The 139,060-nt window shown below is 37.7% G+C and overlaps 7 protein-coding genes and 3 long non-coding RNA genes across 20 annotated transcripts; 5 read left to right on the top strand and 5 right to left on the bottom strand.

The window, feature by feature from the left end:
* Positions 1-23,780: 23,780 nt before the first annotated feature.
* Positions 23,781-24,513, top strand: LOC137577949 (uncharacterized). Its single transcript, XR_011032510.1, has 3 exons — positions 23,781-23,931; positions 23,988-24,215; positions 24,281-24,513. It is a non-coding gene; the product is annotated as an uncharacterized lncRNA (long non-coding RNA).
* Positions 24,514-58,571: 34,058 nt separating this feature from the next.
* tou (toutatis) lies at positions 58,572-110,763 on the bottom strand. Of its 7 annotated transcripts, XM_068290183.1 has the most exons (22): positions 110,645-110,763; positions 110,317-110,476; positions 110,010-110,243; positions 109,028-109,944; positions 91,510-91,662; positions 91,272-91,413; positions 75,489-75,660; positions 75,113-75,358; positions 74,139-74,656; positions 73,363-74,063; positions 71,930-73,292; positions 71,588-71,860; positions 71,094-71,450; positions 70,967-71,032; positions 70,787-70,831; positions 70,370-70,411; positions 66,088-70,302; positions 64,067-64,608; positions 63,327-63,797; positions 62,635-63,259; positions 62,448-62,569; positions 58,572-62,388 (listed from the first exon to the last, which is right to left on the bottom strand). In XM_068290183.1, the coding sequence occupies exons 7-22, from the start codon at positions 75,634-75,636 to the stop codon at positions 62,232-62,234; spliced, it is 9,891 nt and encodes a 3,296-aa protein (XP_068146284.1). In that variant the 5' UTR covers positions 75,637-75,660; positions 91,272-91,413; positions 91,510-91,662; positions 109,028-109,944; positions 110,010-110,243; positions 110,317-110,476; positions 110,645-110,763; the 3' UTR covers positions 58,572-62,231. The 7 variants fall into 7 exon arrangements, with proteins under 7 accessions (XP_068146284.1, XP_068146282.1, XP_068146288.1 ...); XM_068290181.1 differs by having other exon boundaries at positions 91,272-91,662; positions 110,313-110,476; XM_068290187.1 differs by having other exon boundaries at positions 64,067-64,188; positions 91,272-91,662.
* On the top strand, positions 108,075-112,237 carry LOC137576854 (uncharacterized). Of its 2 annotated transcripts, XR_011032325.1 has the most exons (4): positions 108,075-108,089; positions 110,940-111,185; positions 111,260-111,674; positions 111,740-112,237. It is a non-coding gene; the product is annotated as an uncharacterized lncRNA (long non-coding RNA). The 2 variants fall into 2 exon arrangements; XR_011032324.1 differs by lacking the exon at positions 108,075-108,089 and having other exon boundaries at positions 110,858-111,185.
* Positions 112,238-114,990: 2,753 nt separating this feature from the next.
* On the top strand, positions 114,991-118,413 carry LOC137577474 (uncharacterized). The gene is made up of 3 exons (XR_011032421.1): positions 114,991-115,161; positions 115,218-116,260; positions 116,329-118,413. It is a non-coding gene; the product is annotated as an uncharacterized lncRNA (long non-coding RNA).
* On the bottom strand, positions 116,719-119,013 carry Egm (Enigma). Its single transcript, XM_068290955.1, has 4 exons — positions 118,790-119,013; positions 117,809-118,733; positions 117,428-117,752; positions 116,719-117,371 (listed from the first exon to the last, which is right to left on the bottom strand). Exons 1-4 carry the CDS (start codon positions 118,962-118,964, stop codon positions 116,847-116,849), a joined length of 1,950 nt encoding a protein of 649 aa, XP_068147056.1. The 5' UTR covers positions 118,965-119,013; the 3' UTR covers positions 116,719-116,846.
* Positions 119,014-119,335: 322 nt separating this feature from the next.
* Positions 119,336-124,308, bottom strand: Cap-G (Chromosome associated protein G). The gene is made up of 8 exons (XM_068290464.1): positions 123,870-124,308; positions 123,608-123,784; positions 122,728-123,545; positions 122,008-122,665; positions 121,042-121,935; positions 120,430-120,969; positions 120,248-120,358; positions 119,336-119,902 (listed from the first exon to the last, which is right to left on the bottom strand). The coding sequence occupies exons 1-8, from the start codon at positions 124,182-124,184 to the stop codon at positions 119,441-119,443; spliced, it is 3,975 nt and encodes a 1,324-aa protein (XP_068146565.1). The 5' UTR covers positions 124,185-124,308; the 3' UTR covers positions 119,336-119,440.
* Positions 124,309-124,765: 457 nt separating this feature from the next.
* Positions 124,766-126,771, bottom strand: puml (pummelig). The gene is made up of 2 exons (XM_068290807.1): positions 126,325-126,771; positions 124,766-126,174 (listed from the first exon to the last, which is right to left on the bottom strand). The coding sequence occupies exons 1-2, from the start codon at positions 126,433-126,435 to the stop codon at positions 124,903-124,905; spliced, it is 1,383 nt and encodes a 460-aa protein (XP_068146908.1). The 5' UTR covers positions 126,436-126,771; the 3' UTR covers positions 124,766-124,902.
* Positions 126,772-127,293: 522 nt separating this feature from the next.
* On the top strand, positions 127,294-129,270 carry TTLL12 (Tubulin tyrosine ligase-like 12). Its single transcript, XM_068288561.1, is given in 2 exon segments — positions 127,294-128,643; positions 128,645-129,270. Coding segments are annotated over 2 exon segments (1,887 nt in total). The 5' UTR covers positions 127,294-127,344; the 3' UTR covers positions 129,233-129,270.
* sax (saxophone) lies at positions 129,261-132,897 on the bottom strand. Of its 4 annotated transcripts, none has more exons than XM_068288562.1 (8): positions 132,797-132,897; positions 132,167-132,293; positions 132,021-132,056; positions 131,704-131,779; positions 130,975-131,642; positions 130,491-130,901; positions 130,204-130,429; positions 129,261-130,133 (listed from the first exon to the last, which is right to left on the bottom strand). In XM_068288562.1, exons 1-8 carry the CDS (start codon positions 132,858-132,860, stop codon positions 129,984-129,986), a joined length of 1,758 nt encoding a protein of 585 aa, XP_068144663.1. In that variant the 5' UTR covers positions 132,861-132,897; the 3' UTR covers positions 129,261-129,983. The 4 variants fall into 4 exon arrangements, with proteins under 4 accessions (XP_068144663.1, XP_068144666.1, XP_068144665.1 ...); XM_068288565.1 differs by having other exon boundaries at positions 132,686-132,820; XM_068288564.1 differs by lacking the exon at positions 132,797-132,897 and adding an exon at positions 132,394-132,412.
* A 395-nt stretch (positions 132,898-133,292) lies between these two features.
* Elp4 (Elongator complex protein 4) lies at positions 133,293-135,388 on the top strand. Its single transcript, XM_068288566.1, has 4 exons — positions 133,293-133,577; positions 133,658-134,487; positions 134,550-134,784; positions 134,838-135,388. The coding sequence occupies exons 1-4, from the start codon at positions 133,427-133,429 to the stop codon at positions 134,945-134,947; spliced, it is 1,326 nt and encodes a 441-aa protein (XP_068144667.1). The 5' UTR covers positions 133,293-133,426; the 3' UTR covers positions 134,948-135,388.
* Positions 135,389-139,060: the final 3,672 nt, after the last annotated feature.

Raw genomic sequence — 139,060 nt, 5'->3', positions numbered from 1 at the left:
ATTGTACAAACAATTAATAATAAAAATCCTTCTTGAGGTTTGGTTGTTAACTAAACGACTTGTAAAGTCATAAATACAGTTGTGTTCAAAAATATAGTAGCACCTTGCAACATTTATATTTATTTTTCGACATGTTAAACATTAAAAATTCAATTTTTATTTCATATTTTTCAAAGAATGGGATATAAAGATGAGAATAGTAATTAGATTCCGTTTGTTTTACATTGGTTTTTATAATTTCTTAATGACTTTTGCCAAATACACCAAAACGTGCCTGTTATTAATCATAGTACTGGTTACAAAGGAGGCAAAAAAAAAACAGTTTAATTTAATTCAAAAGTGATTTTTTGAGTTCTTCTAACTTAATTATGTCTAATACTTTGTTGTATAGCCTTTTTTTTTTAAACACCGGCATCGGCGGATCACTCGATGAGGTCCTGACAAGAGGATTTGTGACCATGCGTCCTAAACTATTTGCCAAAGCTCAGCTTTTTTTAAGGATTTGATGTTGCCACAACCCGCTTAACATCTCCCCATAAGTCCTCTATCGAATCTAGATCTGGGGACTGAGGTGGTCATGGCATAACATCAATATTTTCGGATGCATACCAATCATTCGCGAGCTTCCTGGTATGTTTCGAAACGTTATCCTGTTGAAATGTCCATGTTATAGGCATTTCCCAACTGGCACATGGTAGCATTGTATTTCGTAATATATCTACACAAACATATCTATTCATAATTCATAATAAATATCCTTTTGCTTATGCCACGATGCCTAGCTCTTGTTTTTGGTGTACTTGGGATTATATTAGGTGTTTGGTGGGCATCGTACATTCTTGCTAGAGCCTGTAATTTGTCGACTATTGTAATCTTACAAGTCTAGTTTTCTATAATTCCTATATACCTATGTACACATATATTTTAATATAAAAATCTCTTCTCATCTCTATTTTAGACTTCAGCGTGTTGTGAAGTTCATGAGCCTCAACTTTTGCTCTATGTTACATCTCTTTGGTTTTGGCGTATTTAAGCTAATTGCCTTGCTAGTTGCATTCGTTAAGGCCTCGCAGTTTTCCTCATTTTCCCACCATGGCTCTCGTACAGTGTTGACATGTTCAGTGATTTATTTGGTTCTCGATTCCTTAGATAGATTGCCTCTGTTCATGGCTTTTGTCTAGAATTTCTCATAGATTTCTTCATCCCATTTTCATTAGGGAATCCTGTTCCTTCCCTCAGGTAGGTTTATGCGAGGACTAAAAGACATTTCAGTGTTTCGTAGAGTGTAATGGATCAGACATAAGCCTTCAAAAATCTAGTTATTGACTATGAATTATATTGTAAGGTAAATTTTAATACTATTTAGATTATATTGAACCAGAAATCTTAACCACAGAAATAACTTTTGTTAAAACTTCAAGATCATAATAATTCGGCTCATAAACAGAGAAAAAGTTCTTGGAAATGTAATTAAAATCAAACTTAACTAGCTCTAAGAATTTTCACTTAACTTTTCCGACAACGACTTTAAAAGATTTTATTTGTGGCCAATTGTGGGGCACTCCTTTGGCTTTTACTCGTTAGCTTGGTTGGTAACCTTTAACCAAAGGCAAAAGTCCCAGAAAATAACAGACAATAAATAAACATTCCTGCCAAATGGAAAATATTTCCCATCTACTTAATAAAGGCGCGACATTTTCTGTGAGCCAAATGCAATGGTAAATAGCAGTTGGCAATCGATATAGGTTTCTTTTTTTCTTGGCTTACTTTATTTTTATTTCTTTTTTTTTTTTGTGTTTGGTGGTTTTTTTGGTGGTGCAAATTGTCAGCGTGCAACAATCTACACCATTAAACAAAACGATGCTAAACTGCCAATTGCCAAGTGGAAACTCTCTGCCAATTGGCATGGCAGGCCAGAGTTTGCCTTATATAGAGATGCTGCAATTGGGTAGCTAGATCTCGAGCTGGGGCCAATCTAATTAGTGTTTTAGCTTGGCTTTTTAATTAAATGCCCAACCAGCAATTAGAGTGGTTGAAATGCCCCCCGCTACGAGCAAGACGAAGAAGCGGAACGTGAGACTTTTTGGCTCGTACTAACAATTTGGCCAAGTTGTTTGGCTTTCTGTTGGTTAATAAACAGCATAATGGTAGACCGCAGCAGCAGTCACCGCATGTTGCAAAACCGCAGAGAATTTAATTTGCCAAGCAAAACAAAACAAAAAAAGTCAAAGCAATCGTCAGACAAACACCTTGCTCTGCAGGACAAACACAAATACAAACGCAAAGGCAAAAAAAAAACACATGGTCAAAGGCTGCGCTACGTCAAAAAGAGACACAGCAGGACATCGAAGATAAGGCATTTGACTTCTTGTTGGCGCAACAATGATTAGTTTCGGTCAACGTCAAAGAGAATGCAAGAGAATGCCTATCCCGGCCTATAGATACACCCAGTATACACTCAACAGCAAGGAGAAGATCTCTACTGGTGTGTGTCTGTGTTTGTGTGTGGCCCTTACAGGAGTTGTGTCTGTGCCTGTGCCTGTGCCCGTACCTGAACTGCCTGCGGTTGAATTCCGCTGTCAAAACATTACGATTTATGCTTTGTATTGAGAGCAATCGGGATAACAAGATATTTGCCGACGCCCACAAAAACAATAACAAAAACTAAACTGAAAGGTGCAACTGCCACAAGGATTCTTCCCTCTCGATGATGTTGATGTATGGACATTAGATGCCATCGCCTAGCAACGAGACTGACTATTTAATGACCACAGCAATTAATCTAAGACCTCGTACTCCCTCTTCTTTATTTTCCATACTTCTTCTTATACCCCATTTTGTTTTGTTTTTTTTGGGTTACTTGTACGTGTTTTATGGACAGCCAAAATTAATGCAACAATGCCAGGACAAAGTCAATGTCGATTTCGAATCTGAAACTGAATCTCAGACCGAGACCGAGACTGAGACTCAGACTGAGGACTGTGTGTAAGTGGGCCTACATTGTAAATCTCTTTAAATGAGCATTTAAGCAAAGCGAAGACACACCGATCAGCGATAAATGCTCCCAAGCTTCAGGTTTCTCCACCGTTTCTCGCTCTCACTCTCTATCTCTCTCTCTCTCAGTCTCTGCCTGTCTGTAATTCAATGCTCAATGCCCTGGTGATAGCATCATCGAGTTTTGGGATGACTTGGGATCAGAGAAGAGGACAGAGAAAACCCTTTATGTGACACCATCACCAGGCAACGGGCCACTGTTGTCATGGTAGTAAAAGCAGAGGCAAAAACATGCTCAAGTAGAGGAGATCAGCAACCGGGAATCGAAAGAGAAACGATCGAAATATGTATACCCTAACAGTACAAAGGGTATTTTCATTAGTTGTTCAAGCAATAGAAAGACCAATACCTTCAACAGGAAAGTTTTACTAGTTCGCTATACATATATTCGATATATCAAGTAATCGAAACTCATCAACTTGGTATCTGTCAAAGTATACTTTGGAAATCGTACACTAATGTAGACAAACGTTATGTTATTTTTGACGACAGACTTCTAATCATTTTAGGTAGCTGCCACCAATTTCCCCTAGAAGGGACTTTGTTAAAGGTCACCACCAAGCCAAAGGATCCCCAACACTTTTAAGAATTAAGTATTTCCAAAACAATTGTAACGAACTTGACAAACGTAAAAAGAATTCCAAAAAAGAATACATTAATAAATTAATACAAACATTTTTCACTATTGAATAAACTATCAAACAGAAAAATCTACAAGACTTAAAAAACATTCATTCATGTAGATAATAATCTATTATTAAACCAAATAGACATTAATTAATAACTACGTGTGTTGATTATGCAAAAATATATTTGTTAATTTGATAATTGCATAGTATTTTTTAAAGTGGTTGGGTGGGTTGTCTGTTTCTTTCATCGTTAGAATATGCAAAACACTGCAGAGTTCCAATGCTAAAACTAGTTGGGAATTACAGGCACAAGAAGCGAAAAAAGAATGGCTAGACTTGCAATGGCATAATAAGCTTTGTTCCTTTAGATAGGTCTTCTAATTCTATGATTATTTATTAAACAATTTTAATATTTAAATGTAGTTTTTTTATCATTGTTGCTTCCATCAAGGGTAATCCTGCCATCGGTATGAATTTCTTAACTTTCTTTTGTGTGTGTGTGCGTTGTGTGTTTAAGTTATTTATTGTATTGTTGAATTTTAGTGTCTGTTACCTTCGATGTTTGTTGACTCCTGCTGCTGCTACTTCAGCTGATTGTCGTCGATCGATCGATTAATGATCGCAAGCAAAACCGAGCCGGGGGAACCTGCTATGTATTTTCTTTTTTTTGTCACCCTCACACTTTTGTACTCCCTGCCAAAATGGCCTGTCGCTTTCATTTTATCCCCTTGCCCCCATTATCCTGTAGCACTCCATGTGAGACTGAGTCAGCAGCAATTACAACTCATATATCATGTGGGCCAAACACATGTGCAACAGCAGAGTAACAAGATCAGAGCAAAGATGCCGCCAATGGCAACGCACTTGTTCCTACATAGCTAGACCGACCACCCAAGAACCAGTGTCGAGGACACAGAGAGAGAGAGACAGAGAGAGAGATAGGGCGAGATCCTTAGACAAAACTATTGTTGGTGTAATCACCCACAAAACTGGGCATTATGTCGGTCAGTTAACTACATAAAAAGTCAATAAAAAATCCTTTTTGACATTTTCCCTTCTTTGGTTTCTGCTTTGAAGCAAATGCCGACATAATTGTTGTGACACAAGTAACCAAAAATACAAAAAAACACCAGGAGTATACACGGTTACAAGGAGCAGGAAAAAGGACATATGCAGGGGCTAGAGTCAAAGCAGATTATATACTATATGGACTGACAATAGCAAAATTAATGGACCTCAGGCTCGGACTTGCCGAAGTCATCCCTCTCTGTTGTAATAAATGGTCATTTACAAGCAGCTCAGTTCAGCCAATGGGCATTAGCCGATTCAGTTACAGAATCAGATTCATATCGACACACACACATACACACACACACACACAGATGTATTTTTGTTGCTTTTTTTGTTTTGTACCTGAAGGTAAAAGTGTTTTTTGTATCTTTTGGTTGGTGTATCTGTCGGCACAGATGAATTGCATCAAACGATACAAACGACAGATATCCCACGGCTAAAATGTCAAGTCATTGCCATTGCCTCCTCCACTTTGTATCTTCTCCCCACCTTCATCATCTGTTCATTCTCCTTCACTCTGTGTTCCATTTTCATTTCAGGAAGTCTGCTGCTGTGTTGCATAAATATTTTGACACTAAGCATAGGAAATTTCCTTTCAACTAAGCCTTTTTTTCACCATCATCTCTTTTGTGATTTCTTCTGCCATTCGCCACAGTTGGCCGCATTTCCTTCTAATTTGAAAGGCCGCTCCAACTAAGCCTCTTATATATGTACATATTTGGTTTTGCTTGGGAATAATCGGAACTAAAGCATTATCAATGCATGACATTGCCAAATTTTTGTAATGAAACTTTCGACAATTTGCCAAATTGTGGTGAAACTTTTTCTGTAACGACAAAACTTTTTAATGATTTTAAGATCCAATTCATTTGCCATTTGTGAATGAAGTGCTTTGTTGGCACTTGTTATTGTTCCATAGGCTAGGATATGCGAACTTAATGATGTTCTGTTTAAAAAGCGTTAAAATCAGATAACAAATTGGCAAGAGGATAGAAGAGTATTCAATTCTTTATACAGTTTGTGCCAAACTGCATTCTTTAGATGTGGTTAACAGGTTTACATATTATCAAATTCTATTGTTAGAATATAATGTCAAATAATTGGGCAGAAAATAATATAAAGGACAAAGGAAACTCAAGAAGAACTTCATTGATATTAAGCAGAACGTGCATTTAAGAAAGAATCGAAAAAAATATAATGAATGATACTAAAGGAAGTTTTTTAGTAGATTCACCGAACCATTCTCATTTTAATAACTTTTACAGCAGATAGGATGATTACCTTCGGGAATCACTTTAAGTTGAGCTCAAACTATAAAAACATAGTCAAATTTTTACAGAAATGTTCTAAAACTTTCCCGCCAATATCAGGAATCACCAAGGAACTCTGCAGGACTATGTGGAAACTCTTTGGCTGGGTTCATCAGCTGAACTAAGAACTTTCGATCTTTATTTCATAAATAAATATTAATCCAAGGAAACAACTAAACAAAACTAAAATCTTATTGTACAAAGTGTTAAAATTTGATATTTTTGGGTAAAATATTTAGTTCTAAAAAAAAATAATTGTGTGCGAATGGGAGTTTGTAGTTATCATGTACTTTGTAAGTTGTTAAGACTTACTTCGTTAAGGTTTTAACAAAATTAACTAACTAAATTCTCATCAAACTTAATGATCTGTAGAGTCGCTGGCCTTCCCTGCTCCTGTCTAGTCCCTTGTGAGTGACCCAGAATAATCCTTTTCAAAACATTGCTTGAAATTTCTTAACTATACAACAAATATTAAAAGTCTCAAATTCTCAAAGATTCATAGATTTTACCAATTATTTGCCTCTCTCGAAATAATAGGAAACTCAGTTTAGTTTTCAATTTAAGTCTTACCTAATGGTTCCTCAGGATTCCTGACTTTGTATTAAACAAGCTAGTGTAAAACCTTGAGAAAATTTCCTTTAAGTCAACAAAAAAACGTTAACAAATTGTCAATACAAATTCATCGTAAATTTATTTTGTTGACCACGAAACAAACTTGATCGAAAAAACCGCGAACTTCCTTGGAAAAACTTATATCCCATTTCATTCTCTTACTTATCTCTCAATGTTTAGCCGAAGTCGAAGTCGATTCAAATCTTGGCATTGGGTTCGAATACTTTAACAGCAGCTCACTTATTCTTTAAGCAGAAAAAAAATATTCAAAAATTGTACAAATAAAAAAAAAACGACAAAAAGGTTCCTTTTCCTGTTCAGTTAAAATACAACAGAGTCTTCTCTCTGTTTTTGGTTTTTGGAAAGACATTTTGTGGAATATTTCTTGGAGCTCGTTGTACGATTGTCAGTTGTGTGTGTGTGTGTGTGTGCGTGTGTGTGTTGTTGTCCCTTCTATACGGCCGTTCGGTCGTTGGTCGTCTGTCCAAATCGAACAGAGACAGCGACGAGATAATTTTGCAATGCTTATGGCCGCCAATTTGCGGAAGATCGCCGTACAAGGAGCGCACGCAAGGCACAAAACAGAGGACAGAGATCAGAGAACTCAAGGAGGCCGGGGGCATACATACGTCGAGAGTTTGGTGTATAGCCAACACGTGTGTGTGTTGATTGGTTCATAAGAAAAGGAGCAGCACAAGAAAGAAACTACAGAAATCATTTAAAACACAGGCAAAAGGCGATCGTGCTTAAATATGCCAAAAACAAAAACAAAACAAAACAAAACAACAAAAAAATACAGCAGCAGAAGATGAAGAAGGTAGTAGAAGGTCCATGGTAGAAGTGCAGCCATGCCAGCGATAGCTACAACTATATAAAGGAGCTGGAAGGCAACAGACAGACCAAAAGGGACCCCTCACACACACACACACACACAGGATCAATATACAACAACATCGTTTTGGGCTTGTACATAATTTTGCATTTTTTATAAGCCAGCTGGGTTAGCGATAAGGGGCCAAGGGGAGGCAGAAGTTTCTCAAAAGGGAACGAAAGCGAAACAAAATGTCGGTTACGCCAGAAGACGAAACAAAAATTATTCGAAAAAGGGAGATGTGGTCACAAAGGCAAAGGCATCCTTTTGGCTTGTCGAGAAAATTAAGCAAAGACGCAAATGTTAAGGTTCTTCTCCACGTTTTTTTCTGTTTTTTTCTTTTTTTTCAATGTTTCTTTTGAGATAATTATTATATACATACATATATTCTGAATGCTGCTTCTGCTGGGTGCTGGATGCTGGAGCTCGAACTGCTGCCGTGTCCACCATGATGATGAAGATCAAATTCTGGTTCTGTACTCCACCTCTTTTGGCCGCTCTTGTGGCCGCTCCATTGTCGTTGTCGACTCGCATGTCATGTCCATGCGCTGGGCCTGTCAACAGCCTCCGGGATAAAATGATCAACATTGATCGCATAATGATCACAAAAATACTACACCACGAGGATGAAGAAAAAACAAAAAGGGCAATACAGTCAACAATTTTAAATGGTTTTTGTTGTTTGTTCCAGTTGCTGCTTCAATTTCAATCAACGTTGGAGCCCTTTGCGTAGAGATTGATGATTAACTGCAGCTGGTAGCTGGGCGATAGTCTACCAGGTTAAGTAAGCTATTATGCGAGTTTCAGATTGGTCTTTTTTCTTGTTGTTTCATTATCTGCTATGATTCGTCTTCTTTTTTTCGATGGTTTTGCATAATTTAAGCTTTAATTATATTTAATTGAATTTAGCTTAAAAAGCTACTGGGTTTGGTTTATGGGGTTCAATCAACTTTCCCATGAAAAAGAGAGACAAAATTTAAAAGTCAAGTACGTGCCAAGCTGACAATTTGAAGCCTTTTCGTAACGAAAGTCGAGCAGCCCTGACGAATCTCAATCTCTCTACTTTTTGGGCATTTCATCCAAGGCAATAATCAGGACACAAACACACAAAACAAGCAGACAAACATAACAAACCCTTTTTCACACACACACACACAATATGGACCTTATAGATAGATATTATGATGGCACACCCATTTTACTCTAGGATTTTCCCAGGACGCGTGACATAAATCAAAAACCTAGCCCACAAAAGGATTTGTTCAGCAAATCCTTTGAGAATTGATTTGTGCACGCTAATAAGCAGGAGACAGAAATCTAAATTATATATGGAATATATCCCAACCCCCAAAAAAAAAGAAGGAAAATACACTGACAAACAGAGAGCAGAGAGCAGACAGCAAGTTATTTGGCTCATTTCCGGTGTGTGGTTTTCTCTAAGCCAAATGACATAATCATACTATATAATCGTATGGCACCAGCGATTCCCCCTCCCCAACCCCCCGTCTTCGCTCGCTACATATGAATTTCAATTTCAACCCCTCGCCAGTTTTAAGGGTGGCAATTAAAATGTTTACTTAACTTTCGAAAATGGCGGCAGCCATGAAAACTCCAAGCAACTCTGTAAAATGGAAATTTTCGAAATGTTCATGGGAATTGGAATGGGAGAAGGTTCGTTGGTTTATTGGCTTGAACAAACAGTGCGGGCGATAAGTTTTGCACCATGGGTTGATAAGTGGGCATGACGAACTGTTTCGAGTGGGTGGGAAAATTGAAAACCAGGATGCGCATAATATGAGGTAAGGGTAATAAACAGGATTTAGAAAACATTTCAAGTAAGGGGAAATGCCTATTTAATAGCCATTCAAAAAAAAACAACAAAATGATTCGTATAATCCCACTTTTTTTTCCATTAGATGGAACTACCATGCAAATATAGAAATGTCGGATGGAGTTACTTTAACTACGTCCGAGTTCGAACACTTGAACACTAGTAAAATAGTTTTTAAAAGGTCTCCCACTGGATTCTCCAATAAATATTTAAGATTTAGCTGGGAAAGTTCTTAGAAATCGGATTCAACATTATCTAAATTATATCGGAGAAGGAATCTAAAAATAAGGAAAATAAGATCAACTTGTTCAAAACTAACTTGGGTAGGTAGAAATGGTATTAAAGGTCCTACAAAGACCTACTGTAGTCTGAAGTGTAATCGGACTTGGAGTATACATATATCTGCCCTGTTAGAATATGAGTGTATTTGGATAATGAACATAGAAAAGTTTAATTAAAAGTTAAATGTTGTTGTTATATTGTAATCTATTTGGCTAGAGATATAAGCTTCTATTGTTTTTCTCAACGTTCACTAGTTCACACAGTTTAAAAATTTAGATGGATAGCTAAAAGCGGTCAAAACAAAACCAAGTAGAGCTAGGCTTCATATTAACCCAATAAAATCGAGTCTTTGTGGTTAAAGCAATCTCGAGTTGCTATCGCCGCTCGTCCTCGACAGATCTCCAATTCAATGTAGTAATGTCTCTTCCTTAAAGACAGTTCTATTATCACAGCGTTCGTATCGATCGACCAGTTGCCAGTTCCTGTCGCCGACTATTAATAAAATGTCCTTTCTGACAGCTTCAGAAATCTATAAGTGCTTAACTTTGTCCTCAAAGCTCTTGCTTTTTTGAAAGCTAAAAAATTAATTAAAATTTCCTTAGAATACCTTGTTTTAATGATGGATAGATATATGTAGATATTGATATTGCTGATACATAATTGGATCTTATTCAGGGATTGTAGTTATGGCGATGTCGTTATCGCAATTAAGCCCAGAACGTTTCCCTGACAATTCGTTGACCCTTTTTCAGCCACACAAGGTCTAATTGAAATCCAGGTCTATATTTAAAAGGCATAACTTAATTTGGAGAGATTCTGTTAACTATTCAAGTCACATTATAATTTTGAAACATTAGTTGATATATTGATGAAATTTGATTAAATTTGTTGGTTTTTCATGGTATTTTGAAATAGATTTAAAGCTTTGATTGAAATCTTAATAAACAACTTGAAGCTTTTTATTGATTTAAATTTTAACCATCTTTGTCATGAAGAAAAGAATACATTTGAAACCTATTACATCATTGGAACTTCTAAAACTGAATGAAAAGCGTTTAATGACATTCTGATTCTATAGAATCAAATTACCAGTTCAATCAAGATAAGACCAGGAATTGAGTACATTGAGAGAGAGAAGTGGACGAAGATAATCTGATTATGGATTTCTATGGGGTTCTAGGTGCTAAATGCTAACAGCCACCAAGGTGACAAGTAAAAGTAATTAGAGATTAGCCTCCAAAAAGGGTTAATCAGTGGCTGATCTGGGTGAATGGCTTTGGATTTCGATATATGGCCAGTTGTAGATCCAAAATATTGGTTTAAGTCGGGAAATTTCCCCCAATGTGTTTGTTAATGCAAACAAGATTACAATTTGCTTTTGTCTATAAAAATTATTTATTAAAATTTGTTCAACTGTCCAACTGAAAGTCGATAAAATTTACAAATTTTTGTATATTTATAACTCGCTCAACTTTTGATGAAACCGCCGCACCCAATTGAAATTCCTAAAAGGCTACCCCCCGCAATCCTTTGTCTTCTCTTCCCTCTCTCCACATGTTGCCATGTTGCGACAGATAGTAGTGGATAAAGGGTACAGGAGGAGGAGAAGGTATCCCAAAAACTGGCAGCGGCGAACATTAATGTTCAATAAATTTTTTATTTTGTAAAAATGTCGCGCACCCCGTTGATTTTAATGTGGCTTAAATAGGATAATAAAACTAACCACAAAAGAAAGAAAGAAAGGAGGAAAAAAAGAGTAAAGAAGGGGGGCGAAAAAAAGAGGCAACACACAAACATGGCCAAGAGAATTTATGGTCAGTTTGTATATAAAATAGTGCGTTTTATATACACAGGTAAGTATGTAGGCCTACAGGTAAACTATGTATACAGATACATACATGGTCATGGGCATGGGCATGGGCATGAACATTGGTATGGGCATCCGTCTGGAAGCGGAAAGCCAATAACTTTTCTTGGTTCCCCTTGAATAGGTTTTTGGGCTAACAGGTGCTTATCGCCCTCTATCGTGACATTTTATTGGACGACCAAGATGGTGATGATGATGACAATGATGAGGATGATGATGATGATGCTTATCAATGACCCAATGGCCAACCGGGAGACAGCTGACGCTTTGCCTTTGCCTTTTGACTGCCTCTGGCAGTGGCTAATGGATGGTACCTTCTTTCTGCCATTGAGCGGCAGCATATGGAAATGAAGGTCGGATCATAAACTACATTTTATGACTGACAGAGCTGACAGTTCGTAAAACCAACCGAATGAATTTCTGGTACTCATCTCAACCCTTTCCCCCAACATCAAAACGAACAAAAAAAAATAAGTTCACTGGAAATTTACATGTTTCGTGCGTAAATTGTTATTTTAATTAATTTTTTACCCCCCTCTCCCTAGCCCTCCTCACTGATTCATTGCGAGAAGTCACTAGAGTCACAACAAACGGCCGGCATTCAGTCAAAACACTCATGACAAAGAAATGAGCACAAAATTAATTTGGCCAATTTGTTGTGTCCATACCCAAATCAGGCTGAGAGTGTGCCTGCTGAGCGTTGATCAATTAGCCATGGGTGTCGGTGCTCGGTGTTCGGATACCCATTCCGATTCCCACTTTGCAGAGGAGCAGCATCTGAAGGCGCCGCCGCCTTCACACATCAGATGCCACACAAAAGATGCCACAGAGAGTAAGAGACCACCCAACATCTGCCGCGATTCCCAAACTCTCGCCAGAATCAATTTGAAGGATGAACTTTTTTCCTTTTTGGCGTGGGTTAACCATAAACCAAGCAAACAACCAACCAACCAGCCAAAAAAATTAATTAAAGCATTTTAATGATGCCGCTTGACTTGGCTTAATGATTGCTTTTCGCACTTTTTTTATGTTTTGACCAAAGAAATGACAAGGGAACGAGGGCGTTCCACAATATCCATATACATATACATACGTATATACATACATATATCTTTGCCGACATTTATTAAGCAAATGTTTTGACTCATGCAAATTGCAAATTGCTAACCAGATAATGATTACCAAATTGGCTTTCGGCCACTTTGAAAGTTCATTTTGGCCAAAAACAAATTGCCCCAGTTTATGACCCGGCGCATATGAATATCTCTCTGTTCATATCTAAATATATAACTACCGGCCTTCTCCTATTCCAATTGTCTGACAAATAAAGTACTTACAATAACTTTCATATCAATTTTTCACAACAATTCGACCCTCCCCCACTTTGTAACTACATTTTGTTCTTGTTCCCCACCCCCTCAAATGATGGCTGTTTGCGGGCCCTATGGCCCTACCTTGGCATACCACCCCACAATCATTTAGCTGTCAAATTTCCTGACAGTTCAGTTATTCATAGGACAACGGGGCAAATGACACAGTCCCTGGGGGAAGGAATTCTCTACCTCAGTGGGGTATATTCATTCGATTTGGAAAGTTGGAACGGATAAAAGTAGCTCTTTATACGATTGTACGGCATTTTTGAAGTTTTTAGATAGTATTACAAATGTTTGAAAGTGAAGGAGATAATTTTGGGTTTCCATTGACATCTATGGCACATCTCAATACATCTTATTTGTATTCCTTCTTACCTACAACAGGATCACTTTTCGCTATCTGGCAACATTTACAGTTTCGGTCAGTAGGTTAGACCCTTTTTTTTTCTTGAAATTTGAATTTGATTTTCTCGGCTCACAATAAATTAAATGAAGAAATTTGTTCAGTTATTTGTTGGTTATTGTATTTAGATGATGACACGTAATTATTGTCAGCTTCTCAAACTTTTTTTACAGCTGCGTTTGAACAAAAAGCCCCCTATCAATATTCGCTCAATAGTTTAGCCCAGTCTCTCCGAAATCTTTAATATTATAGTTAGACATGTGAATTCTTTGAAGAATTTGTGGAACTAGGTAATCTAAGATAAACTACATACCAAAAATGTTCAATTTAGCCCCAGTTTATTTTTTGGGGTCCATCGAAATTTCGAGTTTTTATATGAAATTCTGGAGGTCGTTTCGTTTGACGCCGTTTTATGATACCAATTTAAGTTAAAATACTTTTTTCTTGATCAACGTATAAAAGTAAATTGAGTTTCCCGTCAAATGATATATGTTTTATAAAAATCCAACAAAAATTAGATATGATTCAACGCCTATATACCAGATAAAATAATTCTCAAGTCAATTTACCACAACATTTAATAAGGAAACTATATCTTTCAAACAATCCAATACTACTTATATCAAAACAAATTGTTAAAGGTCTAAAAAAAACTGTCTACTTAATAAACCCGATACCATTTACTCTTTATAAACCTTTATAAACTATGGCTGTCGACCCCTTTAGACTTAAATTACTCTAAATTTATTGTGGAAAATGTCTCTCAAAAATCAGTAAATAATATGTTAAAGTTACACTTTTTGAGATTTGTTTAAACAGAACAACAATATCTTATTGAATTCAAAATGTTTTAAAGAAATGTTTACTTTGGTTCTAATACAGAATAGTATAGGGCAGGATGGGGCTATTTGACGCATTGTCTATATATCCAGACTTCAAACACATATTGTTTTTTTTTTTTTTTGTATATGAGCACTTAAATGATAAGTAAATTAATTGTGTAACTTTTAATCCATGTTACATACAAATTATGCATTTATTTTAATATATTTTTGTGACAACAAAACTTTCTATATCATTTACAGTATTGAAGATTGTCCAGACTGGTTAAGACCTTCTAAACGACTGTTAATTTCATCGTTTGTATAAGATATATATGTGATATTTTACTGTTTTCATCAAAAATATGTTTATATATCAGTCTTTTATGCAAATATAGTTTGGATTTACCCTTAATTTTAGCATTTCTAACCAAGTTAATTACAAACGTTTAGTAACCTAAATCAGTTAACATTCATCAAGTTAAACCAGAGGGCTGGGGCTAACTTCGACCGCGTCAAAGTTTGTATACCCTTGCAACTTTTTTGGTAACTCTATCCTTACCTATTAGCCATCAATGTGGAAGAACGTTTTATCTAAAAAGGCTTAAGCTCGAGAAAGAAAGGCCTACAATCATAGGAAATAACGAAGATATTGATCAAAGTCACTGTTTTCCACCGATCGTTCCTATGGGAGCTATATGATATAGTCACCCGATCTTTATCAAATTCGGCACAGTCATTAACATATATATTAAATTAAGAAATGTTTAATTTAAAAGCAATCGCGTTAAAAGTAACGAAGTTATTTACAAAAGTCACTGTTTTCGAAGAATCGTTCCTATGGGAGCTATATGATATAGTCACCTGATCTTTATCAAATTTGGCATAGTCGCTTATAGGCGTAGTAAACTCTCTAATATTAAGTTTCACGACAATAGCTCAGAGAATAACGAAGTTATTGAGAAAGTCACTGTTCGTGACTTGGCCGTTTGTATGGGAGCTATATGATATAGTCACCCGATCTTGATCAAATTTGGCATAGTCGCTTATAGGCGTAGTAACCTCTCTAATATTAAGTTTCACGATAATAGCAAAGAAAATAACGAAGTTATTGAGAAAAGTCACTGTTCGTGATTTTGGGGTTTGTATGGGAGCTATATGATATAGTGGTCCGATCCGGCTGAATCCGAGATATACAACGCCTGCAGTATATACAAGCCTACGTGCAAAATTTCAGCTCTGTAGCTCTTACGGTCTAGGAGGAGTTTGCGTTGATCCAGACGGACGGACGGACGGACGGACGGACGGACGGACGGACGGACGGACGGACGGACGGACATGGCTAGTTGAACTCGTCTCGTCGTGCTGATCAAGAATATATATACTTTGTATGGTCGGAGATGCTTCGTTCTATGCGTTGCACACTTCTGACCAAAATTAATATACCCTTTTTGCAAGGGTATAAAAATGGAACAATTATTTTGTCGAGGTAGCAACTAGTAGCAACTAGGCTACAACAAGCACCAGTATCAACGGAAACAAGGAATCCATATCCTTGCCGTATAATGATCCGGTGGTAAAAATGATGCTACGGAAACTTCATGAAGATAATCTTCATTGTGGACATGAGGCACTACGCGGAATAGCTCGGCAACAGTACCACATCATTAAGGTGAAACCGATGGTCCGGAATGTGATTCAGGGCTGCGTAGTATGCACCAAGTACCGGCCTCAGTTCTTTAAACAAGTCATGGGGAGGTTGGAAAATACACACCCCCAGATACTTGGGAGGCTTCCAAAAGGGTTACGCCTAGGTTGATTATACAAATATAAGTACCTAAATACGATTTAAGGACTAAATTATCACTTTCGGATCCTGCAGATGCATATAACTAGTCCTCTTAATCAAATTTGAAGTTGTAAGATAAAATTAAGTTTGATAATGACAAAAAATGTGGGTAATCGTTTTCATTTTTTCAACTACTGAGATGCAAAATCCAAAAAATTTAAAAATTTTTTAATTTATTAAGATTTTTAAGATTTGCTTACCCTTTAAATTGTTTCATTGATGAGTAATTTTCTCATTTTCTAAAAGAATGAAAGCAAGTTCTTTATATTTACATTATATTTATTATTAAATGTAATCACTTAATTTAGTATTTATCCTAATAACGATAGATCTTAAATAAAAAGAGACAAATTATAATTCTGTATGTTAAATGTCAAATTTTAAGGGTATATAAAACACCGACCTAAACATATTTAGTGCGTTTTTTCTGTGTTTTTTTCTTGGGTAACTAAAAATCCTTTTTGGCAGTACATTATTCATATATTTAACAGTAGTTGGTCCTGTTGTTGTGGCAGTATAATTTATACCTTATAAGCCCATTATACGGCAAATTATATTATTTTGAGTAACACAAAAAAAAAAATGAAACCAAAAATGATGATGAAAACATTTTAGTCACGCAAACCAAACTAAACCAAACCAAACCAAAATAAAAAAAAAAAAATAACACAGAAAAGAACAAAACAAAAAAAAAAAACACGGCTGATGGCGTCGCCAAGTGGAATATTTTGCGTAGAAAAACTCAATTTGCTAAGAGGGAAAGTTTAGTGTTTTTTATATCATTTTCAAGGAAACCTCAATGAAATTTATCTGCATTTTAGGATTGTGTGTGTGTGTGTGTGCGTGTGTGTGTGTCCTGTGGGTTTAGAAGAACACGCGTCCTGCTGAGCATCCTGTGCACATGCCTTCCTTTTGACATTGTTGTTGCATTTACATTGTCTTGCAGTTTTTGCTCCTAAAAACAGGATGCATTTTATACCCAACCGCACAGAAGTCATTTGTGGGCCTACTTTTTTCTTGTTGTACCTTTTTGTCCTTTTTGCCCATTGTCTGTTGCGGCTACTGCAAAAACCATGACTTTTTGGCCAAATGTTTTGTCATTTGGGTAAGGCAAACTGAATGACTGTCTTTGCCTTTAAGTCTCTGTCTCTCTATTCATTATGTAATTGATGTTAGGGAATCAAAACCTCCTATTCCCTATCCACCATATACACATACATATACTCATATATGTATGTGGGCCCTAATGATTGCTCTCTCTCTCTCTCTTTCTCGTTCTTGCTACTTTTTGTTATTTCGTGGACATCTGCCGCCCTGGGGTTTTTATTTGATTTAATTTGCTGACATCAGAGAGAAGTTTTTGGCGGCCTGCATCCTCATCCTCATGCCATTATCCTGATTTTGGTTTTATTGCCTCAGCTCCTGCTTCTGCTTCTGTCCATTGTAAGGCTCGAGCTCGTGTTGTTGTCATTTTATTGCTGTTGACTTTTGCTGTCTGTGGATATTTTTCTATTGCTTTTCTTTCCCCCTCCACAAAAGAAACCAAAATTAATTTACTTTTTTTTCGTCGTATTAGAAAAACTTTGTGTGCGCGTGCTGTTTGTTACGTGTCCTCGTTTAGTAGGAAGAAAAGAATCCTGTCAACTTGTCCTGTCTCCAACCACGAGTGTAGTTTATGGGTTTTTAGTTTTCCAGATGCGCAGCTGTTGATTGTCGTTAAGAAGTAGACTTCCACCATTTTCCTCCTCATGTCATATTCATAAATTGATATTTGAACCAATCGGAATGAATTTATATATCTTATCAAGTGGTGAAGTTAAGCAAATTCTAGAATAATGTATTTCTTTGAAAGAGAGAGAGAGAGATGATTAAGTGCGAATTTGGAAACAAAATATACAAAAAGTTGTTAGCCAGAAACAGACAGACATTTGGGAAGGATTCGCCAGTTCTAACTCATGTGATCCCATTGGAAAATACTACTAAATGAAAAGAAATCTTCTTTTAAACTATAACTCAGAAAAAATTCGTAATATTTATGCTTCAATTTTGTTCTTCGTTAATAAAAGATAACTCTTGATTACATTGAAAGTGAACCACAAACACTTTTGGTCTTAAAAACAAATCTCCCTCTGATGAGTCAAAGGACTTACTTTGCTGACAGTCTGACTCTGACTTTAGCATAAAGACTATTGTCTTTGCAATATTGAAATTGTTTTCAAAATTCTATCCTTTTCTTGTTTAAAAGCAAAACGTGTCTCAGGATTTTATGACCTTAAATAAATAAAAATGCTTGTTTCCTTGTATTTTTGTTAAACAGTAGCAATAACATTCAAATTAAGGTAAGTATGGAGACCAATCGTATTAATATTTTTAAAAAGGAGAAAATAAAATAAAAGTCATGGGAGAAATATGGAATTTAAACGTTCTTTTAGACCAAAAGTATCAAACATGGAGTACTTTCATGTTTGGCCAATGACATCTACACACACCTACATCTACCCTATATAGATGACCTAGTCGGTGGTTCAATGGAGACCTACTAAATCTACAAATCTGTTGTTCTCGAGTAGGTGGAGTTTCCCCCCGATGAAGCAATACTGGAAGAGGTAGTTCCGTCGGGGATAGATAATGGAAACGATTTGTGGATAACGAACCCTATATTGATGATCTTATATCTCAATTACTTATCAACATGAAATATTTCACCATAAATTTTTCACTGTTTAAAAGGCAAATGATATTTGATGTTTTTGAAAAATAGCTAATAACAATTTGTTTACTTTGATCGCTTTCAGCTTATAAAGTTAAAACATGAATTACATATAGTATGTAATCATTGTAAGGGACAATTCACTTCCAATCACTCCATTCCAATATCTCAAAAAAGGTAACACAGACCGTCATGATTTTTGTTGACGTTAACTTAAGAGGTCTTCTTAACTAATTCGGCTACGTTGATTCTGACTGCATACTTGGGTTTTGTCTATCACGTCCAGAATTTGTGATATCTGGAGATGTGGGGTTGGAAAATAGACACCCAAAAGTGTACTATAGAAAGTTTAAAAAAAATCTTCAATTTTTTTAACAGATTTTAGAATACCTATCCTGTTTGCACATATAACTAATAAACAATTTGTTAGACGCAGCAGATTCCCACAATTCTTTAAAATTTAATTTAGCAGACAATTCTTGGAATTCCTATAGCATACTTTTTGGTTCAAATTTTACTCATTTCAAATTTTACTCATTTCAAATTTTACTCATATCCAAAGTGTGATATTATGCCGTATAACAAAGAAATAACTTTTTGATATTTTGTAAATTTCTTTTAAATCAAGCCTAATACATTAATAGGATAAAATAATAATGTTTTTAATACAAAATTATGCTTATATCATGGAATAATATATTGTAAATGAGGTAATTTTGATTAATTTTAACGCACTTTTTTTCGAAATCCTGATGTGATGGAGAAAAACTAAGTACAGGCCCGTGATTAACACTCCTCAATTACTTTAGGAGATCTATTGAACTTAAAACACTTTTTCATGACCTCAAAGCTGTTGGCCTGTGTAATCAAGAAAAAAAAAGGATCTAACCATCGAGTTCCTCGACTTCAGTTGATTCTATAGAATATCTTTAATTCAAATACGCAAAATGATTATTTACTTATTGAGTTTTTTTCGAAAATATTAATTATTCTTATTATTATCATAAATATAGGATATAGTTGTAAACTAAGCACTGGCAACTAGGGCCTTTGGCTTAGACAAAAAATTCGTCATCCATACCTTAGCCTGGTATTTGAACCCGAATATAAAATAATTTGTAGTTTTGTTCTTATTTATGTGAATTTAAGTTAATAACAAAATAATAACAAATTTTAAATTTTACTTTTTATAAATTTTATGTAAAAACTAAAACATGCAAATTAAAATAAAGCGTCTCTGCAAGAAATGAATCCTTTCAACATCCGTTAGCTTTGTTTCAGTTTCTAATTCCAATAATTTTGGTAGTAAAAGTATATAAGAATTTGGTTCTATAAAACTTAAAACACTCAAATATATCTCCATTTTACTTTTCTCATAGAAATATTCCTACTTTTATTCCTTGGGAACACACAAAAATTTTGAAATAAAAAAAAAAAACTTTCATACTTGAATTTTTGTTTTAAAATTATGCCGCTCCATTGATATTTATGATATTTTCAACACAAACCAATCAAGTTTATGGTGGCCATATAAGTAAAGTATATATAATTTTGTTTTTAAACCTCGGACGAGAGCACGAGAAATATTAAAAACAAACCTCGCATAAAAACAATATTCATATCGTATAAGATATATGGTCGGCGGATATGGCTTCGGTTTGAGACCCCCCAATCAACCATTAACATGTTCACTAATTTTACGAGGCCATATAATAAACGTTTCGTTTGGTTTCATTTCGTTTATGGATTGTGTTTTTTCTTCTTGCGATTTCTTTTGTCTCCAGTCATTTAATTCGATTCGGAATCTGAACCGAGTCATCTGAGAAGGCCTGAACGTGTATATTATAAAATTTTATGCGCAATTGGGGCACAGTTAACAGCAAATTCTCAGATATCAAAATCAAAAGCTCATTTCAATACAAAAGGATCCCGTGAAACGCTCGACCACTTCACCCGGTGGGCTGACGGTGATCTAAAAAGACCAAAAGAAACTTGTCAACAATATTTTATGAGCCCACTGAGATTTTGGTCAAAAAAAAAACACACACACTGCCAGAGGGCCAAACTTTGCATTTGTTATAACTGAATATTTGATGCCCTCAAAACTTTTCTTTCATATGTTTGCGATTAGATGATATAATGGAATGAACTAACTAAAACTAGTTAATAAGTAATTGATTTTCCACATGTTCTCAATTCAAATTAAAAGTTACTTGTAATAATCAGACTCTTGTTCAATCGTATTTACAGGTAACAAGCTTAAATGGAACATAATATAGCTAATCTATACTAGAATCTAGAAACTGGAAATGCTTCATTATAAGAAGCACAAAAGTTTGACTCTTGTTTTCCTTTGATATTCAATTTTGGAAAACTTTCGTGTTGGGGTTCGTTTTTGAAAAAGTTTAGACACATCGGAGAGACATCCTTGCTTCCGTTTCCACTTGATTGTCGTCCTTTCATTTCACAAAGACTTGAATTTTAGTTGTTAATTCTAAGCCGAATGATGCTATTGACTACATCTAAGACTAAGGTAAAGTTAGCTTCAGAGTGATAACATTAGAAGGTAAAGACTTTAAGTCAATTTTAGAAGTAAACTCAGAAACAAACACTTTTTGATATACCCTTATTGAAAGGGTATGAACTTTAAGAAAAAGAAAACGTTGTAAATTCGAAATCAAAACAAAAATCGTTAAAAGGCAGCACCAGCTGCGCTTCTCCATGGAGATCGACGACAGCCATATTGAAAACTTGATGGCCAAGACAGTTGAGAGGGGGAAGCGGGGTTGTTGCAGTTGGAGGTGGAAGAGCAGGCAGCAAAATGGAGTGGCCGCAGGCCCATCAATGACGATGATGATAACGCGGGGAGCACATGGAAAACCGAAAAATCAGCCGAAAATCAAAAACCATAAACATAAATATTAATACAATATGTGTATTATATGTATGACTTTAGACTGGCCATCTACAATACAGATACATATACATATATATATGTATATATGCGCATATCAAATTGTTTTTGTTGTTTTTTGGTTTTAATTTATGATGTTTCCCCGCATCGCTATTAGAAACATTTGTTGTTGTTGTTGTTGTACATTTTGATCATGTCGATCGTTTTGTAAATTATCGATGATTGATTTGTTGTTGATTTCTGTTGTTCGTTTTTTTCTCTTTTTGTTTTTGTTGTTGTTTGTTTGGTTACCTCAATTAAGTTGAAGCTAATAATTCGGCGCCAACAACCAACAATATGGCGGCTTGTCTGTCCATTGAGCATATGGTCGATCCACATTCATATCCTAAATTTTATTTATGCCCCGTCTACATATAAAGTTGTCTGTAAGCCAACTGACGCATTTGGCTCGAACGAGTCTCGCTCCACTACAGAGAGCCAAAGCAAAAACTTTCATGAATATTCATAACAAACTTCTAACTAACTCCACAAAAGGCTGTCGATGTGTTGTAAAGGCGGTTAAAACAAAACGATTCAAGTAAATAAGAAATATTAATGTAATCTTCAAAAGAAATCAAAGTAGTGCAGAAGTAATTAGCCACTATGTACTTTTGAAGCTGCAAATTAAATACTAATTACACAAATTATATGCCTAGAGTGAAAAGAAACATTTGTTTTGAAAAAGGTTTCGGAAATTAAGTTCTTTTGAAAGGATCAGAGATAGACTAAAGTGACAAGAAGTATTTTGATCAAAATTTGATTGAAACCACAAAAACACCTTGAATTTCAAAATTTTGAAAACTCTCGATGTAATGGCAATGTTGTGTTCATTCGCAAACCATTCAACTGAAATCAAAACGACTCGATTTTACCAAAAATATTTGATATTTTTAATTTCTGATTGTTTTGTGGTAAAAATTTTAAAAAATCAATTCATTGGAAAGAAGTTCAAGTACACAATATTTGGAGTACGAAAAATGTTGTTGTTGTTAATCTGTCCAGACCTGGACAATAATTAAAATCGATTTAAAACATACAAAATATGGCAAAGCAAAGCCCCAGAAGGGTTCATTTGGTGGGTCTTCAATCATCATCTGCTGAGACCAAGGAGACTAGCCCTACATGTCAGGATCAGGCCTGAAAGGAAGATCCAGAGGATGCCATCGTTTTAGTCTGCGTGGATAGTAGGGTGGCAAACTCCGAATCTCTGAACCTCCTTGTGGACTTTGGGATTTGTAAGTGTAGAACAGGGATTCTGACATAGAAGGGGGCACTGACCAATCTACGTAGCAGCTTGTTTTAAAACTTTTGTAGTATTCACACGCTGTACCTCACAAGTGGATGCCTTATGTCCATATGGGCTTTAGGATGAACTTGCGAAACCGAATCTTGTTTGGTGTGCTGATTTGTGGCCTATGAGCCAGTGCATCTTTCTTGTTTTTAGGTTTAGTTGCATTGACTTAGCCTTGATGTGAGCTTTCCTATTGAGTATTCGGTCAAGAGCTAAGCCGAGATACTTCACGTTGTCTGCTGTGGGTGGGACAGTCCCATGTAGGCTGACTGGTGGGCAATCATGAGATGAGAGAGGATTTTGTTTTGCGTTTATGGCAAGAGTACGAAAAATGAAATAAATTTAATGTTAAAAGAGATTTGAAAATTGAAATACCAAACAAATCTGCAAAGGTATTCGATATGTTTACCATCCATGGATCATTAACTCAAACTTGGCATATAATTTTACATAGACTAACAACTGTTTACCTAAAAATAAAAAGAGCAACTAAAATTTGATGTTAACCAACTTAACGAAACTCTCCGCCATACTAATCGATAACTACATATACATTTTATATAGGATCGTAAATGCTAGAGAAGAGTCTCTGTCAAACCTTTGGGATCAACTGGTACCGAGATCTAGCATTGTTCGCTTCTGAACAGAGCTTAAACAGTGGAACATACCCCAAAAAGTAACCCATGGGAAATGTCCCAAAAGAACTAATTAATTACGATCAGACTTCAATTTCGGGCTTTAATTTAAGACTCGATTCGATTTTTCGAAAACTTTTTTGAAAAGCATGACTAATAGATATCTAAAACATTTGAAAATTATTAACATTTGTGTATAACAAAGTTGAGAGGTAACACACAGATTTCGAAACATTTCTGTTCAGTTATTTTAAATGTTTTATTAAAAACCCCAGGAAACTTTACACAAATAATCAAAAATAATAATGAATTCAATTTTATGTATTATCGTTTCATTGATTGGAATGGCAGTTGCCAATTCTGTGTACAGTAAGTGAACCGTCAGTGATATGGAAATCCAGAATCTACATTATGCATCAAATCAGATAAAAGTCTCTTTAGATCTGTGGCAAAGATTGGAATCGATGCCACGGGCATGGAATGCAGCGATTGCTCATCAATAAGGAAAAAAAGCTGTACCATAAAAGACACTAATTACCTATGCTCATTCTTTGAAGATCGTTGGAAAGTTCTTTTGCTGCCGGATCCAGAGAATTATGCGAATCAAACACGTCCATATGAGGCATGTGTGCCGCCCTTTTATACATTGGTTGGTATGTATCATTCGCTGCAATAAACAGAGCCAGCAAATGGCCAAGTTTCTCTTTGTTGTTCCTAGGTGTATTGGAGTCATTTTGTTGCTTCTGGTCACCCGAAACGGGTTGCAGACAATTGAAGAATTCACAAAACACCAATGAAGAGTGCTCCATGTGCACTGAAACGGAAAAGGATATGTATGGTGATTCTGTACACAAGTATTGTCCTTGCAATGGAGGACCATCTCTCATTATTTGCTACCTACTAACAATATTATGTATTATGGTTTCAATTTAAATGAAACGAAATGAAATGTGCCCCTATATTGTACATACAGATATTGAAAAATAATAAATGATCTAGTGCATCCTGTTGTTGTTGTTGGTGTGTAGGGGAAACAAATTACAACATATTTGGACAGCGTCATGGTGCAAAGCACATGAAGAGAAAACACATTAGGGCAATCAAACAAGAACCCAAAAAAAAAAAACACAAAAACTCAAATTGAAATTGATAATGGAGGATAGAGAAAGAGAGAGAGACTGAGTGAGACTACTAAATCGATGTAGTCTTCTAATGCCCAGCAGGGCAATAAATTTTCCCAATGTTGATGCCGCTGTTGATGATGCCGAAAAACCAATCGCTAGCCAGCCATCCAAATAGCGACAGCCATTTGGGGATGAGATGAGCCGAGGCTGAACCAAGCTGAGATGCGATGCGATGCGATGATGATGAAGCAGCAAAATTTCGAAAATGGACGTGGAACACGCAATATCCCAAACAATGACTGACTGGAGGGCGTTACAATGTGTCTGTAATGTTTGTCTGTCTGTCTGTCCGTCTCTCCGTGTGTCTGTCCTTTCTCTGTCTATCTGCTGCCTGCGGCAGCTGCAACCAAGTGCTAATAATCTCATAGTTTTGGCCAAACAATCAATACCATCAACCCATGGTTAGAACCGATCCAAAGGGGCTGTCCTCTCCTGCTTGTGGCTCTTGCTCTGGCTCCTGCTTCTGGAAATTGAAAATCGTATTTTCTAGCATTATCCATTTATTATACACAAGTTGTCGTCGTTGTTGTTGTTGTTGTTGTGGTTTTTGTTGGCTTGTAATCGCCGCATTAATGTAATCTGTTGCCACAAAAAAAAACAAAACCCAAAAAAGGAGGACCAACAAAAAAATGAGTCTCTGAGCAGTCTTGGGTGTTTTTTTTCTGCTCTTTTTTTTTGCGTGCCATTTGGCTGAAGGCATTCACTAAGCTGATTTCAAATGCAAAACGTTTCCCCTGCCCCGCCTCCCCTCCATCCAGGTCGACTGAGAGCCTTTGGGGCGTTTGTTGATTTTTCGACTTTATCTTTTAATATGCACAAAATGGCATGTCAAATCTTAACAATTTTTCAATCAATTTTTAAACCCCCCGCAACAACGTTTTTCGTTTCAGTTGGTGGAAAGTTTTTTCAGTTTTTCTTTGTTTCTGCTATATGAAATCATTAGTTATCGCTCAAACAAGAATCGAATAACAATATCTCTTTGACATATTTTAGCATCCAGCTCTCAAGACATCAATTTTGGAAAAATCATAGACAAATGAGTAATGACATTGCCGACAAGCCACAAGACAAGCTCCCATATTGTCTGAAAATGATTTGGCTTCGAAATTTCACTTTTAAGTAAACATATTTTGTATCCACAAAACATAGGTTTGTTATAAGAGGTAAAAGCAGTCTAATTAGTTAAAGGGAGTCGAATTTGGTTTAGTTTGCTAACTAAATTTTGGGCATCCTTTTTCTTAGGAACAAATCGTAGCCCTGGTCGATTCGAAGTTCATGATTTGATTGTTCTATCAGAATAGCAATCGCCATAATACGATTTTGACTCTAAAACCAATTGCGAATTATAACTTAATGACGTGAAAAAAGAGATACAAAGCTTATGATACCAGAGTTTGGAGAGTTCTCTTAACATTGAAGCTACTCCCTTATATATTTTGAACTAATAACTTTTTAGAGAGAAGGCTATTTAAGATTTGGCATTATAAATTAACGTTTTAGTTAACTTATTATTAGGTCTTACCTCTTCCTATATGTGATTGTAAGGATATCAGCACTGTTAACCCTCTAATATTTGTGAATTTTCAATTGATTGTCATGTATAAAAACATTTTTCAGAACTTATTTAAGTTGAGAGTAAACAAATAAAACTTTGAACAGTTTCAATCGATATGTGTCTTAAGGCACTCTTGGGCATTATAGGGTTAAAATACTTTAATAAATTATTTAGTAATTTCTACTTTCGGAATATATGAAATCTGAATTGATTTCAATCTGTGCTGGAGGAGACGTCATCGTTAACTTAGATTTGTGTATATTAAAATTTCTTATATTATTTTGTTAAGATCATCGGAATTTACAATAACATGTTCTAAAAGCTACTGTTACATGGCTCATGAAGAGCTTCTAACTCATGAACCCGAAAAAATGACTTCTTTCTGGAATTCCAATAAAAGAAGACTTATTTTTCCTGACTCCACTCCACAAACTATTGAGCATTGGAGTTTTGTACCATCTGCAACTGGGCAGAGCAAACAATCTGATTGAATACGCTTAAGATTAAATTAGCTTAACTCTATTAAGTAAAGTGAATACTTTATTCGATTTGATTCGAAATTATAACTAATATTTAATATCTAATATTTTCACATTAATTTATACTAATACATTTATTTGAGTAATTAAAAACGAAGACATTAAGAGCTGATTTCTATAAAAACAAAGTCCCGTATAGGGTATTTTAATAGACTTTATTTAGATTTTATTGGACGATTAATAATTGAAATTATAATTAGAAAGCATATTACCTGATCGAAATCATTATTTATTCCATTTCCAGCAGCTTCACAGTGGGAATGCATTCAAATCGTTCATTTATCGATTAATAATTTTAATTTAAAGTTTTCTTATAGTCAATATCTCAATCACACTCGAGAATAAATGATTTAACTACAAAAGTTTGTTCATTTATTAACAACTCTTCAATATTTTAAGTGATACAAATTGTATGTCAAGTAAACCAAACTTTCATGACAAATTTCTTACTTGTCACGTAAGTTAACTTTAGTTTTAGACAAGACCAAAAGATTAACTAATATACATATAAAGGTTTCTATTAAACAGCATTCGCTTTTGCCATGGCTTATTTAAGTGGTATTAAGGGTCACATAAATGGTAAGCCGATTCAAATTATATAGAAGAAGGTTACTAAATTCAATTTTTAACCGACTACACAATAAGACTTAAGAAATTGTTTAACTTTTTATAAGCAAGGCCAATTTGATAAAAAAAAAAAAAAAACCAAAAAACTAACAAAATAAAAATACCATATCAGAGGCCAAGCTTTAGATAACTTTTTCAAGAGTTTGATTGATAGCAAATCATATACACCATAATCAACAGTTAGGCATCGTGGCATGAGCATAATGATATTTGCATGCTTTTCCTACAACGGCGTGGGCCCTACCCATATGATTAACGGCATAATGGATAGACATGTGTATGTGGACTTCTTAGAAAATACAATGCTACCATATGCTAGTTGGGAAATACCGATAAAATGGATATTCCAACAGGATAACTATCTGAAACATACCAAAAAGCTTGCATAAGATAGGTTTGCATCCAAAAAGATCGATGTTATCCTATGGCCACCTCAGTCCCCAGATCTTAATTTGATCGAGGACTTATAGGGAGATGTTCAGCGGCCTGTGGCAACATCAAATCCTTCAAAAAAAGCTGAGCTTTGGCAAATAGTTTAGGAAGCATGGTCGCAAATCCTCTTGAAGCGTTGCCAGGACCTCATCGAGTCAATGATACGGCGATGCGATTTTGGAATTTGGAAAAAAGGCTATACAACAAAGTATTATACATTATTAAGTAAGAATAAATCAAAAAATCACTTTTGAATTAAATTAAACTGTTTTTTTTTTACTCCTTTGTAGCCACTACTATTATTTTGAACAGACTCTTTTTGGTGTATTTCGCAAAAGTCATTAAAATATTATAAAAACCAATGTAAAACAAACGGAATCTAGTCATATTCTCATATTTATATCGTATTCTTTAAAAAATAAAAAAAAATTTTAATTTTTAATGTTCAACATTTTGAATGCGCTACTATATTTCTGACCACAACTGTATGTATACAGTAAAATATCCCAATAGAGAACACCCATGGGCCGTTTGTCTATGGAGGGGTTCGCAAGAAGAGGTTTTACTGTCGATGTGCATCTAAATCATAATTGAGCCCGCTTTTTAGCTCTAGATAATGATACAAATTACCTTCAAGCCCGCATAACAATGAATTAGTTGAAATGGCAAATGGCTAAGTAGGTTATAAAATATGAAACTGATGCAATCGTCTAGTTGGATTTCTGTCTCATTGGCCAGGCAGACAGACATTCCTTAAATCGACTCCTTGGGTCTCTAAGCGATATTCATAAGCAATTATTTGCCTCACTTATGAGATCAAGCAGCTGTTAGTGCTCCAGTTAATGTTGTTGTTGCCACTTTCACCAAGAAATTATTTCCGCACTTCTAAGAAAAACAGAAAAAAAACCAACCCGCCCCAACCCCAACATTGACACCAACAACAAGCTCTCGTTAATAGCAATAAATGCCTGACAACAGCAACAACAACAACAACAAGAACAAATCCGCAACCGCAAGCCACTTACATGTCATTGTCAGTTGTTACATGGCTTTAAGGATGAGAATGAGGTTTTTGCGGGATGAGGATGAGGATGAGACGGGATCGAATGTATCGAATGTATTCTACCCTTAAGCCGCTCTCAACCCCTCGTTAGCACAGCGTGTAAATCAGCCAAAATATCTTTCGACAACAAACAACCACACACACACACACGCATACACACATTTGCCTCATACTTATGTATATCCTTGTTGTAACGCCCCATTTACCCCTCTGCACTTGCCACAGATGCTGCCATTTCGGCCATTTTGTGTTTCTGTGTGTGTGTGTGCGTGTGTGTTAAGTGGATTTACGAGGATGTGGCAACATTTGTGGTTAAGCATCCGCATCCATATCCATCGGTTGCCTCATGATAAATGTTTTTCAATAATACAGAAAATAAAAAGAACCAAATGTTTCCCTTTCCTCACCTTTTCAAATCTCTTGCCAAAAATTGCTCCATTTCAGAACTTGCACCCAAAACGAAGAAACAGCAAAAAATATCTTTATTGCAAAAGCAAATTTCCAAGGAATGAAAAAAACAACGAAGATACTAAAAGTTTCAAAGTTTCTTTCGGCCATGCTGAATTCCTCTAAAAGATACATAAGGGTCTCCACCATCCCCCGCACTTGTTCTCACTCTGTGGCTCTCCCTCGTTTTTGAACTGGTCGAACGGGGTCCCAATTCTCATCGAGTGTGGATTCTACCTGCACGTTCGCTTGATTGGTCTGCAGGGGGGAGGCTGAGGGAGGAGTAGATTGCATTTACCTGGAGGGGCAGATCACTGGCAGCAAAACGCGAAAACGTTAATTAAGATTATGAAGTCATAAGAGCAACCTGGGCGAATCTTCTCTCCCTCTATAGTCTGGACATCCTTGGAACGAAGAAGTTACTTCTTCTTCTTCTTCCTCCTCATGTTCTTCATGGCATAGAGTTAAGTTTCGCATTCGCCTTGAACCGGTTTGGTAACCAAGCCGCACGATCTTCACGCGAGTTGATTTTTAAGTCAACAACTTGATTTTCCAGCAATAACAAGATTAAATTATTTAATTTTTTGCCTCATTTAGGCAGAGGCAAAAGGCAGAGCCAAAGACCTAGGCCGCTCTTTGATTTGCTGAAATGACGATACACTCAATGTGGACGTCGTCGTCGTCGTCATGGAGTCGGTTCTACCTAATGGCGTATTATAATTACGTCTCGGGTCGCATCTTGAGGCTTGCTCCCAAGCTCCTGTCGCAGCTTAAGTGGCTTTTAATGCTAATGTATCGCTCGATTCTATATGAGAATACAACTCCACCTTCTCTCTTCCAACTCCCCTACCCCTACTCCTACTCGTTCTCCATTTCATCCCATTCCATCCCATCCTCTGCTAGTTAATGAAGTGCAACCTAAGAGCTTTTGGTCATTCCATTTGAAAACTGGTTTCCATTATATCAATTTTGTTGCATTTTTATGACCTTATTATGATAAAGTTGTAAAGTTATCGCTGCCCGATCTATATCGGATCTAACCTAATTATGGTCAACCCAAACCCAACCAGAAATCCATAAGAATTCTGTTTAATTAACCAAATTACGCTTAATTACTAATTAATTCATAAAATTTCACGTGCCCACAAATTACCAACGAAACGAATTCGACACGCAAACAAAGCAAAAATAAACATCTTTCTAACTCAATAGTTCGACCAAGCTAATACCCAGTACTTACTTTCAATTACTTGAAATTAATTGTTTGATAGACTGCACTCTATATACTTATGCCTTCTAAGAGGTCAAGGTGCTTTGGGTTCAATATTATGAGTAGAACTTGCAAGGCTAGTAAGGTCGAGATGGTTCGGGTTCCTCAAAATATTGTATGAAGTCTCAGAGTAGCATCTGCACTTAAACTTTTTGATGAACCATAACTATAAGTACTAGTATATGTAGAAGTAATATTATTTATATTAAAAATTAATCTCTCTCTTATATGTTGACTTACCTTACTTACTTTCATTTTGTTTTTGAAGTATTTTGAATTTTAACACTAATAACTCTTTATTTTTGCAAGGCTCGAGAATATTTATGGGATGGAAATCAATAAATTGTATTCCGAAATGTCTATGTATAAGAGAACTTCCTATGCTCACTCTTTTTCTGTTCACCTAATTGTAATTCTCAACTAGTTTCATCGTTGAAGCAGAGGTAAGGCATAGAGATGGACAATTATCGATAGTAGGCACCTTCGATAGTGGACGATAGTAAATTTTAAACCATCTATAGTGCCGATAGTGCCATCGATTGTTTTCCACCTCTAGTAAGGCATTACAAACGGAATTTACTAATACAACAAAAGAGAACTTAAAAAGCGATAAGCAGGCTAAATATTAACTAATTTTAGAATTAAAAGTCCCAATTGAAAGAATTAGGTCTATAAATAACGAGGAATTCTTAATAAGGATTCATATTAAGATGAAGGCTTACCTCTGAATAAAGATTCGTCTGACTAAATCTTTATTTTTATAGATAGCGATATAAAACTTTTATTTTGAACTTTTTCGCAATGTTTGGAAGAATTACTTTCTCGTCTTTTCATCATGCCCTATGAGGTGCGCAAGTAATTGTAATTGTAATTAACACACCTCAATTACTATATATTGTGGCTCATTTGGTTGCCAGGGGTATGTTTAGCTATTTAACCCTATGGACAGGGTTGCCGCATTTCCCTAGGAATCAACCCCCGACCCCAAAACCCGAACCCCCCCCCAAACATCCCTATCCATATGGACAGCTGCAAATGGCGTCGATGTTGACGTTCGCTAAACGCTGCCATGCGCTTCCGTTTCGTGTTTCGGCCATGTTGGCTCACCCCCGCCCTTACTTGTTTTAATTACCCACCAAGGGAGAGAGAGAGAGAGAGAGAGAGGGGAGCAGCAATTAGGAAACCTTAACGAGGTACCCTGCACCTTGTCTGGTTCCCATTCGCCTCGCACTCGTACTTAGGCAATGGGTTCGACCATTAAATATCGCTAATGAAAATATAACTAAAGAGCAATGAGCGAGCAGCAGAGACCCCCCAACCACTCCCCCCCATCCCTGCACTCTGTTTCTAGGCCTTTCACTAAACCATTTCAAATGAATTATGCATTTCCAAAGCGAATATTAATTGCGTTTGTCTCTTTCGCACATTGCGTGTGAGTTTGCTTCTCCCTACTTACGTCTCCTCCGTCTCTTACAGGTTACATTTTTTTTGTTGTATCATTCAATTTAAGGCCATTTCCTTTGTGGGCGGTCAGCCACAGTTTGAAAAGTTTAAATTTTCATTTTAACCTTTGAGCTTGTTGCCAACCCGAACGCCTTGTCCGTCCGTCCCTCCGAGCTGTGGGTGGAAAATGGGCTTGGCCGTTGTGTGCCTGGTTGCCACAAAGAAAACCTGGCAGACAGTTTGCAACGCCTATTTGCTTTTCATTTTCTAATTGAATGGAAAACTTAACAGCTGTTGCAAATCATTTTATGGGTGGCAGCAAAAGGTGGCATAAAACCATATTTTGAAAGGCCACATCAGTTTTTTTTGTGGCCCGTACTGAAAGTGTATTTTGTTTAGAAAAGTTATGAAACTTCTTTGATGTGTCTCTAGAATTTCATTATGAATTTTAATAGAAAGAGCTTTCAGTTTGGTTAATTTTGTTGTATTTTAGGTTGATTTGGACTTTGTTTTGTTTTATATTTAGTTTTAATAATTCAGTAAGGGAAAAAATTAAGGTACAGATAAGTATTTACTTTACAAATCCTCTCTCTTATCAATAACTATTTGGAAATTCATAAAAGACTTACACAAATTCAATTAGTAGTGGTTGTAAAACGGAAATTTCTTTTTGGTTTTAGTAATTAGATATATTTGTGATTGAAAAGGTTGCCAAAAATATACATACTTATATATGTATACTTATGTATACTATTTACGTATGTACTTCAACCTGTAACATCTTCATAACAATTCATTCATCATTTGTTTTTAGAAATTTACATTTAATTTCAAACTTAATTTATATAGGTACTTATTGTTATGACAAAAGAATATTACAACCTTAAAAGAAATCAACTCGGTTATCAAGTAAAATTGTGCTACACTTGGTCTATTTATGGTCCAAAGTACATATATTGTTCATTGGCAACACTTAACTGAACAGGATGGTCATTTCTGTCCATTAGTTGGGTTTGGATCAACGAAGACTCCTCCTAGACGCCCTAGACCGTAAGCTTGAATAGATTTAGACGGATCGGACCCTTATACAAAAGGCAAAATCACAAACAGTGATTCTTCTCAACAATTTCTTTATTTTCTGAGCTATTAGCATGAAATTGTGAGGTTATTACACCTATAAACGAGATTGGGTGAAGATCGGGTGCCTAAAATCATGTAGCTCCCATAGGAACAATCGGTGCAAAGAAGACTTTGATCAATAACTTCGCTATTTGCTATGCAAAGGTTATTATTATAAGTATAGGAGATCAACCTAACTATATTCTACAAGTACTGGCATCTAAGGCCTTCGGCTTAGACGAAAACTACATCCATACACTAGCCGGGGTTTCGAACCCGGATCTTCGTAGTTTAGTTAAGGTTTATTAATATTATAATGGTACAGTTCAAATCTGAGAAAGATCGTTACATAGAAGAATATGTAGTGTAGACTTGCAGTAGTAATGCAGCTCGTAGTGGTAGTTGGTTCCTCAAGTAGTAGCAGTACTAGTTAGTTCCTCTAGTAGTAGCAGTAGCAGTGCCTTCGTTGTTTTAGTAGTAGTGGTTCCCACGTAGTTTTAATAGTAGTAGTTCCCTCGTAATTTTTGTAGTAGTAAGTAGTTCTCTCATAGTTGTAGCAGGAAAGTGAGCCGATGTTGTTTCGAAGTGATTGTTAGAACTAATGGCAAGTACAACTGTTAACAACCCTTTTAACAGTGCAACGATAACAGCTTCTTCGAGAGGAGTCCCATACATAACAGTTGCCTAAATGACTGGGCCACTTAGACCATTCATCTACCGAGGACTTCACGCTAAGATTATGGGCCGTTTTTCGCAAGCAGTAGGCTTTTTAAATGAAACGTTTTACCACTTAGATGCCCTCTGGTTAAATTGAAAACACTCTAGTAGAAGCTTTGCTTTTATTGACTTTTTCAAGTCTTTTGCTCTCAGCATAACCATTAATACCCTGCCCATTAAATTGGAGTCTTTTCTTCTCCTATTAACTTGCTTAGTTTAGTGGTTCGAACAAGGCTCTGTTCTAGTGTTAGATGCCAAACGTACTGAACATTATACTCGTGAACGTTCAGGCCAAAAGGATATATCAATTTCGTAGAAACTTTTATATTTAGCCTTAAAGATAAGTATGTTATGACCTTTTCAACTCTAAATTCTTTAACGAAGTCTGCTGATAGTAGAACTTGGTGGTTCTTGAAAGAGCTAAACAGGCAACCTGCCATTAGGCAGTATCAGTCTAAAACCAAAACTTTGGTCTTGAAACTTTTCATTTACCTACGATAGAACCTCTTTGGAATGAGTTATTATTATATATATTTCACAGATGGGAAAACTGAATCACTTATTTGATAAACAATAAAAGACCTCATTTTAAGTTAAATAACTTTGATGTTAGAAAGTTAATTTTAAACTTAAACACTTTAATTGAAGACATTTTCTTTGGTATAATCAAAAACTAAAACTCCGTAAGTTTAGTCTTTTGGAAAATGCCAATTAAATACAGAAAATTTGTTGTGGAATTTGTTGATCATATCTATCATATCTATGTTAAGTACCCGCTCTTTGAATAATTTTCCGCCTACTAATAAATTATCCCAACTGAATGCAATTATCATTGAAAAATGACACATACTTTTTCCACCAGCCAATTAGAGATACACACACAAAGAGCTTTCCATTTTCATTTTCAGCCACGTACCAACAGAGAGAATTGTATAGAAAAAAGTGGTCACATACATACATATACATAGTATGAGTAATCACATATATTTAAACTAATAACTGAATTAATTAAAATCTCATTTTTACCCCAAATAACCAAGCAAAGTAATTTCTAGTTTGGGCTAATTAAATTTACCCTCAACGTGAATGAGAAAGAGGAAAGTCTAGGCCTGCTCTATAGAAGTTGGCCCTGACTAAGCCTATAATTAAAAGTCCCAAAAACAACACAACTTTTACGACACTTGATTAGGGTCAAAGCGGACATTTCTTTTTGTTTTTTCTTTTTGGTTTTGGTTGGCCAGGAACCTAAGTAAACAATATGGCCGAGTTGGCCAGGTAGTAAACCGACTCCCCCCCTATCCATAACTAGCAGCTTGTTCCAAGGCATAATTAATTCAATCTGTGCACTTACACGCTTATCACCCGCAACCCACAGGCCCAACACAAGCCCATCCAACCCAATCTAACCCTCCCAATGCCAATGCCAAAGCCAAAGCCAACCCAAAAACACAGAAAAAGGGGGACAGTCCAAAGAGTCTGAGGACTCAAGGGCGTTGTTTTGTCATGATTTTTAATTAACTTAAAATCAACCCATAGCTCCCCGAAGGTCCAGTCCAGCAAATGAAGGGGGGGGACAGAGGGTGGCCATGTCCTGGTGCTGTGCATAATTTGATTACAGGGGCTTATCTGGTTGGCAGGATCTTGTTTAGCTCGTTACGTGGCACAGCCGTGACATTTTCACGCAATTGTTGTGTTTGTGTTTTGCGGCCGGCAGCCGTTGGAGGTCCTAAAGGAAGTTTATTTACACATGCTGGCGTCAGATAATAAATTGCTGCCCACCCACCCCTGCAATCCAAAGCCACTCCCACGCACTTTGCAAGATAGACAACGAAATAACAGGGTGAGAGAGAGGGAGGTGGGGGCAGAGAGTGCCTCCCCAACCATAAATGAACAACAAACAGCCACAAGGATAATAAAACGATTTCCGCAACGTGCCATAAAATCCCTCGGGCAATTCAATTCAATTTCAAGCACGTGGAGCAGCAGCTTTCCTCCTGCGAGGGTGAACGATGTTTGAGTGTGGGGGGAGTGGGTGGAAGGCGAATGGCTCAACATTTGCCATTTGATCTTTTAGCAGAGCGTCAATTTGTAGTAAAAACACGCGCGCTTTTATTATTCCATCAGCCCCAGCAGCAACAGCAACAGCAACAACAACAAGGACGAGGACGAAGACAACGTCAAGGGGGTTGAAAATCGCGTCAGCAGCCAGACACTCCCTTGTGTGCCATCAGCAAATTAGAAACGTTTAGAGCAAAAACCCGGATGTAGAGGAAGAGTGAATGAAACAGAGTGATAGAGCTCGAGTAAAAGAAAGAGGGAGTGAGAGAGAGAGAGCGACACAGAGCGCAGTTAAGATGGTAAGACCAAGTTAAGGACCCAAGGGTTGCTCACAGGATGGCGAATGATGGGCCATATTGGCGTGCAAACGCGTAAAATATAAATCGAAAATCATTTTATTCTATTAAATTTTAATTGAAAGACATGTCCATGAATATACTACTTATTACCGATATATCCAATTTCCGTAATAGCTAATCGGCTATAGCGAAATATTTGTGTAACTTTGCCAGATGAAAAGGAAAGTCAAACCGTTATTTAAGGTTTTCTGAAAATAATTAGCAAATCAAATGCATTTAAATTGACAAAAGCAACAAGAAGTTTTTTCATTTAATTTCAATTATAAGCTTCAGGATAGATATAGAAATTATGTACTAAGAAAAGGCAAACCAAAATTCAAATCAATTGAAGCTGAAGTTGGAAAAGCAAACAAATACATTGGCTATAGATATAGACCCTTGACCCCTAGTATCTTAATTAGCCATTTCCTAAGCAAAGTAACAATCATATCTAAAAGGGTTTTCAAAAGCAGAACGATCTGATAGTTTCTGAAAGATCAAAACCGCTTTGAAAGGAATTAAAAAGGATTTTAAATAAACGCCATGGGATATAGAACAATTTCTAAACTCTTTCACCTGTTGTCTGAGTATTTACTAGTATTTTCCACTTGTGTATTAGCATGGAAGATATCTTTATAAAGAAATTTAAAATATTCAGTCACTCATTAGGTATGGCGTGATCGTAACATTATCATAACTGCTTACTGACCGACTTGTCTTTGATATCACCAAACTATTTAGGCCCCAAACATGACGGGCATGCGCTGCCAATGTGGCAAATGGAGCACATCCAAGCAGTTAGATCAACATTAACAGAAGAGAAATATCAAAGTGAAGGATCTAACTGTCATTGGTCTAATGACGAAGCACGAATACTCTTCTCTGTGTTCACAAACATCATCTAAATCAGAAAAATTACAATATTGTTATAGCTTTCTATCCTGAATACTTAGAAGGTACAAAGAGTGAAAGTTACAAAAAGTGTTTGTTATAATCGGACAATTCATAATAAAATTTACTTAAAGTTGGCCATGGTATAGAGTTATTGAGTTGGAAAGGAAACAAAATCGATACTTCATCCATAAAACAGAAGATGTCCGGAATTTCTTGACCACCCTGATCCGCCTCTGTCCCTTAAGATCTCCGAACATTCGCATAAGAGACTATACTAAACTCAAAAGACATTGATTGATTGTTCTAATATAGTATTGGCTTGTCACTAAATAAGGGCCAAAAATTTGGCCAAAAGGACATTGAGAATATGTGCTTTTAAAAAATAGCTCAATCTTAAAAGACTTTTAACCTCTTCGCCTTGTTTAATCTATACTTCAAATGACAAACCTAGGAAAATTAAAATATTGTAAAATCAAGTTAAGACTTTTGTTTTTTAGATTTCCAAGTAATTCATAAAGACTAATTAAGAGAACCTTAAAGACAAAACATATACCAACTTAATAGTTAAACATATTTAAGTTATAATTGATATACTTATACTTAGCCATCTCAAATGGTTACAATGGTTACAAAAAGCATTTAGTATTTCTATTAGACAAACTAAAATCTCAGTAGTAACTAAAGGCAAATAGGACTAGTCGGCTTAACAAATCACAATAGCAAGATAAGCATTCTCTAAGCCTTACTCCACATTCTCTGTCAAAGTGAAGATAACTCATTCCGAAAGTGTATCTAGATCTGACTTTTGCACATTGTCTATAACAACTGTATAGTTTAGACCATATATGTATAGGGCCATCAGACAGCAGTCAGTCAGTCAGTCAGGCAGTTAAGCTGACTTAGTTCCACCGGTTATGAACATCTGAGAAGAGAACCAGAAGTCAACAGAAAAGAATCGTATCGAATAGAGAAGATAATTATGAATGATTATGCGCATAACTGGTGCTCCGACCGCCACCACCCTCTCCACCTGTATCTGTAGTTGCGATTAGCTGTCAGTATTGACAATTGATGACAATTATTTTATGGCCGACATGCCAACAACTTGTTAGGATCCACATTTTTCCAATCTGACCATATAGAGCGAGCGTTTTACAAGTGGCAACATATTTCTTGTCTCCTTGATTAGCTTTGATGCTCGGCCCACCCAAAGCGCCAATTGTCTGCGAATTGAGAATGGAAAGAGGAAAAAAGAAACCAAACTGAAACCGACTCGGTCCAAACCAAAAGACAGAATACAATGATCTATCATAGACAATCGGCTTAAACAACAACAAAAAAAAAAATGGGAATAGAAGTCACCAAATCGGCTAAAAGTCAAAATATTTGGCCACAAAAAGAAAACTCAAGACAAAACACAAGAAAACGACGCAAGAGCAGAAGCAGGTCAAAAAGGACCAACAACTGTTGCCTGTTTTCAGTTGCCTTTTATGTCCTGCCGTCGGTTTACATCAAAGATTGGCCGATATTTTGTCAACTCACAAATTGCCATAGGGCAACATCCTTTCTGTGTGCGTGTTTGTGTGTGTGTGTGTGCGCCCTGTTATCCTGTTGGTCCTTTATTTATGGGGTTGTGTATCCCCTAGGGGAGAGATACGATCTAAGAGATTTGCCGCCGATTTTGGCCCACCCGCATGGCTTAGATCGGTGTTAGCGTGAGAAGATCATGTTCCCGGAATTTCATTCACTGGCGCTTGGCTACGTGATCTCTTCCGATATGGTAAAAACTTTGGCATTTATGATTGCCATAAATGGCTGACAACTAACCAACTGACTGCAACTTTGGCTCTTTGGCCGACTGCGTGATCTCCTATCAAAAATTTATGGGGAAGTCAACTTAACCAGTTTGGCCTTAATGATCGCCGACCGAAGGAGAGGCACACCGAGAGGTGAGTGGTACGAGGGGATAAGCGAAAGGGAAATCATCTCGTGTCAGAAGGTAATCAAAAAATATTACACCCAGGCCAACGAGAAACGCCCCAAAAAAACGCAAAAAACAAAAGAAAACAAAACAAAATTAAAAACCCTTTGCAAAAATCACAAAAAAAGAGAAAAATGAAAACGTGAAGTTAAATTGGAGATTACCAGGCCAGGCCCAGGACATGCCCTCAATAATAATAACAAAATGATTATAATGATGCTGACGATGATGATGATGACGTTCCCAATAATGACGATGAAGTGGTTGATGAAGTTAAGGCCAACGCTGAAAAGGAAAACCTAATAAAGCAACAAAATTTCATTTCTTAATAACAACTTCGTTCAAGTTGTGATCGAATTTTATTAGTAAACTTATTAACTTTACATTAAACTTTAAACTGAAACACAAAACAAAACAAGTCTGCAATTAGCCTGATTGAACCTGGGCGTGGCCGGAAAGGCGTGTTTGCAAGTTGTTCCCAGGCAAACTTACAATTGAAAATTGGTGAGAACTATAAAAATCATGGTATAAATAAGATTTATTTTTGTAAATTTAAAAATTTAAGTTTTTCGAATGCTTTATAGGCAGAAAACTCTCCAAAAAATATGAGATGCCATGACTTATAAATGAACAAATTCTATGAAAAGCTATTTCAACATATTTACCATCTGGGATCTAATGTTCCTTTTCCTTAATGTAAAACTAGGCTTAGTTGCCACTCAAGATATCAGAAAACTAGTTAAACCAACTAAGAGAAAACAATTTACAATTCCTTCTACACATTTTAAATTCAACTTGATAAAGATTCATTTTCATTCATTCATTTATTCACTAAAGTTGATATATGTATACATTTAGTATGTAATATTCTAAAGGTTAAGAGTTCATGATGCATTGGCATTTTCCACCTAAATATGTAACAATTGTCTAGACATTGATGTTTAACGATAATGCATACATATATTGTGAGATAAGTGGGGAAGAAAATTTGATTAAAAACCCCTTGATATACTTATACTTAGCCATCTCATTAGGATAAAACTTATGACTATTACTAGTATTATGCTAGGACATTTATATAAGGATACGTTGAATACAAACATCAATTATCAAAATTATTGTGGAGGCGTTCGAGTCTCACAGCCACTTGTTCAACATTTGCTCTGTGCAGGTTAGATTATGAATCAATTTGAGAAAATATTGATCTGAATAGATACATTTTGTTCACTAAACTCAGTTTGGAGTTTCTGTTTATGAAAGGGTAAAGAGAGCGAGTTAGGAGATTTATTTTGCACCTGACTTGACGAGTGTGTTCATTAAAGGTTAATTTCTTGTCTAAAATAACCCCAAGGTAACTAACATGTTGTTCCCATTTCACATCCACTTGGTTTAGTCTGATATGAGTTCCTGGTAGGTAAATCTCTCTCTGCGTTTTCTTGTAAAGAATATTGCCTGAGTTTTTTCGCTATTATTTATGAAAAGATGAGAGAAGTGGATCAAATGCTTTGCTAAGGTCGGTTGTATTTGCGGAACCCAGGCTAGCAGAAGATAATATAGCAGGGTTATCCGCAAAGATTGATGCAGTGCAACCGGTTGGAATCGGAATGTCTGAAGTGAATATGTTATATAGGATCAGTGAGAGGTAAGAGCCTTGTGGACATCCAGCACCTATATCAATTTTCTGAGACATAGCCTTGTCTATGTGGACTTTAGAAGAACGATCTTTTAAAAAACTTCATTTCATTTTATATTTTGGTCAAATTCAGGCCTATTTTCCAACCGTTTAAATATCGTAACTTGAAGTAAACCTATGCATATATCCTGTCAAATGATCACTCTGATGACAGCTTCTTTCATTGGGCAAGTCCTTTCGTATAATATTTACCGTTAGAAAGCTATAGCTAGTTTTTCGAATATACCCTAAATTGGCAAGGCAATGCGGAAAAAAGGCATCCTGAACAACAATAACATAATTATTATCCAGATTGATTAACCCTCCTTTTTCTTGAAAGCTTTAGGGACAAAATGTGGGACAAGTTGAGGGTCTTTTCTAGCTGATCCGGGAAACCTGGCGACACTTCGTCTTCGTCGTCGTCTTCTCGGGCACACAGCGAAAGCTTTGTCCCAGCGAGTGTCAAATCTGTTTGCCTGGCGAAGGCTTACCTTATGACTGTTAAAACCAATGATTTTTATATATTTTGATATAGTCCCGATATAATATGCTAGTCTGATTTGTCTGATTCTGATATTTGCACTTTTTTTATTAAGAAAAACTTTATACACCAAGTTTTATGGGATAGTTATGATACTGATCCACTGATCTTTTAGCATTTGAAACTAAATATTTTTAAATTGCAATTGAAAAAAATGAAATACAACAAGTTAATGCATCTTGAAAAGTATTTCACTTTAGATAGGTTTACATAGGATGAAGATTTTAGATAGGTTTTTAAATAATTTTCATGGGTACAAAAATAGATATTCAAGGTTAGCAAATGCACTCATAATTTCACAAGGGGAACTTCAGGTATGCGAATCACCGATTTCAATGAATTTTGGATATGTTGTAGAATACACCGTCATTTGAAGCTGTGTGAAATATTTCGGCGCACTATGCTATAGTCTTCTAATAAATCGCGTATAAAGTTATAGCTTCTGTGACCTATAGGTAAAACGCCGAGTGGACTTTAAGTGGCACGTCGGTGTAAGGGCTAGAGTTCCCCTTGTCAGATAGTAAGTTCATTATACAAATATAGCCAACTAAATGGCAATCTTAGGATACTAATCACTTTCCGGATGGTGCCATTATATCTAATGATAACTCTACTTCAAATAATTGTCCTCTATGGGTAATCTATTCAAAAACTAACAAAACCATCTTGTAATTCTATTCGTTTACCATAGATCCCTTTAGCCAACTCACTCTAGAAGATATTAAGGATTCCTTTGAAATCAAACGTTATATCCTTTACAATGATCATCTTGTGGGTAGTACTTTTAGCTATTGTGTAAATCTGTGTAGTTGAAGAAGTTCTTCGATTTGGTAAATTAAGCAAAGTTTTTTTGTAGCATTTTATTGCAAAAGTTTGAACATTAAGTACACCGACTCTAAGTGATTTTTATATGATTTTCTCTTGCTCTCTTTCTCTGTCTATCTGTCTGTCTGTCTACCATTTTGGATCAGCTTGAGGTTAACAAATATTTTTCACAGACCACAAATTACCTGCAATAAATTTGGTGTCAACCCATGCGAACTGCTGTTTATACAAGCCCCAAAACAAGCCGAAAACTATGAAGAAAGAGAGGTAACAAAAAAAAAAAACAAGAATGACTCCATGAAGCAAGTCTCAGAAAACTAAAAAGCAAAACCAAGAAAAAAAAAAGTGTAACCCAAAGGCAGAGAAAAAGCGCACATTGGTTAGCTGGTTGGCTGGCTGGTTGGCTGGTTGCTTGGTTTAGGCCATTAGCCAAAGCACTACAACAACAATGACAACAACAAACGTTGGGCCACGACATTTGACAAGGCTAATAAATGTGCTGAATTTCATATTTATGGCTTCATAATTCCACAACAGCCGCAAAAAAAAACAAACTAGATACAGAACGAGCAAGAGGAGGAGTAGGTGGAGATGGAGCAGCAGCAGCAGGACTCCTAGAAGCTAAAAGTCGGTGTTGAAACTTCATATGAGGAGCTGGGACTGAGTATGAGTAAAATAGGGGAAAAAAACGAAACAAACAGCAAATGTTGTTATTAGTTTTTTGCGTTGGCCTTAGTTGAGTCAGAGACTCTGTGGCTTTGGGCCTGGCCTTTTCTCGATTCACAATAAACGCCAATTAAACTCGCATAACACATTGGGGGGGCCATTGAGGAGCAGCTAGCAAGATTGGAGGGGGAGTGAGGTGGTGCAGACAGGCGACATTTGTTAATGTTCGGTTTTTGGCTCTGGCGGCTCACGTGAGCATAAATCAAAGAGATTAATCGAACATGGCTCAATTGCATGCGAACATGGCAATAAGCAACAACAGCAACATCAAGGAGTGTGAGATGGATTCGGGGGGTAGGTTTAGGGTTTTGAGTCATGGATCATATTGAACCAGGTGAGAAATCTTCTTCTGAAACCTTAACTTAAGTTGCTTATTTGGTTAAATAGCTGGCCAGCCTTTTTGTACCAGCCACGAATAGCTGGCCATTGCCAATAATTACACAGCCCATACTAACCTGGCATAAGCCAGACATGTAATCAGAATGGACAGCCCGGAGGCCACTTGCCTGCAATGCCAATACATAATTTGCTTGTCTGCCATTTTGGCCAAGGTAAGAGAAACAGAAAACTGATAATTTTGATTTACAGCATGCCAGTTATTATTTATAACTTACTTAGTTAGAGACTCCGACTCTACTCTACTCGACTCGAATCGAGTTAGCCATTTATGGAAGCATCCTTTTGCGAACCTTGCAAGACGTTGCGTCGTCGTCGTCTGATGCCTTTCCAAAATGGCCAGAACTACTCCGCCCATTCACGTTCTGGCCTCGACTTGTGAGACTCACGTTTAACCATTCGGCGCAGGCGCAGGCGCAGGCAGCGCCAGGAAATAACTTACTTTTGAACTCGAAACTCTAATAGCACAGACCGAAAAAGAAGATTGCCAGAGACGTGGAGAGACGCAATGCGGGGTTAACAATTCGTGTGGCATATGGCTGGGAATACATCTAATTGGCTTGAAAGAGCTTAATTGGTTGAATTTTTGTCTCCCCCTCCCTCCCTGCCTCGCCCACTACTTCACTCACTTCTTCTTGTTTCTAATGCAATAATTATAGACTTATAAAGTCAACAAAAACCCGCATATCTAAACTAAATCTTAACCTTGCCCCAAACCAAAAAGCAAACACATACATATATTCTCTCTCTGCCATCAATTAAAACAAAAACCACAAAAATATATATATCATAAATTGAAAATGATAAAACAATCAGCCATGAACAATTTTTATGGACCCGCACAATGTTGAGAGAAAAGACAATGACTGAAGGAGATGGAGGAGGAATGGTGGCAATAATTGATTGAAATCAAAGTGTAAATTGCACATGGCAGTTCCAGCAATTACCTAACCCCACCCTCTCTCTCCCACCCCACCCCCCTCTCTAAAAGAAAACAAAAATGGCTGCACTTAATTGTCGTTTCTCCAGTCTCAAGTCATAACTTGGTTTTAGTCAATATATGTGAGTAGGATATACCCAAGTGAGGGAGCCGAACCATGGCGGCTTTGCGGTTCATTAAGCTAATTAAACGCACTGCGGCAATTGGAGCTACTGGCCAGTATCATCATCATTAAAACTGAATTGAGAGTCACTCGCTAGCCAATGAAGTTGTAGCCTATTAGCGACTTTACTGCCAAGCTCTAAGCTGCATCATCGTCATCACCGTCATAATCATCGTGGTCATCGGTGTCGACAACAACACGAGTGCTCCAAAACCAAGTACGAAATGCGTTCACGTAACTCAAATTGCTTCGAATCAAAATCAAAAATTCCGTTTGCCTTAATCGAGCATCGATTTTTTGATACCCTTTACCTAAATGTATGTATGTAAGTAACATCCATCCAGATCAAGATGTTTTCTATTTCATTTTATCCCCTGTAGACACCAAGCCAAGTTAATCTAAATCCCTTAACCCATAGATTTAGCTAAAGGCTTTCAAATTATTGTAGTCACCACTTAATTAGTTCTACAGCAACAAAATTCAATGTAAAATGGTGTTGAAAATGGTTTCTTTAACATTATGAAGCCAAAAAAACAGAGATTTCTTTCTTAACTAAAGGACTACAACCGAAAAATTTAAGATATAACAGCACCTAACTAATAAGCCTTGACTATTTATCATTTGAACTTATCTTGGATCTGTGTTAGATTATTTAAGCAGAGTTTATTGCTATCGATTTTGATGTTTATCGAGTGGAAAAGTTTATCTTTATTAGTGTCCATACAATTTCGAAGGCGGAAAAGGAAGAAGAGGAATCTTCAGAGTTACAGAGTATCTTATATCGATAACTTACAAGCTTAGTACAATCGATATAACCAGGGGTGACAAATAATACAGGGCTGCAAACAGAAACATATGGTATTTTCATCAGATTTATGTTTGTGGTATCGAAAATAAACCATCACTAACAGTCTTGTGTTCAAAAGTTCGATAATTATTCATATAATCGAGTTTAATATGCACTAGTAACTAGTAACTAGTTGAAATTTCTTTGAAATAACAAAAATGTATGAATATAAGGGGATAAAATAAAAACCACTTTTAGTCAAAGGAAATTTTAAATCAAACCCAGCACTTGGGAAACTGTTTTCCCAAAAATCATGTTGAAGAGTCTATTTTGAGGTCTTAGATTCGTCAAAGAGATTTATGTTATACTATCCTAGAGAATGATTCTTCCTAATGCTCAAAATCTGATTTATTTAAAACAAAATCACAAAATTTAAGCCTGAAGCAGTGTATGAGGAAATATCATGACTTTAAAAGTAGTCAAAATTGTTTAAAAGAAGGGATTATAAGCAACATATCAAGAGGAATTGTGGCTACGATAGAAGGCATTTCCATAAATGATAAGAGAATCTATAGAAGATTCATATGCGATCAGAGTTACAAAACAAGAGGCTGGTTGGGAGAAAGGATCTAGTAAATGTTGGGCCAATAGAAGGTATCACATCGAAAAGGGACACACAAGTTATACATTTTCAACAGAAAAGACGATGATTGAAGAATGTGAATGCAAGGCATTTTAATCGATAACTTTGGATATTAGTTAAATGCTGATTTAGTGAAGGCTTACTGTTGGTGGGAAATATTCTACGTTCAAAAACATATTCACATGTTCCTTAAACCTTAAGATAAGTCTAGGAATTCTTTGAACACATTACCTCAGTAAGTGGTGCTATTTTTAAGTTCGCAACTGTATTTGCAAGTTAGAAATTTGAAGAGTCCTTAAAATCCCAACATAAGCAAAGAATATAAAGTTTATTTTGTGGATCTTTCAATGCTCTACTTATCCTCTTTCCCAATAAGAAGGACAATCACACATATGTTTTTATGTACATGAAATCAAATGGCCTTAGTGTTTCTAAGCCTACAGGGTATCAAAGCCAACTAAAATCCCCAGTGAACCTCCCCCGCTTCCCGCATTGCGTGTTACAGATTTTCTGTTTGTTTTTTGTATTTTGTGTTCAACAATCATTAAAGGCAATTAGAGGCCTGCGAATTACAATTACAATTGGAGTGCGAGTCCGAGTGGGAATTGTGTGGTGGAGTGTCTGTCTGTCTCTCTGTCTGTCTGCGATTTTGCAATGGCTTTTCCATGCCTCCATTTTCCGACAAGTCAAACTTCAACTCTTCACCATATAATAATGGCGTTAATTAATTGCATTTAGCTAGCGATTAGATTGCATGCTCTCGACACTTTTCAGCAGCAAATATTTATTTATCATTAGTTAGTTAGTCAGCTAGTTAGTTGGTTAGTCAGTGAGTTAAGTTAGTTGGCTTATTAGTGGAAATCGTAACAATGGTGGCATTTCAGTTAAGACTCACAGGTATTCAACATACAGACAGCTGGCATTAAGTGTTTTTTTTTTTTTTATTTTTAGCGGAAATCGCTTATTAATAAATAACTTAAAAATTAAGAGAGAAAGCGGAGAGAACAAACTACTTTACTCACTTCCTACATAAGCTACAGCAAAGAATCACTAATTTAAATGGCTAAATGGAGTCACTTATTTAATTAATATATCTATTAAATTTATATCAACTTTCATCGGCTTTTAGAACTACAACAAAATATCAAAAAAATTCAATTTTTTAACTTTAAAGAAAATTTTTAGGTCATGCTCGTCTTTTGTTCGATGATTGAAAGTAGTTAGATAAGTTAGTTGTTTGTTTTATACTAATTTTTTTCTTTTTCAGAACTTTATAAAGAAGCTAAAACCAATTTGAAGCATGTATATTATTTTTCTTATTATTATTCTTGTCTTAAGCACTTCCAAACACAAAGATACAACAAACATTATAAATTGTATTAATTTTTATAACGATAATACTAACTTTATATAAAAATGGCAATCTAATAAAAGTGAATCAAGAATAGTCCAAATGAAAGCACAGACCCGGACCTTCACAAAAGAGGAAACCTACAAAACACAAAAGATTGCGAAAAATTACAATATTTGGCTAAAAAGCACTCAACTCTAGGCGAAACATAATTCTCTTAGACCAGACTTTATAAATATCCCTACAAGTTGTTTGTTACTCACTCCTTACATATAGCGGACAAAGTGGAAAAAGTTTCAACTAAAAAGCCTAATGTTTGCGCAAGAACTACCCACAATATTAGCATAGCAAATAATTATTGATGAAAGTCACTGTTTCCAACCGATTGTTCCTATGGGATCTATATGATATAGTCACCCGATCTTTATCAATTTCGGAACAGTCATTAACATAAATGTATATATAACTAAAATATGTGTAATTTGAAAGCAATCGCATCAAAAGTAACGAAGTTATTGACAAAAGTCACCGTGGACGGTGGAAAATGTCCACTGGGGACTTTGTTGGAAAATGTCCTTTGTGGATATTGTTGGTAAATGTCCTTTGTGGACTTATTTGGTAAATGTCCACTGTGGACATTGTTGGAAAATGTCCATTGTGGATTTTTTTTATAAATGTCCACTGTGTACTTTTTTGGTAAATGTCCACTGATTATGATATAGTCACCCGATCTTAATTAAATTTGGCTGAGTCATTTATAAGTGTAATAAGCTTACTATTATAAAATTTCACGACAATAGCTCTGAAAATAACGAAGTTATTAAGAAAAGTCATGGTTCGTGAATTTGGGGTTTATATTGGAGCTATATGACATAGTGGACCGATCCGGCTGAATCCGAGATATACAACCCCTGCAGTATATACAAGCCTACGTGCAAAATTTCACGTGGCCCTTACGGTCTAGGAGGAGTTTGCGATGATCCAGACGGACGGACGGACGAACATGGCTATATGAACTCGTCTCGTCATGTTGATCATGAATATATTTGCACACTTCTACAAGGGTACAAAAATTACTTCGGCCCCGTTTTTGCCTAATGTTTTTGGCTTTGGACTGACACTTCTGTGATTCCTTTCATAATATATTTTTTCATAATTTGCTTAATTTGTTGCATTATTTAATAATATACACAGAAACTTCAATATAACGAAAAACTCTGTATAAAGAATTTTTCTTTAAGTCCCTTGAAAAACCCTCGTTTGAAAAACCCTTAGTTTTTCATACAAAAATGCTCCACGGTTAAAACGGAGAAATTTTGAGTCTGAAAGCCTCAATAGAGCGAAGCAATTCTTCAAACACGAAAACGAAAATAAAGGCAAAATCAAATTAGTGGCAAACCGTTTAATTTACGTCATCGCAAATATGAGAAAAGGATGAGGAGGAGAATACGAGAACGTCATCACTGCCAAAGAAGGTAAGGAAAAGATCCAAGTTCTTATTGACCCTCAGGAAGTCCAGGAAGTGCATTCGATAGCACAGCATCTGTTGAGTGAACCAATTATAAACATAATTGAGTATTATTTGAAACCCACCCCACACCACCCCAGCCCTCTTCATTAGCCCAGATTCATCATTATTTTAAAGTAAACAGAAAAACGCAATATTTATGTACATATAACAAATTTTCTGTCAGATTTCTTTTAAGTTCGTTTTACCAAAGTTTTTCTTATACATAAGTACATACAGAGAATCACATTAGATATAATGGAAAATTATGTGGTTCCCTTCAGATTAGTTATATCAACGTTTTACCGTAGTCTATATCGATCTCAATCTAGATCAAGCTTATTCCAAGTTTTAAACCTACAATTTTCAATATATTGTCAAATGATCCCAAAATATCCTTATAAAGCTAAAAGTATCTTTGTCTTTGATGTCCCTAAATCAGAGGTAGGCACCCATAGCCCGTGCGGGCACTTTTCTTTGGCATATGATCGTTTTACCATCTGTGTGCATGCCGAAGTCAACACGAAGTGCCCTTGAGAGCGTAAAAACAGAATTAGTCTGCTGCAGCATTTCGACTCGAGCGCATCTATGTCGCGTTGTTGGATAAATGCACATGAAAAAATTAATTTGGGGGTTGTTTTCTCAACTATTTTCTTGCAGCAGATCATCGATTGTGCTGGTTTGAGCGATTGAGCCATATTTAATTCACTTTTCATTTTTCGCAGTGTAAAGCACACACATACACTGACAGTTTGAGCTGGCTCTCTTTGTGCCTACCCCTGCCCTAAATTATTATTTCACACTCAAATGAAGCCGAAAATTGAAAAATTTATCCCAAGTTAACCGAAATCAGAATGCAAGATCCCTATAACCATATATTAATAGGTCAAAAATTCTTACCACTCTAAACCATAAGAAATATGTTTAATTAATTTTTTGGGAATTTTCAATATTTTTAAAATTTTTTTACTGTATTCTTATATTATACCTTAAATGAAATACATTATTCCCCAATTTAAAATTTATAAAAATTTTAAAAAAAATTGACTTTCCTTGAAAAAAATGATACTTTTTCTTCAGAAATCCAATAATCATCCAAATAAATAATTAATTTAAGTTGAATATCCTTTTTGCAAGGATAAAATAATCCCCATAGCCATCCATCAAAGTCTTACCACACAAATATTTTATAACATAATTTAAATTAAATTTTAACATTTTATAAATTAACAAAAACTTTAAAATTGCAATCTTCATTAAACATTATAGATAGAAAACATTTAACAAATATTTTTGATTTTTATTATATTATTTCTAAGACTCGGAACTGTTAAAATGGAAATTGGATTGAAATTTTATGAATGAAAAGTAACCTAAGAAATTTGATTATAAAATGTTTGTACAAAAAATGTGTTGATGGATTTCTGATAATGTTGTCACCTTGGTTTGGCCTTTTCCCTTGGTCATAACAACAACAACAAATGCAACAAAAACAAATACAACAAACATGACAACACCAAACACAGACCTTGTAAGCCTTGCCACTTGCTCCAATGGCGATTGTCTTCCAGTTAGCTTGGGCTGGAGCTGGAGCATGGGCAAAAGTTGATGATGCCATCTGATGGCGACATCGAAGACGGACAGCAACGACGCGCCTGACAAGGCTTCGTCTCCGTCTCAGACTCTTTTTCTATTATCGCAACCTTTTGATCGTCCATTGTGGACGACAACAACATCGTATTGGTGACACATGAACATGGCTACCAATGAGATCTCTGTGAGACTAGTCTATAAAGTTGATCCTGCTCCTGGTACTACTATGTGAAACATTTGCATTTTTTGTTTCCATTCCTTAATTTGCCATAGGCAGTCAGAGGGAAAGGAAGCTCTTACATTTATCACCTATTTGAGACTCTTGTTCGCATAATGACTTTTTGTTTGTTTCTTTATGGTTCACCTAAAAACTAATCATGATTTCCGTTCGCACTATATGGCAGAAATCATGATGAGCCTCTGCTGTTTGGTTGGTTGGTTGTGGTTGTGGATGTGGATGGATGGTGTCAGATCTCACACAGATCTTGACAGCGTTGGCGGCACTTTGGTCTCAATCTTTCTTCATGTGTAATTGTCTTTGTAATTCTAGAGAAATTGGCCACTTGATTTATGCGTAGGGGAATTACTTGGGCGTTGACCAAAAGGGAAATGGCAAGTGAATGGCTTAGCTCCGTTAAGCATACAGAAACTAAACGAAAATTTTTTAATTAAAAAACGAGAAAAAGGGAGAAGAAAAAAAAAACAAATTTTATGCTCGATATCTGAGGAAGTTTTTACAGCCACCTCGTTTGGCGGCCATATTGCCGGCCATTAAAACAATTCTACACATTTTCCACACACACACACACACACACACACTGAGGAGTGGGAAGAGGAGAGAGGGAAGAGGTTCCCCGGGACCCATTAGTGCTCAACATGGAAGCTTCGGCGCTCATTCGATTTTAATTGCGTGGCTCTTTGGGCCCTTTTTCGTGGGATTTTTCGTTGTGGTTGTTGCTTTTGCTTTACTACTTCTTCTTCTTCTTGTTTTTGGTCATTAGCGTTGGCTGCGTGTAAAATGGCCAACCAACTCCAATCAGTCCAACTTGCCTCCCTCCCCTTTCCATTGCTAGCCCGTTTTCTACAAAGTTGTCGACATATTGAGGTTGATTCATTCAATCCATGAGTTTGGGGAGCTTTTGGAGCTTGGGGCACGGGGCATGGGGCATGGGGCTTGGCGTGTTTGGTAGCTGCATCACATGTGCAAAGTCATCAGCGAGGCAAGCAACAACAGCAGAAGCACCAATGGAATGTTTTAGCCCGATAATGATGATATATGGCACATTATTAACACACACACACACACACTCAAACACTCCAACACTCGGACACACACTAATGGAAAATATTATTAAAGCAAGAAGAAGAAGAAGAAGAAAACGAAATAAGCTAAAATAACTAAAAATGTTTCCAAAGAATTTTTGTGTTGTTGATTTTCATTTGATTCTTAAGTTCATATGAATTGTAATTATTGACTTTTTTGCAGCTGTTAGCCATTTCGTACAGGAAATCTCGTAATTGCCACAAATTCTCTTTTAATCCCCTCCCCCTTCTCCCCCCATCCATCCATCAGCCATTCGGCAATTTCGGATTGTTATGGCCATAATGACTTTCATTCGCAATGACTGTTTCATGTCAATGGCTAATTGAATTCAATAACAAAATCATTTCTCAAATCAAAGAAACCAATTTGAAACAAAATTATAGAATTTTTTTTGGATTATGAGTAAAAGTGACCCAAAAGCCCAAAGAAGATAGTAATCTATTTTATAGTAGGTTACAAATTTAACAGAGGTTTATTATATTTCGTCGAACTGCAAAAACGTTTTATATAAAAAGTCGAGTTTCCACAAGAGAAAGGCCATCTAATAGATGTATGATGTAGTTATCCGATTTTGACCAAATTTGCCCTTAAGCTTTGACTTTAAAGTTCTTAAATCATATTAAAAAGACTACACTTGCACCAATATTTTTTAAAATTCATAATCTATATTTATATAGAATAAAATTATTACCATTTTAAACTGAACAAGGGGTAAGACATTCTGAGCTGGTCAAAAAACTGAATTGAAACTTCAAATTCAGGTCACCTTTGGTTCTTAGGACTTAATACTTAGTTGTGAACTTCTTTCTGGCCATATTCGCTTGGGACCTGGGCCGCAGCGCATCCTGCAAAGCTGAACTGGAATCTGCTGCCAGGTTATTTGGATACCTTCCCAGTCTTAAGCTGTATTGGTCGGTTTTTGTTTTGTGACGCTTCTTTGAATGTTACTCCATACATTTTCAGTGAATTAGCAATCCAGCGACTGAGCTGGCCCTGGCAATTCATCGATTCTTTCGAATTGAAAACAACTTTTTCGAAATTGCTTCTATGTTTTGCGTCGTTGGACCGGTGATATGTCCATATTATGGACATATTTCATATGAAATAGAACAGCATAACCCTCTTCACGATGTTCATGTAGACATTTGGATCCATACTCCCATCAATCTTAAGAATAGGACTAAGTCCAATATGTGAGAAACAATCCCAAATCATTCCCTATAGCTTAAACGCTTTTTGCATGTGGTTTGGGTGGTATACTCTGTATATTCTGGGCGACGTACACTGTTTAGAACCTGCACCACCAAACAAGACTACTTTGCGGTCGTCTGCCCGAGAATATTACCCACCTTGCCTTTGGAAGATTCATAAGGAGTTTTATCAAAATACAAACGTGCTTTTATATTCTTCTAAGTCAAGAGTGGGAGTTTCCTTGGGCATCGGCCGTTTATCACTTGTTCTATGAGTCTACGCCGGATCTTGATCACCAACTATATAGGGGAGAGTGGGGCTAATCGGCCAACAGCACAATCAGAAAAGTGATGTGTCCTATATTTAGATTATAAACTTAGACGTATCCTATTCGTAGTATCGAAAATATTTTGGATTTTGTAATTTTTTAAAAACGTTTCAAAAACATTGATTAAATTTGTAATTTGGATCCATGTTTACTAAAATAGGTTACGAAATGTATTAACTTATGGTTTGTAATTCGTTTATTTCAATTAATTAACACAATTTTTAAATCACACACCTCTGATCATTAATATATGTACGCTTTCTATGAAATGTAAGTCTAAAGGTAAGTAAGTTTGTTTTACACCATTTATTATTATCCTTGAAAAATTAGCTTTGTCCTGAATACTTAAAAAAAAAGTTTAGGGGACTTCTCTATACCTTCTACATGGCCGAACTGCATGTACTGCCTCCGCTCCAGAGCCTTCGGTGGCATCGGAAATCATCCGGAATCAACTCAACCTTTTGAAAGCAGCATCTGACTTTTGCCACGACGCGTCTTAATGGAATATCAGTGCTTACCAATTGGAGAGCTATCCGGAGAAGCCAGGAATGTAAAAACAAGAAGTACAAAAGATTCAGATACACTAATACATTAAAAACTTCTCGTGTTGGACAAAAAGAAGACCTTTTTAATATGCTGGACCCACTTATTGCATCACTGAAAAAACATGTTTGGAAATATTTTCGGACTTTGGTCTTGAATATTACAGCACCACGAACACCCAGCACTCTTGGCAAACATTCATTTGAAGCTTGAGGTATTCTTTAGAATAAACTTTTTACATTTTTTAAATCGCTTTATCGGTTTAGAAGCTATGACTGTGCGTCGCCTCTCTCGAGTGTGGATAAGGTGAAGTAAATAGGCCTTACCCTTGATAGGCGTTTAGCCTGAAGAGCTCACATGATGGTCAAGAAAAGTCAGCTAGACTTAAAATTGTTCAGGATACAGTGCTTACTCGGCAGGATATTGCTGCTCTACAAGGCCAATTTAAAGCCAGTATAGACTTAAGGCATACAGCTTTGGGACACAGAGTCTAGCTCAAACATTGAAATTCTGCAGCGATTCCAGAACAAGAATTGTCGATTGGCGTAACTCAGTCATCCACAGAGACCTTAACATTAAGTGCGAGATTCGGAAGTATGGCATTGGGTACCTCTTCAGGCTAAAAGCTGCTGGTTCCTTATAAACATATTTACAAAATTTTCAAGTTAATCAATTTGGCCAATAGTTTAAATATGAATTAATCCAAACCGACGAAGATCTTCAGGTGTTTTCCCATTGAAAGTTATCTCAACATCTGGACTGACCCCAAGCAGCATTCATGATGATGACCACAAGATAAGCTAGCTCCAAAGGGCTGGACGCCCTTTAAAAACGAACGCACGCCATTTACCGTTTGCTTATAATTTGCCAACAACCTGATGCTTGGTTCGGTTGGTTTGCTTTGTCAGCCTATAATCAAATTTCAATGAACAAGCTGACCGACCAACCGACCGAACTGCAACTGGCCAATTACAAGAGTCAAAACACACACACACACACAAATACACACAAATGGAGGGAAGATGCATTTTGTTTGGTTTTGAAAGCGCATCAAAAACTCACCGCAACTGTCTGGCATGGCAGAGATCAAAGGGAAACCTTCAATCAGTCAGTCAGTCACTCGACTGATTCAAATTATTATGGCCAGTAAACTGAAACTAAAAACTGAAACTCAAAGCTTAGTAGCATTTTCCCAAGCCATAAAAGTTGTTATTGTTTTTTATGGCTATCCACACACAGAATAAAATTATAAAAATCAATCAAATTTGCCAAATATAAATCATTTTCAAACGCTGACAGATTGGCCAGAAATGGTTTATGGCCAAGTTGGGAATTTCTTTGAAACTCTTTTTCATTTCTTAGGTGTTAATATTGTACCCTTTTCTGGGTTTCTTTTGTTATCATTTCGGGTAATATTTTGTGCTATAATCCATAGCAATCAACCGTTAAAAAAGCCGACAAAACTGCGCATTAAGACCACCAAATCTTAAGTCCATCTACCGATCTGATACGATACGTTACGTTTCCCTTTGCTCTTCCTACCCACCAATTGCCATTGACAGTTTTTGGAAGTTTCGAAACTGGAAACGCTTTAAAAATCCCTGATTTATGTAATTATTCGGGGCGACAAGAATTTCGTGAGCAAGTAGTAAGGAAGGCATTAAAGAAAAACTTTAAATTGTCTGGACAATGCAACGACTACTCGTATACCCTGTGGGAAGTAGATCTAAGCGGTGAATATTTCAGTTTAGAAGGTGTTAGAGCGAAATATTTATGATTTAGGTAGCTAATATTTTGCTCTAACTGAAATATTTACCCCTTAGATCTACTTCCTACAGGGTACAAGCCCATCTGTATATCCCAATGTGTTGCCTGTTGAATATGTTGCCATCCTGATATGTTGTTGGTTAGAAAAGTTGCAAACATGTTCCTTGCTTTATGTGTGAAAGAGCTACATTTCCATTTCCATTTTCCTAACGGAATTCTTCGGAAGAAAAGTTGAATCTTGAACTTAGTGTTGGAAAAGGTTTTGTAAGAAAGGTCAATCAATTTCTATTTAAATTTAACATCATTATATCAATTCTTTTAAAAATGCTTTTTTTTCCCAGCAGCCTTCGTCAAATTTCAAAAATCTTTTCAGTTAACTGAAAGAATGAATATTTACTTTGTCTTTCGTTGAAAGGAAGATAATTAAACTCTAAATTTTGGCTTAAAGCAGACTAAATATCTTTTTAAGACTTATCCAAATCTTATAAAGTTTGCCTAAGAAAGTTACCTAAAAAAAAAGTAATGCCTTTGAAGTTAAAAGTGAAGGAAAGAGATGCCTTTTTCTGAACAATTTCAAATTAAATACATTTATAAAACTGAGGTAATAGTTTAAATAACTGATAATGCAGTTCGAAAATTGAGAAAACGTATCTATTATTTCAAAGGATTAAGCAAAAGAGTTTGAGAGGTGAGTGAAAGAGTGGATAAAGTTCTCGGATTGTTGTGGACAATTCGCAAATAATTGTTTATTATTAAGTACCCTTAATGGTACCAGTAGTTGACATCAGCAGTTTCTTTACTAATTCTTTGTGAATTTGTAGCTGAAGATCACTAACCAATGCCAAAATTTGATCTGCGACAATTACAATTAAGAAGAGTCACGTTAAAGATCAAGACGATCAGAACTTTTGACAGAGGTCATAGGCGGTTCTAGGGCTGTAATTTGCCCCTTAGAGTATGCAATTTGCAATATGATATTCATTGTTTTGCAATTTTAAAAGACTCTATCAACAATGTTTGCTTTGAAGATTCTTATTTAGGCTCAGTACATTCAAAAAGTTCTTTGAATGCATCACAAGAAGCAATCCTGGGCTGCTTATTGCATACTTCAAGGGGCACATTGCCCCCATTTTACAGTGGTATCAGTTAAGGTAGCAAGAGCTTCATTCGATAACTTACAAAACGATACTAATCAAAGGCATATCAAACACTTATTTTCCTCAACTTCTAAATCCTAATAACTCCTGTAACTTAAGGATTCTGTCGCCTTATTGCCCTTGCTGTTGCAATAGTCAAGTGTTCAATATTTTGGAGTAACTGCAATCTCCTTTGCAATAATAACACAAACTCATTTAAATATAACGATTATGTCAATGGCTTTTTAGCCATCAATGGTTTCTTGTCAATCGAAAAGGCGTAGGGTTATTAGGTATAATATCGATACATGATCCATAAAAAAGAAGAAGCCTTTAAAATTTGTAAGTCATACATTAAAGTTGCCTGCGAATTGCTCATTTGTTTCCTGTAAGAAACATTCATAAACCTTTAGCACAACAAACATGTTTACTTGTTGCTGGTGTTGCTAGCCAACTATGTTGCAGGGTTCTAATGTTGCTGTCTCTAAGTGTTGCTAAGAGATATGTTGCCGACATTTATGTTGATGGTAGTTCATGTTGCTAAACGTTGGGCATACAAAATGCATTTGTTGCTATTCATTGATAGATAATATAATAAAATCCAATGAAATGTGCCAAATTTTTTTTAAATCAAACCACAGCTAATCCTTTTATCTGAAATTTTTCTTGAGAAAACTAATTAAAACTTATACATATATACATAGATGCTAAAAGTGCCCCTTGTTGATTGGCGACGAAAACTATCTAATTTTTATACCATTTTAATGAAGAATATGTCATTCAACGGGTAATTCAATACACTTTCTTTCGTCGTTCAAGGAAAAAGGACTTTAGTTTAAATTACTATCGCAAAATGGCCTCGCCCCAAAGGACCAAAAAACAACATACAAAATTGAATGTTGGGGCTAAATTAAAAGAAGGTTATGGAGTTTATGGTTTTATTTTACAACTTCTTTAAAGAGTTTATACTTTCTTCTGTAATTTTAAAGATTTTTTAGCATCCGTTGAAAAAAAGTAGAAATCTAAGATGTTCCTATTGACAGTTTATCATCTGAATGCAATTACCAACAAATTACATGAAAAATTAAGAGCCGAGAAAATCAAAACAAAAGTAAGAAAATATGAAGTCATAGTTTCGTGACCAGCACTGTAGTTTAAAGAGTTCAAATTAAGTCACATTTGACTAAAGATGTTTGAGAATATTTCAACTCACACATGATTGTGCAAACAGAATATACTCCAATACCATAGGATTCACAGGGTGAGCAAACAAAAAAGGGGATCCAGTCTTAAGACCACTCCAGCACTCCAGCCCAGAGCCACGACCAACTGAGGCAACAGCAACATTATCAAAACATCATGGAAGATGACCAAATTAACTGCAGCCAAACGAAGGCCAGCCAGCCAGCCAGACATAGATGGCGACGACTCCCCAGCATCCAGTAAAGTCTTTTTGGGCTACCTGCCAGGTAAGTTGGTCTTTTGGCTGTTTGGTTGGTTGCTTGGCGAGGCAATAAAATTCCCTTCATCGAAATTAAGAACGAAACGAAAGAACACAGAAAAAAAAAAAAAAGAAATGTATTGAAAACTTTGAATGCAGTTTTTCGTTTTGGAGATGGAGAACTAATTTAGCGGCTATGCAATGAAACGAGTTTCTGAGAATGAGGAGAAGGAGGAGGAGAAGGCAAGGGTCTGGCCATCTTCTATATCTTACTCTACCTTTACCCCTGCCCCCTTGCATATATATGCATAAATGCATATAAATATCATACCAAAAATGGAGAAGACACCATCGCCAATTGCTTTTGGGGTCTGAGAGGTTTGGGGACCATTATTAATTAAGACACAAAATGCCAGCCAAATTGTTTTTTGGTTTACCGTTAATGAAATTGAAAACTCTTTTGTACAGTTGGATGTTTTTATATACTTTTACTTATATTTTTGTTTTTCTGTTTTGTGCATTTGTGCACAAAATGTCGAAACTTATTTTTCTTGTTTTTTATTTAGCCTTTAATTAAATGGCGATTTTTGACGCCCTTCATCAACATTTATATCATCATCATTATCATCTGTCACAATCTGTTCATTTACGAGGATTATGCTGGATTATGTTTCTATATAATATATACGTATATATATATTAATGTATATGGTAATTGTTTTTAGTTTAGATTTCTTTTTCTGTTTTCTTTAATTTAAAATATTCCTTTAAAAATTAAAATATATATATGTATGTATGTATGTGTATATATATATAAATATTTATATATATAATTTATTTATCACCAAAAGAAACAACACACATGCAATTTTGTTTAGTTATTGTATTCACTTCATTATGATTGGAGAGCGGTCGATTGGTTTTTGTGTTTTGAAGAGAAAAATCAGAGTCCATAATTTATCATATGTATATATATATCTTAGTTCTTCTCATAAGCAATTCTTTTTCAATATATAATATTTATAGTAAATTTTAAGTACTTTTTTTGTTTGGTTTTTTAAAGTGACACAACTGTATGAATGCCAATAACATGCTGAACCATTTTGATATGGGCAAAAGTTGGGTCTAAATAAGTCATGTGTGTGTGTGTGGGTGTGGGTGTGTGACAAGTGAGGGGGGGCTGGTTCTATGGCATCTTTATCTTTTTTGTATATTTCGGTTTTTATATACAATTCAGTTAACTGTTTTGTATTTACACAAGCATTTCTTTTCCTATTTCAAATGAAAACTTAGTACACATTTTTTAACACATTTATCTCACTTTATACAAACTAGAATGACTGCGACTAAATATATAAATAATAATATCTCATTCAATTTCTTTAGTTAATCAAAGTGCCTTCATTTCTACTAGCGTTTACTTTGTCTTTTGTGATATCTGATCTGTAGGTAGTTCGATTTAGCTGAGGTTTCTTTCTACGTCTAGACAGAGGTCTACTCTTTGTCCTGACTCCGGTTTGTTTATCAGTTGTATGATTTTATATCCTTGCAGCTAAATAATACCAAAAATATATGATGTATTTATTTCGGATTTAAAACTTTTCAAACAAAAGTCAATAACTTGGTTTTTTCTTAGCATTAGTATTAGATTATTGATTTTTCGGTATCGCGGTGGACTTCAAATATATAAACATATTAAACTTTAAATGGAATCGAAATGTAATCATTACTTCTAAAATTGCTTAAGTTTCTAGAAGTCGTTTAAATCTTGAAAAGTTAAAGTTCATTAGTTAAATGTTCCTTTGTATTGAATATTTAAATACAGACAGTAATTACGCAATATTAATGATAATTAACCCCCTAAAGTATACCATAGCCAAATGTTCTTCTTGTAATCCTTTTTAATAGACAATTTCCTAGCCACAGAAAATTCTAAAAACACTTTAAAAATTGATGTTTTGATTGCCCATTGCATATCTGAAGCCAACCGATTTATAAAAAAAAATTTATGGAAAATATTCAATTTTTTACTTATTTCTTATTTAATGTTTAGCTTTGGAATTGGGAACAGTTTAAAGAACCTTTTTAAAATTTTATTCTTTCGACCAAGAACAATCTAATAAACAAACATCAAGGTTAAAAATGTATCCCTAAATATTGTTAAGTGTCCACAGTGAAATCTAGTAGAGTGAAAACTCATCTTAAAGGATTTGCTGAACGAAAGAATCAAACAATTTCTCAAAGTCTTCTAAAATTCTTAATGAATTCCTAATCATCATTCACTTTATGTAGCCGAACTTCTTTAAATTCTCTTAAGTTTGTATAATTAATAAGCCCTTCCGAAAAGGATAGATAAAACTCGAAACTCCATAGTTATGCTTAAGTAAATCTCGTGAAATCAGACAAATCTATAAATTGAGGAAAGGGTTTTATTTATCTAACTGCAAGAATATATTAAGTTTCGATCGAAACGAAACATTTCATGCTACCACTGATAATTCTGATTTATATCCTGTTTTAAACGGCGACGGCAGCGGCGGTGGCTATGGCGACATTATGTTCTATTATTTTTCAATTTGTTCAACATTTTTGTTATCGATTTCATTCAATTATTGTTCAGCACTGCAAATGAGTTTATTCATTTAAGGTTTTTGTTTTTTTGTTTTAAAATGGTTTTTTGTTTTATTATTATTATGTAAATATTTCGTTTCGTTTGAGTTTTCCTCTGGCATATATACTTAACATTTTTAACATCTCTGTGTGTGGGTGTATGTGTGTGTGTGTGGGTGTGAGAATTGTTGATGACTGACTCAAAAAGGTTTCTTTGCATGATTTTTTTAATACTGTTTAATTTTATTTTGAATTTAGCTTGTGCTTGTTTAGTTGCGTTTTCTTTTAAACTTTTGATTCGATTAAAAATGCCAAACTACGTTTTTTTTTTTTTTTTATCCATTTTTTTTCTTTTTTTGTTTTGCAAAAATGTACACACAGTTAAATAATTTAATACATTTAATAATATATTTTTGTTTCTTTTTTGTTTTTGTTTTCGTTTTGCTTCATTTACAAAATGTTACGTGTTGGTTGGTTGTTGAGTATATTGTTTAGGTATATATATAATATATATATAGACTAATACGCACTATTATTATGTAAATACAAAAAATTATCGCATTTTTATTTGCTGCTTTTTTCATTTTTGTTTGTTATTGTTTCTTCTGTTTTTTTTTTTTTTTAATATATAAGTACAAAATACAATTTTAAACTTAAAATGAGCGTTTTGTGGATGTGTTAAATGTTTAAATTAGACAAAAAAAAAAATTGTAGCAGCTTTTGTGCACAAATACTGTTTAAATAAAAAGCAGGCGAAGGGAAAACGTTAAACAATCATTTTTAGAGGATTTTCAGAGGATGAAAGTAAACATTTTTTGTACGTAAATCGTTTGTTTTTAAAAGTTTTACAGTTCTGTTTGTTTGTTTGAATACAATTATTAAAAAATATGTTTGTTTTATACTGCTGCCGCTTTTAGTTGCTACTAAAACTAAACAAAATACATTGATCTGGGTAAAAAAATACATATTAAGTGGTTTTTTTTATATATTTGTTCGCTTTCATGCTTCTCACTTTGCTTTCGACTGAACGTAGGACGTTGAATACTCTCTCGTGTGATTTATGTATAAATACAATCCATATGTATATATTAATATATATCTATATATATATGTAGGTTTACTGCGTGTGGTGTTGTTGTTGTTGTTGTGTGGGTGTGTTTTTTTTATATATAGTAAATGTTTAGGCATAACTAAGTTGTAGATAATAATACAGTGACTACAGCTAATACATATGCTTATCCTCCAATCTATATTTTTTCCATTTCCTTTTGCTTATATACAAATTCTGTGTGCTTTTTGCTTATCATTTCTTCGTTTTCTTCATCTTTTTACTAATTTCTACCAAAATTGTGCAGTTGTTTCTGTGGCGGCTGTTTCTGTTGCGGCTTCTTGTCCTGCTGTTTCGGCCACTGCTGCTACCAGTCCCACCAATTCCACGCCTGCTGGTGTCATTACTGATGGCTCATCTAGTCCTTGGCCCTGTGCTTGAGCTTGATCTTGTGCTTGTGGCATGGGGTATCAGGAGTGCTTATCGGTTAGTTCACCCCAGCGAGATTCAAAGAATTTTCGCATGCCATGGCCCGCCTTGCCAACGGGAGAATCATCCTCATTGAACATTTCGCAATTGTCGAAAATTTGTCGTACATCAACGCAAAAGTCTTCGCGGGTTTTGTAGCTAAAAGGAAACTTGGCATTAAATGGGTTTTCTTTTGCAGGTTTAATTTTGTCGTATACCTTAAATCCTGCAATTTCTTTTTAATTGTGGACAAATCCATGGGGGATTTTATGATTTTACGATATGTAGGAAACTGTTTCGTATTCACCGGCAAGAGAAATGGCCAAGAATCCTCATGTAGCTGCAATTATATTAAAATGATTTATAAAACAAAGTTATATAATCCATAATGTCAATAGTCCTCACCTCCATTTCACCCAGTAGAGTCTTGCAGACGGACAGCTCTTTCATCAGCTTCTTGGTGGCATGTTTCTCCTTCTTCTCTTGCTTAAGCTTCTCCTTGGCCTCTTGTATGGCATGTATATTGATGGGCGGTGGTGACATTTGTGTTGCATTTCCCGATCCGGTGGTGGGTGGCGTTGGCGTGCAGGCTCTGGGCGAGGGCATAGTCATAGGCTGAGTTGGCGATTGACAGGTCACGTTCAAAGCTGTTGGCGAGGCCTGCATAACTATTGGAGCTGCTGCCGTTGGTGTCGGTGGCTGCAATTGTGGACCGGGCGGCGGTGGCGGTGTTGGCGTGGGAGTTGGCGTTCTGGTCGGAGTCACAGCTCGTGGTGACATGGCCGTATTGAATTGCAGGGGCTGTGGCAACGATGGCGGCGTACGATTGGCCAGTCCAGCTGTGGCAAAATTACTTGGTGGCGGATAAGGTGGATAACTGGTGGCAGTGACTCCTCCGCTAGCACTGCCCTCCGTATCAGCTAGGGGTACACCGCCATTGTTGTGGGTAGATGTGGGAAAGCGTGAGCCGTCAATGGAATTATTATGATGCTGTTCATCATACGTGGCTGAGGCCACAGAATGGGCAGGACTAGAATTATAGACCATTTCAAAACGTCAGAAAGGATCTCGAGCAGAGTACTATTCCTTTTATTTACCTTAGTGGTGCTGGCAATGAGGTCATTGACTCATCGTGCGATGAGTTTAGTGACTGTTGAGAGGCATGGAGAAGAATTTGTTGCTGCTGTTGTTGTTGTTGTTGCTGCTGCTGTTGCTGAAGCTGCTGCTGTTGAGAATCGCCTCCGGCAATTTGCTCCAAACTTCCCGGACCACTTGTTAGCTGTTTATCATTACGTCGCTTGGCCGCTGTACTGGCATCTCGATCACGGCGGGATTTACTGCTACTTCCCCCGCTGCGTTTCTTGGGAGGTGGAGCACGTGTTATACAACCATGACAATACCATTTACCCCTTGGAACCTTCAGGAGTGGCGGTATATAGCAATCAGCATGATAGGCACGCGGACACAGATCACAATAGATCATTTTGCCCACTGGAGACGGACGATGACCACCACAAACGATGCACTTGCGCTCATTGGTGGCCTTATTGACACATTCATAGCAGTACCTGAAAAATTCAAATGAAATACAATTTATTTAAATCAATTTATTATTAACAAGGACTGCAAGGGTGCCATTAATAAGAAAGAAAAAAAAAACAACAGTAATTATAATGATGAGGACGAGGACAGATGATGACAATGACGCCACGTTGAATGTGTGCAGTAAAATTGACGATATCGACGCATCGGGCAATGGGCAAAGGATATAAAGGTATGTATATATAAAGGGGGAAATCAGAAGAGAGGATGTAATCTCTTTCCGAATGATACTCACCAATCGCCATCGGGTATGTTGTCCATTTTGGGCTTGAAGCAGTATGTGTGATAGCCCTTATCACAGCCATCGCAGAGCAGAAGCTTATCCTCATTCTCGCCCGATGTGCAAAACTGGCAATTCTGTAAGGAATTTGAATATTTGCAAGAGTTTGTAGTAGTGGCTGAACGTCGACGTTTCCCAGTTGCAGTCGGTGTCGTCTTGTTTGTCTTGTTCTTTGTTTTTGTCTTTGTTTTATTCTTTCGTCTGGTCCCAAAGTCCGAGTCTGAATTGCTTGCAGAAGTCGAGCTACTCGAACTGGCATCAGAATCAGTGTGCTCCTGTTGACCATTTTGATTAGCCTTGGCCAGGGCTTTTAAATTGATTTTAATGCTCAATGATGGAGTGGCTGCTGTTTCTTCTGTTTTTTGCTTCTTCTTTGGAGTCGTCGATTTTGATGATGGCGGCTTTGCTTTCGTGTTCTGTTGTTGTTTCTTTGGTGTAGCCTGCTTTTTGGTGCCGCCCTTTTTCTTTGTGCTGGTTTTGCTACTTTTCGTTGCATACTTTTGTGTGTGTGTGTTTGTGGAGTCAAGTATAAGTCAAGTATATATATATTTCGAGTCGAGAGTACCCGTACGAGGGAGCATAATTTTCCAATGTGGGTGAGTGTATGAATGTGTATGTATGTATGTGTGGATGTGAGTGTGTGTGTAAAAGGAAAACGGTAACGGGCAACAAAAGCATCCATGTATATATATGTGTGTGTATGTGTATGTTATGTATGTATGTTGGTGTATGTGAGAGTATGAAAGCATTAAATTTATTTTGAACCATGAACACCACAAACAACAAACAATTCAAACATTCAGCGCAAAAAGTGTTAAGAAAAAAAAATTATAATCAGAAAAAAAATTAACAAGTCGAAGATTAAACAATAAAAATATTTGAATTAATTTTTTGGTGTTTTTTTCCAGCCGCAAAGTTTTAAGTGAACATAAAGAGATGGAGAGCCAGGCAGAGACAGAGAGACAAAAAGAAAAATAATTGCTTTACGATCTACATACGAATGCAAGCAAAATTTTTTATGGGGCGATGCGAGATTTCTAGCCAAATCAAAAGATCTAATTCAATCTAAACAAAATCTCCTTCCTCCTGTCCTTTAAAAGAATCATGGCAAAATCTAGGACTGAGAAATGTAGAAAACTTTCCCCATTAAAGTATGCAATGAAAATGTATGCCTCGTATGTAAACAATCTTTCCTTTGCTTAGCCACAGGACTTTTCAAAATTTGTTTATCCGATTTAGTAATCAAACTTATGGACCTCTTATTGCATACTTTAAGGGGCAAAGTTTCCCCCTTTCTCAGCCAAAGAGTTAGTAGCTTGTTAGAGTTAGAAAATCTACATTTCCAAGTTTCCCAGTCCTTTAGTAAATTTTTACCTATGACGTTTTCTACCAAAAACTTTTCCGATAGTTGTATTTTCTATTCTTTCTTTTCCAAAAGTTCTTTACAGTTTCCCAGAAAATTTATTATTTGAATGCCTTTTTGCATATTTTAGAGCCCAATTTTCCTATCAAATCATATCCCTAGATGTTAAATCATTTTTAAATTGCAAAAAAATTCATGCATCCTTTAAAGTAATTCACTGTCAAATCATATTCCTGGAACCGACATTGTTCTTTGACTATATTGAAATACTAGATTTAGCAAGCTATCGTTTCAGGACACTTTCGGACTATATATTAATGTACTCCCAACTAAAATACTGCAACATATCAATTGGAAATCTCACATTAACTCAACTCAATCGACTACAATATGTTGTGAAATAATGATTAATTTAGGTAGCTGATGTTATTTATTTTTTAGGATTAAAAACGATAATAGCAACAAAGTAAAATTTTGAGGTTAAAAGTCAAGAGAGTGTTAATAAGATGTGTACAAAAATGTGTCTAAGTTAGGTAGTTGTGGTTGGATGGGTGGATGTTGTTAGGATTTAATATATATGTATATAGTTGGCAAAAAATCGAAATGAACTTACCGCCTTCATGATGCTCTTATCCCAGGCCACGCAGGATTCAAGGACGTACAAGGCCATGGCCAGTTGGGCAGTGGTATGCGAACGAGAAACAGCATCACGCCATTGAACTAGGCCTTTGGGTATATTCTCCACCTTCTCATCTTTGTCGCTATCGCAATTGCTGGCAGGTGAGACATTGCCAGATGTGCATTCAGCTGCATTTGCAGAGCTACCATCGACAACAGGTGGATTAGCGGCTGCTGCAATTGCTGCCAGGGCCATGGTACGTTCATTGAAGGATGAAGGATTGAGGTTGCTGCTGTTGCTTGTGTTGTTACCAAGCTGTTGCTGTTGTTGTTGCTGTTGGCCAACCAATTGCTGTTGCTGCTGTTGTTGTTGCTGCTGCTGTTGTTGCATTTGCAGAAGATAAGCCGCTGCCGACGCGGAATTTTGAGTTTGTGTCGATGTATGCTGATTTTGGGCAATCACAGCCAAATGAGCATCACCCGTCTGGGAACCCAGAGGCGGCTTAAGATATCTTCTCTCAATATTTGCCTCCAAATCAATAATGCGTTCCCTTATCATGGGTATTATGCTAACGAAGTCCTCTTCACTCACATCCTCTTGCTCCAAATTGAGTTCGTTCTCGATGCGATTTGGCAATTGCCAATTTTTAAGCTGCATCGATGCACTGGCGATTTTATCTTCCAAGGATTCCAGTTGCTCTAGCAGTGCCAATTCCACACGTTTGGCCACCTTCGGATTCCAATCGTTTGGCTTGTCGGGCATCATGTACTCAACGACTTCCGTTTCATGCTCCTTGAGCAAATAGTTCACTCCCAACGGTTGCTCCAGTGTGAGAAAACGCTGCAAATTCTCCTGCAGTTCACGTTCCCTTAATCCGGATGGATTTAACGATTTCACCAGTTGACGCAATTTCTGCTCATCGTTGAGTTGCCACCAGCCATAGCGATGTCTTCGTGGCACATAGACACCGTGAACTTTTTCGGGAAAACCAGCCAATTTCACTTGCTCCAGCAGGCGATGCTCATCGGGGGTCATGGAGAGGGGCAATGGAATATCAATGGGTATATAAGTTTGGACACTGCTCAACGACATATTGGCTATATTGTGATAGTAGGCCTGCGAGAGCGCCTCATCCAAGCGTAGCTCAATTTTTGGCTTCACCTCGATTTCGGTTTCACCCGCTCCAGCTCCAGGTCCAGCTCCTACTCCAGGCCCAGCCCCAGTCCCACCCCCGGTGTCTGGTGGGACTTCACTGCCTAAACGAAAAAACTTTTCCTCCGTTTCGGGTTTCGTTGTTATCGTTGACTTATTTAACTCCTCATCAGTCTCGCTGGGCGGATGAGGAGAGCCCAGACCGTTTTTTGACACTGTTACATTGGCGGCATCCGTTCCCGTTCCTGCTTCTGTGCCCGACGATCCCATTTTTACAGCATATTCATCAATTTTGGCCTGCATTTGCTTCTCATCTAAGCCACTTAAAGAGAATATACATTCCTGTGTGTATTTGGTTGGCTCCACCTTACACTCGTCCATGGGTATAGAATAATATTGCATATTATTAATCAAATCCCATGAATGACCCTGCAATTGCAACTGGGCATAACAATTCTGATTGGCATAGCTATGCTGAAGTTCCTGCGAAACGACACCGCCATCTTCGGCGGGCAATTCGCTAATCAGTGGGACTTCCCGTTTGACAATCGAGAACCATTTGGGTGAATCATCACCAATTGTGGAGGTGGACACTATAATGCAATCATCTTCTTTTTTTAGATCCATCTCGGCTTTAATGGACGTCACATCCATTTTATCACAATTGTTCATGTTCATGTTCATGTTGTGGATGTTGCTGCCGATATTGTTCATGTTGATCATGTTGGTAAAATCGTTGGCATTGGCATTATTGTTGTTATTATTGATTGTGGGTATCAGGCCAGGAATGGTGGGTATTTTAATCTCAGCCTCGAAATCGGTTTTTGTTGAAATAACTGTGGGTGGTGGTCCCATTAGCTCCATTTCTGATTTCACCTTAATTTCGGGACGAGGTGCGGGTAGTGGAGGCGGTGGTGGCGGAGCCGGTGGGTCACTCTTGGGCGGATCATCATCATCATCGCCAAGATCAACAATTTCTGGTTCGACTTTGTTGATCTCAGTGCAATCATCGTCATCATCATCATCTTGCTCGTCATGCTGCTGTTGCTGCTCATCCGCTCGTGGCTGTTCTGAAGCAAGTGGTGGGTCCTCCACTGCCTTTTTGTCATTAGCATCAACGTCTTCATCAACTTCCATAGGCTCATCTTGTTCGGCTGCTTGTGCTGCGTCCCCATCCACTGATTCTGCCTTCTTTTCTTCCTCTCTATCCGTTGCCTGCTCATCCATACCCTCCAATGCCTCATGATAGCCACATATATCATTCTGTGCCGACTCCAGGGCCTCAATGAATATGCCTCCCGCTTTCGGTAGTTTCCAATAGCGACGCCAAAACCTATCCTGGCCAAAGCATGCGGCCCTTAGCTGATTTGTGCTCTTCTCCAAAGCCTCTTTGCAATTGAGTGAAGCACGTACAATCTTGTCTAGCTTCTTTTGCAACTCATCGGCACTCAGGCGATTATCCTCGTCCTCTTCCACATTCGTGATTTCCGAATCCAGATCGGAGAGATCATCCTCAATGCTAATACTAACATCGGGATGTTGTCCGTCCTCATTGATGGAATTGCGGGCTCCTGTTTTTTTGGCCTGCAAGAGCGTATCGCCGGCGGCAGCAACCGTAACAAGCGAAGCGCTGCTGGCCGGCGTTGTCGTCGCTGAGCCATTATGTTGATAGGTGGGCGTGGCAATAGTGGTGGCGCTCTGTTCCCCACCGCCGATGGTGGTGGATGTGGTGGTGGTGATGGGAACAGCAGTCATCTTTGTTGGACTGACTAAGGAGTCGCTTCCTGCTCCTAACTGAAGAGTCGCTGGAGCGCCACCAGCAGCTGGAGTCGCTGGAGTAGTTTCTTCTTTATCATTACAATCCACTTCCATTGGCTGTGTTGTCGTTGCTGTTGCTGCCTCTGGATCCTTGGTTTCATCCTCTTTTTCTCCACCATTATTTGTAGTTGTTTCCGCACTCACTTCCGCCTTAGAATTCTCTCCTTCAACTGGAACAACAGCAATGGCAGCGGCAGCTTCCGCCTCAGCCTGCTTGGCAAGGGCTAAACGTTCTGCATCGAGTTTCTGCTGGGCCATCAGAGCTTGCATTGCTGCTTCTCGTTCTGCTTGGGCCTTCTCATAAGCCTCAATGCGCGCCTTACGCATATGAAGAGCCTTATACTTGCGTACCTTCATGTCCGTCATGTATTTCTCTTTCCTCATCTGGGCACAAGTTTCAAGACTGCCATCAATTTGGCGGAGGACCGCTTTATTCATCAGCAAATCGTTGCAAAGGTGGGCCAACATCTGAGCCTTTCGAGTGGGATTCAAGGCCACAAATGGACGATCTTTGAGATAATGTGACAATTTCCACGTATCATTCTCATGAAGCAGCTTATAGTACTCCTGATTCTTAGCCGAATGTGTTGCGGAATCTGCATCCAATTGATGATGATCGGGCACACGACGTTCCCGCTCACGATCCACTGTGATGCCATACATTTGACGTATTTCTCCCGTTGCTGTGGCATACAAATAGATTCGCAAAATCTCAGATACATTCGAATTGGTTATATCAGCATTTCGCAACGATTGTCCCAACAATGTGGTATGTCTGCCCGGATTAGGCACACCCGGATCCTCAATGGCACAGACCAGCAAATGAGTCATTACCGACAGCAATTCTTCTTCGGCATCGGCATTGCTATCACTGATCAGAGCGTCATGCAAATTCTGCAATGATGGCAACGATTCCATATCGAATCCCAGAGTCTCACCGAAATTGTGCAAGAACTCAAACACCATAAGAAGATCAGCCATAGCCTGACCAGGCAATCGATTGCCAGCAATACGCTCCAATTCTGGCACAGCGACTTCTTGTGGCATTTCCGAATCCTCATTTGGTCGTCGTATCAACTGAAGGATATCAGCATCTCTCTTACGTTCTGCCATCCGACGCTCCCTCAAAATCAGACGATCCAAAACCAATTGATGTTTCTTCTTCTCACGCTCTTCAAACTTGCGACGAACTTCCAACATCCGAATAAGATTCATATGCTGACGACGACGTTCACGTTCCTAAAGAAACAAATAAAATCAGTTTAGTTTAAAAAAGTTAAGGAAAAATAAAGTGTTTCCCACTTACCATTTCGGCAGCCAGCAGTAGTTCCTTTTGCTTTTGTAATTCCTATTTAGTTAACAAGAGATGAGAAAACTTAGTTATAGTAAAAGTTGAAAAATATATCAAAGAGAAGAACATCTAAGCAGCTAGGCGATAGCAGAAGTCGATCGAAAATGAGAACTACCAAACAATTTGATCTCTAAAGAAACGAAAACCGTTTAACCAGAAAAGGGATTGAAACTTTTAAAAATATGCAAAAAAAAAAATAAACGAGTATGTTGGGAATATGTATTTATAATTATTGGCTGATTTTTGTAGGTTTCATGCGGTTTTCATTTCTATCTATAACTATCATTTATTTCTTTATAAATTTTAAAAAATTTTCAAGTATTTTAAGATAGCAGAAAATTTGACCACAACATTGAATGCATATTTTTGTACCTGTTCCTTAGCTAAAATTGCTTCCTGACGTCGCTTCTCTTTCTCCTATGTGCACACAAAAAGTAAAATCAAAATGAAACACATAGAAAAAAAAGAAAACAGACAACAAGGCGGAATAAAACAAATTATAAATGAGCGTGGCGAAAATTCATTCACAATATATATTATATTCCAACTGACCTGTTGCTTCTTAATCAATTCCTCTTGCTTGAGCCTATCCAATTCCTCTTGTCGTTTTTTGCGCTCCTTCAATATAAATGGGGGAAATAATTAGTAAGGGATTTTCTCAATTTCAAGTGTAACTTACTTCAATAGCCTGTTGATTTTTAAGTTCCTTCTCTTTGCGTTGCTGCTCCAGCTTGGCATTCTTCTCTTGACGCGCCTTCTCCTTGTTGCGAGCAAGTTCCTCTTTTTGTTGCTTTTTGGCATCACGCATGGCCTGCTGTTGCTTGGCTATCTCAATGCGTTGCTCCACATTGAGAGTTTGACGAGTGAAGACTTTTAGATCCTCAAGACGTTTGGCCACATCCTCATCGGTCATGCGTATGTATTCACCATCATTGGCATATGGCGGAGGAGCCGGTTGCAGAAATGAGCCCACAATTGCACGGGCAGAGAAACTGAAATTCTCACGCGTAAGACTCGACGGTTGCTGTTCCAAGTGCTGTAGAGAAAGGCACAACGATTTATATAAGAATTTAATCCATTAAAGAATTGAAAATAGTGGGGTTGGAAGTGGAGTGAAGGTGTTAGCATGTCATCTATAGAGATATACAAAAAATTCTCGTCCTACAAACTCACAGCAAAAACCTGGCCAATGGTCTTAAGTGGAGCCACACTATTGGGCGCATAGTATGTGACCTCGCCGCGTATTTGTCCCTGCTTGGTTAATCCTCGTATGACAGTATCACGCTTCCAACCCAATTCCAAGGGTACACGTAACTCGGATACATTATGTATATTGGCATCTTCAGACTCGGATTCGGATAGGCCACTCTCGGCAGCCATGCTTTCGGAATCTGTAGAGGTTTCCATGTGGGCATTAGCCTCACTCAAAGCCAATCGAATTTTCTCCTAAGAAAAAAATAAAATTACAAGCATTAATAATCAAATGGTCATAATAATTATCTAGGTGACACTTACTATATCAGCTCCCTGTTGAAGTAGTTGTTGAGTGGCCAGCATGGGTTTTAAGCCCACTGCTCGAGATTGGGCCAGCAGAGAAGCGACAGTATTCTTTTTGGGTTTCGATACGCCGCGTCCCAAATTGCGTGGACGTCCTTCTTTATATGAACTCGAATTGGATCCTGAATTAGAATTCGAACCACCAACAGCTGAACTGCCTCCTGCTGATAAGACACCGCCGCCAGCTCCTCCCATGTGGGGAGCTGGTGAGGTTACACCACTAGCGCCACCGGGCATTCCTCCAGTGCCACCCAATGCAGCGGTAATCGAACTCAGACTTTGTAGACTATTTGATGAACCACCAGCAGCCGATCCCCCAGATACGGATTGTCCGCCTCCTCCAGACTGATAATCACTGGCCAAATTGGTCACACTCGTTGATGATGTAGACTGGGAATTGCTCTTATCCGAGGGTTTCATGGACAAATTGAGTGGTGCATCGAAATCATCAATCGTTATGGGATTGGAGGCGGAACCAACAGCTCCAGTACCTGATCCACCTGCCGCTCCTCCGCCAACGGCTCCAACGCCACCAGCTGAGTTTAGGTTATTGGATTTTAGGCTTAGATTAACACCGGCTCCGGGCCCATGATCTGTAGTAAGATCATGAATTTCTTTACCCTTATTGGATAGATTGTATGCTCCATTTGAGGTGATTGTTGGTGGCAACTTAATAACTTCAACACGATCATTGGATGCCGATGACGAGGCTGATAAGTCTCCACGATTCTGTTGCTGTAGCTGCTGCTGAGAAATGGCAGACGATGAGACACCACTTTGAGCGCCACTGCTGGTGATTGTTGACGATGATGAGGAGGTGCCGCCGCTACCACCTCCACCACTCGATGATGAGACTCCACCCTTTGTGCCACCGCCGCCGACGACGACACCGCTTAATTGTTCCAGTGATGTGGGTAATCCACTCATGCCAGGCATACCAGATGCTGCAGCGGCTGCTGCTGCTGCTCCCAACATGCCGTGGAGTTGTTGTTGTTGTTGTGCAGCTGCTGCCATGGCGGCATACTCCATTTCGAGTCTAGCCCGCTTGGCGGGACTGAGACCTGGAAATGCAAGTAGAGAGGAAATTGCATTTGTTGTGGTATCTAGATCTTTCTGTTGTTGTTGGAGTAAGTGTTCGACTTGGTGTTGTTGTTTCTGTTGTTGTGTGTTTTGTTGTTGTTGTTGTTCTGTTTCGGAAATGGTCTTTTTACGACCGCGTGATGTAGTACCAGGAATTTTGGGACCAACAATAGATGATGTGTACTTAATGATCTCCGTATCGGGTGGAAGGCGAACTCCTAACAAAGATGGATGCTCATTGCTACGACGAAAAGAATACAAGAGAAATTAATCTAGTACAGTTCAATCGTCAATTTTTTTTGTGTCCTCACCTCATCATGCCCGTTCCACTTAGATAATCCTTAGCTTTCCCACCAGCTCCTGCATTTGAGTTGCCAATACCTCCTCCTGGTCCTCCTTGCTGCTGCTGCTGACTACTAACAGAGTGTCCCCCTCCAGCTCCTGCAGAACCAGCCGAAGTGGTACTAGCAGCAAATGCATTCATCGCCGCCTGCATACTCTGCATACTTTGCTGCGGTGTCATACCCAAAGCACCGAATTGGGTTAATGAATTGAGGGCATTTAATGAGGGATTATTCTTATCACGATCCTTGCCCGATGAAGAGGAAGAATTAGAACCCGCACTGCCACCACCCATCCCAGCACCACTAACTAGAGCCGAGTGAGGTGACATTAGAGGATTGTTTGAATGCAGGCCGCCCAATGATGCATTGCTGGAACTGACATTGGTGGAAGATTTACTGCTGGACATCATGCCAACACTACCACCACTGGATCCACCACCACCACCCACGCCAGTCAAATGGCCATGCAATGATGATGAGGAACTGCCTCCTCCAGATTTTTTGCCTGAGGAACTGTTAGAACTAGAGCCAGAGGCTGCTGCGGCCACCGCCTGCATGGCCAGCAGCTCTTTATGCAGGGTCACAGGATCATAGGCAGAGCCAGGATTACTGGACAAGCTACTAGTGCTTGTCATAGTCGATGGTTTGCCATAAGCACTGGCAGTGCTCTGCAAGAAAACCAAAAACAAAAACGTATCAATAGTATTTACTTCTTGCTGATTTATCGCGTCATTTAAATTTACCTTGTAGCCACCATGTCCTCCTCCGCCACTGCTAGTTGGTATTGAACCACTGCCTGTGCTCACTGATGCCAGACTGCTGCCGGGTACACCAAAACCATGCATGCTGGCCAATGCTGCTGCTGGATTGTTGGCTGCAGCTGCTGCTGCAGCAGCCGCCGCTGCATTTATACTGTTGGCCAGACTCTGTTGCTGTTGTTGTTGTTGCTGCTGTTGCTGGGCAGCTCGTTTCTCCTTCCGCGACTTGTTCGATTTACTGCTTGAAGAACTCGACGATCCGCCTCCTCCTCCTGCACCACCAGCTCCACTACCGCCCGCATTGCCTGAAACACCACCTAAGCCAGCTGCACTTCCACCTGCTGCGCCACTTGCATTTGTGCCAGCGCCTGCACCAGCCATGCCCATGGCAGCAGCTGGACCAAACGCTGCTGCCAAATCGGGATGAGGAAATGGTGAAAGACCTGACGCCTGCAGGCGACTGAAATAGTCCTGGGCAGCTAATTGGGCCATAGACCACCAGCCTAAAATAAGTTATATTTTATAAAAGGTTAGTAAAAAACTTAAGCGAGGTAAGAATACTAAAAAGAAATGCCTTTCTAATTAGTTGTTTAACATTCTCAGCATTTAAAAATTTATAAATAAATTAAACTAGTAAAAAAAAAACTATGCTTGACCATTTTATCGCCATTCTGGGTGTCCTTCATTAGAAGAGGAAATTCCCATGAAGAGCGTAAAGCGAATGTCAAACCAATAATATGCTTTAGGAGTGTTTTCTTCAAAGGCTCAGCTAGAAATACCGAGCATTTGCTGTTTTAACTCCAATAACAAAAGTTCAATAGCCCTAGTTGTGATTTGAACTCGCACACATTTTTTCCAGCGCGTTGGCATCTCAACGCTTACGGCCACTTGCCTTTGGGCAATCCAGAGAAATGGATATATATTCTATAGCATAATTTCTTTGCCGACATTTTACTCACTTGCTGGATGCAGACCTGCCAAACTGGCGGCCTGTGATGCCGCCACAGCCATGGTATTCTGATGATGATGAGCTCCTGCCGCTGCAGCTGCTGCCGCGGCCATTGAATAACGATCGTTGGCAGCGGCTCCAGCTGTATTTGGCAAGAGTCCTAAACCGGCGGCAGCGGCAGCATTAAATTGCGAATTAAATAGAGGATTGGATGCCGCTGCAGCAGCAGCTCCAGTGGGGTCACGACCCCAATACGCTAAAAAGAAAGAAGGGCGAGAATGTTATTACACACAGTTAAACCAACATATCATGCGGATTACATTAGGTGAGAAGTTGGGACACTAGCTAGGGGATTAATCAGTTTTAATCCGTTCCATAGAACTTACCAAAAAGTGACGCTGCATCTAAGAGTCCTGTAGGATCATGGGGATTACCGCCGGCGCCACCAGCACCACCGCCGCCATTGGAGCCTCCACTACCTTTGTTTGAGTTTTTGCCGTCGTTGCCGCTGCCATCGCCGGCATTTTTATTCATGTTGTGTTATATGGCAATTAATATCTAAAAAAGACAACAAAAGAAAAAAAAAATTGTATTAATTTATAAAAATAGTTGCAATACTCTTAAAACGAATATTAAACGGGAATCCCACCGAGAACGGCGAATTCCATTAAAACGGCGAATTCGCAAACGAGCAATCAAAAGGAAACAGCAGAAACATGCAAAGCAAAACAAAACTAAAACAAGAAACAAAAAATCATCCACAAACACACACACACAAAGTGAGAGCGAGCCAAACGAGCGAGAACCAAAGAGAGCGAGAGAGCCTGCCGCACTCACCACTACACCTGCATTTTGGGCCCGCGGCGAAACGAGAAGAGGGGAAGACAAAAATGCAGCGAATAAAGAAAAAGATAAATGAACTTATCTAAAACATAAAAGTAACATTTATTTGTTTAAACAAACAAATTAAAGTTGGCCACAAACACTGACACAAACTAAAAAACTTTGTTTTATCTACAAAAAGGCAAACACACACACACAAGGCGAAAAAGGCACACATAGTATGTATGTATGTACATAGACGAAACGAGAGAGTGCGAGGGTAAAAATGCCGTTTTTACTATGCACTTTTTGTTGTTGATTTTTCATTATTTCTTTTCACAATTTCATTCATAAAATTTTGTGCAGGTTTAAGCTATTTTTTTCACTCATTTTTGTTATTGTTTTTTGTTTGTGTTGTGTTTTGCATATTCTACATTTTCTTAAGCGCCGCCTTCTACTACTGCTGCCGATTTCTTCTTCTTCCTATCTGCAGACAGTCTGTCGACCTTTTTTTTTCTTCGGTTCTTAACTTTTCGCTTACTTCTTAAATTTGATTGTTAATATGCAACTGCAAAATTGCATTTTCCATTTTTTCACAGAAAAACTGAATGAAACAACTAAAACTATGGATAATAATCCAAAAAAGGAAAAAAAAACTCGAATAATGATTATTTACAACGCGCAGCGTCCGTTTATGTGTGGGATTAAGCGGCGAATGAAGAAAAACAGAGACAAGAGAGAGAGAAAAAGCAAAAGAGCGAATGGCTGAGAGTCAATTGAAACAGCGAGAGAGACAGTGGTTGATAATTATCGAGTTTTTTTTTTTGCAAAAAAAAAAAAAAACAACTTTGTTTTTATTTCTCTATATGTATGTATTTGTAGTATGAATTAATCATTTTAATGAGGAGACATTTAGTCAGGCCGCAACGTAGCCGTCGTCGTCGGTGACAAAGGTGGGGCTTTTGTTTAATAACTGTTATTGCGCATTTTATACTGGCAACTTCTTTACGCATCGACTGACTGACTATTATACATTGTGAATCGGCGGCAGCGACAGATGTGCGAGAGCTTATCAAATAGAGAAGGTGGGGGAAGTCTTTTCAAGACGGGCTGGGGGGCGGGCGATAGGCAAAATAAATTTATGGCCAAAGAAATAAAACAAATTGCAAAAACTGCTGCCGCTGCGCTGCTCTGCTTATTCTTTTCTCTCTTTTTTGGGTTTATTTCTTGCTTCTTTTACGGTTTTATGACAGTTGCTGCTGCCGCACAGTGGGTTCTTCGGGTCACAACTGTGGCTTGACGGCAGCCCAGAGTAAGGTGGAGTGTGGGGGTGGAGATGGGGTTTGGCCGTGGCGGTTGGCGGTGGCAGTCAAGTCAGCGAGTATTTAACGTTGACAGAACTTCGTTGCGCCTGCCAATGGAAAAGGTGAGCATTTTGTTCTTGTTGTTGTTGTTGTTCTTGCTGCTTGGTTGGTGTTTTTCTTTTTTTTTTGCGCTAGATATATGTATGTACATATGTACATACGTTTGTATGTATTTGTATGTATTTTGCCCATAGCGAATGACTGACTGAGTCGACTTCGACTCGTTGCTGGTGTTTTTTTCCATACCCTTTGTTAAAGACGTGTACATAGATTGGGTCAAAAAGCTGTTTCTTGTCGACTTTAGATTCGTTTTTATCATGCCAAGAAAGGGTGTAGAAAGTACGCCTTAGCCTAAGTTTGGGCTGGCTGGCTATGTATGTATTTCTTTGGTTTTTTTTTTCCTTTTGCCTGTCTCTCAATATTTTGTGACTGACTGACAGGCAGCAGCAGCAGCAGCAGCGGCGGCGGCGGTGTACAAATGTGAAATTCTTTTTTATTGTGTGTACTGGCCGGCCCCACCGCCGCCGGCTGGCGTCACTCTTCCACGTTTCGTTCCCACCCTGCTTCCCACCTCACCGCAACACAATACAACTAAACCCAATCCAACCATTCCACTGTCCCTGCCCATGCCCTTGTCTCTCTCACTCTTTCCCCCCGCACCCAATCATAGCACTTCTATTGTGTTGTTGTTTGCTCTTGATTATCTTCTCTCTAGCTCAATTGGCAGTCCGTCAGTCCAGTTTGTATTTTTATGAGTGTGCGTGTGTATTTGTTTCTCTCCATGTATTTATTATATCTTTGTGTTATACACACACTGATGCCGACGTCGCCGTCAACGCCTTCACTTCTCGCATATATGTATGTATTTGTATTTGTATTCAATTCGTGGTATTAGACATGAAATTATTCAATCAATAAGCTAATCAATTTTTCAGTTCACTAATTCGAACTAAGAATGCTAAAATTTAAGTCAAACAGTGTAAGACAAAATAAGAAAATGATTCATATTCGAAAGTGAATGCAACAACAACAAAATTGAAGGTCTTCAACCGCCATTAAAAGGCATTTCCGGTTCAGAGTTTTGCATTAATTGATGTTATTCTCCCGCCCCCCTCATCACAGGGTCCCTTATAGGTGCTTTCATATGTACATACATACATATGTATGTATGTATGTATGTACATCTGTGCGTATGTGTTTGCTCAGGTTTTTAGTTCCATTTGTAGCCGCGTTTCTTTGCCATCTTCTTTTGAACTTGTTTTTTTTTGTGTTCTAGATATTTCATGATTCTTAGACACATGTTGTCATACCAGCGATTTGATTTTGATTAGGAATTAGCTCATTTTGATTCGCAGCTTATCAATAAATGACTCAGATTGAAAACTTCAGTGAAATTATGGCAGAAATACTTAAAACCTACTACTATCATTTTAGTTTATTGTGTTTAGTATTCTTGATGGTGTGAAAACTGTGTTAACTTGGCTTTTGTGTTTTTTTGTTTTTAGTTTCTGTTTTTCTTAATTGAAATTATTATATCTAAGGCACAAATATTAAATCTTTGTCAGGCTGTCTGTACATGCATATATACATATGTACATACACAAGTAGGTAAATTCCGTGTATATGAATACATATGTATGTATGTATGTATGCCCAAAATGACCTTAAAATAAATTTGAATACATAGTAAACTGATTATGTATGTACACTCATGATGAATATAATAGGTACACCCCTTAAAATTAATTTTTTTTGACTTTAAATTAGCACAACTTTTTTTCTTTTACCTTAATCACCAAAATTTAAATGCACATTTGTTTATTGAACATTTGTGTATTGTTTACCATAATTTGGAAAAGAAAAATTATTTTATTCAAAAGTTACAACAAAAAATATGAAATTTCACAATTTCGTGCTTGATGAAAATAATAGGTACACTTTAATTGACTAAGTTTTATTTTTTTTTTTTTGGTTTTGAAATCACTGAAAATCTATTTTTGTTTCATTATCTGATTAATATGGAATGTATCCACCTTAATTTTACCGTTACTTTTCTCATCCGACTGGGAATACTCTTAATCAAAGCTTGGCAGGACTCTATCGAAGTCTTCTTCGACGCACTCCCACAATTGTCGGTTGTTGCCACTGTTTTCTGTTCGAGACTGATCCTATAGCTCACCCCACAAGTTATCGATGAGATTCAGATCCGGAGACTAAGTGGGCTAGGTAAGAGCGACCACTATATTGACCTCTAACCAAGTTTTTAAAATTTTGGAGGTGTGTTTTACGTCGTTATCCTGTTGATAAACCCACCACAGGGACTTTTTTTCCTCTAAATATGCTAGCATAATATTTTCCAGGACATCCCTATAGTCAGCTGCTCCCATCATGTCAGATATTAGGAATATTGGATAGTGTTCTGACCAAGACAAACAACCCCACACTATAATATTTTTAACACCATGCACCACTGTAGCGGTGATCAAAGTTTTTGGTTATAGGGCGCCTTAAATGTTAGGAACAGTCATTTCCGAAAAGATAAATTTTAGTTTCGTTGCTAAGAAGGATATTAGGCCGGTTTTTTTGAACTTCAGATGCTGCCCATGTGAAGTAGTCGTTAAGAAATCTTTGCTACATGATCAAATCTTTGGTTCGCATCAAAGGAACCCTTCTTGCGATACGAACTGATAGATTAGCCATTTGTAGTCAAATCCTAATTGGAAAAACATTAATATCATTGTCCATTTTGGATCCAATGGCTCTCAAGGACTCGAAAGTGTCCGAATTTCCTAGGTTAGGAGTGGTTTTCTCTTGACCCAGTTAGTCTCGTGATCTGAATCTCATCGATAACTTGTGGGGTGAGCTATAGGATCAGTCTCGAACAGAAAAAAGTGGCAACAACCGACAATTGTGGGAGTGCGTCGAAGAAGATTTCGATAGAGTCCTGCCAAGCTTTGATTAAGAGTATCCCCAATCGGATGGGAAAAGTAACGGTAATATTAAGGTGGATACATTCCATATTAATCAGATAATGAAACAAAAATAGATTTTCAGTGATTTGAAAACAAAAAAAATTAAATATGACTTAGTGAATTAAAGTGTACCTATTATTTTCATCAAGCACGAAATTCTGAAATTTCATATTTTTGTTGTAACTTTTGAATAAAATAACTTTTCATTTCCAAATTAAGGTAAAGAATACACAAATGTTCAATAAACAAATGTGCATTTAAATTTTGGTGATTAAGGTAAAAGAAAAAAAGTTGTGCTAATTTAAATTAAATTTTAAAGGGTGTACCTATTATATTCATCATGAGTGTATGTATGGGAGATAAGAAACAAGTGTTTTAATGTTTTCGTATAAAACTTTATGTGAATCATTGCTCTCAGAGGCATTATCATAGTCAGACGTCTCAGCAGAAAATTAATAATTCATAAATTTTGGATCACTTTCCACAATGAATCTGCAAAGTGTCCTTTCGCTAAGCGCACTCTTCCTTTTTCTTGGATTCCAAAAAGTAATCTCAACACCTCCGCCAGGATATCCTTCTATATCAAATGGTCACTGGGTGAGTGCACAAATCAATACTGAAAAGAGACGTTGAATCTGATTTTATTCATAAAGGATTGCGACGTGGCTCTAGAGTATAACATTGATTTAAAAAAAAGAATCAAAAAACTCGAGCAGAAAGACTATGATTTCAGTCATATAAGTAAATCAGTTGAGGATTTACGAAGTATAATTGTTCAACAGAATATTCACATAGCTAATATTGATAATAATTTAAAAAATCAAATCGAACCAATCGAAACAGTCAGGAAAGGGGAGAGAGAAACAGAGAAGGATAGAAATAGACAATTTCAAATGATTATGATATTAAAGTTAGAAAATGACAACTTAAAAGTCGATTTGGCAAAACAAAAAGAAAATCTAGATCAAGCGATTAAAGACCTTCAATTAGAACGAATGACTTTAGATGACTATCGGGCTAAACAAAATATATCTACCAATAAAATTGAAGAATTAAATTCAGAAGTGTCATTTTTAAAGCAAATGCTAGAAATATACGAAACTCAGCTGAGTGACTCAAATAATTTAGTTGAAAGAAATTCTCTTCAACTAGACCAAACCGGACAAAATCTAAACCAGTGCAAGGAACATTTACGAAATCCCGGTTGCCGAGGCCTTTCATCAGGCATTCATAAAATACAATTACCCGGACTTGAACCATTTTCTGCTCTCTGCAACGGCGATATAGAAGGTGGCGGATGGATTGTTATTCATAAACGATTTAATGGCAGTGTAAATTTTCATAGAACTTGGGCTGAGTATCGTAATGGATTTGGAAATAGGGAGGGAGAGTTCTTTATGGGGCTCGAAGAATTGCATCGGATCACCAGTTCTGGCCAATTCGAATTGTACGTGCAACTAGGCCGCTTTGATGGAAAATTCGAGTTTGCTAGACTTGATAATTTTAGAATTGGTGACGAGAATACGAAATACATGGTGGAGTCGCTGGGAGAGTTTAGTGGGACAACTCAGGATCAAATGTCTAGCAGTTTGCATCGCGCGTTCTCCACTATTGATCAGGACAATGATCAATGGGACAGCGGCAGTTGTGCTGCACAATTTGGTGCCTGGTGGCACAATGAATGTAGCATAATGTAAGTAACCAATTCATTTATGGTCTTATACAAACGTGAGTTAACAATTTTAATATTTTTGGTTTACCATTATTAGCGGAATTAACGGAAGATTATTTACAAAAGAAGGTTGCGATTTTTCAACTATGTGGGATGACTGCTATACTCCCAAATCTGCCCAGATGCTTATTCGGCCTAAATTAGTGTTTTAATTTATCTAAAAATCAACGAGAATTCAATAAAAATACAAACGAAATTGTTATTCAACATCAAAACAATAAAATCTGAAATACTTTCTCTGAGTAGCATCTAATTCTAGTCTAATGGCATCTAATTTCAAATTATCCGATTTTTATTCAATTATTACGGTCTAGGAGGAATTTGCTCTGAAAAAGTCTCGTCCTCCTGTTCAAGAATAATATATTTCACTTGGTAAGACCACAAATTATCTAAGCACCGATATACATATGTAATACATACCAATAACTAATTTATGCTTTGCACTTGTTTAGAATTTCACTCTTACATAAACATTTGCCTACACATAGAATTTATTTTAAGTTTGGCTTACAATTAAATCAAATCTCATCACCTAGAACAATAAGAGGCATTCTTTAAGATATTTTGTTCTATGTAGGCACGTTTTTTTCGTATGTTGGACTTTGTATAATTTACTTGTTCTTCTTATTTGTATTGCCAGCCAAGAAATGGGTATGTATGTGTATGTATTTGTATGTGTTCTCTTGATTGTTGGCGGCTTTAAACTCGCGCGCCGATGTTTTTCAGTTCACTTTTTTCTGTTGTTGTCTGCTGCCTCTTCCCATTATTCAAGTTGACTTCTTGCTGGTTCGTTGCTTGTTTCCATTGCTGCTGCTGCTGGCACCGATGGTTGGTGCCTTTTTTTTTTTTCGTTTGACGAGGTTATTGACTTTGAAGCAAAGGCATCGCCATCGCCATCATCATCGTCTGGAGTCTTCTCTTTTCTGCGATCTTCACGTCTGGCCCACTTCGGAAATATGCACAATAATATACACGCCTTTCCAGTTACAGACCTCAGCAGAGACCCCCAAGACCTAGACACTAATGATTCGTTGCTCTCCCTCTCTTTCTATATATTTCCTATCTATATCGAACTTCAAGTGCAACAGCAGCAGCAACAAGTTTAAAATAACTTTTGTTTTTGTCCGTTTAACTTCAATTAAACAAATTTACACATTTTCACACATCCACAACAACAACATCAACAGCCTAAATTTTATTTAATTTGATAAAGTCATTAGGTTTCGTTTACATTTGTCGTTCACAAATAATTGCCAAAAGATTTTTGTCCTGAAGGATGGATATCAGGCTCTCGGAGTGAAAGTGAAATTTAATTTGATTTAAATTGCATAAAAGTTATTTATTCAAGTCAAACATTGAAGGTAAAATTCTACTTTCTCCACATTTTTGTGACACAAAACATAGATTCAAGTTGAATATTTATGCATTTTTTATAGGTTTAAAGTTAAACTTTAAAGAATTGGAAACTCAATGTTAAATGAAATATACTGAACAACGAGCCGAAGGCCTTAGTTGCCAGTGCTTGTAAAATAAAGTTAGGTTGATAGTTTACAGTAAGCAAATGTACCAGAAAACTCAAAATGCTGGACTGGATGATCAGAGGGTCCTCAACATTGTCCCTCGCAAATAAAGTACAAATTTAGACGGCCATAGTGGTACCAACATTCACCTATGCCCTTCCTATTTGGGGCTCTGCAGATAGATCTAATGTAAAAAAGGTCAAAACCATGCAGAACAAAGCGCTTTGTCGCTTTACAGGAGCAGAATGGTACGTGCGAAACTCAATTCTCTACAACGATAGCTGAACTAATAGGCCGACACAGCACGCGCTGAAGAGACCGCCTCGAAGCTCATCCGAATCCCTTAGCCAATGATTTGGCCGTCAACATCTTTAGGCGTAGACTAAAGCGAAAAACATTGACTCATTTATAAAGCTCAAATTCGTTGTAAAAGCTGTCTGAAGCTGAGACAACACAAATAAAATATTACCATAAACAAAAAAAAAAAAAAATACTTATAATAATATTAATAAATGAAATATACATTGACATGTGTAAAGTTACACTATGTACACATTTTTTAAAAGGAAGAAATCCTATAAAGTTATATACATATGTATGTATAGTTTGTATATTTATGTACATATGTACGTATGTATATGTATGTATAGTGATCAGTCATCAAGGCTTCAATTTTTTTGGTTTGTTATCTAACAAATACAGTAGAGTCCGGTTATAACGACTCCGCTTATAACGTCCGTCCGGTTATGGCGATTAAAGTTCGATTAGTGATTGGTTGGTCCCAATGCAAACATATATGGAAAGGCCTCCGGTTAGTAGCTCTTCCGGATATAACAACGAAAATCGCCGATCCCTTAAGCGTCGTTATAACCGGATTCAGTACAAACTGTACTTATTAACTGAAATAAAATGAATTCGCAATACGTCATGTACACTGCGCGTCATCAGGTTAGCGCCCCCCTCTCTCTACATGTTTTTTCTAATTTTTACTTTCCTATTCCACTGTTTTTCGTAAAATTTTGTTGTTGTTGTTACAATACCCATTTATGATCTTTATGACAAGAGAAGAAAGCTTCTTAGAAGAACCGTTATATATTTTTTCGCGTTTTGCTTCATTCTCGACGAAAAAGCTTGCCCTTATTATGCGTCATCAGATTAGCGCCCCCAAATGCAATTTTAGTTATCTCGCTTAATTTGGCAATTGCAGTCACCAAATTTTTTGTGAACCTTAAAGTAATCAATATCTTTCGAAAAAAAGTACACTATGGGTAAAGGAACAGTTTTATCATTGGTTGAAAAATCAAAGATTGAGGCATACTTTGAATCTGGACTATCCTACCATAAAATTGCTGAAAAGACGGGAAGACACAGAAAAACAATTGCCAATTATCTTAAAAATAAGGAAAGCTATGGAAAAAACTACAAAGGCGGCAATAATCAAGTGATTACACGAGCAGATAGGAGAGCAATACTTCGAGAAGCTTCCAATTCGCACGAATCGACCACCAAAATCAAGGGAAAAACCGGTGTTAAGGCAAGCTTATCAACTGTCCAACGAGTAATAAGGAAAGCTGATCACCTAAAGAGACTGAAATTAAAAAAAAAAAAACCACCACTCAATATGCTGAGAAAAGAAATGCGCCTAAATTTTGCACAAGTGCACATGACGTGGTCTACCCAATGGCGATATGTTGTCTTTTCAGATGAAAAAAAATTTAATTTGGAAGGACAAATGATTGTAGCACAATATAAAAAAAAATCTTAAAGCTGGAGCTCTGATGGTTTCGATTTGATTGAACATTGTCAGTGAGCTTAAAGGGGGGCGCTAACCTGATGACGCGCAGTGTATGTGAAACAATCAGTCTCAAGTAATTTAGTAAAGTGAAATAATAAAGTTATTTCTTAATTGTCCAAGTGTACGTAAATTTTGCTTCCTTACAAAATGTTCAGGTGTTTAACAAGATATTCCAAAAACTTAATTTTTATTGATAAGGCTGTGAATCTTACAAAAAAATTGTACTTGTAGTGAAATATACAAAAGAAAAAACCTTTATATCTTTATAACATTTTGAATCGTCCTCTTTCAACCCCAATTATAATTTTTCACGAATTGAAATTGGGACTTTATGCATTTTTTTTGCTTGGTTTTGATTTATAATAAGAATTTATTCTTTTTTTTATTTTTTCCCCATTAACGAGTTATTCCTGTCAAAATTATATAAATATTTGATTCAAATTACTTTATTGTCGAAAAAATCAGAGTCAGATTTCGAAAGCAGAAAACCTGTTAAATTCGTGGATACAACTTTATTTTTACAAATTCGTTCTTGAGAATTTGATATAGTAATTATGTACATATGAAATTGACTTTCTTCAAAATCGTACTTGTATAAAACGCATTTAATAGTAATTATTTTATTTCTATGAAAATGTCAATTGAGTTTTACAATATTTATCAGAAATTGTTTATTCAATTCGCCGTTTTGTTTTATATATTTTTGGATTTTTGTGTAAAAAATGTGTGCCTTTAGTTTTCTTTAAATAGAAATCAACTTATCAAATTACATCTCTTTCGCTCCTCCCCCCTTGGTACTACTCTCCTCCAGCTTTTACTTATGATTTATTTAAGTGAATGTTTACTGTAAATGTGTGTAACGGTTGATGTTGTTGTTGTCGTTGTTACTGCTGCTTTTGCTGCTAATTCTGTTTGTGGCTGAGTAAATATTTGCCCAATCTCCCCATTCCCCAACTCCCTGCAATCCCATTTCACTCAACTTCCCACCACTCACTATTTCATCCTCAACCGTTTCCATCATTCCTCAGCGAACGAAACGAAATTGGAATAAAATGAAAACGCCTCCCCCTGCTGCTGTTCCCCTGTCGTTTCGGTCGTCCACCAAGCTGTGTCCACTTGTTTGTTGTTGTACACATTATTATCAAGGATATCGCTAACCAGAGGCAGCGAGAGAGTGAGACAGAGGCTAGAAGGGGGGAGACGATGGTTAAGTTGGTTTAGAATTCAGAGTGTTTGGCTATGCGCGCACTCCAAGGAAATTGTATAAAAAAAGGACACACATAAAACTGTAAACTCTGAACCGAAACGGCGGGCGCGCGCGTGTGTGTGTGTGTGTACGTGTGTATTATATTGTCGACGGGTGGGGGGTAGAGATAGAAAAGAAGAACAAGAGGCCTGTGAGTTGTGGTGGCGGGATGGTGCGGGGGTTTCTGCCATTGGCGTAAAACGAACAGGAAACGAGCGTGCAAGGACACATGGGCGAATGGGTAGGAAGAGAAGAAGGAGAAAGAGGAATGAAGCGAACAACCGAACCCAAAAAGCAAAAGCAAAACTAAAATTGAAAATGGCAACACGAAAGGGGAAGCAACAACAACAACACGAACAACAAGCAAGACAGCCAACAACGCAATGACAGTGACAGCGCGCAACGTCGCAGTCAACGCAGACAGAGCTAGTAATAACAACAGCAACAACAGCAACAACAACAACAACAGGAGGAGCAAACAAATGAATTTATGCAGTCGTCGTCGTCGTTGCCGTTGCCGTTGTCGTTGGTATTTATGTAACGGTGTTGTTGTAGTTGCTGCAGTCGGCAACAGCAGCAGCATGAGGATTGCAATGGGAAAGGCTCCACAAAAGTGGAAGTGGAAACGAGAGCGACCCATAAATTAGAGTGAGAGACCCAAGCGCGAGAGAGTGAGCACACCGAGTATGGGAGCCCAGCCAGCCTGCGAGTGTGAGGCAGAAAGTAAGAGAGAGAAAGAGAAAGACTCCCGCCGAATGTAAGAGTGGGAAAGAGAAATATAGCAACTGCAGCAGAAGCAGCAGCAGCATCGGCAGTAACACCAACAACAACAACAACACAAACAACAAGGAACATTGACGTATTTGCCATTTGCAACCCAGAGACCCAAACTCGTCTTTTTACCCGCACACTCCCACACCATACTCGAGAACGTGGCTCTGGGCAACAACAAAACCAACCAAGGCAAAAGTGGAAATGAAGGAGGCAAAGCGAGCCAGAGTGCAGCAGCAGCAGCAGAGAGCCCATATAGCATTGCCATCTGCTGCTGGTGCTGCTGCTGCTGCGGCATCTCCTCCTATCCTGTGGGGCACCACACCAAGTTGGAGCAAGTAGACAAATACTGAATACAGATGATGATGATGATGATGATGGCGGTGATGATGAGGGCAGTGAAGGGGGAAGAAAACCTTTCTCTCCTTATTCTCCTATCCCCTCCCCCGACCACCACAGATTGTTAGCTCTCTTTCTCTCTCTATCTCTTTCTCCCTTAAAATACAAGCGAAAATGTGTCCCTTGACTCCCTTCATTGTTGTAGTTGTTTTTGCCCGTTGCCTGGGTTAGTTACAAAATTGTTGATAACGCCATGCAATTTCTAGTCAGGTTGTCCGACAGACACACACACACACAACAACAGAGAGAGAGAGGAGACATTGAGTGAGAGAGATAAAGAGACACTGTGTACAGGTCCTGGACTATGGTCACTAATACTACACTAAAACATATCCCCCAACCCGCACCCAAACCTGACATTAACTATCCTTTTGTCTCCTCCATCTCCTCCTGTATAAACACACAAAAAGGTGAGTTTAATTAGAATGAAGCTAAATAGGTAGATAGCAAAACATTTTCCCTCAATTTTCACACAGAGAGTTGAGGGGAAAAACTACTGAATGATTTTGGAGAAAAATCCAAGTAGGTGGTGCTTTAAGATATCAACAGTCAGAATTGGAAAATATTTTTATTTGTTTTTTTTTTTTAGGGCTAAACATCTATTAATTTTAATTTAATAATAATAAATAACTTTATATACTTTAAGCCGATATTACTTTTATGAAGAAGCAGCAGCTCCTTGCAGAGGGAATTGGGTAGTTGAGGATTTTTAACCACTTCTCTTTCATCGACCATAAAACTACGTAAGATTTTAAGATTTATCAATACAATTGTCCTTTATGATGGTCTATTACGAATTTTAAGAATTGCTTTTCTGATTGCAGAGCTTGCCGCATCCTTTTCATATTCACTAGTGTTTTGTTTCTAGGACATGTTAAACAAAATCATACAAAATGGGCAGTTACATTCCAAGAAGGCTAAAAAACCATTTTCTTTGTCGGTTTTCACTTTTTTAACAAATTAGACGATTACAAGTTGTTTGTTATGCCTAGAATATACTAATTTTTCTTTAAATAGTACTCAACCATGTAAAAAAGAGAAGGTGGCTTAGCAAGTGCCAGGTGTAGATTTTAAATCCTTGGCTATTTTTTCGTCGTCCGTTGTACGAAGAATGTATCATTAAGTTATTGAATGTGGACTTTGTCATGAGGTCAGTGCAATGATCGGCTATTTACTTTCGTTAGCAATAAAATAAGTAGAGAGCACTTAAGAAGATTCTTAAGGTTTTTCTTAGGGAATGACTTTTTTGCTCATCACTTTGGAAGTTCTTAGCCATTTTATTATAATAAGTTCTTTGGATTGCTTAGTCCACTTTTTTCTTCGACTCACTCCATTGCGATAGTTCATAGTTTAAAAATTTCTTGGATTCCTTACGTATGTACATACATACATATAAATTGGCCCCTCCCTACTTAACCCAGAGTCAATATTTACTTATTGTTTATTTATGTTTTTGTTTTATTATAGATAAAGCTAATAAGATAATTGGCAGTAGAAAAAATTAAATTACATAATTTATTATATTTTTCCCACAATATTATCTTCACCTTTATGATTTTCAGGTAACTGACCTATGCTTGTATGTACCTATCTATTCCAGTTTGATTATCAGAGTTAAGCAAAAATTATTCATTTAAATTTCATTTTCATTTGCCACAGATTTTCCCACACTTTTTTTGTTGTGTTGTGCTGGCAGTATCTGAGATAATGTCTAGTGGCTTACTCGTCTGTCATTCCCCCTCTTGTCCTCGGTTTGTGCCTGTTTAACGTCTCTCGCCATTTCATTTCTGCCCATTTTGCTCTGTCTGTCTCCCCCTTTTTCTTTCTACCCGCCCCCTCTATCTTTTTCTCACTCTCAGTTGTTGTTGTTGTGTGTCCATTGCACAACTGTACGCAGCTGGCGCAGCAAAAAAAAGCTTTTAAATGCTACGTTGCGTTTGGGTTTCGTTGCGTTGCGTTGTGCGGTGATTTCATTAGACAACAAATACAATTAAAAAGCTTGTTGCACGTAATCTAATATGGACAACCCACAGACGCGTACACACACACACACACACATATATATACACAGAAACAGACACTCTGTGAGAGAAACATACACGCACAGCCATTTAATTATTGCTTAAATCAGATTATCCCAAACAAAAGGCAACACGATAAAGGTGAAAATGTAACAAAACCCACAAATGACAACAAAAGAATAGAATTTTTACTTCAGTTTTGTGGTGGGTGGATATTAGAGAAAGAAAATGAGTGTAGATTGATTTTAGCCGAGTACTAAAAGTGAAGCATCCAAATTAATGCATTTTCATTTAAACAACATTTTAAGAATTCTCTTTGAATTCACCACTAACCAATCTCAAAAGTACTTAATAAAAGCCTATTAACAAGATAATAGCGTTAAGTAATGCACAATTGATTAACCATAATAACTTGCAACCAAGAAAAGCAAAACGTGTTATGATGACGGGATTCTTTTGGGGCAAGGACTGGGGAGAGCAAACAAAATCGTTAAGCTTAACTGTTATTTTAGACCAATTTGAACTCTTTATATTTCAAAAACTTATCGAAAATGTTTACAAATGTTTCCGATCTCTTAAAGACCCTCAGCCCAAATGCCTCCCCTTCTCTAAAAGCATAACGAAAGGGAAAATCAAGCTTTCATTTCATTATTTTTATCTTAACAACAACTGTATTGATACGTACATATGTAAAAGATAAATCTAACCTTATTCAATAAATAAATCATACCAATTCTTGATAAGAGCCGTGCTCTCGGAAAAGCGGTAGCAAAGAACGTTTTCTCGCTCATATGTATGTTGGTTGGACCCCGATTATCCGGGCTCCCATCAACCGGACACCCCTACTATCCTGGAAGAAGTTGAGTTTGTTCCATTGTCACTGTTAACAGTGATTACCTCTATTAAAATGTATATTACTTTGTAGAACTAACAACCATTTGTTTGTGGATTGATTTCAGTAAGTATGTACTTATAAAATTTCAAGTACGAAATATGTCAAAATTTCGCAGTCAATTTACCGGGTTTTTCGATTTTACGTGATGACTCTGGTCCCGAACGTCCCGGATAATCGAGGTCCAACTGTATATTCATTTTGACATGCCTAACTTATGCCTCTTACAAGCCACAGAAGTCATATCTGTAACCTTTTTGTTGAACTAGTCACTGAGGTTTATTCACATAAAAGTGGTAATTTTGAAACCGATTTTTAGGAAATTTAGTGGACCGATAGATATTAATTAAAACAATTGGTATACTAAATTTGAATACAATAGTTTAAATATTACGGGAGAAAATCTGTCACAAACTTGTATTACAAACGAATTTACATACCAAATATGGTAGATCTAACAGATGCTAAAGGCGGAAACAGATTCTACTGTATTTTGTTTAAGGCAATGGAGAAAGAGTTGTTTTAAATAAGCTTTTTTTTTTCTATTATACATACATATGTATAATTCTACATAGTTTAGTTGTAGTTTAGTAAGTATTATATATGTATGTAGGTAATTAATTAATACAACTTACCTCGAACAATTGTTGTGTGTTTTGGTTGGTGTTTAATCAACGGTTTACAACACTTTAGTTGAGTTTCTTCTTCATAGCTTTGCAATGGCCTTCGCTTCTTTCTGCTGTTGTTGTGGTTGTAAGTGATTTCTCCTGTTGTTGACTTTGTTGTTGAGGTTTTTTAATTTTCATAATTAAACGATTAATTTTTTCATCACTATTCTTATTCTCTATTCTTTTTGCTTTTAGGCTCACTCACTTTTTATTTGAATTTATGATTTCATCTTTGACGATTATCAAAGTTTATTCAGTTTTGAAGAAGGGCGCGGGGGCGGGCCACAAAGAATGATTTTTTATTATTAAAATTGATTATTGAAATTTATGGCTAGCGTCTCGCGACTTGCTTTTTAAGCTAAACAAGAAGAACAGGAAAAAGAGAGGGAGAACAAACAAAAAAAATAAATAAATAAATAAATTGGTATATAGAATTATAATTTAGTGTTTTGTAGTGAAATGAAACAGATTAGCAGACGACCGACAACAACAGCAACAACAAGGACTATTTGAATTTTTTAAAAATTCGCCAACTGCGACTTTTTGTATACACTTTTTGCAAATTTTTCAACATAACTTAATATACATTTATTTTAGAAAATATTTCACATTTCAAAATTCATATTAGCCTTGATTTTGCACATAACTGATGGAACTCTAAAAATTATATAATAAGCTGTCTTTTTTAAATTTCTTGGTTTTTAAATACTATCTGTAACAAAACTCTTACTATATTGGAAATAAGTTTAAAAAAAATGTTGGGACCTAAAGACGAAAATATAAAATTTTTAACAAAATAAAGAAGGACATTTTCCTTGACTTAGTTAAGATAGTTAAGATTGAAGGATTGAAACAACTAAAATAGAATGCCGATCAGATTGAATTTGTTTTTTTTTTTTTTTGGTTTTTCTTCGGAAAGTCCAACATCTAACGAAAATTGGCACAACTATTTTTGCAAGGGTATACAAAAACGTTTTATATCTGAAGAAATGTGAGTCATTTTTACGAGAAGTACGACGAACGGCGACGTGGTCTGACAGTCGTTTAGCACTTTTTACAAGAGGGCACAACAACACAACAACAGAAGATGAATGAGGATGAGGGAAAGAGACAGAGGGAGCCAAAGGGTGGTGTAGATAGAGAAAAGTTTCAAACAAGAAAGCTAATAAACAAGAACCATGTCGAGCAACTTGGTTCGTTGGGTTGTCCGAGTCCGTGTCCGAATGAAGCGCACAGCAAAGTACAGACAAAATACATTAAATTTTTCGTTTCGTTTTCCTCTTTTCAATTGAATTGAAAATGTATAGTGGGAGGATGAAAGGGTGGGGGGGACACACACAGAAGACCGATCAAACAAAGAGGCCAAAAACAACAAAAACAATTGTCAGAGATCTTCAGACGAGTGCGTGGGTCTTCTGGGCGTAGTGCTTCAATAAATCCCAAAGCAACAACAATAACAACGAAAAACCAACACAAAATTACTTTCCAGAGAAAGCCTACAAAAATTTGTTCAGATAACAAACTACTAACCTAACCTAACCGTAAAACATATGTATGTAGGCATAAAATTCTGATAACACTTATCAAATTATTAGAAAAAGAAAGGCAAAAAAGCTTTAATAATAAAGAAAATGATTGTCAAGGCGCGTCATTTATGAGTTTAAGTGGAATTTAGTTGGGATTTTTTATACACAATTTGATTATTATTTAGTTAAGTGTTTTAAGTCTTTAAAAGAATTTTCGATTTTCATTACAAAACCAATTTAACCCAATTTTGTTTGGGCCCCAATAATTTTTATGGTAATTAGCGTATAAAGTACTTTAATCTGTGGTGCAATTACAAGTTAACAAACCCATCTGAATAACACTTCACTAACACAGCATTTTCAAGAACCATAAATAATGTACTGTACGAAAAGTAGAACAGTGTCCGAAAGGCTCCTACAGTGACTCAAAATAGTCCTTACTCAAGTTTCAAATGAAATTAAATCAAATTAAGTAGGTATTATATGAATCTTTAAAAAGTCAATGCTTGTTAAAGTACTTATTGTATTTTGGCCGATTTGAACTAATTTAATTAACTGTTGTGTATCAATTACGCTGTAAGTGACTAGGGCTTAAATTTCATTCCATTTAACCACTCTTCATGGCAATTATTATTTGTAGCGACTTTTTATGTATTTCTATGGGATTACCACAGCTAAATCTATGGGATTATCAGGCAAGTTTATAAAGTTTTGTAAAGTTTTTAGTTACGCTCAGTTACTAATGGAAATTTTCACAACATCCTGAACGAATAATTGCACTCTACTCGTTGATCTATGTATTTGTGATTAATAACCCATTCTCTCCGCCCCATTCACATTTATCATGAACTGCTTTAACCAGTTGTCCACTTTGACTTGAAAGAGAAAAAAAAACTCGAAAATGCAATGCCACAGGCAAGAGGCATGTGGCTGAGGCCGATGAAGAATGGAGATGCATTGCATGTACACGTGTGTAAGTGTGTGTATGTGAGGTTGCCTGGAACGGGAGTTAACAGTGGAAGAAGGCCAAACACAAAAGGCAAATGACTAAAATTAAACAAGAAAACAAATTCATCATTGAAAATATTTGAAGGGATGATGATAATGAAGCTCATGATGAAGATGATGATGACGTAGCAGAGTAGAGCCCATACATACATATGTATGTACATACAAACAACATGACGAATTGTCAGAGAAAAAGAACCACATAGTGAGAGGAAGAGAGAAAGCATAAAGTGGAAGGGGAGGGAACAAGACTGCCGGCAATGGCCACAATAATAAAAACCAACTGAAATAAATTAAATAATATGAAAAAGAAACACTGCAGAGCAGCAGCAGCTCTGTCCGTACACCCAAAAGAAAAAACAAAAAAAACAACAACCAAACTCACACAAACACAAGTCAAAGCCAGAGGTGGTGGGGAGTGGACAAGGGGAGTGCACCAAAAACTTGAACGACAAACTGACAGACAAACAAAGCGCAGACGGGCAAACGAGCAGATGGATAACTAAGAGAGACACCGCTAAAGAGTGAGCGAGAGAGCTCGATGGAAAGAAGGGGTGGCGGTGGAGACGGGGTGACGCGGGGTGAATCAGGCAAAACGAAAAACCCAACTAAATATCGAAATCACAAATCCACAACCGAGAAACAACAGCAAAAGCAAAAAAAAAAAATTATTGTATTTTAGAAACGAATGGGATTGTGTGCGCCGGTGGCGGCGGCGGTAGCAGAGGCAGAGGCAGCGGCAGCAATGTGAACGGCGGCGGTGGTATTCGTTATTGCGGTGGAAAGGGAACGGAAACGGGAACGGGGAGGTTACAGGGACGTGGAATGGAATATGGCCGAGAGCAATATTTAACGGACAGACAATCGTTTAGGCCAGACCAAACCAGCCAGCTAGCTAGCCAGTCCAAGGCAGAAAAGTGAGCAATAAAAACCATTGCGAATTTACTTTAAATTATTTTACAATATTTTCCTACCCAAATTCAATTGCAGAATAAGTTGTAGTTATAATTTAAATCAAGAGTTTCGCAAAACAACAAAATCCTGCTTAAACCTTAATTTCTTGTTTGTAATCTATTAATCCTTGGTTTGTAGGTGTAAAGCACATGGGTTAAAATTAATCTCATATCTTATTAAAAAGAGAGCGCATACATGCATATGTACATATGTATGTATGTATGTACATATTTTCATACATACATATGTATGTACATCATGTATTTTAATGTCGAACAGAAGAATGTTCTGAACATCCAAATAAAAACATGACTTAAACTAGTAATTAACAGTAAATATCATAAATAAAATAAAAAAAAAAACAGAAGACGGAAGGGGGAGAATAACGAAATTTTACGGTACTTTAGATGTGCTGGACTCAGTGACGTATCTAAAAGAAGGATACGTTATAACGTTACGTTATTTCGAACTATACACAAAAGTGAGCGGAAAAATGTGCTCAAAGCAGCATTTACCGTAAATCAAGTCCTTACTGAACCCTGTGTCAAAAAGGCAATCAGTTTTGTCATTTACTAGAAAATTCCACATAATAACAAATCACTTTACATTTAAACTAAAACACTCATTAAAAGTATCTTCTTTTGATATACACATACATACATACATACATACATACATATGTAGATAGATACAAAGGTGTTTGGCACTGCCCACGCAATAATTCGATTTGATTGCTGTGTGTTATCGTATAAACAGTTTCTTTTTTGTCTTATTTTTTTGTTGCTTTTCTTTTCGGTGTGTGTATGTATTTAACTTCTCAATTTGCCGATCAGCGATTGAAATAAAAAGACCAAAAAAAAAAAAAGCTGAACAAAAGTAACAAGAACGAAGGCAGACGGCAACGAAGGGGCAGGCACAACTGTGCGGGTCGTGTCATGCACACATTTTGATATACAGACACACACACAGATACAGAGAGATACACCGACACACACATGCAAACATATTCTGACAACGGGCAACGGGGCAAACGGTGCGCGCTGTGTGGGGGAGAAGCGGGAAGGGGTGGGCGACGGCGAGCTCCACCAAAGTAGCGCAAAACCACGACACAAACCGACGACCGAGACATAAAATAAATGAGCGCCGCCGCACAAAACATGTCTCCAATGTTGTTTTTGTTGTTTTTGATGTTGTTGTTGCTGACTTGGCCTGACTGTGGGGCTAGCCGGAGTCCGTCTCCGTCTTCATCACACCGTCTCTTTCCACTCCCGCCTCTTGTCTCTGGTTGCTCAACAACGACACCAACAACAACAACAACGTCTTTGTAATTATTGATACATAAAAATAAGTGAACAAGGCAAACGCGAGGCAAAAGCAAAGGCGACCAAGAAGTACAAGCCGAAGAAGAAGCAGAAGACAATTGCAGTTCAGTTGCAGCAGCAACAGCAACAACAACAACTTCAACAGAGAGTTCAAGCAGCAACATTTTGCCTGACATTGGTCAGTTACAATCTCACTTAAACGCCAAAAATTTAGCTCACGTTTTATATTTCCATACAGAAATGTGGAATTTATCCACCGTTACCGTTTTTCCACATTTCAAACCATGGCAGCAGAAATTTTTGTATCCTTTTCTCGCTGAGGGTTTCTTTCGTTTCGTTAGGTTATTTTTTTTTCTTTCTTTCTTTTTTTTGGTGTTTCAATTCCAATGCAGGAATATATCTTTTGCGGCTATCTGTACTGTTTGACTGACAAAAGAAAATGCGGTGCGAGAGCTCTACGCACACACACACAGATACTTTTGCACACACACACACACACATGAACACTCATTTATATGAATGCGAATGCCTGATGTTCGCTTGGTTGAGTTTGCCGCTGTTGTTGCTGCTGCCGCTGTCGTTTGGCTGACTTGGCCCAAACGTTTTTCGTTTTGCTTTTGGCATTTGTGTATCTGTATCTGTCGCACTTCCTGCGGGCCCCACTGCCACCGCCGCATGTTATGCTGCTTGTGCTTCTTGTTCTTCTTCGTCTTGATATTCTTACTGCTGCTTTTTCTTTTCTTTTATTTCACATTATTTCATTCTTTCTTTCATTTTATTTTTTGCAATAATAAATATTGATATATGTATGTTATACACACATATGAGATGCGTTGCGACGCTGCCGCCGACGCTTCTTACACTTTTTCTCACTCACATTTCATTTATTTAATTTTTTTTCGCTTTTATTTTTTCCCCCTCCCGTTTTGTTTGTTTGTTTGTTAGATGACGACGACGATGACGACTACGACCACGACCACGACGACGACGTTGACTCTGGGGGCTCTGGATTTGGATTGCCTTTTGCTTTGTGAGTTGCTTCTGCTCCACCGACGAGTTACCCGAACTAAACTAACGACACCATCAAAAGCTGGAGCCGAAGCCAAGTGTTGGTTGGCAGTGGCAGCAGCAGCAGCGGCAGCAAGCAGCGAAGTAAACAGCAGCAGCGCTGCCTTGTAGTAGATGGAAATGGCAGGCGGGTGGCGGAGGGGTTGGAGAGACGAGCCAGAGTGAATGTAAAAGAGAGAGGCAGAGACAAAGAGAGAGAGGATGGGGAGAACTGGGCAAAAGGGAGGGGGTGGGGGGCCACAATACAACGATTATATGAGAAAATTTATTCAACATTTAACGAATATTGTTGTTGTTGTTGATGTTTTTATATTATGTTCTTGTTGCGTCGTCGTTGTCGTTCTTGTTGTTGTTGGTGGTGGTGGTGGTGGTTTTAAGGTGTCGTCGTCAGCGTCGTCGTCGAAGTAGACCGGGCAGCCAGCCAGCATTTCATTTGTTTTGTTTCCATTTCTTTTTACGGGTAATTAAAAATTTGCTATAATAACTAAATCAAATGAGAGCAGCAGTAGCAGCACCGGCGGCGGCAGCAGCAGCGTCAAAGGAGAACAAACCGAGGAAGTGAATAAGCAAATTTTTGTTTTCTTTTCGGCATTGCATTTTGGTGAGTATGCGTGTGTTTGTGTATGTGTAAAACTGAGTGGGTGTGAAAGTAAGAGAAGGAGATGGCACTCTTTCAGCGGAAGTGCGTGTGTGTGTCTTGGTGTTTTTGTTGCTGCCGCTGCTGCTGCTGCCAGCGGAACTGTAGCAATGCAAATTGACAGGTGAAATTAAATGAATGGCAATAAAAAAATTGACAAAATGAGATACTCCCTCCATCCCGCTCTCTCTCTCTCTCTGTCTCTCTCTCTCTGTAAGATGCAAGTTTTAACAAGTAGACATAAAGGGATATTAAAACGGTTTGCCAAAATTAAATTCAAAATAAATTCATTCAAGTTCGTACGAATTCCCCTTTTAAATCCCATGCCCTCTCTCTTTTCCTACAAGCACTTTAGATCTATGTATAGCGGTACATTACTTATTGCGGTTAGGCGTCCAAGAATATTTTACTTGATCACGAATTATCCGTTAGCAATAAAAACTGATTGCAGTGCCCCCAAATGCTGAGTTTGCAAATTGTAAAAAATAAATTAAGTCTTTAAACAATTTTACTCATTGGGCTCCAACAAAATCTCGCCTAAACGCATGTGGCGCTTCTTTAGCCAAGTTAAAGCCAATTTAATCATTTTTGAAACCGATAAAACTTCTGACTGACTTTGCAATTAACAAATTCTGAAAGATTTTCAGTGGCACTACGTACACATGCATACATTGAAGAATATATAAATATGACCCCTCCCCGACCCATTTGTTCATTTTTAGTCAAGTGAAAACACTTGCAACTTTGACTTAAATGAAAAGAAGGCAAAGATTCAGTTTTTTTTCAAGTTTCGTAGAGGCGACATTTCTAATTTTTTGGCAGACCAATCAAGTTTGATTCCTGGCGTTTAGTCGTTTTGAATTTAATATTAATTCTCTTACCACTGGCCACTTTTGTTTCAATTCCAGCATGGACCTTCCCCCCTTCCCCCTTGGACGAAAATTTGCCTCTATTTAAAGGGTTTCGCTGTTATTTGTGGTTTTGTGGGAAAGGGTATTTCAACATTTGCTAAAGCTGCTGTAGGACCTGAGCCCTAGAGGCGAAATGAAACGTAAAAGGGCAAAAGGGACAACATTGTGTGGAGAAGGACAACACACAGGCCATGGTGAAGATGTTGGAGGAGCATTTGGAGGAGTGCAAGAGCGAATATGGAGGAAATGAAAGCAAGCAGATGAGAAGAGCGCAAAGGAGGAGATGCAGACAAAGCAGCACTGCCAGCACAGCGGAGGGTAAGGGAGGGCGGCGCTGGCTGATGTCGAACGTAGCCTGCCAGTTGGTTCGTTTCGCTTCAGTTTGGTTGCCTTGTGGGGACACACACACACTTACATACATACAGAAACAAGGCAAAGCAGAGAGAGATATGTATATGTAGAGTGAGAGAGGCTGAGGTAGTGGCGGCGTGTGCAGGGCAAAAGTTGTTGCTGCCTGTCGCTGGAGCTGCTGCAACAACAAGCAAAAGGCGAGCGTGCCAACTACAACAACAAGGATTACAATTCAAACTTGCTCGTCAGCCTGGCTGGCTGCCATTGTCAAAGGGGGACGGGATGGGGCGGTACGGGGGGTCCTGGAGCTACAGGGACTACAGAAAAAGAAGAGAGTGAGAAGCAAGATGTTGGGCTAACGGCTGAGGGTGAGTAGTGTGTTGGTTGGAACCGCGCCGTGTCGTGCCAAACCAGCAGCCAGCAAGCAGAAGGTGGCATGACCAACAACAGCAACAACCAAGTTTCGCTCTTCTTATTCTCCTTCACCAACATCTCCCTCACCCCTTGCTCTCACTCACTCACTCCCTCTCACACTCTCACTCTGACTCTCTCTATCACACCATTTTTCGTCTCCTCGCGTTCTGTCCGAACTTGCATAAAAAATGTGCGGAAGAAAAAATTTATAAGTACATGCGTGTGAGTGTGTGTGTACGAGTGAGAGAATGAGTGAGCTTTTTGCCAAAGTAAAGGAAACCTTGCGGCTTCTACCAACTGCGGCCCAACGGCAAAATAAATGAGCTACACGCACAGGCTAAAGGAGGCCAGGAGGAGGAGAAGGGAATTGTGCAAGAGCCAGGAGGGACAGTATAAGCGGGAGCGGAGGGAGGTGGCTTGGTAGAAGTGAAGCTAAAGCCAGCTAGCCAAAGCCCATATAGCCCACTGCACAAACGAGCAACGTTTTTTTTGCCTCTCCTTTTCCCATCGTTTTTGGTCGTTTTGTTTTTGCTTTCGTTAATTTTCATCAGTTTCGAGCACAAATGACTGAGTGAGTAATTGGGTGGGACCGGAGACGTAAGAGGAGGGCAAGGAGGCATAACCTCAATGGAACTTCCTCAAAGTCAGCTAATTGGGCCTGTAAAAGTAAAGCTTTGTTTTATGTTCTCCCCATCTTTTTGTCGTACATATTCCTTCTATCCCTTATGAGGAGTAGTAATAGCCTACGAAGATCGATTCCTTCATTCCCTTTTCGCAAACAAAGTGGGCAACTGTGAATATGATAATGAATAATGCTTAGCAAATTGTTGAGGTCGTGGTGGACTTTAAAAGAGTAGTTGTTTAGGCAAACCTACTAATTGATTGATATGCAATATTAATCGTGATAATATGAGGTATTTATGTAATAGTAAAAGGTTCCAACTTGTTTCAGTTGACAAAAATGTTTGTTTATGTATATGTATAATTGTTTGGTTTATGGTTTTTATTTACATTTGTTTCATGTGGATAACGTTACTAAACTCGAACCTTGTGAAATTGTAGTAGGGCGGGGCAGTATCTGGATAAATTAAGCAGAAATTTGATGGCTGTTTAAATATTTATTTTAATTTTTTTTTTTTTTTACCATTGATTGTTTACTTTTTCGCAATGAATCTAAGAATTGTGGGATACAATTTCGATTAAAATGTCAATCGATCCGTGTAAAATAGAAACGGATGATTACATTTCGGCACGTACATACATATGTACATATGTACATACATACATATGTACAGTGGATGGTGCTCACTGTGAATCGTGCATTTCGTGAGTGAAATGGCCTGAGTTTTCTTTATGCATGCAAAAATAGTTAAACACACATGTAGCAGTCACTTTTAAACGCTTGTTAATATGCATTAATCTCTCTCTTTCGAGACGCGCCTCAAAACTTCAATCTTTTACCATACAAAAAATCTATTTTAAATGGAACAAATATTCAAAGGGTATGGAAATCTAAATCAAGTAACTAAAGCCGTCTTTGCGACTTTAGGATACCATGTTTACATCAGTTTACATGCTTTTTAGCAAGCCTTACTCTTATAAACACAGACCAACTCCGCTCTTATGGCCCACATGGTGAAAAATGTTTATATCCATAACTTGGCTATTTTCGACTCGATTTTTATTAAATTTAGTACATTGGTGGACATTAATGAAGGATTTTAGTGTGTCAAATTTAATTGATGTAGTTTAAAAATTTGTTTTTTTTTCAAATAACGTGGGCGGAAGAAAGCGTGGCAAACTACAACACAAACGAAATCTGTGCACTTTCTAAACAGCTGCTGGGGTCTTTGTGAAAATCAGTTCTTTTTTTCCAATTTCCTGGGCGGCATGGGGCCTGGCAAAAATTTGAAACAAACTTAATCAGTTTACATACTATATTTGTATAATTACCAAGTTAAGTGGCTCTAACTTTTATAGTCTGCGAGATTTAGTTGTTCAAACAGACAGACAGACGGACGGACCTGATTAGATCGACGCGGCTGTTGACGCTTATCAAGAATTTACATATTTACTATATGGATTCGGACACGCTTCCTACTTTCTTCCTTCCGAGTTTAGTTTATCATTTCATCAAATTACAACTTTAGTTTGTTTAACAATGCAAAACATTTGCCATAGTCTGCTGATAAATCAACTATATTAAACTTATAAAGATTCAGAAGATAGTACTCTATTACAGATGTTGTCTGATATCAGTTTCGGCATGATCCACCAAAGGTCCCACGATTTAATCGTTCAAAGTGCTTTACTCATGGTAGTTTTTTCTGGAAATCTCATGTTTTTGTTTCTATTATGAATATGTACATATGTATGTATGTTTATAGACGTATGTATGTACATATGTATTTGAGTAATTAGTATGAATCAATACATGGTCATTCACATTTATTTGCTTATGACCATTATTATTACTCAAATAAGTATCGATTGATAAATGGACAGCATAACGGCGAAGAAAATGATTTTCACGATGAGATATTCTCTGCGTTGCTCAGTGTCTCTTGCCTCTTATCTACTCATTAGTTGTATCGCACATAAATATACGTTCATATGTGAATGTATGTAAGTACATACATCTGAACATATATCTCAAGTAAAACTAATGAGCAAAGCAGTGCCACGCCCACGCATAGATAGACACAGAGAGATAGATGCAGCTAGCTTAGCCTTTGGTTGAGCCATGCAAATTACAACAATTTCCGCAAAACTCACACACAGACACACACATATGGCACAGAAATAGATACAAAATATATATAACTACAAACACACATGCATTATATATCTGTATATGGTTAAGTGTGTATCTGCAGCGCCAAATGTCTAATGTATCTCACACTGAGAGGCTGCCAGAGGCAGGAGACAGCGAGACCAAGAAAGGTAGGGGAGGTAGGGAGAAGGAGGCAATGGCAAGTTTTGCAGTTTCAGTGAGTTTGGCTGAGTTTGAGTTTGCGTTTTGCTTGGTGACAACCTCGTTGTTGTCATCGTTGTCATAGTCATCGCAGTAGTTGTTGTTGTTGTTGCTGCTGCTGCTGTTGTTGTCGTCTCAGCATTTGTATAATTTGCACAATAGTAAAGAAAATGCTCGCTGCGCAGATACAGATACAAATACAACGGGGCACACACACAACAACAACAACCAATGCAGATATCTATCTATGTATGTATGTATGTATGTATGTGCGACTCAGGCAGGCGGCAGGCCAAGAGAAGCGCAAAAGCGACATTGCAAAGTTTTCGCTGCACACATACTCTAAGGCTGCAGAAGGAGGCAAAAACCAGTGGTAAAACGAAGAGGAAGGTGGCCACGCAAGGGTAGGGCCAGGGTTCTGAAACGAGATGAGGTGAGGTGAGCCAACCAACAACTGAGGCATCCGTGTTGCTTCCTCTTGCATGGCCTCGCGATTCAAATATATATGTATATACATTCATAGGTATACACTGATCAACAAAAGGAAGTATATCAAATTTGATTGACAAGTGGACAGTTCCAAATATTGGCGAACCTTTAAAATAGCTTTTAGCATTTTTACCTAAGCAGGTTTCTTTTTTTAAGTGATTAACTGATATACCGATACGAAGAAATAGATATTCTAGAGAAATAAATGCCCAATATCCAATAAATTAAAATATCCCTGAGAAGCACTCAACAAATTTTCCAGCTCCTCTCTTTTGGACACCATATTTCCTTAGATTTTGTGATTAGCAAGTAAAATAGGGGAAATACTGTTTTTTGGAGGTGAAAGTGTCTGAGGGGTCTATTTATTAATAATTTGTTCATCATTTTCGCTTGTCTATGCGCTTAACTTGTAAATCTTCAATGTAAATCCTTACACTGACAAAGTTTCCCCCTAGAAAATTAGCCAATTTCTTTCTAAGTCTTACTTTTTCTTTGGTTTCATCGCTTCCCTTATGCATATTGCCCGTTCTTAGCGATGACATTAAAAATTCAATTGAATTTTCAAGTGTTTTTCCACTTTGATTTTGTTGCAGAGTGTTTTTGGGTGCACTTACTGGGTACACACACAACACACAAATACATATGTACATGCAGGGACAAGTAACTCACACACTCTGATATCCACACACATCCAGCTTATAATTCTCATTGGATAACTGCCGCCCAAAAAGCGATTTCCTGGCTACGGCTGCGACTCGTGTTTGCCGTCTCCCAACAATCTCTGTGCCCTTTCTCCTGTTCTTGCCACACATACATACGTACATACATACAACCACGAAAATGCCGCCACTTGCGCGCCCTGGCAATAAGCAGGATTCAATAGACGACGACAGCGAAGAGGAGGACTGCTACCTTGCCCACCCAACAGTCAATGGGCAAGATATACACACACTCACATGGACAACCTTCACATAATGAAGTAGAGCAGCGGCAGCAGCTCCAACAACAACAACAACACACAAAATGCTTTACAATGTGCTTCGGGGTTGGTCTGAACTGAACCCAACAACTTTAGCTTGCCTCAGACACAGTCTCAGCCTCAGCCTGGTCCCTGGGTCGTCGTCGTAGTTGGCGTCGTCGTCAAAGAAGAAGTCGTCCTCGTTCTCGTCGTCGTCCACTAACAACAAAAAAAAAAATGCCACAATCGAAGCCAAGCAACAAACAAAAGTTCACTTTTAGCTTCATTTTGGTTTGCTTCAATGCAGCAAAGAGACAAAAAGAGATAATGGACAAGCCTAGAGAAGTCCAGGAGTAGAAAAAGGCATATTTTCGAAAAACTGCTGTTCCTTCATTGAGTAATTAATGATTATTTGCCTAAACTAAAATAATGATAAGGAGCAAATTGTATTGACAAAACATTCGGGCTATCTTCTCTTTTGACTTTTCTTATATTTTCCTGTTTTGTTTTTAACCCAATCTTAACAAAACATTTGTATTAATTAAAAGCTGAGACTTTACTACTTGGCCTATACATACATATGTTTTTTTTTTTTTGTATGTATGTATGTGTATGTACATATTCAAGAAAAAATATGTAGGATAAATAAAACAATTTCTTGCTTTGCTCTGTTGGAGTTTTATTTATATTGATTGACATTTCGAGATCATTAAGTATTTTCCGAATTTGGTAGAGTTTCTTTAACTTTTTGACTAATCGGTATGTTTATATGTAGGTTCATACATACATACATAGAACGTTTAAAGCTTAAACTATGAAATAACTTTAATATTAAGTTTCACCTTAGTAGCTCCTAAATTATGGGTATTCTGACTTTGATTCTGTATCAGAAATAATTTTTTCTACATTTTTCATGCTTTTTTTTTGTTTAAAAGTTTCTAAGCCGAAAATATTAAATTTTTGATCAAGCGGAGAAACAAAAAACAAAACAAACCCAATATCCTATAATGTTATAAATCGAATGAATACTACTTAAAACTAAATAACAAAAAATGTAAGCATAGACAATTTCAATCAACTTGCAGCTAATGGAAAATCATTGCAAAATCTTTACTGTATGTATGTATGTATGTATGTAAATGCATTTGGATGTCGATATGTATGAATAAATGTACAGATATATCCATACATACATATAGACAGAGACCCGCTTAGCTTAACAAACAAATGCAAAACCAAACACGAACAACAGCAACAAAATGCAATGAAAAACCAATGAAAAATTGTTTACACTAGCAAAAAGGCGACACACTCGGAATGGTTATCACTAAAGAAGGGTGGTGAGGGTGCTAGATAGAGACAGGGATACAGAGAGAGAGAGAGAGAAAGAACACAAGCAAAAAGCGAGAAAGAGGACGCAGGGCGGAGGCAACTCTCTCATCTTTAACATTTCAATTTTCGATAGTGTTGCTCTAGCTCCATTTCTCTTTCCCTTCTGTTTTTACGCTTCTTTTGCCTCTGCCCCACTCCTTACTAACGGCATAAATTCAATTACTGCCAATATTTTCAAAACCAGCAACAGCAGCAACAAAAACAACAACACAGCAGCAGCAGTAACAAAATGCAATTTTCCCGTTATACCCCAGAGAGCAAGCGAGAGAGGAAAAGGGTATGTCTGTGTGTGCGTGTGTGTGTGTGCAAGAGCCCTTGGCTAGTGCAATTTTTTGCACTTTTAGCTAGGGCCAAAAACAAATAAAATGAAATGAAATGAAATGCCAACTGCCCATACCTACTACTCTCTCTCTCTCTCTCTATCTATCGTTACCCCCTTAACCAATTAGTGTGGCTTGTGTCTGTATGTGTACGTGTGTGCGTAGGGGAGGGGTCAACCAAGTGACATCACATCAGTCATTCCAAATTCGATATTTGTTTAAATGTTGTTCGCCTCTCGTTTTTTGCTGTTGCTGCTGCTGTTACTGCTTCTGCTGGGTACCAAAGTTCACTTATCGCTCTGCTTGGTTGTCCCTCCTGCGTTCCATTTCATTGTTGCCGCCGTCGCGCATCTCCTCAAGGTGCAACTCTTCGAGAATTCTTTGACTCGGCATGAAACAAATGGCAAATGGTTTGCCTGGCTCTCTTTTTTCACTCCATTCCAAACATACACACACACACACACACACACACACACATACAAAGAGATACAGACACATATGAGAATGGGACACCAACCTGCTGGGTGCCAGTTTGGGTTCGGGACCAAACTGAGGATGGGCAGGCCAGGCGGCAATGTGTGTTGTAGCAGCATTTGTCGCCATTTATTTACACGATTAGAAATCGATTTTATGCGTTTCGATAATATTTCCACCCACACATATACATGCAAAGGTACATACATACATACATACATATAAAATGGCAAAGAAATACATATACAAATACATACTAAAAAGAGCTGGAGAACGGTTGAGTTGTTGTGAATGTTGAGTGTGATATATGTATGTATGCTGTTATAATGATTTATATAAGTTAAACTTATGGCCACATAAAGAGTCGAGCAAATGCGGATATATGGGGGATGTGGGGAGTGAGTGGTGTGAGTTGGGGTGGGGTTTTTTTTCCTGCAAGTTTGGAATTTCAACGGGGATGGTTAGCAACTTTCAATTGAAATCGATTTGTGTCTGTGTGTTATGAGAATGAAATCTCATCAAACTTTCGTGTCTTCTTGAGTGACTTTAAAGGTTAGCCATTAGGCATTACGCTTTGACCGAGTGGTCAAATATCGTTTAAGGATTTTTACTAGTAAGCGAATATTTTAGTACCTAGCATCTCCGACCATATTAAGTATATATTTTCTTGATCAGCACGATGAGACGAGCTTAAATAGCCATGTCCGTCCATCTGGATCAGCGTAAACTCCTCCTAGACGGTAATAGCTACTGAGCTGAAATTGCAATGCAAATGAATGTAGGCTTGTATATACATACATACTGCACAGGTTGTACATATATCTCGGATTCAGCCAGATCGGACCACTATACCACTATAACTTCGTTATTTTCTGAGCTATTGCTGTGATATTTAATATTGGTTAGTTTATTTATTAAACAAATAAACGACTTTGCCTAATTGGATCAAGATCGGATGGCTATATCATACAGCTCCCATTGGAGCGATGGGTGGAAAACAGTGACTTTTATGAATTATGTCGTTACATTTGACGCAACTGTCATAAAAATTTATATAGGAACGATCCACTAGACTTTTTAGAAAAAGCGATTTCTTCTTTGACGGCTATAGGTAAGGAAAGATTAACAAAATAAACTTACAAGGGTATACAAACTTCGGTTAACAAATATAAACCGGTAAATACAAATAAATACATATAACCATCCAAATCTTTATGAGTTTATCGTTATAACCGGCAGCTCCTGTATTCGCATTCCTGTTACATTCAGTTTTGCAAACATTACAAAAACATTTTCTTTTTCATGGCTTTATTCAGTTGTATAAGTTTACCAAGTTCTTAAGAAATTTTCTTGGAAAAAATCTAATTGATAAGATAGAATTGCAAAAAGTAACGTTTAGATAGATATAGTAGAGTACAGTAAAAAACGCTTTTAAACGTCCGTTGCAGTTGCCCAATTTTTGTTTTTGAAACATGGATTGATAAATGAAGAACTCTGCGAAAAGTGCATTCAAATGAGTGTTCACTGTTGACTATTTAACAAGCATTGAGAACTTAAACTACCGTTCCAAAGAAAGCCAATAATTTCCAAGAAGCAAATATTCTATATTTATTTGATAACGATTTTTATTTTATTCCATTCAGTTCCCACACTGGCTTAATCACCATCTTTATATGAAACTCATCATTAATCATCGTGGAATTAAAGCCTAGGCTAATTAGCCAAACTTAATATTTGAACAACAATCAAAAATTTAAAGAGCTTAAATAACTAAGCAAAGTACATAAACACACACACACAGACACGCACACACACACAATAAACATACAGCAGACAAATAAAATAAACATAAAAGCAATTGATTAACAACTAAAAGTTCAACAACAGCAATTAACATTTGAAAAAAAAAAAAACAACAAAAATTCAACACTAAAGGACGCCAAGATAAAGACAGAGAGATAGAGAGAGAGCGCGAGCGACAGAAAAGGTAAGACGCGGAGAGTGGGAGAAAAGAAACAAAAATTGTGCTCAGTCATTTTCGCCGCAGAAGTTGAGGTGCAAAAGAAACCAAAAAAAAAAAAAAACGAAATAAAAAAAAGAAAAGGAAAAACCGTATAAAACACAAGCCGAAAACTCAATCCACTTGTATCTCTGTGTGAGTGTGTGTGTGTGTGTGCTCAGGTCTCGGTCTCGGGTCTGTGACTCTAGTGCACAAACTAGCTCCACCACGTTGCCACCCCTCCCACTTCAACCAACTCATCCCCCACAACAACAACACTAACCAAACTCCATTCGTGCGCAAATCTGAAATAAAAGCGCGCAGAACTCCAACAGTGGGACTGATGGATTGTATTTGTATTTGTATGAACCCCAATCCACACGCACACACACACACACACACGAATCAGGCAAGGGAAACGAAGCAAAACAAAAAAAAACACACACACACAGAGGAATCAGTTTGTCTCTGCCGACGCCGGCGACGCTGTTGCTGGCTGCTGTTGTTGTTTTCTATGTTCTGCTTGTGTCGTGTGCCACTGTCACACACTCACTCACACATACACACCTTCAACTTGGAATGGCCTGAACTCTAGGTTTTTGGGTGTTTTTTTTTTTGGTTTTCCTTTTGTTTACAGGGTCGGGGTTGGTGTTACGATTCGGAATTGAAACTGAAGAACAGAAATAATAATCAAACAGGAGCGGTTCAAATATTGTCGGTGTAACCTGCTTAATATGACAATTTTAATCAGATTGACATTCAGATATGTAGTTTAATTAACATTTAATCCTTCACTGTTATATTTTGCGTTTTTAAATTGTTGTTGTTCTTGCCGCTTTTGCCGGTCATAAAATAAACTCAAACACACACACACACACACCCACACATACATAATGGAGAGGGTAACAACAATTCCTGATGCTTACCTGTATCATGTGCCGTTATCGTCTTAATTTCTTGTTCCGTTTTATTTTGTTTTTACTACAAATTATTTAATTTTTGCCATTTGGCCAGTAATATTTTGCCCACACACACAGACACACACAAGTGCCAAGACACACACAAACACATTAAAAATTTTCCTTTTCCCCGTTTAGCCGTGGGCGTTTTTCTTTTCCTTCTTTCTTATTTTTTTTTTGGTATTTTACTTTTAATTTTTTGCTTTTTCTTTCGTTTGCAATTTTCACACGCTTTTTGTCACTGCACACGCGCAATTTACAGCGCGTTTACAACAAAAAGTGAGCGGTGTTTTTGTTGTACGATTTTATTTTCGTTTCTAATCAACTAATATCAATTAATTGTTGATTATAAATCAATTAATTTATGGGTAATAAAACTATCAAGAGCCGAAAATCGGCCCACTCCGAATTGTTCAATTTGTTTTTTTGTAATCGATTTTATTGTGCTTTTTGTTCACTTTAAATATTTTTCAAAATTCGAAAATTTGAAAATAACGTCCGCACGCACGTCCGCTCACGTCGAAAACAAAAACACACAACAAAAACAACTTCAGAATCAATATAAATGAATTGAAAGTTAATATATGTATGTATATTTTTTCTTTATTCTTTTTTTCCGCTGGCTGGTTTTATTTTGTTTTGCTTATTATTATTATTACCGTTTCTCACTAAATTCACTCGATTTGTTTTGTTATTGTTGTTGTTGCCCGCCTGATTGCTGAAAATGTACTGAGACTGAGACATGAAAATGTGAGACTCCGAAATATGGCCAGAGTCTGCTGGCCAGACCAGACCACGGCGAAAGCGAATTGCTATTGGAACAGTGGGCACTCCCTATGTGGTTCGATTCTGAAAACACGAAACACGTTCAAATACCAAACGAGCTACTCGCAAACCATTGAAATTATTATTAATAGATAAGGCAAATACAATGATATTATTTACTTACACTACAACTTCGGGATGTAGGAATTGAAACTCCTCGGTTTTAACATATGGCGGATTCGATATAATTAAATCATATTTTTTATCGTTAAGTTCCTCAGGCATATACTTGTCCTCCTCTATGGTGTGGTTATGTACCTTGAAACGTTCTTGTAGCCCAAGCAATTTTGCATTTTTCCAGGCCAGAGCAGTAGCCGCTTTGCTTCTTCCAATGGCAGTGGCGTCCACAAAGGTTAACCTATGTATGTAGTATAGACAACGACATTACTTGCTTATCATTTTTATAATTTTCTATAACTAATCTGACAAACTTCAGGGCGAGGTATAAACACAGTCTTCAATGTGATATCCATGAAATCCCATTCCCCAATAATGTGCTGTGGCATGCGGCATGCGGGCACATCGGGCTTCCAAGGACCTCTTAAAGTCCGACAACTGAGATGAATTAAACTCGACATCAGGGACAGTATTCTAGAAGCAATAGATAAAAAACAATTAGAATGCATTTTGTTCCTGCCATTGTTGAGTTTGGAAAATTATGAATTTCTTCTTCAAGACATGCGAATTGGTGCATATTGATGCATTTCTAATTAAAATCGGTGTCTTCAACGCCAGCATCTTTTAATTTCTCTCTCCAACCTTTCAAAGCTTTTGTCACCGGTAAATTTCCGCTGGCGCCAGTGGTATAATTTCTTTTAAGGTCCAAATTAAACATAAATTTAGCTTATTTACATTGCACTTTTCTCAGATGATGTCAACCGATTAATCAATATCTTTATCGATCATCGATAAATTCTACAAAACTTGAATCGAGTACGAAGTTCTTGTTTTTAAGTTATTCGATAAGTTTTGTATTATGGTTATAACTTTTCCCCGATTAGAACTACATATGTGTTTTTGTTATTTAATGATGGACCTAAATCCTTTTACATAGAATGATCAACCAGATAAGCAGATTGCATGGAGTTTGTGGAGCTGCGCAAGGTCTTACTTGCCCATTAGAGTGAGGGTTTTGCCCAGCATTATGGTGAACACTCAGCTGGGACGGCAAGTGGACGATATGCTTAACAAGGAGCGCAAGGAAAAGGATCAAGAATATAATCTAAATGACAGTCTACCACCAGCTTTGCAACGACAACAGGAGAACATTTGCTTAATCTTTGAGAGTCTACTCAGCAAGGTATGCAACGGATCGAGCACGGAAAGTGCAAGCAAAGATCACATCGAATTTTAACCTATGTAGTCTAATGCCAGCCCACAGCTACTTCAAGCGATTGCTCCTGTATGCATCACGTGCAAAAGACCCAAAAGATACCCAATTATATGTATGAGGAGCATTCCGAGCGACAGTTACCACCGTTTAAAAATCAAACAACAGAGCTCGCCCAGAGACTGGCAACGCAAGGATATAAACTACGTGTAGAGGAGTTGTCCTGTCAGTAGGATTACGAAAAAGTGGGCATATTTCAAATCCTGCTTAATAAACGACGCAAACAAAAAGAATGTCGATCCAATGGAAGAAGCGACCAGCCTTTATATTTCGTCAGCCCAGATTGCTCTTAGCCAGCAGACATATAAAAGCAAATTCCAAGCCCCACGTCCAGCAGGCAGAGGTTAGAGCCGTAGAATGCTTAAATAGCAAATACATTTGGGAGGCATGATGGACAGGGTAAGAAATTCTGCCATATGCATATGATATTTTCTGTTTCTATTGACATTGATCCTACATTGTAGCCTGTGAACGTAAACGTCAAGGAGGGGTAAAGGCAGAAGCTTTCTAAAAACAAACATCTGCAAGATGAGAGCCCCGAAAATTCCTCAGCTGTTGAACGTGAAAAATTTCGTGTGGTTTTGGATGATATGCGAAAAGATTATGGCCAGCCATCGGCGGAGATATTGGCGGATATATTAATCCGTGGCGCCGGTAACCAGACACAGACGATGAGCTAAACACCCACAATCTACGACGGATTACGACGACGAGCAACACTCAATTTTGACGGCGTAAGCGAATTTCTTCTGGGAACTATGTAGTTCGATTCTGAAATATTTTTGAAAATTGTTAGAAAGAAAAATATGACACATTTCGAACAAAATTGTGATATTTTATTAATTATATGTGAGTGTTATTACATTAATTGTTACAAATTGTATTACAGTATAGTTTTTATGTATAATTAAGCTTAACTTAAAGATAAAACTTATAAATAACTGAAAATAAAGCGAAAAAGAGAATGTTAAATTTGAATTATGTATATAGTATTCAAATTACTTTCCTTTTGGAGCAGGATGATGCTATCCCAACCTCAGTTCATCTGAAATTAAAGAAAATTAAATTTAGATCATAAATCAAAAATAAATTATAAACACAGATACTTCCTTTTTTCGCGAACAAGCAAAGGGACAATGCGAAAAAAAAACTGAAAATAAAGAAAAAAAGAAATTAGGACGACAAATTGTATTGTTGTAATCCAAAATACTTCCCTTTTCCGGCAAAAAACGTCAAGGCGGGACCTTTGATGCACCTCCTCCTTCTCTGTACCAGGAATAAATTTAATTTGGCGTCTGTTTGGCTGTTTTGGAAACCATAAATTTGACAATTTTCCAAAGTTTTCTTTTCATTTCTTTTCGGCCAATTTTTTTAGACCAACATATGTTCTACAGATGCGCGCATTATGACAGGTGACACGGCCGTTACGAAATAGAATTTCAAAATCTGGAACCTTTTTTTGCGAGAAATGATATTAAATTGTTTAAAAAACGTCCAAAATTTTCATAAAATGAAATCTTTTTACTTTGACTATATGCAACACTTTAGCAGAATGCAAAAAAATGCATGAACAATTAATTTTATAACAAATTGTTAAAATACTAATTTGAACTTTATTAATCTTTATAAAATTTACTTCGATCTTTGAACAATTTAGTTTAATTAATTTTGTCGAAATGTCATTTGTAAGTTGAATGATTGTCTCAAAAAGTATTCATATCATACATACAAATGAATAAATAAATATTAACAAATTTCAAAATGATGCGTTTTACTAAAAAGTTTTAGAAGTATTGTTTTAAAAAATGAGTATGTTTGACAGCCACTGCAAGGGCTTTTCCTAAAAAGTTTGACAGCCACTGCAAAGTAAAAAAGGTTGGAATCGAGCAAAGGAGTCAGACCCAACCACGCTGTCTAGCAAAAGAGTCAAACCCAACCACGCTGTCGAGCAAAGGAGTCAAACCCAACCACGCAAAGACAAACAAAAACAATGAAAGACAAACAAAAACAATAGTCGAACAAACGAGTCGAACAAAAGAGTCGAACTCGAACAATTGATGCCAACGGCGAACAATTGATGCCAACCAAAAAACAACAACAAAAAACCATAACAAAAAAATCGGCGCAAAAACATTTGCCTATTCGCCGTAACTTTTTGGCCTTTCGCCGTAACTCGCCGGTTCTCTTTAATTCAATTTAATTCGCTCGGCGCGCTGTGGGCTGTTTTGTAAAAAACCTGAACAAATTTTTATACCCTTGCAAAAAGGGTATATTAATTTTGGTCAGAAGTGTGCAACGCATAGAACGAAGCATCTCCGACCATACAAAGTATATATATTCTTGATCAGCACGACGAGACGAGTTCAACTAGCCATGTCCGTCCGTCCGTCTGGATCAACGCAAACTCCTCCTAGACCGTAAGAGCTACAGAGCTGAAATTTTGCACGTAGGCTTGTATATACTGCAGGCGTTGTATATCTCGGATTCAGCCGGATCGGACCACTATATCATATAGCTCCCATACAAACCCTAAAGTCACGAACAGTGACTTTTCTCAATACCTTCGTTATTTTCTGAGCTATTGTCGTGAAACTTAATATTAGAGAGTTTACTACGCCTATAAGGGACTATGCCAAATTTGATCAAGATGGGATGACTATATCATATAGCTCCCATAGGAACGATCGGTGGAAAACAGTGACTTTGATCAAAATCTTCGTTATTTCCTATGATTGTAGGCCTTTCTTTCTCAAGCTTAAGCCTTTTTAGATAAAACGTTCTTCCACATTGATTGCAAGGGTATACAAACTTTGACGCGGTCGAAGTTAGCCCCGGCCCTCTGGTGTTTTTAAATCTATTTGTTTTTCTACTTAAAGTGCTAATTTTTAATTAGGGAATACCATACGCAATATACATATGTAATTTGCCTTTCCAACTCTCTATTGCCGACTATTTTACCCACAATAAAACCAGATCATATATGATATAGTAACCCGATCTGGGTCAGATTTGGCAACTCACCAATATTAAACAATGTTCGTGAACTTTGCCGTTTGAATGGAAGCTATATGATAAAGGGGCCGATCCGGCTGAATCTGAGATATACAAACTGTGCGGTATATATGTACAAGCCTACATGTAAAATTTTTAACGGTCTAGGAGCAATTTGCATTGATTTAGACGGACGGACGGACATGGCTATTTGAACTCCAAGAACAATGCAATTTCGACCATATATTCATGATCATAATGTCCGTTCTTCTGTCTATTCGGGTCAACGTCAACGAGAAAAAATATATAGTCTTTACTTCAAAAACTTCCCCAAAAAAAACTTGCTCTCCGATTTGAGTTTTTAGGGTATCAAATTAATGGAAATAGAAGTACCTAAAGAATAAGACTACCACTATCCTATCGAAAGATCACAGTCCGGAGAATTTTTTGAGATCAATATCAATCAAATCGGTATAGAAGAGCAGGAGTTAAAGGCTTAAGACACAACCTTATCTGCACAATGGGAATCCCTTGAATATATGTATGCATTTACATATATAGGTAAATTCCGTGTATATGAATACATATGTATGTATGCCCAAAATGACCTTAAAATAAATTTGAATACATAGTAAACTGATTATGTATGTATGGGAGATAAGAAACAAGTGTTTTAATGTTTTCGTATAAAACTTTATGTGAATCATTACACTCAGAGGCATTATCACAGTCAAACGTCTCAGCAGAAAATTAATAGTTCATAAATTTTGGATCACTTTCCACAATGAATCTGCAAAGTGTCCTTTCGCTAAGCGCACTCTTCCTTTTTCTTGGATTCCAAAAAGTAATCTCAACACCTCCGCCAGGATATCCTTCTATATCAAATGGTCACTGGGTGAGTGCACAAATCAATACTGAAAAGAGACGTTAAATCTGATTTTATTCATACAGGATTGCGACGTGGCTCTAGAGTATAACATTGATTTAAAAAAAAGAATCAAAAAACTCGAGCAGAAAGACTATGATTTCAGTCATATAAGTAAATCAGTTGAGGATTTACGAAGTATAATTGTTCAACAGAATATTCACATAGCTAATATTGATAATAATTTAAAAAATCAAATCGAACCAATCGAAACAGTCAGGAAAGGGGAGAGAGAAACAGAGGAGGATAGAAATAGACAATTTCAAATGATTATGATATTAAAGTTAGAAAATGACAATTTAAAAGTCGATTTGGCGAAACAAAAAGAAAATCTAGATCAAGCGATTAAAGACCTTCAATTAGAACGAAAGACTTTAGATGACTATCGGGCTAAACAAAATATATCTACCAATAAAATTGAAGAATTAAATTCAGAAGTGTCATTTTTAAAGCAAATGCTAAAAATATCCGAAACTCAGCTGAGTGACTCAAATAATTTAGCTGAAAGAAATTCTCTTCAACTAAACCAAACCGGACAAAATCTAAACCAGTGCAAGGAACATTTACGAAATCCCGGTTGCCGAGGCCTTTCATCAGGCATTCATAAAATACAATTACCCGGACTTGAACCATTTTCTGCTCTCTGCAACGGCGATATAGAAGGTGGCGGATGGATTGTTATTCATAAACGATTTGATGGTAGCGTAGACTTTGCAAGGACATCGACTGAGTATCGAAAAGGTTTAGGGGACTTGAATGGAGAATTTTTTATTGGACTTGAATACTTGCATCGCATCACCAATTCTGAAATCTATGAACTTTACGTGCAACTAGGATTATTCAATGGAACTTTCCAATTTGCTAGTTATGACAATTTTAGAGTTGGTGACGAAACTACGGATTACAGGTTGGAGTCGCTGGGAGATTTTAGAGGAAATGCTAAGGATGTTATGAACTACAGTTTAAATCAATCATTTGGTACTTATGACCACCGCTATAATGATCAAAAAGGAGTCGGTGTTTGCTACGAAGGACGTGGTGCCTGGTGGGACAATGCTTGTGGTTATATGTAAGTAACTAATTTTATTATACTCCCAGACAAAGAAGTATTAAAAATATTTGGTTTATAATTTTTAGCAGTCTTAACGGAAAATACATTAATAGAGAAGTCCCTGCAGAGGGATGGAATTGTTGGAGGTTGAGCTGGAACTGCATTTCTCTTAAATCTGTTCAGATATTTATTCGTCCAAAGTAAAGTTTACTGGCGGCAAACAAAAAATTGAAGACATTTCGATAAAAATGTACTTATAAATACCTGTTCGTCCCTTTTTACCTAAGCATGATCAATAGCCGAGTGGATCCATGTCCGTCTGTATGAACACCTAGTTCTCGGAGACAACAGGAGATAAAGCCACCCATTTTTGTATGTAGACTCGTGTAGTATGTAAACATATAAAGAGTCAATTTAAATTTTGGCCACGCCCACAGAATTCACCTAAAACTAATGTTTTTAAAAACTATAATACGTGGAGACATTAAATTTGGTATATTTTTAAAAGTCGCTCGGATAGTTCTTAAAATTAAAACGAATTCTTAATATTATTTAAATATATATTTGTTTTTCTATTACAGTTTCAACAACAATTAAAAATTATTTAAAAATTAAATGTTAATGGATGCACCGCAAAGTATCCTTTGCTTTTGGCCACCTGATTGGATAGGCGCAAAAGATTATTATCATTGTTGACGAAATTTCCTTCGAAAATCTCGGTGCAGAGGGTCTTGACGCGTTCCTTGCCCTCCGTGCAGATGGCTGAGGCGGTGAGGAGTTCATGATCCGCCAGGGGCAGGCCAATGCAATAGGAGCGAGAGGAGCGTGCCACACTGGCCCACATGGCATAGATGAGGGTGGAAATTTCGGCCAGGCGTTGCATTTCATTCTGACGCTCGACCACAGAGTTGCCATGACGGGTTAGCATCAGATCCACAGCCATATGGAGGCGGGCAATGGAATGCTCAATGCACTGAGCAGCCGGATCCAATGTGGGATGAACATGATCGGATAATTGCATTTTAGTCTTGGGATTCTCAATACTGGCTGAATCGAAGAATTTGCCAAAAATGTGACCAGGATGAAAGAGGGGATTACGGGATTTTATGACGCCAGCATTGAGAGCTTGCTAAAAAGAGAGAGATTCAAGTAAGTAGGGTATATTTCCCATTGGTGATAACTTACTCCAGCGTGCTGTAAGCCTGAGAGAGCTATAAACATGCCCAATGTATCCATGGATTCGCCTAGAGTATACAATTGAGCTGCATTCCGGAATTCCAACTCAGCCGTTTGATCCTTATGCAGACTTTTGGGTCCAATTATGCTTAGATTTTGTGTGGCAATTGTATAAAGTTGCTTGATGGTGTAATATTTCGTAATGGCACTCTCCAAGGTTACATCCTGACCTTGAAACTCATCCAGGAGGCCAGCAGTAAGGTAGAGCATGCTCTCCATGGCATACACGGAGCACATGGCTCGTGATAAATGCGCTCGTGTTAATTCCAGATCCCTAAACATAATTTTCAAATTAATAAGGATGATGCATAGAATTGTATGGCCACTTACTTAATTTTAGTGCCGCATTGTGTTGTATCCAAACTGTATTGAGTCATCTGATGGAGAAGACGTTTAGCCGAAGATATGCCCAGTTGACTGCCTCGCAAACGGGAGGCACGAACTAAATGCTCTGAGTAGCGATTGCCCTCATTGGGCAGGCCAATGATTTGCTCATCGCTCAACTCGACGTTGTCAAAGTGAACCGAATGCATCTCAGCATCTCGATAGCCAAAAGTTTCATGTGCCTTGCCCAGGCGTACACCAGGATGATCAGATTCTACCAGAAATATGGTGGAACCGCGACCCAATACACCAGGAACATTCGGCTGTTGGGTCTGAGCCAAAACCACGAAAAGTTGCCGTTGTCCTGGAGCTCCCGCTGGACAGATCACAAATGCCTTCTCTCCCTGTAGTGTCCAAAGATTCGTTTCGGATACAAATTTCGCCTGAGTATTGAAATAATCATCCTCAGGCGGATCATATTCATAAATGGCCTCGGTGCCTATCAAATCCCCTTGGGCCAGAGCACTCAAATAACGTTCTTGCTGTTGCCTTGAACCAACATCTCTTAATAAATCTACAACCACGCGATGCGTTTGCAATTCCAAAGCCAAGTTCGTTTGCTGTGAGTCCGGTTCACTGGCCATTAAGCTGGCACTCCATCCGTAACCTCGTCCTCCATCGTATTCGGTGGGTACATTCAAACCATAGAGACCCAATTGTTTAAAGTTCTGACCCTGCTGCTGATCCTTGGACTCCTCGAAATAGTTTTTCAGAGGTAAAAGAGCATTCTGCAAGTTTGTCATCTCTTCGCGCGTTATAACCTCAGGATAAGCCAAAAGCTCTTTGTCCACTGATCCGATAAAGAAGTTTTTTACAAGTGGCTCACGGGTTGGCAATTTTTGTTGTTGTTGTTCATCCACTTGGACATCACCTGTGTAAATTGAAATCATTTTAATTGATTCCCAGCTCAGTTTCTGTCACCATTACCCTTGTTTTTATCCGCATGTTCGCCGGTTGCCGCTGGTGTCGCATGTTCCCGCTGACTTCTGGCCGCTGCCGAAGCTGATGCAGTGGAGGTGGTTACCTTGGTGCTCTTGCCACGTGCCAGTAAAGGATGGCGAATCCTTTGATGATTCAATAAACGAAGTAAGCTGGAGCGCATCTTGGGCCACAAAAAACTCTTGGGTAACAAAACAACAACAAAGCTAAAATAAGCTAGATTAGTGTAACCATATTTCATATGTGTGGGGCGCTGCAGTGCAATAAAAACCCGCTATATTTTCATTTTAAAAATATTTTGTATACTTTCTTGGGGGCAACATTTTACATATAAAATTTCATCGTATTGGATTATATTTATTCGAAAACTCATTTTATTGTGTTGGTTTTGTTTTCAGAAAATGGAAATGGCTTTTAGAAATTGGGCGGGCATTTGAAATATAAAATGGCTACCACATTATATTTCTGTTTGAATCAAAGAGACGAATCCTTTCATTTTTATCCCCTTTACGAAATAAACTAAAGTTATTGTAATCGGATTTTACACATATATATATATTTCTAAAATTTAACACAATTTTTACAGAGATGAACAACAAAAGCTATATATTCTATATCTATGTAATGTAAGGGGTATAGTTAGTTTTTCCGTTTGTCCTGTTGTAATCTTTTGGGTGTGGATACCCTCAGATGGCCACTGCTCATATTCATATCCAAGGACAAACGCTTTCGATTCGATTGCGATCGAGCTGAATTTCTTGTGGTTACCCCAGGCGTTAGACTGATGGCCGTACTCCTTGTTGTTGGCCGTGGTTGTGATTGCGGCAGGGTCATTTTTATTGTCCGCTGTGGCGGAGGAGGATTCGTATTCTCTTTTGCTGACGAGCTGCTGCCAGTGGGACTATTTGTACTAGCTGTCAACGTGATGGGCTCTTGACTTTTTCTAATCGTTGGTGTATTCACATCTCGTCGGATTTGCTTGGGCAAGGGCGAAACCGAATGATTCACGGCGGATGAACTCTTAGCTGAAGGTGAACGTCTCAGTATTCGTTTACGACCATTACGCACGGGCGTCGGACGATCCATGTGAAGAACCCTTGTCTAAATTTTAAAGAAAAATCAAACAAACAAAAAAAATTAAGTAACTCAGACTTTAACGAACTTTAAAATAAATTAAAATAGGGTTAGGGGTAAGGATCTAACTAACTGGTGAAAGGAAACAACTGCTGTGTTTGTTTTGGCTTTGGATTTTCTTCGTCGAATTGAATTGCAACATTATGTGGTTTTTTGTGTGTTGTCAGTGTTTGACTTAAATTTAGGTATAAAACAATTCTCGTTTCAAGAATTTACACTAATAACTAAAGTGGAAAGTAAGAATAGAGTGAGAGGAGCCTGTGAGTGTAGTGCTGTGGCCTAGAGCTGCATGCGCATTCGTCGGGTACTCACTTTGGCTCCGCTGCGCAATGAGCGCAATCGTCGACTGACATCTGGTCCTGATTCGGCTGCAATGGGCGAGGGTGTGGCTGGAATAACAGCTGGTGAATCCAACAGCGGCGCCTGCAAAACAATTTGAAATGACTCACTTTAATAAAGAGTAATAGGGATAAAAAGAAATAGCAATTCCTTACCGGTGTCCTAATATGACTTGGTGAGGGGGAAGAGGCTTCTATTACTGTCTGCTCGGAGTGGACTTCGACTATTTGCTTTTCCGGTGTCTTAGATGCCCTGGCCATGGCTTGTTCGAGACGCTTTTTAGTCTGAGGACGATTTATATTCTTTTTGCTTATTTCAAATACTGGTTCCGCTGTCGTGTCCGCTTCCAAATCATCATCCACTTGACTGACAATATTAAGCATGGAACGACGCAGGGATGGCACACCAACAATGGAAGCTGAAGCTATTTGTGGTTCTGGAAGAGTTGGTGTAGTTTTCTCCCCTACTGAAGGAGGAATTACTTCATCTCTTTCACTAATTGTCTCCAGCGGAGTCTCTGCCGCTTGTTCCGTGCTAACAGTGACCACAGTGGCCGTTTCACAATCCTCATCCTGTTCCTCGCCTCCGCTTTCTTGACCTTCTCGCTGAGAGACGGCAGGTGGTGGATTAAAGCGACCATTGACCATATCCTTAAAGTTGATTATATTCTGTATCATGCGTGGTTCCAATTGACTCTGTGAAGACACAAAAAAAAAAAAAATACATGTGAATCCGAATCAATTACTTTTTCTTTTTCCCTTTCTCACCTTGATCAACTCATCAGACATTTCCAGCATTTTGGTCTTCAGCTGTTGACTCTGTTGTACATTCAATTGCAAATTGATCAACTCCTTAGCCAATAGTCGGCACATATCCTTACGATCTGTATAATAATTGTGTATATACTCGAGGAAACTTATTGCAATTTTATTATGCAAATGATTTTGCGGTGTGCTGCGTTCTTGGGTGGTTAGTCCTATAAAGAATTTAACAACATGCGTTGGCTGACCCTCCTGCACGGGCAGATCACTGTCCATCATGGTCCAAACGCAGGGCAGTAGGCAAGGTTCCAACAAATGGGCCAATTTCTGTTCAACCATTTGTTCCAGAAACATGCCAAGTGCCTGATTTATAATCGGCTCCGTATTGGGATTGAAGAAACGTTTAACCAGTTTCTCAATAACATCGGGACGATCATCCAAATGTCCACGTAACACAAGACGACACAGACCACGCACCAATACAAGACCAATGCCCTTATCCTCCACACGTTCCATAAAATGTGCCATCATGCCAATTATATCGGAATTTTGTTCTTGCGTCTGCGATTGATTGCGTTCGTCCTCTAAATCGTAGGGCTCCACCATGGTATAAAGACGTCGACGTTTCGATTTGGATAGGCTAACTTCGCTAGCATCTCTACTGCCAGCTGGCTTGAGATCTATGAAATAGTTCAATCCATGATGATCGATCAACTCGAGTATGCAAAGGGCCGATGTTTCGCATAGGCGAACATTATTATTTTTACAGAATTGATCGACAAGCAATTCGAATACTTCCTTAGCATAAGGTTCATAGAGTATACTGAAAGTGGAACCACATTTAATGGCCACCTCAAAGATATCCTCCTCGGTGGAGGCCAAATGTCGGCAAATAAAGTCCTGCAAGTTGATGAAAATCATTTAAATCAACGCATATTTTTGTAAACCAATTCCGTTTCTCTCTTTCTTTACCTTATATAGTTTACAGATGCTGGGTGTAAGTTTTTGAACATGCTGTGAAGCAACCATATAGAAGGTTATATATAATCCTTTGAGTACACGTTCCTGTTTAGACAGTTTGGGACGTTGCGGCATAATACCCAAATCATTGCCGTGCTTCTCAAGCAACGGACGTATCAATTCGGTATATTCTTCGGTCACTGCATTCTTTTCATCATTGGCGGCTTGTACTCTAATGTATTCCTTTTGCCGCCAATAGTTTTCCTCTTGCTCCTCCAGATCCAGTATTCTGACCTTTAGACTGGAGATTTTTGTCTCCAGCGCGGGATCATCCAAGTCGGCCAGCAACTTATTGATTAAACTTCGATCGTGTACCAATTCATTATGTTTTGCATTTAGTTCACACATTTCATAGATAATGTCCAAAAAATATTGCATGCGAGCATTGAGATCTGTAATTAACTGCTCCATACATCGCACTAGAATCTCTATAATCTTGCGGTCCAAAAGATAATCCTTCAGCAGTAAAGTGATCAATTCCCCCATATGAATTCGACCAATTTCATCACCCAAATCATAGGCTTGCAACATGTTGACAAGGGATAACAACATACTTTGAAATTCCAATTGAGCAAACTTATCCATATCGGGTTTTTGGAATTGACAGAACCTAGAGGAGAGAAATAGATTCATTAGTAAATGGATTAAGTTGCTTTTGGACTTGGCACTCACTTTTCAACATAGGCACAAAACACTGTCAGCTCGGGCAAACATTGATCGGCTGCATCGTCATTGGTTTTCTGTAAATATTCACTCAAACATTCCCAATATAAAAGGGATTCCACAGTCAAAGATTCATGCGGTACACAACGATGCAGTTCACAATCCTCACTTAAAGGCAATTGCTTCAATAACATCTCTGTGTCATTTTGTTTAAAGATCTCCTGCAGCATTTGCTTGGAGACATTACGAAAACGGCAAAGAGATTCCTCATCGGAATACAATTTCAGTGCCGCAGTTAGGGCAATGAAATTCTGTTGATACGATTCCATCCAAGCCTTGAGCATGCATTTGGCAACAGTTTTCCTAATGTTCTCCGAACTATCATTTAGACCGTGTTCCAGAATTTGCAATCGCTGGACCACTTTATACGAACGCACAGGATAATTGCACAGATTAACATAGGTATGACGACGCACTTTGTCGTCGACATCGCTCAGACGTTGCAGGATGTGGGGTATGGTCAAATAATTTCTACCCATGCAGGTAACAATGCATTGACGCACCATGGGCGAGGGATCGGCACTCAAGTGAAATTGATAGGCACATAAAACAGGATCATTGGGCTTATCGGGCATCTGGAGACGTTGCATCGCCAACACAGCCTGTTTTCGTACACTGGCAGACACATCCTTGACCCGATCCAGCATATATACTAAAATCTCATCACATTGTGAATCGTCCAAAGCAGCTTGAGGACCCAATTGCTTCAGTATGACATTGACAAATAGGCAAATGCGATATCTCACATGAGGCAATCCCGATATGGTCTAGAGAAATAGTTTTGAGATTGAGATACAAAGGATCGAGAGATATATATTAATATACTTACATGTAAACACCAATGTAATGTATCTGCCAAAATGGGATGTGTATGCTCGGATTCGAAATTCGCTACAAATTTAGCACAAAAGGACATGGCTGTGGTGCCATGATCATTGGTGTCATCCGCCTCCAATATGGACTTGATGGCTTCAATAAATTTGCAAACAAATGTGTTGTGGTCCATCTAAAGAGATATGAGAATTTTGTAAACTGAGCCTACACCAACTCCTCTTCACCCCACACCCCTACGGCAGGGCGCGCATACCTACCGCTTGGTACAGTTGCTTCAGTTCCTTGAGATAACGATTGTGGTAGGTCTCGGTTTGTTGGGCACGCTCCAGTATTTTATACATTGGATCATCGCGTCTAGCTGTTTGACCTTTATTCTCTTTGCCCCCTTGATTGGCAGCATCTTTTGTTCCCGTTCCTGATGAACCCTTCGTCGCCTTGGCTTTGCTTTTGTTTTTGTTGGTGGCCGCTGCTGCTCTTGATGAGGTCGCTTTCTCCGCTGCCTCTGGCGACCCCTCAGTTTCTTCTGTGGCCGCCTTGGCCTTTTGCGCTCTCGCTCGCGTCTTCTTGACCATTTTACTTAGTTTCGATTCACTTTAAATTCTTATTTTTAATAGCTTACAACTACAAATAGCACATAAATTTGTTTAGTTGGAAATTTTTAAAATGTAGCGTCGCTTTCTTAGTGGCATTAGAGGTGGTAAATGGGGCGATAACACTTATTGCATTTATCGATGTTTCGATACCATTGAGTACTCGTACTGACTGTTAAATTTAAAAAGATGAACGCCGCTGCTAACCCTCTGTTAACTTTATTCACATCATTTTCATCAAAAATCATTTCTTTTAACACAATTAAGTTGTTAATTTGTTTAGTATTATATATTTAAATGTTTCTATTGGATTTTTAATTATTTTGGGTATTTAATTTTTAACCATGAAAATAATTATGGCACATGGCGCCAGCGAGCAAAGTAGTTATGCCAATTGGCGGTATATTTGAATTAAGTCTGAATATCAGTGGGTCTAAAAATATATACATATATATAGAGCGACTATGACTAGCATGAATGGTCATCAGATAGGGGTGACGACATGTGCTGGGGATGTGGGTTAGAGACTAGACTTTGAACCCCACACGCAAACTTCGATTCAATTTGTTGTTTTTGTTTTGATTTCATTTGTTATGCTTCTGTTTGCGTACAACTTTTTGTTTTTTTTTTTTATTATAATTCTATTACAGATAAGAAAACCATTTAATACTAGTTCAAAGACACTACTAATCGGACTTCCTCATTTCGGCTTGACATTGGCGGCCAGATCAGCTGCTTCTGCCTGGGGCGTAGCCGCTGATCCTCTCCTGCTGCTGGTACTGCTGGTTTCGGTCGTGGTGGTTGCTATCTCGATGCCTTCGGCAGCTGTATTTAGATTTGGTTCCTGATCCACCTCATCCTCATCAGATTCGGTGGCTTCACGTATCAAATGCTGTGGCAGGACTAGCGGTATCGTTGCAGGACTCGATTTAATATCCTTCACCTTGTACAAATCACATGTCTCATTTACATAGCGATTGAAGACATCTGGTTTATCCGCATAGACATGATGGCCAGCACCGGAAACGATTTTTAAGTCAACCATTTGACTGCCTCTTTGGGATTTGATTACCTCACCCGACGAGGAGTCAATCCAGGAACGGGAGCCGTAGATAAAGGTAATTGGTATATCGGCGCGCACATCTTTGATGCGATGAATCATGGGATTTTTGGCCCAGCCAAATGATTGCATCATGGAGTGGAATGCAGACTCTCCGCTCGGTGGCTGAGCATTACACTGATGGATATATTGGGGAAGCAGGTTAATATCATCCTCGATGGTATTCTGGAATTTACGCATTATATCTGGTCGAGTTTTCTGCACCACCCACTGGCCAAATGGTCCAGCAGCACGCAGAGCCCACAATGGATTCAAGGGCGTCAATACCCTAGCTATGGCTCGCACCCATAGGGGAATCTGTTTTCCGTTCGAAGAATCCGTTGGTTTCTCTGGAAAGCCCCAAGGATCAGCCAATATAAGATGTTTCACTCGCTCAGGATAGCTTAACGCATAGCTGGATGCAATGAATCCGCCCATGGAATGGCCCAGCAATATCATGTCATTGATATTCATTTCTTTGCGCCACTCTTCCACAGATTTTACAAATTGTTTTTCGCAAATTAATGCCTCTTTGGCAAAATACGGACGCGAACTGCGACCGAAACCCAGTATATCCATGGCATAGACGGGTCGTTCCTTGGCAAAAGAATCCAGATTCATTACCCACAGCGCAATGCCGGCGCCGAGGCCATGGAGCAGCACTAGTGGAACCTCCGGTGATTCCGTATTCATGCTAATGGTCCATACTTTGTCCGCTTCACCCACAGCTGGCCCAATGTCCACAAAGAAACCGCGATACGGTAACTTCAGATAGGACAAAATCTTCTTCTCCACATTTCTTAGCATGATGGGTGAGGTGGATGTCCAGTTACACAACCATTTCCACAGCCAAAAACCGTTATTTCGAGGATCCTGGGGGAAAGAGTTTTTATAAAATTAGAATTTCTATTTTTTTTTTTTTTTGGGGATTCTGAGACGTTTAACACATGGATATTCCCCCTATGCCCCCCTAATACATTTCACTCCGAACGAAAAGCTAAACAAAACTGCGCAGTTTGTTACCTCTAGATCCATTCCCGTGACTGAACCACCCGAAACTGACAGCGTTGGCGGCGTCGGCAGCGGAGCTGCTGCCTCATCTTTATGCTGGGACAATGCCAGCGTGCTGCTCATTTTTCTCAATGTACAATTTTTTTTTGTTTTTCCGAACCAAATTTAACTAAAAACAAATTTGTCAACGAACCAAATTGAGAGATCACTGAGATTCTGAGAGCAACGGAGAGGTGAGCGTATTCTGGTTGTTGGAAATGTTGTTGCTCCTGGTTAAACATGAAACTATTAGCCTATGACTAACACTGGCCACCCTTTTTATGAATTTTTTTTGGAATTTATGTTTAGTTGTGATGACTTTCAATATTTTTAATTTCTATGCGTTCCGCTGCCGTCTTGCTTTTCATGTTATCTTTTATTCTAATGGTGAAATTATTTCACGTACAGCCCACTAAACCAAATAAACAAATGCCAAAACAAAAAAGGGGTCACACCAACAGCTGAGGCGCACAGCTGTGCTAGGACTGAGCACATACTTAGCATTTTTTAGCTACATTTCAAAAATAAGAAAGCTAAAAAAGAATAAAATGTTTTCAAATAAATACCTTTTCCAATTAAAAATTTCAAATGTTTTACTACTACTGTAGTTGTCACATATTAGCGTGATATAAAATTCTTAAATGAAAATTAAGTAGTTATTTAACAAACAATTTTCAAAAATTTATCGTTACGTCGACTACTAGCATAAGACCAACGTAGAAATTGTTGTGAGGACTTTCTCAAATATATTAGCAAATAGTTTACAAAATTTGAAAAAAAAAAAACTATCAAACTGTGGCCGTATTTTGGTATGTTGTAATCTCTTTGTGGATATTTAAATCTATTGTTATTATTTAAAAAAAAAGTTTAAAATTTATCCTAAATTTGTGGATAAATTTATTCCTGCCAAATTTTTAGCTTTAGCTTTAGCCAAAATAAGGAGGTTATGCACTGTTTTTCGGCACGCGGCAGAGCCGGCGACTTCTTGGAGAAATGGATGGTATAAATAAATACAATGAATTTGTGGCTTTGCACAAGGCCCAGTTGGAATCCTCGGCAGTTCCGGTACACCTTTGGCCGGCGCTGTACCGAAAATTGTCCACGGATAACTTTGATGCCGGTGAGGTGTTGCAGCTGATGCTGATTGATTATGACGAGGAAGAAGACGAGGAAGTGGATCCAACTAAGAACGATGATAGCCCGCATCCTGTATTCGCTTTGGGTGTTGCACGAGAACAAGGCATAAAGGCCACCGACCCGCAGGCTATTTATTTGGTAGATCATGCCTGGACATTTCGATTGGATCAGGCACGCCAACAACTAGAGGAGCACGAGAGACTAGCCGATCGTCTATCTGCCATAACTGGTGTAGACTTGGAGCATGAAAATCGGGTAGAGAAGATCATGAGACGTATGTGGAAATATTGTCATGCTTATTCCATACGAACCACCGACGCGGCTGGTCAAAATTTGACCGATGAGCAGCGACTGCCCATTTGGTATATCATGGATGAAGTGGGATCAGCCGTAACGCATTCGGATGAGCCAAATTTTCGCATAGTTCCTTTACTGTATTTAAACAATCAGACAACATATAGTCTATTGTTTCCCATCAAAGATTGTGAGCAGGGTGATCAGGTGACCCGCGATTTTGTGGAATATGTTGCCAAGGATGCACCACAGAGGTCGGCACTTCTATTGCCCTGGCAGGAGGCTGATCTAAGTGAAGAAGACTTCAAGCAAGTGGAGCCTGATGCAAATTATTTCACCAGTGGCCATATACCGGAGACTTATCCGTCATTGGAAAATGCAGCAACCAGTTTCATACACCAACTGCCGCTTAAGGTCTATGCCGAGTATGAAGTTGTGAAGGAGCATTTAACAGCCGGAGAATTTATTTTAGTGGAACAGGAAGATGAAGCAGATGTCCTCTGGCTGACACGTCACTATAAGTCATTCAGGGAACTCTCTGAACTTACGCCACACAAGTTCATCAATCAATTTCCCTTTGAATATGTCATTACTATTAAAGATTTGCTTTGCATTATGGCACGGCGGGCCGCCAAGAGACAGCATCATAATCCGGATAGCTTGGAGACATATCCCACATGGTTGCCCACCACATACAATTTGACGACCGAGTTAAGGCAATTCGTGGCCTATTATCAAACGAGGGCAGCCAAACAATTGGATAACCATTGGATAATCAAGCCATGGAATCTGGCCCGGGGTCTGGACACACATATAACCAATAATTTAAAGCAAATTGTTCGCCTGCCCGCCACTGGGCCAAAAGATAGCCCAGAAATATATTGAAAATCCGGTTCTATTCATGCGAAATGATCAAGAGCTGCAAGTGAAATTTGATATACGCTATGTAATCCTGTTGACCAAGGTCAATCCCCTGGAGGCATATGTTTGTCGCAAGTTCTTCTTACGTTTTGCCAATCATGAGTTCTCATTAGATCACTTTGATGACTATGAGAAGCATTATACCGTGATGAATTATCGCCCCGATGAGGCCGAATTGCATCATGTGAAATGTGAGGAGTTCCTTGAGCTCTGGCAGCAACAATATCCCGATCATGATTGGTCCAAAATCGAGGAGGATATATGCCAAATGCTTCGCGAACTATTACAGTGTTCAACCGAGGCGCCACCGCCCTGTGGTCTGGCTCCTTGCAATCAATCGCGGGCTCTCTATGCCGCCGACATAATGCTCAAGTGGCAGGATGATCAAATGAAGCCTCAACTATTGGAAATCAATTGGACTCCCGATTGTAAACGAGCCTGCGACTATTATCCTGATTTCTTTAATGATATTTTTAAATTACTTTTCCTTAATCAACAGAACGACACGATTTTTAAATCTTTGAATTAAGAAAAATAATAATTAAACCACATTTGTTTTCCTATTAATTAATTTGTGTGTATATTTCTGGGTTTTTTTTTTTTTTTTGTTGTTTTGTACAAGAGTAAATAATGTAGGAGATGTGATCGATCGATGTCTTATATAATATTTATATGTAGTAATTCTAGTCATAGCTTAAAGTGATCCAATAGTGAGGATGTCAAAGAGTGATTCTACAATTCGCAAAATGCGAATGGCACTTTTATGATAATGTATGGAAGAAACAAAATGAGGGACAATGTGTGTTAACTTAAACCATATAAATCCTTATAATATAAAAAAGTCAAGTTATTTGTTGTTGTTTTTCGATTTTACACATAAGGCAATTTTCAAGGCACAAAAGTCAAGATTAAATCACCCAAAACAAAAGTAAAGATATTTCTTCTAGAAATGCATTAAAGAAGAGTTCAATTTCTGAATTTAACAAAATTTTTGCAAATGAAACACTTAAGGGCAAGGTCGAGACAATATATCTATTCTGATATATACTTTGATGGCCATTTGTTTGCCCAAAACGAACAGCAATTCAAATTTGCAGAAGTAAAGTCAAAAATAATGTAATTATGTGTGGGATGAAACTTATGAAACATAAATCCTGGTGGTGATAGCCTATTGTCATCTAGACTTAGTTGTTCTTCACTTTATACATACATATGCACTAAAAATTAAGACTTAAATTAAACCCTAACTAATTAGTTAGCTAATGCCACTAAATCTAACTTTAAACGCAGACCTCGTCGAAATCTAAACGTATTTTCTCATCCGTGGCAGCTAATTTGTGTATAGTCTTTTTAATGCGCAAGGCGGGCAAACGAACATTGGGATTCTGATGCCAGCATTCCTTCATTAACTTGGACATGCCAGCCAGGAGCTAAAAGAAAACCAAAAGCAAATTATAGACAAACGAAATAAAAGAGAACGCTTTCTTTTTTAAAACACACCGAATCGGAGCTCCAGCGATTGGGTATTGAGGGTCTATAGTTGTCTATGCAAACAACTTTACGCATATCCTCAAAACTTGGATCCATCGGCACCACATCATAGAAGGGAACTTTATATTCCTCGGCAATGCCGCAGGAAATTGTGCGACGGCACACCTCCCAGAGGACCAAACCAAACGCATAGATATCTGTGCGGCGCAAGGCCTCAAAGCATTCCAAATCAATGCTGCAAAGAAAATATAAAATAAAAGTTAAATTCTTGGCTAGAATTAGCTTCACACTCTCACCTCTCATCGAGCACTTCGGGGGCCATATAGCGTTTTGTGCCCACTTTGGGATTGTTACCCATATCCAATTGTCCAGTGACATGGGAATGGGTTACAGCTAGCCCAAAATCGGCTATGACACACGTACCATTAGAGGTTACCAATATATTCTTGGACTTCAGATCACGATGGGCCATTGCCGGTTTGCCCTCAGTACCAAAGATTTCTGTATGCAGATGTACTAAGCCATTGGCTATGGATAAACAAATGCAAATCATATCATTGTGGCTCAGGGGATTGCGATTTAAATGATCGAAAAGCGAGCCTAATGGATAGTAGTGAGTCATTAGCCAGAGCTGGGTACAGGAATTCCTTGATGTCATATCGGAGCCAATGAATCCCAAAATATTCTCATGCCGCAACAGAACAGTGCTGCAGAAAGGCGAGAAGAAACATTTGTTAAGTTCTGACAGCTTCTTCATTAATAAAATTATTTAATCATTACCTATAAATCTCCGTCTCACGCTTCCAGGACTCTTCGTCACGACTGAAAAAGATCTTAACGGCTATGCTCTCGCCGTGCCAATGACCACGCCACACTTCACCATATTTGCCACGACCAATGCACTCGAGAAGGGTCACCTGTTTGGCCAAAGTGCGTTGTACTAACAACGGCAGACCACTGCCCGATCCCGAGGTGACGGAATGTTGCAAATATTCCCTCAGTGTGCTATCTCCCGCACTGGTGGCACGCAGCAGCTCATCGTTAACCAAATAGGATTCCGGATCTTGTTTAATACGGGAAGCAGCCAAACGTTTGCGATGACTGCGACGCATAAAAAATATGGCCACAGCTCCCATTAACGTAATGACCAAGAATGGACCCAAAATGGCCAATGCCATTTTACTCATATTACTGCTATCGGCAGTTATGACGGTCACATCGTTACCCATAAACGGTGGCAATTGCGGAAATTCACCGCTGTTGCAAAAATCTCCCGTGCAGCATTCGACATTTACGAAATTCGCCGTATTCCGTTTTGCTGGCGATGCCGAGTTGTGTTTACTTCGAGAATTTTGGCTACAAATCAACGGCAAGTGATCCGGTGAGGTGGAACAACCCCGCGAAACAGTCACCTGTCCCTCAGCGTCGCGTGTTGTTGACTTCCAGCACTACAAAACGAATCCATGACAATAAATTTGATAGAATTCTCAACAAGATTGAAAGACTTACCTGTATGGCATTCTGACAGGTGTGGGCATGTTCATAGGGATTCAGGCAAGGTGCCTCGCAAGCAAAGCATTTAAATCTGTGGAAATTACAATAGTCACATATAGTTCTTCGACAGTCAATATGACTAATATATGTACATAAATAATTGTGATTAATACAAATAATCCCTATTTAATCTGTTAAGATAAATAGCAACATATTTTAGAACTATTTCCACTTGCAAAATAAGAATTTAAGACAAATCAAAAACGAAAAATTATCAATATACTATATAGAAATCAAAAATTTTTAGAACGGGATTAAGTGATAAATGTTACCTTCTCTTCATGCGTCTTTTGCTCTTAATGTGTCTCCTACATGTGGTAGGAGTTAGCAGCATGTGGTGAATTGGAGGAGTGATGAGGGGTATGGTTAGGAATAAGGGGGGCTAAGGTTATGGAATTTTGAATTTCTTCTTTCTCACCTGGCATGTAATTGTACTGAGTTTTGTGGTACAGCGGGAAATTCTTTGACTGCTCCTGCTCCATTTAGCTCCATATCCATATCGGCTATATCTTGATTCTCTTCTAAAAGTCGTCCACTGATCTCAGCTGCAACAATAATAAAATCCAAAAATTTACTCACACTACAAATACAAAAATCTGTATACACACACACAAACACACAGACGAGACTTGCTCTCTTTCTTACTCATAAACATATGCGAGTGTTTGTTGGCTCGGTCTTTCTCTCACACTAACACATACACAGATGTAAGTAAATGCACTTTTTATGCTTCTTACGCCCACACAACTGACAATATGCGTTTATATAACCCACAGGATGCATTTTAATCTTGTCTTTTCTCACATTTTCCATCGATCTACGAAGATTTATTTAGTTATTTCGCTTTATACGCAACATAATTCAATTAGAACAGCAGCAGATGAAAACAACACACAAAAAACTATTACAAACACAAATACATGCACAATTTACTAACTGCTTAGAGACACTTTTTTCAGTTCTTTCAATTGACACCTGATGAAGTTCAATGTTGTTGGAACACAGGTTGGTGCATTAGTTATTTATTAATTTTTCTTATTTCACACACCTTTTACATTTGTTTTCATTAAAAAACACAATAGAAAAAATAATATAATGTTCGACGACTCCATTCTGAGCCCAAGTGATGGCAAAACATTCGATAGCACTATCGATAGACTATCGCATTTTTGATGTTTTCGATGGGGTATACATAATTAACAATTCTAATTTCAAGAGTCCGTTTTTTTTAATCAACGCAACGCAATCTTAATTAATATCTTCTACGTAGACGGTTTGTAATAGTTTTTGTTCAAAAAATTCCCTTAGATTTTGAAATCCATTGTTATTAATGTCATAAATCACGCTAAAAAATGCTATAAATTGTGATTACTTTAAATCATTTGTAATAATCGTCAATCAATTTTGAAGTTTTTGTTTCTCATATTATTTCACCGTAGTCAACCAGGCTTTTGATTCATTTTTCGAAATTATTTGAATTTTTGTGGTATAAATTTTTGCGGTATAAATTTTTGCTGATTATTTGCATTTGGCGGTATTTTTGTCAGCGATCCATTCCGATAGTTCTTCGCTCTTCCACCACTATTTTGTTGTTGGAGCAAGATTTTAGCGATTTAGCGAATAATTTTTTTTTTTGCAACTTTTCGTATATAATAGTAAAGAACGAAGAACGTGGACAATGAGGAGCTTCCGAAATCGTACCGTTCAGAAGCCAATACGAGGGACCAGAACTAGTCCCCACACCGCACAGGTGATCACGTCAAGTGGGAATCCTTCGCTGGACACGATATTAGGTGGAGGATTGCCAATTGGTTCGATATTTCTATGCGGTAAGTTTGCTTTGGCAGCTCGACATGAAGTGCCCCCTTAAGGCGTGGCAGATTGGATAATTAAAAGCATCTGATTGCAGAGGAGGACCGCTTTGTCACACATGCCAAGGTGTTGGCCAAGTACTTTCTGGCCGAGGGCGTTCTTTCCAAGCAAAAGATATTTCTAGGCAGTCTGGATGATTTGCCGGCAGAGATGTTACGCCGACTGCCACGCCCACTAACGGATGTGGAAATTGAAGTGGAGCAGCTTCAAGAGGAAGTCCAATCGGAGCCGTTGGATAAGAACGGTCTACGAATTGCCTGGCGTTATAATGATTTGCCGCTAGTGAATTCGGAGCAGGCACCGACCAAAATTGGTCATCATTTCAATTTGATGGAACACATGGATCCGAAGAAATTGTACTATGCCAACACCACAGTGTGGGATGGCTACAAAACAATCGGTGTCCAGGAAGACTTAAGTTCTTCTTCCACATCGGTTAATGAGGCACCAAAGGAAATGCAAGAGATCTGGGACGGATTCATCCAGACTGTGGACGCTCTTGCGGATGGAGAGAATAACAATGAACAATCGGAGGGCACTGCCAGCAACACTAATACAACTAATACCACCACAACAACAACTACCACTGATACCCAATCGTCGGTCATCGATCCAAATATGTTCCACAATCCCCGCTATGGTCGCCTGCTGCAGGATATCCAGCAATTACTGCGCGATAAGAGTTTTAATCCCGGAGCCAAAAAGAATCTTTGCCGCGTCTGTCTTACCTCCTTAGGCTCTCCTCTGTGGTATGATGATAATTTTGGCGAGGATTTGCTCAAGTTTCTAACTATTTTGATGGCCAGTGTGCGTAGCTGCAATTCAGTTTGCTTTATCACAATGCCCATGCATCTGGTTGCCAAATATGTGAGTAACTCGAGGACTCTGTGTGACAGCTGAATTAACTCCTGCTCCTTCCTATCCTCTAGGATACCAATTTGGTGCCCAAGATACGCCAATTGGTTGACTATTCCGTTGAGTTGGAATCCTTTGCCGGCTCGGACCGGGAGACCCATCCTGCTTTCAAGGAATACAGTGGTCTGCTTCATTTGCACAAGATGACAGCTCTCAATACATTGGCCGTTCACATGCCAGAGACCACAGATTTGGCCTTTAAGCTGCGCCGCAAGAAGTTTGTTATCGAAAAGTTCCATCTGCCTCCAGGTAAGTAAACATGTTGTTTTCAAGGATAAGAAACTAATGGAAAACCTTCACAGAACTGCAAGAGTCGGCTTCACACGATATTTTGGCCACAGCTAAATGTGGTGGTGGTGGCAATGTCTTGCCCATAAATTCCAATCAGGCGTCTGCTTCTTTGGATTTCTAACTGCAACAGTTGATAGATATTCCTCTTATTATCTTCCTAAGTTTTTGCATGCATTGCTTTCCCCCATCCCCGCCCCCATTTTTTTTTTGTTTCTGAATACATATATATCCTCTAAAGTAGCAATTGAAGTGAGCTGAAAGCGTGGTCAATACTATAATTAACATACATATTTATATTGCGCATGCGGATGATGATGACGACGACGACGAAGATGATGATGATGATTAGTACAACCGATTCTACAAGATTTATTAGTTATATACAAAACACATAGATCAAATCCCCGGATATACATATGATCTTTTCCAAAAAACAAAAACATGTGAGCAAAATTTTTGTAAGGATTTATTTAGTTTAATTATTACATCTATTTACTTGTATACACAAAAAAAGAAAAAACTCAAGAAAAGGCCATTGAAATTTAAATTTATTTCTACACAATTTGTTTTGTTTTTGTTTGTTTGGTATTTTGGCAATTTATTTGTGAAGCAAAACAGAGATTCAAGAGCAAAAGAGAGTAACTAGTTGGAGCTTAGAATAGACTTAAATCGGACAGGGTCAACAAAAGGTAAACAAATTTTCAAAAAGGAAGTTAAATTAGTATTAATACGATATTTGTTGATATAAAATCTCATGTGATTTAAATCCAGAAAAACTGCAAAAGTCTTTGTTGAAACTTATCACCAAAGTTTTCTTTAGATTTTCTTGTTGGAAAAAGTAAAAGATTTAAATTTCAGAAAAATAACAATTCTGTTCAGATCGTACAAAAACCAATCCATTTAATAAACAATACTGTCATATTTAAATGTTAAGCACACTTCAAAGTTAAAAGACTTTTCTATATCAAAGACAATTTGTCTAATTGCTGCCAAAAGAAAGAGTCATCTAAAGTTAGTATTAATAACCAAATATTTATGACACGAATTTGGTATACGTCAATTAAGAACATCAAACTAAACTAACTAAAAAGACTGAAAGCTAATCGTATAAATTGTTTCAAAAGATTTTTCCATATCCATGAAGATCAAAGGTTTATAGTCTCACTCAAGTTTCGTCCTCTAACTAGTGACTCTCAATTAATCAAATGAGTTTTTCGTAATTTGTTTTATCTTTGTTTACTTATTTTATTTTGCATGATCAAATATGATTTAAACACGGGAATTATATTACAAATAAAGACTGACCTTGAACCTTGAAATACAATTTGCAAAAAATACATCAATATATTCAAAATGAACTCAATAAACAGCTGGTGTGGACAATTAAATTAACTTAGTTTTTATAATACCATTGCCAAAAGGACGATATATCTACATATTTATTTTGGAGCAGAAAAGGAAGCAGAAAGCAGGAATATGCCATATATTTCTAAATATCGAATTAAGCCTGATTAGACGATTCTATCAAAAAGCTCCCATTGAAACGAACAATGGGAAATCATGACTTTTTTCAATAACAATAACAAATAACTGTAACTTTTTATCTGATAATTATAAAATTGATATTGTCATAAATATTGGGATACGAGTTCAAATTTGTTTCACTGTCCTTTGTCAGAAATAATATAAAAAAAAAAAACCAGCTAGCATTCCCCTTTTTTTCCAATTATTTGAAAATAATAATTAATGCAACTTCAGTTGAGGACAGCAAAATAATAGTTGTACATATTTTAACGATCAAATACTTGTGAAACAACAAGTTCTTTTTCCCAAAAACACTTCAAAACTCTTAAAATTTAGGTGTTATACAAACCACTCTGTGCTCTGCAACAGACGAAAGATTTCTTTTGGTAGTTGGCCATAACATTGCTCTACCAGAGAACGGCTTGGCGTGATGTGTCCATTATGATTCGGATAGAGAATAGAAGGTCTAGCAACACATAAGAAAAACCTGCTTAATACTTGTTCATCTTTGTTTGATCGATTTGATAGAGCACTGAAGATGGTATTCTATGTTTTTGGATCGTAAAGAGATCTCTTTTATCACATGAAAATAACTTTGGAACGGTCGACCATTGTGGATAACATTACTTCTTCAAGGGCAATTTGGGACGTTTCTAAAAGGCTATAAGGATATGAAGTACATTCTCGTTGGAACATTCGAACTCTATGCAAACTTCAAAATAACTGTCTTAACGTCTACAGAAATCGGGAAAGACCAAGTGCTTAGGTCCCAACCTTTTTCCCAATTTTTGCGGAATTGAACATCTTTTCATTTTGTACTAACAATTCATTCAAATTTCATAATATGTTTTACATATACAAGTTAGCACAAGCGTGCCCTGCACCCCGACCAACTATGATACTGCGAGAAGTAAATGGATATAGTATACCCGCCCTCATTTGAAGTCACGTTGACAACACACACATCCCATAACCTTAAGTACATTGTGACCCATCTCAACCCACACTACCCACTTGTTCCATCATTGACTTCATATTCCTAGAGTAAGCAACTTAACGGTTGACCCCATACTAACTAACTATCACATAACATAAGCAATTTCCTATATAGGTACCTTTGCAACCAACCCCTTTCTGCTGACTTCACCGGAAGAGCGAACTACTCTCAAGATCTACCACAGTACGATCAATAGACGTTGATCAGTCCTCTTGAGGTATGTATATTTAAGGCCCCGATCTCTGGAAGAATGATATTTGAGTATTAGTTTTAGTTTGGCCTCGGTGAAAGGAAGAGTCGTGTGTCTCATCTTCGGTGTATATCCGATATATCGGTGAAAGGAAGAGTCGTGTGTCTCATCTTCCGTGTATATCCGAAAGATCATGGTAAGGCCACAGCCCGATCAAAAGCTTCGTAACTGGGGCCCCTGCCCGACCAGACTCGTGACCAGGGACTCGTAACTTACAACAAAAAATGTTAGGCAACCAATATTGGCAAGTATACATACCAAATTCGAAGTCGGTGGCTAGGATAGTCCTTGAGAAAAACACTTATGTCTAAAAAGAGGTAGCGGAACCGAGCGTGGCGAGTTTACAAGCCAGATTAGGTGCTTCAAGCTCTTTTAGGTTTCGAGATTTCGGTGCTCATAAGGACAGACGTACGTACATGGGTAGATGTACACTTTATGGGGTCGGAAAAGTTTCCTTCTGCCTGTTACAAACTTGCAAGGGTATACAAACTTTCAATCAATGAAAAGTACAAGTATTAAGAACTTTGGAAAAAGTTAAAGAATAAGAATTTTCAGTATAGTTTGATCTTTCTTACCCATCTTCTCTTTGGCTTGCCGAACTGTTCAAGTTCATTGGCCCTTCTTCATGGAAAGGGGAACACCTTTTAACCCCGAAACTCCATCAACTATTTACGCCCATCCGTCTAATGCTGATAAGAAGTCTCCGTTTTCACTTACTATTAGAACTGCATCACTTTCGCTTTGCATCTTTGCCGCCGCCGCCGCCGTCGCCCATCTGTGCCGTAGACATTGTCTGCGGGCCTCTTAAGCTTTTTAATTGCTCGTGCCATCGCCACCCCCGCCCAAAAAGAGATGCCAATAAGTAGGTGGCCCACAGCTTTGGCCCCAAAAGTCAGAGGCAGTGAAATGAGTGAATTATGCTGGCATGGCATTCATCTCCATCCATCCAGGCCTGATTCTAACTACTTACATACATATGTATGAGTGGAGAAATATTGCGCAGCGGAAGCGAACGAGGGCCAAGTGGAATACAACGGTAATGAGTGGGTGGGGATGCAGAAGAACAAAGAGAGAGATAAATAGAGAGCCAGAGAAAAGGGAAACTAGAATGTAAACAGAGAAATCAACATTTGAGAGAGAAACGCCCGATGAATGACCCCATGAAGCCTCCCCAAGTAGACTCTAAACGTAAACGAGGGTTGCCACAATACTATGGAGTTGATGGAATGATTTTGATGGTTACTGCCTACTTGCATACGCTTTTCTGCCTAGGGACTTGGAAGGTATGCTTTTGTTCATTATAGCTGTTTTTTTCATATATTTTGGAACATATTCCAATCTTTTTCGAATCTTGTTCCTTATTTAAATAGTCATTAGGGATCTTTGTCGGGAGCAAAAGGAACCCTAGCCACGAATTTTCTTATTGAGTTAGTTCTTTTCATAATTTTCGTCTTCTTTTACTC

The sequence above is a fragment of the Drosophila tropicalis genome, unplaced genomic scaffold, assembly GCF_018151085.1.
Source record: "Drosophila tropicalis isolate 14030-0801.00 unplaced genomic scaffold, ASM1815108v1 contig_593, whole genome shotgun sequence".
In the NCBI taxonomy this organism is placed as follows: domain Eukaryota; kingdom Metazoa; phylum Arthropoda; class Insecta; order Diptera; family Drosophilidae; genus Drosophila; species Drosophila tropicalis.
This window is presented reverse-complemented; position numbering and strand designations above follow the sequence as displayed.

Excerpts from the sequence above, each read along its gene's own strand:
- Elp4 (XM_068288566.1), top strand. The coding sequence starts at position 133,427 with ATGAGGAGCTTCCGAAATCGTACCGTTCAGAAGCCAATACGAGGGACC. Across the intron at positions 133,578-133,657 it reads TGGTTCGATATTTCTATGCG|AGGAGGACCGCTTTGTCACA; the intron begins GTAAGTTTGCTT and ends ATCTGATTGCAG. Across the intron at positions 134,785-134,837 it reads AAAGTTCCATCTGCCTCCAG|AACTGCAAGAGTCGGCTTCA; the intron begins GTAAGTAAACAT and ends AAACCTTCACAG.
- sax (XM_068288562.1), bottom strand. The coding sequence starts at position 132,860 with ATGGAGTCGTCGAACATTATATTATTTTTTCTATTGTGTTTTTTAATG. Across the intron at positions 131,780-132,020 it reads AAAAGACGCATGAAGAGAAG|ATTTAAATGCTTTGCTTGCG; the intron begins GTAACATTTATC and ends TAATTTCCACAG. Across the intron at positions 130,430-130,490 it reads CCCGAAGTGCTCGATGAGAG|CATTGATTTGGAATGCTTTG; the intron begins GTGAGAGTGTGA and ends TTTTCTTTGCAG.
- Cap-G (XM_068290464.1), bottom strand. The coding sequence starts at position 124,184 with ATGGTCAAGAAGACGCGAGCGAGAGCGCAAAAGGCCAAGGCGGCCACA. Across the intron at positions 123,546-123,607 it reads CATTACATTGGTGTTTACAT|ACCATATCGGGATTGCCTCA; the intron begins GTAAGTATATTA and ends CTATTTCTCTAG. Across the intron at positions 120,359-120,429 it reads CAAGTCATATTAGGACACCG|GCGCCGCTGTTGGATTCACC; the intron begins GTAAGGAATTGC and ends ATTGTTTTGCAG.
- Egm (XM_068290955.1), bottom strand. The coding sequence starts at position 118,964 with ATGCGCTCCAGCTTACTTCGTTTATTGAATCATCAAAGGATTCGCCAT. Across the intron at positions 118,734-118,789 it reads ACATGCGGATAAAAACAAGG|GTGATGTCCAAGTGGATGAA; the intron begins GTAATGGTGACA and ends CAATTTACACAG. Across the intron at positions 117,372-117,427 it reads CAGGCTTACAGCACGCTGGA|CAAGCTCTCAATGCTGGCGT; the intron begins GTAAGTTATCAC and ends CTCTCTTTTTAG.
- tou (XM_068290181.1), bottom strand. The coding sequence starts at position 75,636 with ATGAATAAAAATGCCGGCGATGGCAGCGGCAACGACGGCAAAAACTCA. Across the intron at positions 70,412-70,786 it reads CAATTTTAGCTAAGGAACAG|GAATTACAAAAGCAAAAGGA; the intron begins GTACAAAAATAT and ends TTAACTAAATAG. Across the intron at positions 64,609-66,087 it reads ATAAGAGCATCATGAAGGCG|TATGCAACGAAAAGTAGCAA; the intron begins GTAAGTTCATTT and ends CACACACAAAAG.
- puml (XM_068290807.1), bottom strand. The coding sequence starts at position 126,435 with ATGAGCAGCACGCTGGCATTGTCCCAGCATAAAGATGAGGCAGCAGCT. Across the intron at positions 126,175-126,324 it reads TCACGGGAATGGATCTAGAG|GATCCTCGAAATAACGGTTT; the intron begins GTAACAAACTGC and ends TCTTTCCCCCAG.